At 43.9% G+C, this 126427-nt stretch overlaps 1 protein-coding gene across 6 annotated transcripts; it reads left to right on the forward strand.

Moving 5' to 3' along the window:
* Positions 1–12155: 12155 nt before the first annotated feature.
* Positions 12156–121380, forward strand: RASGEF1C (RasGEF domain family member 1C). 6 transcript variants are annotated; one of them, XM_074960364.1, is made up of 14 exons: positions 12181–12293; positions 74413–74595; positions 76527–76649; positions 79735–79872; positions 89808–90020; positions 93023–93097; positions 100972–101067; positions 103403–103505; positions 103612–103691; positions 105173–105268; positions 113208–113303; positions 116746–116869; positions 118846–118918; positions 119377–121380. In XM_074960364.1, the coding sequence occupies exons 2-14, from the start codon at positions 74419–74421 to the stop codon at positions 119399–119401; spliced, it is 1419 nt and encodes a 472-aa protein (XP_074816465.1). In that variant the 5' UTR covers positions 12181–12293; positions 74413–74418; the 3' UTR covers positions 119402–121380. The 6 variants fall into 6 exon arrangements, with proteins under 6 accessions (XP_074816470.1, XP_074816465.1, XP_074816467.1 ...); XM_074960368.1 differs by lacking the exon at positions 74413–74595 and adding an exon at positions 77374–77476 and having other exon boundaries at positions 12208–12293; XM_074960365.1 differs by lacking the exon at positions 12181–12293 and adding an exon at positions 12707–12809.
* The last annotated feature ends 5047 nt before the right edge of the window (positions 121381–126427 follow it).

A 126427-nucleotide genomic window follows, 5' to 3' on the forward strand; every position in this document is an offset into this window, starting at 1 on the left:
TGCAGTGACTGCAAATTTGGGTTTCAGAGTAACAGCCGTGTTAGTCTGTATTCGCAAAAAGAAAAGAAGTACTTGTGGCACCTTAGAGACTAACCAATTTATTTGAGCATAAGCTTTCATGAGCTACAGCTCACTCACGAAAGCTTATGCTCAAATAAATTGGTTAGTCTCTAAGGTGCCACAAGTACTCCTTTTCTTTTTGCAAATTTGGGTGGAATTCTTACATGTACATGGTAACAAGATGACATATGGTGATGTCTCAGGGACTGACTTTCTCTCCACAGTCAGGACCAACTGCAATAACTATAAACATGAGGCATGATGGACCCTAAGATTGAGACACCTTGGCTCAGGGAACAGAACTTTCTAGGTAGGTGCACTTTGTCTGTGGGAAATCCTACCACTGAGGATCCTGACATCTTCAGTATGCAGTGTAAGACTCATCTCTTTGCCAGAGCTTTCCCACAATAGTAACCAACCTGCAGGAGTGAGTGGAAGGAAAGAGGCAATAATGGAAGAAATAGGACTGAAAAGATCCTTGTGCTTAGGTTAGGAAGGAGGGAGCAAAAAAATGTGATTTTATTGGCTTTATAAAATCGTTTAGTAAGGTATTCAGTTACAGCAGGTCTACACTACAGTAGGGATCAACACTCTGTGTGATTGATCCACCAGCAGTCCCTTTAGTGGGTCTAGTAAAGACCCACCAAATGAACTGCAGGTGGCTCTCCAGTTGACCCTGTAATCTACCCCGATGAGAAGAGTAAGGTAAGTCGATGGGAGATTTTTTCTCCCATTAGACCCCTCCCATCCCCCCCCTCCCCAAAATGTAACTCAACCTAAGGTACATCAACTCCAGCTATGTAATTCACAAAACTGGAGTTGTGTAGCATAGGTCGACTTACGCTGGTAGTGTAGACATACTGCAATAAGGATAACGAGATTGCTATAAAGTCCGAGGCAGAGATGGGCATGAATGGGGCATGACATGATTTTGTGTTTAAACTAGTGGACTTCTTTCGCTATTCCTACCTACATGCCTCCAGCTTTCACCCTGACCACACCACACGATCCATCGTCTACAGCCAAGCTCTGCGATACAACCGCATTTGCTCCAACCCCTCAGACAGAGACAAACACCTACAAGATCTCTATCAAGCATTCTTACAACTACAATACCCACCTGCGGAAGTGAAGAAACAGATTGATAGAGCCAGAAGAGTTCCCAGAAGTCACCTACTACAGGACAGGCCTAACAAAGAAAATAACAGAACGCCACTAGCCGTCACCTTCAGCCCCCAACTAAAACCCCTCCAACGCATTATTAAGGATCTACAACCTATCCTGAAGGATGACCCAACACTCTCTCAAATCTTGGGAGAAAGGCCAGTCCTTGCCTACAGACAGCCCCCCAACCTGAAGCGAATACTCACCAACAACCACATACCACACAACAGAACCACTAACCCAGGAACCTATCCTTGCAACAAAGCCCGTTGCCAACTGTGCCCACATATCTATTCAGGGAACACCATCACAGGGCCTAACAACATCAGCCACACTATCAGAGGCTCGTTCACCTGCACATCCACCAATGTGATATATGCCATCATGTGCCAGCAATGCCCCTCTGCCATGTACATTGGTCAAACTGGACAGTCTCTACGTAAAAGAATAAATGGACACAAATCAGATGTTAAGAATTATAACATTCATAAACCAGTCGGAGAACACTTCAATCTCTCTGGTCACGCAATCACAGACATGAGGGTCGCTATCTTAAAGCAAAAAAACTTCAAATCCAGACTCCAGCGAGAAACTGCTGAATTGGAATTCATTTGCAAATTGGATACTATTAATTTGGGCTTGAATAGAGACTGGGAGTGGCTAAGTCATTATGCAAGGTAGCCTATCTCCCCTTGTTTTTTTCCTACAAACCCCCCCCCCCCAAGACGTTCTGGTTAAACTTGGATTATTGCTGTGCACATTGTAAGATGAGCTATTGCCAGCAGGAGAGTGAGTTTGTGTGTGTGGTTTTTGGAGGGGGTGTGTGTGTGGGGGGGGGGGGGTGAGAAAACCTGGATTAGTGCTGGAAATGACCCACCTTGATTATCATGCGCATTATAAAGAGAGGTTTCAAAGAGGGATGGGCTATTACCAGCAGGAGAGTGAGTTTGTATGTGTGTCTGTGTGTGGGGGGGGGGGGGGGGGAAGAGTGAGAAAACCTTGATTTGTGCTGGAAATGGCCTTCCTTGATGATCACTTGATGATCACTTTAGATAAGCTGTTAGCAGCAGGACAGTGGGGTGGGAGGAAGTTTTGTTTCATGGTCTCTGTGTGTATATAATGTCTTCTGCAGTTTCCATGATATGCTATGCATCCAATGAAGTGAGCTGTAGCTCACGAAAGCTCATGCTCAAATAAACTGGTTAGTCTCTAAGGTGCCACAAGTACTCCTTTTCTTTTTTCTTTTTACGAATACAGACTAACACGGCTGTTACTCTGAAACCTTTCTTCAAGGCAGGATTTCAGAGACCACATGAGAGTCAGGTTTAAAACTGACCCCCACAGGAAGAGAACATATTCTGATGGAACATGGCAAAGAAATTATTTTCAAGTTCGACTTGAATACACAAACAACTGCCATGCTAGTGCTGGAGTCTTTTCATTCCAGACAATGAGCCTAACTGCTTGTCTTTTTCCCAAAAAAATAAAAATCATTTTCTCCTTTATTTAAGAAAATACTCTTCTTGCAGAATCCATATGATGTGATCCCCTGCCAACACAGACCTCTCTTTCTCTATATCCCTAGCAAAGCTCTGCAGAAAAGCTTTCTCTTTCTTTGGACTGCTGAGCAGCAGCTCTTTCTCTTCTTGTGCATGCATTTTTCTTTTAATTATAATTTTGACAGTATCTATTTCAACTCATAAGTGTGAAATTAATGTTTACATAAACTGAACTAGTTAAAGTAAATTAAAGTGAACTGTCACCTTCCAGTCTTGGCTGGAATAGAGAATAGTACATGTAACACCACACACACTGTCGCATTGCAGGAATAAATAACTTGACATTTTGAGTTATCTGAAGCTTAACTAACAAGGGATTCCCTCTTACTGGAATTTTAGTCATTCAGTTTGAACTCAATATGCATTTGAAACTGTGGTTTGTAAAATAGATTTTGCGCTTTCAAACTTGGCTTCTTTCTTACTACCAAGTACTTCTGAGTGATCTTTTCCCCAGTGATACCAGCCACAGATTGCATGACTGGCTCATCAGCCCATCATTATTTTATATTTATTACCTTTCCTGCCAATGCAAATCTTATAAGGGAATGGATTATTCACCTCTCTTTGGTTTAAATGTGATTTGTTTCAGCTCAGATTAATAATTATTACATTAGCAATACATTTCTGCTTTAAGGCTTCTAATGGAAAGTATCCTGTGATTCTTACTCAAATACTTGTTAAAAACAAGACTTTACACCATTTCCCTGTGTCATCAATTAATGTTTAAAGGGACAAATCAAGTAAAATAGTTTTAAACTTGTAACAAATAACAGATTTAAAATTTTTGTAAATTTTACTTTTCACCATTTATGCTACTTAGTTTCTGATTTCCCTTACCTTGTGCTTGAACCATGATTCATGTTTTATTTTGTGATTTGGATAGCAGGCAGGCGCATGCTTCTGATTTTATGGATCTATTTTTGGAGCAGCTTGTCAGCTGCTGACAACCAGCCTTGAAGTCAATGGAGCTACACTGCTTTATAGCAATCGAGGATGTGGCCCTTTTGTCTTGAACCCAGCAAAAATACCCCCTCCCAAACCAATACAAAAAAATCTTAAAGTTGTAACATAGCACATGACCTCAGTCAGTGATATCTCTTCTCTTCCTTCCAGCCCGGGGTTGCATCTAGAGGTGTTCGTCTCCTAGGACCTCATCCAACTCCTATGGAAGCCTCTGGGAGGTTGGTCAAGCCCTTATCTAATACCTAGGAAGGTCCCTCAGCAATGGAATGTTTATCATGCAGTGTTAGAATTTACTTGCTGATAATGAACTGGATACAATTATAAAGGTGCATCTCTCACATGGTGAAGTAGCAGATTCCAAACTTCACCAAGTTTATCTTCCCAGCTAACGACTGCCAGCCTGACCCTATTCTGACTCAGGTTATTTCAAAGCCATTAGGCCAGTGAAACCGAGCAGCCTTGGGGTCAAGCTCTTGCAAATGTATCTCAATTACCTACCTTTGTACAGTACTTCACCAAGCCTCATTCTCTCTTATAGAAGCAATAAGTTCAGCATGTGATCTGCACACAGGATGTGCTTCAATGGAACACTGAATGATTGCTGATGTCCTCTTCAGCATGGCTCTGATTAATAGCTAATTTGAGCCCTTATGAGCAAATTTAGGCTACTGTATAAACTTTCTGCACTTTCACTGCTTCTTGACTTGCACAGTGATATGGCTGTTACTGTCACCTGGCAGGAATCCTGGCAAGAGAAGAGACTTGCCTATTCAATATATCAGCTGAAGTATTAAAGACTTTGCAAATTTTTTAATCCATTCAAGGCCCTATTCTCTCCTGCTGTAACCCTATTAAAGTCCAGTGAGGCTACACAAACAGGCAATACAGTCTGAAATCAGGTTAGGCTGAGTGATGACCCGTTCCATACACAGAAGAAAACACAATACAAGTAACTGAGAGACTCAGAATAGAGGTCTCGATTCAGCAAAACAGTTAAGCACCTGCTTAAATCCATTACTGCTGCTATGAATTTGTATTATGATAGGAGCCCTAGCTCCTAGGAACTATCTGATAGGTGCTGTACAACTGTATAATAGAGACAGTCCCTGCTCCAGAGAACTCACAATGTAAGCTCATAGGCAACTGGTGGATACAACCAATGAACAGGGGGAGCACAAGGAAACAATGAAGCAATCATGGTTATTACTGAAAAAGGTTGATCACCACTAACTAGCTGTCTCACCATCACTGAGTTTTCTGTAGGCATTACAGCACATGCCCATCTTTAAGGACGTTCACAGGACTTAAGCATGTGCTTAACTTTAAGCATGGGTTTAAGTGCTTTGCTGAATTGGGGCCACAACGCTCCAGCCAACCACTTTAAGCCTGGACCAAGATGAATTTCTTGAGCGTAGTGACCACTGCAAGTCTTACATGAGAATACCCCTGATGTTTAGTTGGGTTTGTCAATAGAGTTTCTCAATAGCTCTCAAAGTGGGTACATTCTGTCCAGCCAGAAGAACTGAAGCCCCCTTATTTATTGTGATTTTTAACTTGGATTAAACCATCTCAACACAAATTCCAGTGGTCAGTGATGTCATAGATTCTTTCCACAGAAAACACTCCCTGGAGCGTAATATTGTCAGGAAATGGAAGCCCTCTCACTTGCTGCTTGTATTTATTGTAAATACCCTGACTGAAGGCTTTGTTTGGTGGTTTGAGAGGAAGCTTGTTTCTACCCTTCTCAACTGCACCATTGTCCAAGCCTGGAGAGTAATTAGGATCTGATCTGTGAAGAAAAGATCCAGCGTAAGAGACCTTTTATATAAGTAAGGATGAAAATAGCTTTTCCATTAGACTATCGAGGGGCTTTGTCAAAATAACGGTCGGCAGCAAGGAGCCATTTAGGCTGTATCTACGGTTGGTGCTGGGAGTGTGAGTCACAGGTTGACTAGACATATGCTAGCTCTCCTTGAGCTGGCTGCGGTAGCACAACCAGCATGGGGTAGCTGCCCCAGGCAGGGTCTGGACAGGTTTGTGTTCAGGGAAGCTAGCCCCTCTCGCAGCTCCCCACGGCCCATGCTATTGCGGCTACACTACTGTGAGCGCGACCGTAACCCAGGCCTGCTTGGTGTGGCACTCTGTCGCCCTCTAGTGGCAGCTAGACCAGTGGGTGAGTCTGCTACAGCCTGGGCCAAGGGATGTATCTTTTAGCTCATATAATAGAGTGGCTCATGCATTAAGCTTCAGAGGTCCTAGGTTTGATCCCGGCTCAAGACGACCAGAGTCTGTCGGCATTACGCTAGCTCAGTGAGAGCTAACAGAAGAATGCGTGCTTGTGCTGGGAATGACACACCCAGCTCCAAGTGTAGATGTAGCCTGAGTGTCACGGTGCTGTGGTTTCTCCAAGCTACCAGGTCAAATACTAATGTTCCTGTGACCCTCATTAGTCACAACAAAACTATGCCTCTGTCTTGCCCCAAATGAACACCTTAGTTCTCTGCGCCCCAAAAAATATAGCCCTGCCACCTCATTCAGGGCATTTTCTAGCACCGTGGAGGTCAATAGGAATTTTGCCACTGAGCTGAATCTGTGCAAACAGGACACAGAGCAGGATAAGGCCTTTGCTATCTCACTAATGCCACATTTCTCAGACACTGTCCTGGTTGGATCAACAAGTGCTCTCTTGTCTGATTCAAAGGTCTAAAGAGCCTTCACTTGTTAAGCGGTACAACTCCTCCCTTACCCCCATAGACCTATTTCCTCCAGCCAACAAGCATTGCAATATTGTGGTGGTAAGGTATCCAGAGTTTGCTATACAGATACTGTGCATTAAGAGAGAGTCAAAAATATGAGGGGGGGAGGGGGAAGAGGACAAGGGTTTACACAGAAAAACTCCTTTTGAATTCCGTTCCCCTGCAGCTGATCCATGCAGGTGAGCCATCCCCCTTACATGCACCCCAAAGTCACCAGAGGCAGCAGAACAACCCACCCTACTGCTGCTGCCATGTGGAATAGGTACCAAGCAGGGAGGGAATCCTCCATGAGATGCTAAGGAGGGGAGAGCACAGTGGGGCAAGAGATATTGACGGGGTCAGGGTTGTAGGACTGATGGAATTGGGTATGCAATTACTAGGGGTTTGTTGAAGAGGGAATGAGTATGGAGTCAGATGTTTTGTGGGCAGAGAATATATTACCCAGGGAACATTGCTTCTCTCACTGACTATGGCTTTAAATTTTTTGATGGATTCCTTTGTTAAAAAATTGGCAGTATATCCCCATAGCTACCTAAGTAATTAGTAGATAATACATCACACCCATTCATCAACATCCAATGTTCTTGCTCTGGGTGCAGTTCAAGGTGTTCTTTGATCTATGAATTCCCTATGTGGCTTGTGGTTAATGGCTGCCTTTGAGCTTGCTCTCGCCCTTTCTGCCATCACAGTAGTGAAGATCAAACGGACTGGTTTTGCTTTGAGGTCTTTGACCTGGACTGTGATAGTGGCTGGCTGAGAGTTCTTGGGGGAGAGGGGGGGGAAAAGCCATTGACTGAAACTCACTCCTCCTGCTGGTCTAACAAAGCATGAGTTTATGGCCTTCAGGGCACGATGTAAACCTCATCAACTTCCTCAGGCTTTTCCCTGAGGAGGAGGATGCATTGACGTGATGATCAAGGAGCTGCATTGAATTGGCACTGGTCAACATGTTCTTTCTCTGGGTTATATTTATGCGCAGGGCTAGAGATTTAGCGATGGGGCCCAATTTACAAAGCAAATAAAATAAACTGATGTGCACAAAGTCAATTCGATTGGATAATTGCCCATTAGTTTTAATATTAACCCAAAACCAGCAGGTGGAGCTCTCCCAGGGAAAATACTGTTAACTGCTGCAAACTTGACCTTACAACCAAGAATTTCTTGTTAAAAATGAATAAAAATAGATGTTTTGCTGCAACTTAAATTTTATAATTGTGTTCAATCAAATTACGCTGCAGTACTTACTAGATGACAATTGTGTAATTGATACACATCTCTGGTCTCTGTCACAAAGACAATGGTCAGTGTAAGCATTTTAAAAAAGATCAGGTTCCTGACAGAAGAGGAAATCAATGTTTAAATAACGTAATTATAAGCAAGACTACAACGTCCTATGTGCTGTTGATTGGTGTTCTTTTTGCTGCTTCATATACGTAGTTTTGTGCAAGACACTCTGCTAGGGAGGGCATAAAATGAATTTCCGGATGATCAAATAGGACTGGATGAAAGTAATGGTAATTCCACATAGGCATAGCTGTACCATGCCAAAACTCGCTCAGTGGGAGATATGCTGTCGAATCCCTGATGGAAAAGCATGCTATTAAGTCTCGGCTTCACAGTCTGATGTCTGCATTGCAGTTTAGAACACACACGGTGACACAAGGCGGAGGAACATAGCCGTGAGAGATCTGTATCCTTCCCATGAAATACAGCATGTACCCACTTTCTTCTTTTCCCCTCCAACTCTTGGTAGCAGTTCAACAACTGAGGGCTAAATCCTAGTCCCAGCAGACAGCTAACGTAACCTGGCTGTGTGCTGGGAAAGGTCTAGGGGAAAACTAAATCCAGGCCTGCAGCCATTGCACTTCCACTCTGCAAAGAATGGACAGTGGATTCACATTGCCAGAAATCCCTTATCCTATCCCCAAATTCCCCTTTTAGCTGCATACATAGAGCAGTGGTCTCTAGACAGCACTTATGAACTCTGTAGGTTCCACCAATCCTGCCCTCTGGCTTCATCACCCACGCATGGACAGAATGGCATTGCTGCCACTTCATCCCAGGCTCTTTGCCTTTTGGGGGGAGGATTTCTCCTGCGGGGAAGAAAAAGGGAGGGAGGAGGAAAGAGCAGAAGAGGATGGAGGGAGAAAGGGAATCTGAGGCTGAGAACTTTCTAACATTCCCAACAGATTTAAAAAAAAATTGTGAAACAGAAAATCTACATTTTTAAACAGAATGTAACAATTCCCTTTTTTATAGCAACGTTTCTCTTATGCAGGATGTGTCATCTGAAAAGAATGTACTCCATTTTACTTCTGATTCTATACCGTTTGTGTTAACTGCCACTGCACTGTGCTATGACTGTTTAGCACTGCCAACCATGAATTACTTTCTTGTATATGTCAATTTGAGGCAGGCTCTACACTTTTACTGTAATTTTTGTATTTTAGATTATTAAATTCAGTTAATACTGCAGGTAACAAATAAAAGAGCAGATAGAAATTAATAGAAAAATAGAGGAATTACATAAAATAATTAAGCAATGGGATGACATGTAACGTGGGGTTGTGTGTGTGCATAAGATCTATAATTCGCTACCTGGAAGCATGCCACATTGATGTGAATTTTAACAGGTTTTTTAGCGGTTCATAAAATACAATAGCTGTTATGAACTGCTCAGAGTTCAGAACTGCATGACCACTTTTTTGGATAACTGTAATAGTCAAAATTACCATTTTTCTTCTAGCAACAAAGAATTAAAGTTCAAGCAGTTGAGGCTCTTTTAGCCTGGTGTGATGCTTGTTGCAACTGACAAATGATCCTAAAACCCTACCTTTTGCACTAAAAGAAACTTTTTGTTGTTTACTGATAGTATAGGATCCACTGGGTGTGTGCATTTGTGTTTTCAGAAAGCAAAATTTAAAAACATAACAAAATGGAAATAACAATCAGGTGCTAGACCAATACCATTAATACTGTGTCTGACTGTACGGGAAGTTCTCTTGCCTCACTTTCAAGGGAAACCTTTGTGATAGGACTTAAGGGGTAGCTAGAATAGAACATCTTTGAGAATGTGGTATAATGTTCAGCCAAGGTAGAACAGAAACCAGAGAAACCTATCAGTCCCTTGTCTCTACCCTGCCTGCTAGCAGGAACCTCTCTTTCTAGTAGGTATATTAAAAATGAAGGATAATATCCTCGTGTGGGAAGGGACACTGGATGGGTCTATGGTGGAAAGAAAGCTAGGTTCCATGGGACATAGAAATTCATAGAAGGTTAGGGTTGGAAGGGACCTCAGGAGGTCATCTAGTCCAACCCCCTGCTTGAAGCAGGACCAATCCCCAATTTTTGCCCCAGATCCCTAAATGGCCCACACAAGGATTGAACTCACAACCCTGGGTATAGCAGGCCAATGCTTAAACCACTGAGCTATCCCTCCCCCAAACCATCTATTATGTGGGGATTCAGAGAGGAAGAGGCTAGAAATGTTCGCTGTTATGGCTTCATCCTACAGCTGTGGATCTTGGGGATCCTTATCCATTGTGGAGTCACAAGTCATCTCCTTACTGTCTGCTCAGCCCCCCCCCCTCCCCCCGCTCAGTTGAGTAACAGCCATGGAGGGTATTTTCTGCCCAGAAATCTAGGTGCAGAGTCAGGGAGCAGACCCTCACTCGTACAACCCTCTTCCCTCCAGCACCTACAGAGCACAGCCTGAAGCCCACAACCATGGAGCGGCACGTGCACCGCACCAGGGCCAGTAGCAACATATCACCTCCTTCCTGGAGCAAGATCTCTAAGCAGAGCATTGCACATTAGTGTAGATCACCCAGAGCCTCCCCAGGCCAGTTATTTCTTCTGTCCCTCTGGTGTATGTGGAATAATTATCACAATGTACATCTTCTCATTAAATCCAGTAAACACCCTGGGAGAGTGACTTACCATAAGTGAGGTTTAGACTAGATGACACTGGGCTCCATTCTGTCTCCAATGCACAGTGCTGACTTTTTGTTTTAAGTAAAAATTCAAGTTCTGGGCTTCTCTAGGAGTCACAGCCCAGGGACCACTAGCCCAGAGTAGAGTAGCCAGGAACTGCCCTGCTTAAGGCAGCCTCACCTCCCAGGGCTACTACATGGTAGCTCTGCAACCTGAATTGACCCTGACTTGCAGTAGTCATGTGCAGTATGAGAACCCCTGCCTTGTCCCAGACACACCCTTACTGCTGGTGTTTGCACAGGGGCCCTCAGCAGCCCTGTGCTGGGGGCATTCTCCTTTGGCTAAGGCTTTTTATTATTTATAAAGTCCCATTCCAGCAGGTCCTCAATGGCTCAGAAAATGAGAACCAGGAGCATTTCACCCTGTCACCACATGAAAGAAATCTGGTCCAGATCAGTACTGCTCAGACTTGACTGCTTGGCCTACATGAAATTAATTAGTGGGCCTGGCCCATTTTCTAACATTTACACCCTATACGTGGCCTGCTCTTGTTGGCAGTCTCTAAAGAGAGACCCAGGCCTGAATGGAAATAGGGACTGAACTGATCTGTGTAGGCCTTGAGCTAGGCTCTCCTGCTCAGAGGTGATGGAGAGTATAGGAGCCCCTTACACTAGCAGCCTCTGTTCTCTAGATAGAGGTAACTTCAGGCTGCAGGGCTGAACCTTTTCTCCAGCACTAAATTAGCCTTACAGAGAATGGTTCAAGCTATTGCAAATGCTTAGGAAAGTGAAGGCTTCTGCTCTGGTCCCTACATATATTTTTAAAAGAATGTGAACTTTAAAAAAAAAAAAAATCTGCTCATTGTTCTACTGCCTTGTGTGCCAAATCCCAGCCAGGGGGCAGGGTTTCCAAGGAGAAGTAAGCTTCAGTGTAGTGTAGTGTCTCTCTCTCCCTTCCTGTCATGTCCTGCACCTGCACCTCCCCTCCAACAAGGGATGCTGTGTGTGAAGAAGGTCCCGGTGCCTGTGCTGGCCCCTGAGCCTGCTGCTCGCCTTCTCCACTAACTCTGCCCAGTAGCCAAACTCCCATGTTGATTAGCTCAACTGCCAGCCCCCATTACCAAAGAGAGAGGGTATGATTCTATTAGGGACCAGCTGTCCTGCCTTAGCCTCTTACCCGGCTGCGCCCTGCCCTGGCACACTAGACTCAGAGGCTTCCTGCCTCTTTAATCTTCTGGACTGGAGTGGGTGCCCCGGCTGCCTGGGAATGCCAGGGGGGAGACTTCCTGCTCCCCAAAGACGCCGGCAGCTGCTTCCTGCCCAAGGGCTCCCCCTCTCCCAGCCGCCTGGGACAGGCACCCTGCGCCCTCCAGGCAGGAGCTGACTGACAGCAACTAGGGCCAAAGGGGTGCACTCAGGGCCGGAGCCTATGCGGCGCTTGCACCAGTCTCCTGCCCAGGGCCTAGTGCCCTCCCTGCCCCCGGGCGGCTGGGCTGGGTCCCCCCGCTGCCCGGGGGCTGAGCAAGCGGCGCTCTGCGACCCCCTTGGAAGCCGGGCGGGGTGGGCGCGGCGGGGAGGGGGCTAAGCCGCTCCCCGGCGCGGCGGCCAGGCGGCGCTCTCCGCGCTCGCTGCTGAGCCCCAGGCTCTCCGGGCTGCTGGGAGGCGCCGCGCGGAGCCGGCAGCAGCCACTCGGCAGCGGGTGGAGGCGAGCGGGTCCCTCGGCGGCGGTGGAGGGGAGCTGCGCTGCGGGGCGCTCGGCAGGGGGCTGGGGAGCGCGGCCAGCCGAGCTCCGGGGATTTAGCCCGCGCGCGGCTCTCTCCGATGGGCTGGAGCCGGGGGAGGACGCGCGCGGAGCTCCGGTGAGTACAAGTGTTCGCCTCTCTGCCCTGGATGGTCCCGCTGCCTGGAGCCGCGGTGAGCATCCGCCGCTGCCGCTCTCCCTGACCCCGGCACCTCCAGCGCCCTCCCTTACCCAGGGCTCGCTGGAGCCGGTCACTGGCTTGGGGTTTTTTTTGACCCAAAAATATTTTTAAAAAAACCCTCTGCAGACGTGGCAGGACAGAGCTGCCCTGTCCTCGGCTTTAAATGCACGTTGGCAGGGCTGCAAAGCTGGCCTGTCTGCTTAAACAAAATGCACCCCCGTGCATCTGTGAACGTGACCAACATCTGTTGTGATGCACCTTGTCGTGTTCTCCGAGCCCTGGCTGGGAGCGGGGGGGCATGTTTCTAAATGTGTGATTGCAAACCGGTCAGGAGGGGAGTAATGCGGACAGACTGGGCATTTACCCGCATGGGGAACCCTCAGATCTAGAGATGGTTGACGATGTGGACAGATCCGCTTTCAGTAGCGTTCTGGCGTTTCTCGTGTGGGGAAGGTAAACTTTGCGTTTAATGATGCAGTCCTCCATCGATTGATGATGCAGCCCGAAGCCGATTAGCAAAGGGATGCGATGCATTGTCATTTGTTGCCGGAGAAATGGGGAGTTTGACGGGGGATTGGAGGGGAATGAAACTGCCCTCCGCGCTGAACGGTTGTGAGAAATCCGGGGGAACCGCGTGGGACTGGAGGATCTCCAATGGTTAGGGGCTGATTGGATGTACTTAAATCAAAGTGGGGGGCAATCAGTGCCGGAAGCACTGAAGTTGTTGAATTAGGCTGGAGGGGTGTGTGTGTGTGTGTGTTTAGAAATGCGTTCTTCTTTTTGTGGATCCCAAACACCTCTTTCAAAGTGATGTGTGGATCCAGTTTGTAGGTGCTCGGGTTGCCTACTCACAAGGAAACACCTGGTATTTTACCCAAGTTTTTTATTTCTGTTGCTCTAACTCCAGTTCCAAAATCTTGACCGTGCGATATTCTTTTATTGAGAGACAGTTACCTCTTTGCGCACACGTCCTTCAGTGAGGGTTTGGGAGAGTAGCCAGTAGTCTTGCTCTGCTGCTTAGCTGTATTTCCATTAGGAATCCTGGGCTAGCAGGTACTTAGCTCGAAACATTTGTTTCAGGCCCAGCCCTGACATATAAAATCTCAATCGGAGAGTAATTTTCTTTAAACCAAATTTGATTTAAATTGACGCAGCTGTTGGAGAAAACACTGGGAAAAATGTCCTTTCAGGGGCTGTTTTCTCTGTCTCAGGTTTAAAGACAGCTCTGTTAATAGATTCACTATTGCTGTTTTTTTTCAGGAGATTAATCTATAATGTGGTTGACTCGCTCCTGTTATTTAAAACAAACCCTCAAAATGGACAAGAAAATCACCAGCTAGGCACTTGCAATTGTTTAGAACAGCTGTAATATGCACATTCCTGTTAACAGCGAAGTGGTTTCAGTCCCTGGCTTTACCTTTACGTTGAAGTGAGCTGTAGCTCACGAAAGCTTATGCTCAAATAAATTGGTTAGTCTCTAAGGTGCCACAAGTACTCCTTTTCTTTTTGCAAATACAGACTAACACGGCTGTTACTCTGAAACCTGTTGTATATCTCTGTGGCTCTCAAAGATTCATTTACACTATGAACAAGTCCCTGGTACTAATTAGCACTCCACAGGAGCAGCTGCAATGGACCCTACCTGTAATCAAATCAGGTGAATACTACGTGCTGGAGATTGAGACGATATAGCCAGTGATGTTCTGATGCATGGTGTGAAAGATCCACTCGGGGCAGCCGGGCTTCAAAGAGACAGTAGCATAATGTGAAGCTCAAGGCATGAGAGATGCTCAGGAACAATTTGTTCCTGGACTATATTTTCCGAACCCTTTTTAAGTCTTTGTTGGTTTAAGCCACTCCATGTTAATTTAATACGGGTTTTGTGGCGTAGCTATCTGTAATCGAGGGAAGATAATATCTACACTTATATTTTCTCTGCTGTGTGTGTGTGTGTGTGTGTGTGTTTAACTGAATTCTAAAATAGAAAAATCTACATTGGAGTGAAGAAAACTGCTGCTCAGGAGTTTTGTATATTTAAAATTTTCTTCACTGCAGTAGCTTCATGGGATACACGTTTTGGGCCAAATTCTGTTACACTAGTGGACATCCAGAGTGACTCTGTAGTCGTTGATTTAAATGGAATCGCTCTAGATTTACACTGGTGTAAGCAAGAGGAAAATTTGATCCATTATTTGATTATGTTAAATCATATAATCTTGCTCCATTCTACCCCAGGATAACACAAAAGGCCCAATCCTGCAATCCTTACTCAAACAAAACTCCCACTGATTAGAACCTGCCCTGCCAGGTTCTAACAGTGGGACAGTTCATGCTATCTAGATCCATGCACAAAGCTAGGGAAAGTTGCCTCTTTCTCTGGCCGCTACAGCCTTGTCCATCCCAAATTACCCCCATCGCCTCGTCTCACCCCATTGCCCCCTACCCTCTATTTCCCGCAAGGCCACCACCTCACTTTACATGTGCATCTTCTCCAGGGTCCAGGCACCTAATTAGTGGAGCCATGCCTGCGCGGCTCCACTAATTTGGTGGTGGGTGGCCCTTCATTCTCTCATGTGCGGCCGCCCAGGTGCGCACCTTATAGGGAACTATCCGCAGATCACTTGAATGGAGCTTGCGGGCCACTGGTGGTCCGCGGACCACAGTTTGAGAACCTCTGCACTAGAGTGTATTAGTTTTATACTGGAAAAATTCTCTGCCCTGGGACCGACACATTTCTTGGAAAGAAGATGGGAAAATTTAACATTCTACTTTGCTGCTGCATTAACCTGCCTTTCACATTTTGCAGCGGTTTTAAAAGCTATAATTCCACCTCCACCCCCGTTTGTCAGTTTAGAACAGTTGGAGATCTTAACACTTCTCCATTGGAGCCTGCTGTCCTCCTAAAGCACAGAGTTTTAAATAGTCTTAATTTGATCAGCAAAGAGGAGGATCATATGCTTATTGAACCCTATATCACAGCTCCCCCAATTTAGCAGAGGAAGAGCACTATGTGATGTTAAAACATAACACATTTTACTGAAGAAGAGCCATTAGTCGATGGGAAACAGAAAACATTTTTATTGCCCCATCAAGCCAACTTTCTCTAATGATGTTCAGTTGAAAGGATTTAGAGTGGTATTTAATCAAATTTAGGGACAGTAATATTAAAAGTCCTTAGAAATAATTAGCAGGCTTCTTTAGAGTCTTGGGTAGTTTAGCTGGGTAAGAATGTGATTCATGTTTTTCACATCACTGGCTGAGTGTGGTACTGTTGTGTGTAATCTGGATAATGTTTACAGATCTTTCAGCAACCAGGCTCTCTACTCTGGTCCTTGAATTGCCCAAGGCTTTGCTTTATATACTTCTTTAAAGCAGAGAGTTTTCAAAATTGTACCTGGAGGCCAGCTATTTGTTTATACTAAAGGACACAGGACACAAATCAACCAATCAGCAGGCTGGTTTGATGCAACAGGAAATACTGCTTCATGCAATGTGCCATTAGCGCATGGAACGTATTGCCACAATGTATCATCAAGGCCAAGAGTTTAGCAGGATTCAAAAGGGACTAGACATTCACGTGGATCACAAGCATAACCCGAGTTAGAATAGTAAATATGAACATTAAACAAGAGTTTTGAAAGGGATATAAACCTCCTACTTCAGGGTTTAAGCCAGCATCTAACTACAGGGAGTTAAGAGAAGACTTTCCTGCAGTGGACAGGTTATTATTATTATTTAGTTGTATTACTGTACACTTAGGAGCGCTACAATATCTCTGCTGTACAAACACAGAACTAAATATGGTCCTTGCCCCAAAGAGCTTACAGTCTAAGTATAAGACAAGAGACAACAAATGGAGACAGACAGATCAATGGGGGAGAGTACAAGGAAACTATAAGACCACACTGGCTGACATGATAGGCTGTGGTTTCAGCATACCAGCAACCAAGCCAATGGCAAGGTTTTTGCAGACTTCACAGCAAAGGAGAGTTTTCAGGAGGATAATGTGTCCCTTTTATGGATGTTTAGGGGGAGCTCCTTCCAAGTTTATTATCCCATAACTGTCTACAACACCTCCTCTGAGGGATCTGGAACGTGACCGCTGTTGGTGCCGGGATCCTGGAATAGGTGACCTGTGTTAGGAATTGCCACACTGGATCAGACTGTGTTCCAAGAGGGTCTTTTAAAACTATCCCAGCTCCATTGTATCTAAGTCCTCTGTGGGTAAATTAAATTTGCATGATGAGATCAGTGTACTTTCTGCTCTGCTCCTGTCCTTGATGAATTATAGTTTTATTTAAAGATTGTTAGGCTGGTTATGGTGGAAATATTTTGTCTAAGTAAACTTGCTCCTGTGCATCCCTCACGCAGACAGCCTTCTTTAGGAATACAGAAATTGGCCAACTTGATGCTTTGCTGGATGGTACGGTATTAGTTCATGTCCTGACATTGGTCTTCCTTTGTGTTTCAGAACAGAACTATTCTCTGCTTTCAGGGCTTGATCCTGCAAAGTACTGAGCACTCTGGCCTTGATCCAGCACAGCACTTAACCCTGTGATTAACTTCCCGCATGTGAGCAATCGCACTAAAGTGCTTTGCTGCATCATGACCCAAGTGCTCAGCACCGTGGCAGTGTCAAGTCTGCTCTCCCTAAATGTTGGGAACTGACCTCCTTCTACGTTCAATGAAAAGAGTAATTAATATGAATATTTCAAATAATGTCCGTATGGACCAGAAATCTCTCCTGATTAATGCTTAGTGCTTTTCATCTTCAGAGTGCTTAACGAACACTAATTATCCTCCTAATGAGATGCGTGGACATTGTTATCCCCAAACCTGTGCTACGAGTACTGCACCACAACTGCCCTGAAATCAGGGGTGACAGTGAGTTAAAACGGCAAATTCCTTGATATTTCTGAAATGCTCTCAAAGGGCCTGACCCATCAGCCATTGGAATAAATGAAAAGGCTCCCATTGACTTCAGTGTCCATTGGATCAGGCCCAAAACCAAAATACTCTCTGCCTGGAATGGTAATCAACAAGCATGTTAAAATACTATCAAATTATAAACCTTTATCCATGCTGAATCTTGCTCAGGTGGAGTAGGCAAGGAGTGGTGGTGATCTCTGATTCAGGGCTCCCTGGTCCTGGGACACCTTAGAGAGGGAAGTGTTTTGCTTTTGTTTTCTGCTGCAGGTGTAAGGTTCCTAAGGTCAGCAGAAGATCAGGCATAGCAGAGATCAGCTTAGCCAAATCTCCGATATGTCCCTTTATCCCCTTTTACCCGGGGAGGGGGAAGATATCTGGCACTAGCATAAATTTCCTCTGTACAAGAGAAATTCTCAGCTGGAATCTCAGGCTAGTGTAAAGCCACTTTATACTGCTTGCAAAGCAAACTGGATAATCTGGGCTAGTGTATATATACATATAAATATATATAATAGGCATGTGTGTGCGTGTTAAAGGTTGATAAGCAAACCATAGTTGTTTCCAGTTCTGACATTTAACTAAAGTCATTTATGGCTCTGAGCTGTCTCTCTGCATGGTTTTCCTTTGCTTTATTTCAGCGCATTCCAGGAATATATACAAAGAGAATGGCTGAACTTTAAACACAGAAGAATTTGCTTTGTATTGCTCACACTTTGTAATGCTCATACCTGACATTTAGAAAGAGTGTACAGCAGACATGGGGTCTGCCTCCATCACCGAAGGGTTGTACCCACTTTGTCAATAAGGTTCACAATCCTTAGATACTTAAGAATCTTCAACTGCTGGAATCCCAGGAAGTTGTGATGCCCAGAAGTGCCTTTCTCCTTTTGTGTTTGATATGAAGATTTTTGTCTAGAGCTGGTCGAAGATTTTCAGACCAAACAATTTTCTGCTGAAAATATTGATTTGATTATGTCAACAAATTTTGTGGGCGTGTACTGATTTCACTGACATTTTTATGGGATGCTAGTGAAACATTTCATTTGACTTCATCACTGTAACATAAAAGTAACATTATACAATATACTTATATTTATAATGTTGTAAATTATATCACATAAAAGTTGAAACAAAGGCAACAGGAAACATTTAGACCTTTCTGAAATGAAATATTTAGGAATATTTAGTTTCATAAAAAATTCCAAAATTTCTGCTTTTCCATCCCAGTTTGGTACAAAACCACATTTTGAAATTTCAGAATTTTCCACAGGATGGAATTGTGTTTTTCACCCAGTTCTAATTATGCCCATACTAGGGTTATGAATGTCCAGCTTGACTTGCTCTGCACTCTGATGTTCATTGGTATTATGAATACTGTGGCCACGTCTCTACCTTTTTAGAGCATTTTCCCATCTAAATTAACCCTCCAGTAATATGAATGACCCAATGGGCTTTCAGTGGTGCCTGTTAGATCATAAACTCCATCAGTTAATAGCACTTCTAGTTGTCAGGCTCTTTACTGCAATTCTGCACCTGGCATTTATGAATAGACACATTAGTAATTAATATTCATCTTATTTTTCATCTGTTGCTTCAAGGGAAAAAAGTCCTTTAATCTTTTATCTCCTGTTAGAAGTACATGCCAGGTTATTTGGCTGAAGAGAGACTTCCCTTCTACCTCTGTCATAGCTTAAAAGCTTCACCATAGTTTCCCCAGCTGATTTTGTCCTTTCCCATTTGGCAAACATTGATCGTGTTTCTCCTTATTTAACGCACATTAAATGTATCTGTTTCTTTCTGTTTATAATCTTTGTTCTGCCCCAGCAACTCAAGGATGTCAGCTGTGAGAACAGTATTTATCAGCTAACTGGTGTTGTACAGTATGTTCCAGGAGGAACTCTAAATGCTGAATTGAGGGTCTTACCATGGTCCTGATCCGAGAAAGGATCTCTGTTCTGGGATGTGTTTAAAGTCCTACTGAATTCAAGGGAACTTAAGATGATGATTACAGTTAGGCATGTGACCTCAAACCTGGCCCATGGGTCCCCAGGTAGTGCTTAGGCCACAGTGACCATCCCACAGTTCACCTGAGCAACTGGAGAAGGGAACCAGTGATTTGCTAGCTCACAAATGGCTCTTCCCCTGAAGCTCCTGGTTGGGGAAAATATCCAGCACCCCTGATTGGCTGGGGAGCTCTATATAAGCTAGGAAGAGGCACAGGAAAGAAGTTATCTGAGCAAGGAGAGGAATCCCTGCTGGCCAGCCACTATGGACCTTTCCTGCTTCCCTGACTCCTGAGCCCTGCATTCCTGCTTGCTTGTGGTTCCTGTCCTCCTTATCCCAGACCCCCAGCTGTTCCTGCTTTCTGCCTCATTCCAGGTCATAGGTGCTGCATCTGCAGTCATATAAACCTCATACAGCATGTGTGGTATGGACAGCATGTTCCATGCTAAACATTTATAGCAATTTACCTTATATGAATCAAATCTTAAGAGAAATCCACATATACAGGAAGATACAAAGTTCTGCAGTGTTGTAAACTGAAGGTCTGATGCTTCTTTATGTCGAGATACCCCAGTACAGGTTATTGGAATGATGAGTATGCACATATGGAGTTTCCCTCTAATTCTTCTATTGGATGGGGGATCCACCAGAGGCAAATGGCATCTGCTCAGTGGACTGTTGACTGCTCCCTTCCTTTCTTTGTTCCCCGCTATCGCTGGATAGCATGCTTGCTTCCTACAGGGGTTGTGCTGCTGGGACTCTGCTATCCCATAGCTGCCCCTGGAACCACTCTTAAGAAAGTTTCACGCAATAAGGGGAAATAAGTACAAGTTACTATGCTCCATGGATTTGAGAGAAGTGGGGAAGAATCTGCAGACACCTCCTGGCCCTCTCTACTCTGTCCCTCCCAATCTGTGGACAGGGAACCCGGTAGAATCTTCTTATCCATGTGTACAGATGGGAGAAGGGGGCTGAAGTTTCAGTCATATGGATCATTTATGGTTGGAATATTAGATTCATATTATATTAAATAATGTATCAAAGCTACATAGACAGCTGCAAATACCGAATCCCCTGGTTACTGAAGATCAGGCACATGTGAAGATTGTAATGCATCTGTTGGAAAAATATTCTGTGACCAGATGACTGAGTGATTTTAAAGCCCTGATTCAGCAAAACACTTAAGCACCTGCTTAACGTTAAGCATTTGTTCAGGTCCCACCCTCCCTCCCCCGTTCATCAAAATTAAACGTGCATAAATCACATTAACTTTAATATTCTAAATACATTCTTTATAATATTGGATACAATGTAGGTTCCTTAATTTTCATCTCTAGAATAAGTAACTGGTTATAAGATATGATTACATAATATATGTATACAATTAGGAAGTCATAGTCTTCTGCTTTTAATCTTATTATTTATCAATACTGCATAGTAAATCAGTAACGCATGTAATCATCCACACTGTTTAGTTTGTACACTGCAGTACAACTGTGTGTATTACTAAATAGTTTGTATTTGTTTTTAATAGTAAAGCCCCATTTAATAATATTAAGTACCTTTCAAAAGTGGATTGATCACATGGAAAGCACACATCCAAGCGTGATCCTTGCTAATGAAAATAGCTTGGATTCTTTTCACATGGAAGGCGTTGTGTGATGCTGCTATTGTTAGGTAATTTAAAGGTCATTGATTGCAAATTAATATGTTTTGGAGAGTTTACCACACTGTCATGTAAACCAACATGAATATTCAGGAGTATAGAATCTATTGTAAAAAATATACAGGTTTCAAAGGGGCGGTTTTGACGAAATGTCACTGATTGCATCAGTCAGAGGGAACTCTCTCTTGGGATATATACGTGGGAACTCTCTCTTGGGAGCTAATAGTTTTGTGTATTATCGCAAGGTACATTCTGTAAATGGAACTGCAAATGACAGCAGTGATATGAGAAAATGTAGTCATAAAATCCAACTCTAAACATAAAATACAAATCCAGCAGCCATTAGGGGAGTGTGCACATTTAACTCACAGTCTAACCCAGGCTATTCTTATAAAATAGAAGTAAAGTATAAACTAGGTGAGGTGTACGATAGACCTAACTTTCCCCTCTCATCCATTTTGCACTGAGGGAGCTCCATTGACTTCAGGAGAGTTATTCCTGAATTACACCAGTGTGAACGAGAGGCGAATCAAGCCCTGTATATTATATTTGAATTCTAAAACACAAGCATATTGGAAACTTTCTGTTAAAGCCCTAGATCTGGTGTTTTTGTACTAGGAAAAAATACCGTTGGTAGGGTAAACAGTTTGGATTTTCTAATTTGCATGGCCAGATGGGAAGATTTACTCCTGAGCACCTACAACGTCATCCATCTCTTGAGTCTTTCCATTGTCATTAATGGGATCAAGCCATTAAAAGTGAACTTCAGCAGAGATACTGAGGCAAGCACTATCCTGATCAGCGCTTCGGAGTCAGTAAGTCAGTAAATATCAACACAACAGATCTAGCAGGGGCTGGAGTAAGAGTTTAAATGTCATAGTGAGGAAGAGCATGTCATCAGGAGTATTTCTCTTGCAAAGCATGAGTTAAATTGATATAAATCCAGAGTCAGTCCAGCGATTTATTTATCCATTGGAGTTATTCTGGATTTATACTGGTGTAACTGAGATTAGAATCTGGCCTTTGGAGCTTTGATAAATGAAAGTAGGAATGTTTCTCCCACAAAGCGGAAATACCCCTTTGAATGTTTGTATTTTAAAAGAGAAAGTTCTGCTGGCATTGCTGGCCAAGTGATGTTTCAAAGGTATTTTTTAAATTGTACCTACTTTCTAATAGTTGCTGTTAATAAGATACCTGTGTTCATTTTTATAGGCTTAATTGTGCACATGGGTTGCTCTACAATTTGGTTCATTACATTTTGCATATGTCACGTCTCCCACGCAAGTGTACAAATACAATTAAAAACCATGGGTGTATGTTGAAGGAAAAACAACCCAACCTATACAGCCACATTCATAGGCATTTAAGGAGGTAAAATGAGAAATCCAAGGTTCTGTCAGTAGAAAAACTTTGATTTTGATGTTTTCACAGGGTCAATTAAAAAAAATCCACGTGGCAAGTGACTTTTATGAGCACATGGAGCGAGGAATGTGTAAAGGGTTTTAAATGGTTGGGATTGAGGAAATGCATGACAACTGCACCCTGTAAAATGATATGCATGCTAAGGAGCAAATGTTATTCTTGAGATGACAAACGCATCTGTGTAGGTACAGCTGCGGTATGCTAACTATTTTTGATAGTGAAAGTCTCATTGAGCATCTTGATGTCAGTGGTAATAGAAATATATTTGCACTTTACGGCCACAAAGGGATGAAATTAAGTAAAGGGAAACGCAGATGGCATAGCAGGAAAAACTGTCTAAAGGTGAGACCCGTTTAGCATCCCAAGGGAAAGGTGGGCGGCAGCCCCATCACATGGGTCATTCAGCATGCTCTGGGTGAAGCCCCCAACATTCTAATGTACTGGCTGAGGGGAGTCGACTAGGACTGTCCCCTTCACGAGTCCTCCAGATAGTGCAGGAGGTGTGAAAACTGTCACTGCACTGGCCTGTTTGTGTCAGTGGGAAAATGAGCACTTTGTCAGAGCACCGGGCCAAATTCAGGGCCAGTGGCATTCCAGGGGGGATGGGTTTGAACAATTGGCTTTTACACATCACAGAACCACAGATGGTTTATTCCCTCTCCATGAGTATGAAGTGAATTGTGCCAGGCCAGGGTATACATCATCCTGTGGTTTGTGGTTTAATGTCCTCTGTGTGACCATGGCTACGGGGGTGATGCGCTATTTTCCAAACAAGTTCTTAAAACAGCCAACAGGAGTCCTGTTATCCTGACAGAGACGGGAAGATGGGCTTGCTGTAAATCCGTACAGAGAGATTCATGCCTGGGTTTGTCGCATGGATTTATTTAATCTTAATGCGATCGCCTGTTTATAACTCCTCCTGGGCTGCTGAACCTCCCAGTTCCACATGTCTGCAGGTTGAGCATTCTTCCCCTTGTTAGCTTGAAATGCGGTCTAGTGTCATCAGGTCTGGGAGTAATTACAGGGTCTGTACTGGAGATAGGGATGGACCTTTGATGCTGCAGGATTTAGGATTGCTAAACTAGGCCAAGGAAGTCTTTCCATTCTCTGAGGGTCTGTCTTCACTGCAGGGTTAACTCAGGCTCTTATTCAGATATGGCCCCTTGCCCAGCTACTGTCCGTTCACACAAACCTCTGACCCATGCTTTAAACCTGGGTTAGCTGGCCTGGCTAGAGATATAGGCTAGAACCTGGCTCCACTTTCGCTCAGGCTGGCAACCAGACCACTTTGCAGTGTGGATGCAGAGGAATTAACTCAGGTGCTGATAGTCCTTCAATGCCTTCCCCAAACTCCACCAGAGCCATATTTTCTTGCTCTCTGCCTACTCCCTTCTGCTCCAGATGTCCCCTCCCAGTTTATGCACACCGGTTCAGCATTTAAACCCCCACGTTTGCCTGCTGCCTTTCTGCTGCACTTAAACAGAGGTGGGAAAATCATCCTCCCAGAGTGCTGCCAGCCGGCCAGAAACTGACGCCAAGGTTCGGCTGGACCTCTGGTGTGAGGTCAGTAAGAGCCCAAATTCGGGGAGATATATTTGAAATCTGTAGTTCTCAGTTAGCTGGCAGACACGACCTTGGTGCAGGGAGAAAATCAAAGCCCTCCAGACAACATACCAGACGACCAAAGGTCACAGCTCCCTGCCTTGGACAATATGCTGCGAACCGATTAATAGAACGGTGCCACTCAGTGCAGCACTAGGAGCCATGGAATGTGCCCCAGAAGTCCTAGCCCCCACCCCCACTCCATGGATGAGTGCGGCATCAGTGTGGACACAACTACTCAGTCTGGCTCAGGTGTGGATTTGCAGTGTGGATGCTCACACCTGGACTAGGCTAGCCCAGGTACCCAGCCCCGGGTTAATTTTTCAGTGAAGACATTGTGCTGTCTTGGTGTAGACTGCTCACAGGAATAGAGATCCACATAGGACAGGGTAAACTAAACAGGCTTTCATTAAAATACAAACACTACTGTCAGCAGCTCAGCACATACACATTCACAGAGAACTCATGTACCAGTGTCCCTTCTTGTGCCTCTTTTAAAGAGACTGTGCACTAGTTATCCAACTGTGCATGAATACAATACAGACATGCTGACACCCATGAAACTTATGCATTGTATTGACTTGACCAGGAACTTTAATCACAGAAAAATCAATACAACACTTTTACAAGTGACATTTAGTTTTTTAACAATACGGTGTTTCATACTAGACTTTGAGTCGCTGTAAGTGGGTTCTTCGGTGCTATACTGAAGATAAAAAGACATGTTAATATAGTAGAAGAGCCCTACATTAAATATTAGCAATGAACGATAGAACCCTTTGGAAGTTATTTATATCCCGAGCCAGAAAGCTAGAGCTGTTCCACCATAACAGCCAGGGGCTCAGTCTGGTGGATATTACCCATCTTCTTTCTCCATTATTAGACTATTTTATTCTTGTCTGTGTGTATTTTGAGGGGGGCGGAGGGGGAGAAACTGTTTAATTTTTTCAAAGATATCAACTAGCTCAATGTTATTTAGAAACACATACACTGTCTTAACCAGAACCATTATACAGAAAAGGTAAAACGTGTGTGATTGTCAGTAGAGACTATTTAAGGACACACTACATCTGCAACGGGGTAAAGAAAAGGCTGAATTGTGCGTTTCACCATGACTCAGCAAGCTCAGGATGTTACTATTGATAATGGACCAGCATAAAAAGAGTGTGACTAGATCAAAGGAATATTGAAAACGTTGAGGTTCCAGTATTTTATGACCTGCTGGGGCTAGAAGAACTGAAATACTTCAGTAGAATTTGTGGGAATCTAATGTTGGAGTGTTGGTTTCTTGCCCTTCCAGGTCATGAGATTTTGTGCTTTTAGTATCCCGTTACACTGATTGTTGTCTTGCTCTTTTCCACTTGAATTTGAACATGAGTGTTGGCCATTTTGAATTAGTCATCTAGAAATTAATATTATGTACCATTAGTCTCTAACTGTAGTGGTTCATAACAAAACTGATGCAGAAAAAATGGTAATCAGAAAGGTGTGACCCTAAGGTCTGAAATCGCACTACCTTGGAGGGCTGCCACTAGAGGCTCTTTGCCATCTGAGTATAGATGTTTTCAGGGCTGCTAAACTTTTTCAAACATTAGGCCTGCACCAGTAAGCAGAAAAAATTGCTGTCTGATTTAGAAGTGCCTGACTTAATGCAATTTCTTGCAAAAGTATTGCAAGCAATTACCTTTCGAGTCATCAGAACTACAGAAAAGTTGTATTACAATACTCCGACTCTCTCTCTAATCAATGTGTGTGTGATATGTACCATTCAGAAAATTAAATGTTGTATCAAAGAACTGGTTTAGAAACATCAATTTAAAAGGGGAATAGGCAGAAATTAATTACAAAAGAAACAAATCTCACCCTTTTTCCTTGGAAAGATCAGAGAAGTCTGTGCTTACAAGTTACGTTTGCCAGTTCTCCGACCACTCATCAGTATTCCTTTTCTGAAAAGCAAAAACAGAGACTGTCAGTGTAAGACATCATTTCAGAGTAGAGATTGTTTACTGCTTATAAAAATAAAATAATGAAAAGCTGTAAATATGCCTCATGCCCCCGTATTGCATGTTTCTGTGGGGAAATATTTCAACATTTGTTGTTCAGACTGCCTCACATTTTATGACCCCACCTGAAAAATGTGGCACTTTCATAGGAATTATATAAAAACAGCAACAATACCACATGTGATCAGGCAAACGCTAGAGACAAATAAACATTCCCAAGGGTTTGTTGGCACTGGACTAGAAGCTTCAGGTCCATGTTTTGGTTTTCAATGCTTATTATACCTCTGTTAGGACCGACTGCTTAGACTGACATAGCTATGTAGATAGACCAGCTGTTTCTTCCCCCATGGCACTGGGAGCAGGTGTTTGTGCTAATGAATGCTCAGGGCTTTGCCCTTGAGGGAAAGAATCCTTTCTCTAACCCCCTTCTCCTATGCATGGCTTGGCTGCTCAGGTTGTTTGAATAGTACCAGGATTTGATCCTGAGTGCAGAAAGGTGAGCTCAGCCTTCAGGAACAGACACAGGAACTCCCACTAGAGATTCTACGGGGCCAACGCCATCCACTACACACTGTCTGCCAGAAGTAGAATCAGCATCTTTCAAGTTTAACCCCCTACACATGTGAATCTAGTTACTAGTGATGGCTGGGGATGTCAGAGGTTATTTTTGTTGGGGCTAATGGGAGTGGACCTAAGGTGCTTTTGGTAGCTGGGAAAGGGAGAAAAGGGTGTCCATGCCATCCTCTCCCCCAGACATGCCAGGCTGTTTTGGTTCAAAGTAAAAAGGGGAGCATGTGACATTAAAGAGCACTGCAGTAAACAGCGTCGACCCATCTCCTTCCCCTTTCGTATTTCCAGCCAGTCCCAAACCCTTCACTGTATTTTCTCCTTAAATCTGTGTCCAGCAATTCTGCTGCCCGTAGCAAAATCAACCACATTAGCCTCAGCAGCTGGCAACAAAAGAGTTACGTGCCCAGGGGAACACCAGAGGATTGCCCTGGAGGATTTTGAGTAAGTCTCGTTGTTACAGTACAAAAAGAAAAGGAGGACTTGTGGCACAAGTCCTCCTGTTCTTTTTGCAGATACAGACTAACAAGGCTGCTGCTCTGAAAGCTGTTAGGGTACATTCTCACCAGTCTGAGCCCTGCTCATCCAAATACTGTCCTTTCACTTCGCTCTTTTTTGAAAAGGACACGCCGTAGAGTTTGTGGAGGGATTGCTTTCCGTAAATTTGGGAGATGAAACCCCTTTTTTCCTGGAAATGGCCTGGAAACCCCAAAGTTAGACTTTCATTTCCCAAAAGCTGTTTCCATTTCCCAGCTTTGAAACTAGGGCATGAAAATCCCTCCTCTTCAGGACTAGCCCTGAAGTATTCCAGGGCATCTCCAAATGCAGTGCTCATACACAGCAGGTGGTGAAACCGACAAAGCCCATGCAGCACAGCGGTCACTGCTGTTAATGGATATTGAACTCCTCCTGTCTGATGGCAAGTTATAGCCTGCTCTGCAAATGAGCAACTTTGTGGCTGGCAGAGCTGCAGATGACAGGACAGCTTGCTAATGCATTAATTCACATTCACACGCACACTGTTCTCAGAACTGCTCTCTGCTTGTCATTCAACAGATAGCGTCACTCCATGTGATTATTTTTCCCCCCCAAACATCTTCTGCTGAGTTCTGATTTTAAAAAACACCTTAGTCTTTTGTCACTGCTGGCAGCTTTGCTCTGACCGGCCACATTGTATTTCTTACATGACAACAGCCTGCTATGAAACGAATTGATGTAATGAATTAATGCATGGTTTGGTCTTTAGAGTCAGCTTTATTTATTGCATGGATTCCAAAGGATATGCACGTCTCAGCTATGTCCAGACTTCTGCATGAAATGGTAATTCTAATGCAGAGATGATCAGCCTCTGATTTATTTATATTGATATAGATTAAAACTGCGTCAGCTAGGGTATAAAATAAACACACCCCATCTCATTTCCATGAGGAATAGTAACTCTGAATTTTACATTTCTTGTCTCCCACAAACCACTGTAAAACGCTCTCTGTGTGTCTTTAAAGTGTCCGTTCACCATGGTGTTTAAATAGAAAGGATTCACTATTTTTTTTTCTATTCAGTCGGAGACGTGTGTTTTTGTTTAAATGGTGTATTGTGAAACGTGCATTTTCATACTATTTTAACTATATTCAGGAAAAAAAAGTCTTAATTTCTGAATAGATAGTAGAAACGCTCATTTCTCCCACTGCACAAAACAAAAAGAATGTCTTTCCAGACATCTCCATCAGAGGTGGTAGGAGATTTCCATATTAAAAACAGCTAGGATAAAAAAAAAGTTAGCTTTTACAAAAAGTACCTGGGTTGGGGGGATAAGAAATATTGGAAAAGATTGTTTTGGTCCTTGTTATCTTTCCTCTACCTGTTCTCGATTGTGACAGATTGATTTCCAAACTACTGTGGGAGTGCAGGTAGCTTTCTACAATCATCGTCAAGGCAGATCCCAAAGGGACGTTGCCTCTTTGCAGATCAGGGACCACCTGGATTGATCTCTGGCAAGGTCCTGATGGTGGTCTGGCTGGATATACAGTTTATGGCCATTACTGGCAGTCTCATCGTGCCACCAAAGCTTTTGGTGCACATGGGAATGCGGGCCATGTCGTGGCATTCCTTGGTACAGACACTTTGGAATTCGTTGGTCTCTCATCCTAATAAAGTATCTGTCGACAGAGAGCTGCCAAAGCTGAACCAGTGCTGATGGGAGTGGTTGCTAGATTTGGCTTTGAATGTCCTCATTTCTGATCTTGTCCTGCCACTTGATGTAAGAGCAGAAGATGAAGACAATGAGAAATGAAAACGTCAGTCTGACATTCTCCAGCCTTCCTCAATGCCTACCTTTTACTTCCATACAGCAGAGTTAGTATGACTGTGGTTCTGTAGCTTCACAGCAAGCTTGATGTCACAATGAAGGGCCTGAACGAGAACCTACATCTTTCAGCATGTTCCAATGCTGTCTAGGAGGCTACCCAAATATTTGGCAGTTGACACCTTCTTGATATCGTGTCCAGAAACAGGAATACCGAGCTGGCTGTATTCTCGAGTTGGAGGCTGCTTAATGACAATCGCCAGGGATTTAGTTTTATTCTGATTTATAGCCAGACCAGTGCTGCTTCTTCCCTGACCAGATCGGCCATCAGCTGTAGCGATTCATCACTAAGCACTATGCCTCTTGTGGAAGTGGAGTTATTAGGTCGGTGTAGTAGGCGACTTATATCGGCGGGAGCAATATTGTAGTGAAGGTGCTTGCAGAGTAAGCTCTGTAGAGTAGACCAGAACAGAGTGAGTGAAGCAGGGCTTGGGATTGAAAATTAGTGTTCCCCCCTGTTGTTTGTATCTGTAGAGTGGAATTTTATAGGAAATCTAGGGCAGGGTTCAGCAACCTATGGCGCACGTGCCAAAGGCGGCTGGCGAGCTGATTTACAGTGGCACTCTGCTGCTGGCCTGGGGTCCTGGCCGACGGCCCTGCTCAGCCCGCTGCCAGTGGGGGTTCCGTCCGCCGGCCCCTGTAAGTGTAAAATGTATTACTGGCACACAAAACCTTAAATTACAGCGAATAAATGAAGACTTGGCACACCACGTCTGAAAGGTTGCCAACCCCTGATCTAGGGCATTGTTTGCCACGGCAATTCCAATTATGAGAAAATGTTTTTGTTTTTGTTTTTGGTCTTGTTATTCTGTTGACATGTACAAAAGCTAGGGTTGCCAGGTGTCCAGTTTTCAACCTGGATCGCCTGGTCGAAAAGGGACCCTAGCGGCTCTGGTCAGCACCGCTAACCGGGCCTTTAAAAGTCCGGTCGGCGATGCTGCAGGGCTAAGTCGCTACCTGTCCTGGCATTGTGCTGTGCCCCGGAAGCAGCCAGCAGGTCCGACTCCTAGGTGGAGGGGCCTCAGGGCTCTGCATGCTGCCCCTGCCCCAAGAACCAATGGCCAATGGGAGCTGGGGGGGCGGTGCCTGCAGGCAAGAGCAGCGTGCGGAGCTTCCTACACCCCCCCCCCCACCTAGAAGCTGGACCTGCTGGCTGCTTCCAGGGTGCAGCGCGGAGCCTGCCTTAGCCCCTCTGCGCTGCTGACCGGGACCCATCTGAGGTAAGTCTGAGCCTCAAACTCCTGCCCCAGCCGTGAGCCCCCCCAAACTCAGAGCCCTCTCCTGCATTCCAAATCCCTCACCTCTGGCCCCACCCCAGAGCCTACACCCCCACCCCAGAGCCTGTATCCCCTCCTGCACCCCAACCTCCTGCCTCAACCCACAGTCCCCTTCTGCACTCCGAATCTCTCAGCCCCACCCCCCAGCCTGGAGCCCCCTCCTGCACCCCAACCCCCTCATCCCCAGCCCCACGCCAGAGTCATCCCCCCCCCCGTCACACACCCCAACCCCCTGCTTCAGCCCAGTGAAAGTGACTGACGGTGTGGGAGAGCAAGCCACCAAGGGAAGGAGAATGTAGTGAGTGGGGGGTGCGGGCTCGGGGAAGGGGCAGGACTAGGGTGTTTTAGTTTTGTGCAATTAGAAAGTTGGCAAGCCTAACAAAAGCTGCATAACATCATAATGGCCCTGTCAAATAAGCCAATGAGAGATACAATTATTCTATCATTGTGCCTAAGGAACCCATCTACATTATTATTGTTATTTATTTAGCCATGTTTAAACACAGTTGTGAACAACTTCTGCCAAGTTTTTCTTGCTTGTATAGATAAAAACAAACAAACTTGTTACTACAGTAACTCCTCGCTTAAAGTTGTCCCAGTTAACATTGTTTCATTATTAGGTTGCTGATCTATTATAGAACACTCTCGTTTAAAGTTGCGCAATGTTCCGTTATAAGGTTGTTTGGCTCACCTCGCTCCGCCCACCCGGCGCTCCTGCTGGGGAGCAGGCAAGTCCCCAACCCCACTCCCCAGCAGGAGTGCCAGGCAGGTGGAAAGCGGCAAGCCCCGATGCCCCAACCTCGCACCCACTCCTTGGCGAGAGCGCCGGGTGGGCAGAGCGGGGCAAGCCCCCGAGCCCTGACCCCGCTACGTCCCTGCCTAAATCAGGCTTCACAATCATCACTGGTGAGTACAGAATTAAATTGTTTGTTTAAAATGATTTAAAACTGATCCTGTATATGTATATCGTGTCTTTTGTCTGGCAATTTTTTTTTTTCTGGAACCTAACCCTCCCTATTTACATTAATTCTTATGGGGAAGTTGGATTCGCTTAACATCGTTTCACTTAAAGTAGCATTTTTCAGGAACATAACTACAACATTAAGCAAGGAGTTACTGTATAACCAATTTAGATAACCCTGTTTTAACAGTGACAGAATCATAGTTTAAAGCATGGCTCTTTAATGCAGCTGTATCATGTTTTTCCTGCCTATGGAAAAAGCTGTTATAACACTGTTAGACCGTAGTCATGTTTAAGCGTGACTGGGAATAGATGGGATCATAGGCAAAAGGAAGAACGTTTTGGAAAGAGAGAATGTTCATTAACTCCAACATCTCCTTTTTATGCCATTAGAATAAGATATGTATGTGTATTAGAAATGCAAAGGTCTTAAACTGAGAATACCTAATACAGCAGTACAGTTAAAGCACAGAATGGATTTAGTTAAAACAGTTGTTACAAAAAAGTCAGGGAATCGGTGCAGTAAGAGGAAGATGCACTGAAGGTCATTCACTTATGCATTGATATATTGATTATCCTGTAGATAATGTATTTGCATAACTTTGGCGTTCTGGTAACAATGGGGAATACATAAGGGGGGAAATCCGAGGAAAATATTCCAAAGGATAAATATTGATTCTTCTTCCTGATATTCTAGAAATGAAGGTTCTGATGGCTATTACATTTTGTTCCAAGAAGATGGATCCATTATTCCATCGCATAGCTCTCAGCATCCAGATGACTAAAGGTGAGGATATGGGTCTGGGACAAAGACCCAAAAGGAGTGAGAGAAGAAAACTAACAATTTCAGAACCTTAAAATGAGGAGGGATCATATATGCAAAAGCTCACATTTCTCATGCGAATGATTTACCTCAATAAAAGTAAGTGCAGCGTCGCAGTAAGAGATGGCGTTGAATGCAGGCTCTGGCCTCTATACTGAGGGAGAGTAGAGTGGCATGTTCCATACTGCACTTGGATGATGATGATGATAATTATTGTAATAGTTGATGATACTTGCATTTCCATAGCACCTAAAAACCCCAATCAAGGATCAAGCTCCCATTGGATTAGGTAGAATACATGTGCAGACCACGCCTATTTGGTCCGGTGCTCTGTCCCTCTCTAGTGGTTGTAAAGCCATATAGCAATTGATGAGAATGCTACACCTTGACTTAGGCTATGTCTGCTCTACCACTTGTGTGGGCAAAACATATGTCACTCAGAGGTGTGAATATTCCACCACCCCCAAGCGACATAAATTGTGCCAGCGTAAGCGGTAGTGTGCACAGCGCTATGTCGGCAGGAGAGCTTCTACTGCTGACATAGCTTCTGCCACTCAGTGGTACAAGTGTACAGCTGCAGCGCAGTGAGTGTAGGCATGCCCTAAGAGAGCTGGATCTTTTAACTCAGGCAGTAGAGGCTCCTGCATTATGATCTAGAGGTTCTCTGGCTTGATCCCTGTAGCCGATGATCCCCCAGGAGTATTGGCATTACTCTCACGTAATATAAAGACAGTCTCTGCTCTAAACAGCTTATCCGTTTAGGCTGTGACAAAAGACAAGAGGCAGAGAAGACAGACAAATGGAGAGAGGCGAGAACAGTGAAACACCTCTGGTCTAATATGCAGCCATCTCCACACACCAACTGTCTTGCCATTGTCAAACGTTTTGTCGGCATCACAGCAGAGCTGAACCCTAAGGAGGGGTCTGAAGGAGGAGGACTGTGGAGAAGCATTGTGGATTTTAATGAGGAGCTCCTCCCATTAACCAAATCTGCTCTTTTTAACTGGTCTAGTCTTATAACAGGTCCATTTCCTCTTTTCTTTTATTGTTCTGTTTATTTTGGGTTTACCATGCTCACCTGCCCCTCCAAAGGGGGATGGCATACATCCATTCTACTGTCTTCCCTAGCTCCACCCAGCATGCAAGCTGTGACAGTCTGGATGCATTTATCCAGGAGTCAACAGCAGAGCTCTAAACTGGCCTGTGCACAGTGTCTCCTGCACCCTTCTTCCCATGGGTGCTAAGGAGGCCAACTCGGCCTCTGTTCATTCCCACGTGAGGGTCTGAAACCCACCTAAGGCAGTTCAGAGTGCTGGCTCCAGAGCTGTCTCTGTATAACCCAACAGCCCCATCTTCTTCTGTGTTTTGCTTTTGGGTACTTTGGTATTTTTCTTTTGCCATGTTAATTCCATTCCTACGTACTGGTATAGCCAAGGGTTTTCTACCGAGGCTACTGGGCAGGCAGTGCAATCATTTACCTTACCTCATTAATTAACAGATTCTTGTTTAGTGTCTTCACTATTAAACAACTTCCATCAATGAAACATAGCTCCATGGACTTAGAATTGCTCTTTGATATTACTGCTGACATTGTGTACCCATATGAGGAGCCCTTGACCTTTGCGTTGACTTTGTCTCTTCCCAGTATAAAACAATGGTGTGCAGCCCGAAGAATTGCAGTTTGAGCTGTGAAGGGTTATGTGCAGCAGATGTGTGTGTTTTGCTGGGAAGCTTCTGCTGCACTCCGGACTCTGCATTTCTGTCGGTTTGATGTAATATCCTACGTGATAAAAAACTAAAGTAGCTGGTTTCGCTGCGGTGCCCCCACTGCTTCTGGAGAGACATGAGATTAATCTTCCAGCTGCCGATCTACAAAGCTGCTGCCCAAACCAGAGAGACTCTGAGCAAAGGCTGCACTGCCCGGAATATATCAGACAAAACCAGTCATCTTTCCTCAGTGAGCATTATCAATATAACCATGCGAATCTTTATCCTGTGCAGCTCCATTGTCACGCCTTGCCTTGCTTCAGTTTGTCGTTTCCAGGTCACTTCCCTTCTCTTTGTCAGCGTGTTTAGCATTGCTTCACATCGGCATAATTGTACCACCCCCCTCAGGAACACCACTGTGCATGCCACAGGCCGCTCTAGGACTACGTTACACAGTGGCCCATTGACAAGCAGGATTTGACCATAGTGCTGAATAGGTGAAATGCAAAGCTACACATTTTCCTGATGTCCGTTCTCTAAACCTCTTATTTCCACTCAATCCGAGGTGCTTTTACAAGTCCTTGTCCAGGCAGATGTGCCTCCTTTGCCATCGTGGCCTGCTTCCCTTCTGTCTTTGCTGGTGTGTAGACTGGCAGCAGTAGTAATAACAGTCTGGTCGTGCCCACAGGGTCATAGGCACTGTCCACTTACACATGGGAAGGGAGAGATCTGAAGAGAGATTCTGCATGACTTTGTCACGCTGATTCAAGTTAGCTTGCAGCGGCGTGCTGCCAGTGTTGTTCACTGATAGATGTTACTGCCTGGAACCAGTGATGAGCTGCCAAAATCTTAACAACCGGTGCCCTCCTCACCCCACGAGGGGGTTGTGGCCTGCCCCCGCCCCCCAGGACTCCTGCCCCATTCAACCCCTCACGTTCCTTGACGCCCCCGCCCCAGGACCCCTGCCCCATCCACCCCCCTCCCCTGTCCCCTGACTGCCCCCAGAACCGGTCAGGAGGGTCTCGTGGGCCACCGTAGTGGGTGCCCACCCCGCCCCTAAGAGCCAGAGGGAACTGCCAGCGGGCAAGGTGTGGAGTCCCGGTGCTGCTTACCTGGGGCGGCTCCCAGAAAGCATCCAGCAGGTCCCTCTGGCTCCTAGGAGCGGGGTAGCATAGCTGGGGGGGAGCAGGGGGAGTGGCCGCTCCCCCCACTGATCACATCAGAAGTGGCGCCTTAGGCACCAACTCCGTGGGTGCTCTGGGGCTGGAGCCCCCATGGGGAGAATTTGGTGGGTGCTCTCAGCTCCCCGCCCCATGCCTGGCCCCAGTTCACCTCCGCTCTGCCTCCTTCCCTGAACGTGCCATCCCACTCTGCTTCTCCTCCCCTGCGCTCCCTCCCCCGCTTCCCGCGAATCAGCTGTTTGCGCGGGAAGCCGGGGGGCGCTAAGAAGCAAGCGGTGGCTTCGCGCTCAGGCCCAGGGAGGCGGAGGCGGAGCGGAGGTGAGCTGGGGTGGCGGGGCACAAGGAGGGCCGCCCGCACCACAGCAAGTAACCCGGGGGTCGGGGGGACACATGCAGGGGAACCGCTCCCTGCCCCAGCTCACCTCCGCCTCCCTGGGCCTGAGCGCGAAGCTGCTGCTTGCTTCTCAGCCCTCCCCAGCTTCCCACGCGAACAGCTGATTCGGGAAGTGGGCGGGGGGGGGAGGAAGCAGAGCCGGGTGGTGCGTTGAGGGGAGGAGGCGGAGGCGGAGCGGAGGGGAGCTGGGGCCGGGCCGGAAGCTGCCAGGGACAACCGGTTCTAAAAGGGCTTCTAAATTTAACAACCAGTTCCAGCGAACCGGTTCCAGCTCACCACTGCCTGGAACATACCAGCTCAGGGGCGCTGTAAATGTGGAGGCTTTCCCGACCTCTATCCACTGGAAATACTAGCGTGGAGCACTGGAGATGATTGTCTTTCCCGGTAAGAGTGTCACTAGCTTAGACATGTTTCAAACGCTCCTGTAGCACTTTCCGTTAGCTCCCTCTGTCCAGTGAAGTCAATGGGAGATTTCATTTTCACAATCCAGACCCTAGAGTGTCCGTTCACAGGAGACGAGAGTGGGTGAACGCCTGCTGGTTTGCTTGGAGGTTTGGATCGTACTGTGTGTGCACCACTGACATTAATCTTGTCCCAGAATCCCATTCCTCCCAGCTTCTCTCTAGGCCCCAGGGACCATTGCTGTTTTCAGGGAGCCATTGAACTAGTCCTGTGCCGGGTGTTCTGCCAGCCTTGGGGAGGGTGATCTTGTTGAGATTTGGCTGGATACAAAACCCTCCCTGATTTCGGGTCTGTTCAGGGTTTAAGTGAACTTTGTGCACAGCCCCAGTTACAGTAAGCTGAGCCCTTCCACAATCGAGATTCCCTGAATCGATGGATTCAAATCCTGTCCAGTTTGAGTTGTCCTTCCTTCTGTCTAAGGGAAATATATTGAGTATTGAATATCTTTTGGATTTGATCTTGGAAACAGAGCTCCTCTCTGCTCGGCTTGGACTGGGACCAGATTTACAGAAAAGTGTGTGCAATTGCACACCTGATTTGCATGCTAATTTAGTGCAACCACATGTACAGTTGTAGTAAGATTTGTCTAGAGCCCTGCAAATCCATGGATATCCGCTGTGTATCCAGGGATGTGGATGCAGTTGTATTGTTTACCATCTTTGTGGATCGCAGATTGGATGCGGATCCAAATATTTGTATCCGCGCATGGCTCTAGCAGTGAGGTAGAGTGCGGGTGCGGGCGCAGATGCGGATACATATAAAAGGTGGAACGCGGCTTGCGGGTTGGATACAAGTTGCCATCCTCTACCCTGGAGGTGATGGCAGAATTAAAACTGCTACGACAGCAGAAGCTTAGTGTTGTTCATGGGTTTTCTGTGTATTTAAAATTTAGCAACAGTTGTGTAAAAAACCCCTGTACGTTTGGAATCATTGGTGTATTGACAAGTTCCTGCATTCATTAGAGATGACCTGAATCAAAGGACTGGTTCTGATTACTTCCAAACTCTGGGAGATTTCTTGGAACCGAAACCCAAGACTAGGTGCAAATTTTGCAGTTGGTCCTTTTTCAAAAATGGCTGAATCGAGCCCCTGTGCTTTGGAGTATATGAAACTCAGTTCTGCATCTCTATTTTGTGTCTGGGAAAGCTATCCACTACTCGTTGTTGATATTTTTAAATGATTGCCCTTTTTCTGGAGTTTATTTTTCTGTTTCAACAACCCTGTGCTGTCTAGTAGAGAAAACCAAGAAATTCAGAGAGAGATTATTTTGAAGCTATATATTGTTTAAATATCAGATGTTCAGGACCATTACTATACAGATTATATAATTAAATGATGAGCTAGTTGAAGGAGAATTAACTTTCAATAACTTTCAGGCTTGGGGCTCTGGCCTGGGTTCTCAAATCCCCCATTTGGGAGCCCAGATGCTCATTCATAAGTTGCTATTTGCCAGCAGCTGCCACACAGTGCCTCTCAGAGACCACAGGTTTTACCTATAGTTAGAATAATTAAAAGTGCTGTAACTGTGTGTTCGCTATTGTCAAATGTTAACTTCCTAATGGTGACTACTGTGAATGTTTAAGGCCTCTGCTCAGGCAGGCCCTTAAGTCTGTGGATAATCCCATCCCTATTCAGCAGAGCATTTATGGATTTTAAATTTGATGACACAAGTAGCCCCATTGATTGTTGCATGCTGAGGCACGTGGTTACATGATTTTGCGGAATTGGGGCCTAGAAGCAGCTATATTAAATGAGGAGTTGGGCAGCCAATTTAGACTTCAGAGTTGAGATTTTTCAAAGCAGTCTCAGGGGTTTAAACGAACATCCTCCTACAAAAAAAATTGACCACGATTAGGTCACTGGCTTGCTAATACCACTGCCAATCACGGTGACTAATATTGTCTCGTTGTTTCTGTGTACTCCCCCGTCTGTCTGTCTATCCATCCATCTGTGGTCTCTTGTTTTATACTTAGATTTGTGGGAGAGGGATCATCTTTTTGTTCTGTAAAAAGAAAAGGAGTACTTGTGGCACCTTAGAGACTAACCAATTTATTTGAGCATAAGCTTTCGTGAGCTACAGCTCACTTCATCGAATGCATATTGTGGAAACTGCAGAAGACATTATATTCTGTGTTTGTTCAGTGCCTTACACAAGGGGGTCTATGACTAGGGTTCCTAAGTGCTGTAGTGATAAAATAACAATAGCATGATTGATGGACAATGTGTATCTTAATTCCCCTAGATGTCTTTGAATACATGAATCAAGCCTTGTAGCGTGAAGTCTTAAATATTTGCATTTTTTTAAAAAGAAATTCCTGTCTACATTTGCAGCATTCTTGATCTCTGACACATCGCCTCTTGATCTTGCCTTGCAATCCGCACCATAGCAGGCTCGTTTGTTGCCAACTCTCACAATTTTAGCCTAGGCTTCATAACGTGTTGTTTTTTATCTTGAAATCCCAACATCTGGAGTTGGATGCTCTCCACTTTTTTAAAGTACATTTCTAGCCCTCGTAGTTGTGGAGAAAAGCTTGGAAATGTGAACCAGAAAGGCTCAAAACCCCCAAAGGGCAAATAGGAAGAGTCCCAAATGCAGCACTTAATTTGTACCAGGGCTTGCCAGGACTGAGTCCTGTCACCTCTAGGCGTGGCAGTTCATAGCCCTGGCACCTCTGGGCTTACTGCATCAGTTATGAATGTAAACAAATTGCTTGAGCCCTGGCACCTCTTTCATTACAAATTAAGCACTGCCCAATGTATTATTTTGTTTATCTTAAAAATAATGAGATTTTTTTTTTAAAATCTCATGATGGGAGGGAGAAGGGGGCTGACTCCTGGGTTCTGAACACTTGAGATTGGCAATACAGACTGTTCATCCTAGAATGTCGTCTTCTGCACATGCTTAGACTAAATGCACATATCAGACAACTGGACTGAGCCTGCTGTGTTTTTACCAGGCACTGCAGTTAAACTGCCTTCTTATTCTTTCTTTCTGGAAAGTACTTAAAATTCTTCTCCCAGCTTCTCACATCCCTTAATGCTAGAGCCTGTCTAATGGAGCCCCAGGGACCCCACCAATCCATAGCACATAAAAATCACATTTACTATCTGTAGAACTGCTCTGGTTTTGGAGGCAAACCCATGTTTTCCTTCAGCCCTGTCGTCTGTGCTCTGGCATTAGTGCTGGAGGCAGAGCATTTCATTAAAGATTTATGTAAAGCAGGGGCTGCGCTCTGAGGCAGGAAGTGAAAGTTGTGCTTCAGCATGCTAATGCAAAGTGGAGCCAAAGGGTTTTGTTCAACATGCATAATGCAGCGCAGGTTGGCACAGCCCAAGGTTTCATCTGGGAGAATGAAGCTTACGCCACCCTTTTCCTTGGCACATAACTGCTGAATTCATTCACATGTCATCTTACAAGACATGAGAATACGGTGACAACAAATTACTATCCTCGCAAATATGAAGACTCCGTGATAGCCCAGCCATACTAAAGAGGAACTCTGTATAGCATAGTAATGCACACAGTGTTGGCTTTGGGTCCTGGGATTATAGTTACCTGTCTAGAGCAGAGTGTGATACTATCAAGAGCCAGTGCTCTAACTGTGGGAAAACAAAAGGGATAGCTTTGCTCCTCTACGTATCTGTTCAGCTCTTATTCCTTTTTCAACCAGCATCAGTGAGAAGTGAACATCAAATCCAGCCACCTATGTCTCCTAGTTTGAAGCCTGCCACCACTCCTGAAACCATTACAATAAACAATGTTAGGAATATTATCTTTTTCTGTCTCTGTTTTCTCTCTGGTGCTTTTCATAGAAGGCTTCTGGTTTGGGAATCCATGTAGCTACATATCAACTGTGGAAACACGTAAATCCCTGAATGTGGGCTGAGCACATGGAAATTAATGGAAATTCACGTACAGCATTTGAGAGCAGTGGAGGCTTTGGTCCAATGAGGAAGTTGGAGGGAAGAACTGACCTGTAAACATGCACTCACATACTTTTTCAGAAGAGTGTGTTTGCTGTTCATGACAGAGAATGCCCATGAAAGGTGTTGGCAGAAAGCAAGACAGACAACACAACTGGTAAACCACATACAATGTCACAGCAGGTGACAAGGAACTGTTTCCTGTATGAATGTAAATATATAAATTGTATATTATTTAAACTAGTTAGTAAAACTAATTTGGTATAGTGCTTGAACCTGAAAGAGGACAAGATTTGAATATTGATTAACTGAGATAATGGTTGTTATTTACTCTCTGTTATATACCAGTGCTTCCTACTGGATAGATTTCAGAGTAGCAGCCGTGTTAGTCTGTATCTGAAAAAAGAACAGGAGTACTTGTGGCACCTTAGAGACTAACAAATTTATTAGAGCATAAGCTTTCGTGGGCTACAGCTCACTTCTTCGGATGCATAGAATGGAACATATAGTAAGAAGATATATATGTATATATCTTCTCTATATACATACAGAGCTGTATCTGTACGAGTTCATTCTATGCATCTGATGAAGTGGGCTGTAGCCCACGAAAGCTTATGCTCTAATAAATTTGTTAGTCTCTAAGGTGCCACAAGTTCTTTTTGCGGATACAGACTAACACGGCTGCTACTCTGAAATCTGTCATTATGCAAGGCACTGAATTTAGCCGTATGGAATGGAAATCCATCAACTTCATGAAAAAACTCGTACAGATACAGCTGCATCCGATGAAGTGGGCTGTAGCCCACGAAAGCTTATGCTCTAATAAATTTGTTAGTCTCTAAGGTGCCACAAGTACTCTTGTTCTTTCTACTGGATAGTCAGTTGTTGAACTTTGTGCCATAGCCCATATAGTTCTAACAGTCAATGGAGATTCTCCTTCAGACACAGTGGTAGGGGTCGGCCTGTGCTTTTGGAGTAGGAGGTTCTGAATTCTATCACTGCTCTTGCATGAAGTTCCTGCAACCATGAAGTAAAAGCAATGGGACACCCATGAAGTCCTAGTTGGCGATGCACTTATTGCCATTTGAATTTACCTATTCTAGCTAGATTCTGTCTGGCTCCATTGGAACCATTCACGGAGAACCAAAATAACATGGAAACCTGGTTGGGATAACGCTCTCTGCCCAGCTGCAGCACTCCACCAGGCGCTATAGCGTGAAGTGCTGCATTACACAAGTATAATAAGGAAACCTTGAAACACTCCGTGCACACACCATGGCTGTAGGGAGCTAATTGAATCACAGAGGAGTGAGCATGATAGAGGTCAAGTGATAAAGTGAGCAGCAAGCCAAAGGGTCATAACCTCAAGCAGTCCATTACAGTCTGAAATGTCATGTTTTATGAGAGTGAAGGAAAACAGTTAGCAATTTATCTGTATCAGTTTGAATCTGCCTGGAAAAAAAACCCTAATCATATTGTTTGTGGTAGAAGTCTAGAATCTCATGACCTTATTTGTCTTGCTCTCTTCACTTTCAATAGTGAATTAATGGAGCAGACTATGACTATCATAATCTAGGATTTGCAAATATCTCTTAGCAGAGCACACATTGGCAAAGTCAAAACCTGTATCCCTTTAACTTCCTTGAAACTGCCAGTCAGTTTTTAAAGAGCATCTACCTGGAGGAACAGGTGACTTAGCTGACTTCTTGCTCTGTCCCTTCTGGAGGCTCTGTGAAAGCCAACATGGTGACTTGTTCAGGAGACAGTGCTGAGCATCTTCGGATGTAGGCTCGGATACAAAGCAGGGGAAGGCCATTTTGATGCTATTATCAAAGCCACAGAAAAGAGATCTTGACAAGAATAGAATCCTAAGAGAAAAAATTCTCTTTAGTCACACACTGTTTTTCTAACCCATGGCCTAACATACAGAAAAATCTAAATCTGTCTCTACATAGTGATAAAGAAAAATGCTCTTCACCCAATTGCCTTTGGTAGAAAATGTGGTATAGGAAGGCTAAGAACTGCTAGGTCTCATCTTTACCTCTTCAGTGATGAATGCAGGCAACAATCAGCTTCTAGCTGTTTATAGTTTATATAGCTATATAACAGGCACTGTAAACCACTGATAGATGCTACAAACAATCCAGGGTCCAACACTAACAATATGGCAGTGATAAGTTGGTACTTTCAGCAGCGTCAGAGGACAGGGGATACTAGAGATAAATCTCCCAGGTATGGCTCCAAATTGGCCTGAGCCAGAAAGCCACACTTTATCAAGCTTATTTATGGTGCTGCATTGAGGCAATGAGACCGAGAAATGTTGAGTACTTTCCACGCAAGTCAGCACAATTTAATCCCCACTTGCTTTGGGTTAATGCCAGAGGATTTCTTATTAAAATAAAGTAAAACACTGTGGGTAACACACATTTTCCCTTGGACAATTAACAGTTAATTAAAGTAAAATAAAAATCATATTATTCTAGTTCATTCCCATAGGTCCCAGCAGATTTTACATTCCCAGATATTTTTACACGAGGTACAATGTTAACGTAGACTTTTTAACCATTCATAGACCGAAGGCCAAATTCAGAGGTGAGTTTGAGGGAGGCAAAGCTGAATCCAAAAACATCAGAGGACTTGTAAGAAAAAGCTAGAGTTTATAGCAATAGTATAAGGAAGTTCCTCTAGCTTTTCATTCTGTATTGTGCTCTTGGGCCTGATCCATAGGCCATTGCAATGGACTCTTTCAGATAACTGCAATGGACTGTGGATTGTTCCCTGACAGAATATCTGTGCCTGTGGAGTGAGGAGGAAGGCCTTAAGAAAAATGAATACTGTAGTGTAACCATGTCATAGCATGAGCTGGCCCTTTAAGACCTTAGGGGGCTCAGCTGCACCTGTAACAGATCTAGCTTGCCTCCCCAGGTGGAGGTAATGAATGATGTCATTTGACAAAGGGTCTGGTGACTCGCAGCAGGGACTGCTGGGAGAGGAAAGAGCATACCTGAGAGAGACTCCCGAGAGGGATTCCGGGGTGTGGAGCCCTAGGAACTGGTACTCCATAAAGAGTGGGAGGCCATCCCGAAAGGTTGGTAATTTAGTAAGAAGTCCTGGGAAAGAGAGTGAGGTTTTGGCTATGGGAGCAGACAGCCCAACTCTTTAGGGGCCTCAGGTCCAGTCATCCATAGAAGAGGGTGGGTTTGGGTTCCCCTATACCCCCACCTTGTGAGGTGAAGTAGTGCAACCCCCTGATATTAAGGGGACGAGTGGGAACTGACCAGAGCCCTGAAGGGCTAGAGGGGAGCCCAGGAGAAGAGTGGAAATGTGTGGGTGTGACATAGACCCTTGGGAAGGAAGGACTCCGCCTGGTGAGATGGGGGTGGAAGATTTGTTTGTATGTACTTCTGGATGCTGGCACCCTGGGAGGGGTTGGACTTCAGTAATTTAGCCATAGAGCCACGTTACCTCAGCAACCTGATTGCACTGAAGACTCAGAGAACCAAAGTGTATGAGGGAAAACTGAGGCAGCAGCAGCTCTGGTGGCAGACTGGGTAGGTGGTGCTGCTACACACCAGACTTCTATCTTAAGGAAAGCTGCCTTGAGAGGAAGAGACCGATATCTAACCAATCTTGGCTTGTGTGGCATGGAGTGGATTATGGAACCTGGATTCTGAGTCTAGTTGTGTTTTTGCCTTAGTGGGGCTTATTTCTGTTTAATTACTGAACTTTATGATGTCAACATCATAACTTCTTGGCTGGTTAGTTGCTCTGTCTGCTTGACCAGTGTTAGTGTCAGTGTTAAGCTAGAGATCTAAGGACAGCTTGCTTGATCTCCATCAATTCTTCCAATGTCTCACTCCTAATGGTAATTTATTGTCTTAATAGAGCAACTGTCTTTCTATTTTCATCCAGAGACAAGTGAAGATGGTCACACATTGAAAAGAGAGCAGACTGTTGAATTAAAACCTAGAGCACGATTTACAACTACTTTGAAAACTTCCGGTGGGTCTCATGTGTTACAATGGTGGTCAGATGCATCTCTGGGCTATAATTCGCTCTGTTATACCAGTCAATACAAATTAATTCCAGTAAATTCAGTGGAGTTATTTCAGATTAACACCAAGCAAATTCTGACCATCTATGTCATAACAGATACTCTAAAATTGGTAAATTGGAGGTATTATGATAGGTACTTTGAGAAATGCAAATAGTAATAAGCATCTTAGTATTTTGGTGACTGGAGACAATACCCCCATTCATAATTATGGAGATGGTGAGAGAGAGAAGGCGTTTCTAGAAACAGTTCTGAAAAATCGGTTCTATTCATACATGCACATCACTATATATGGCTAGTTAGGCTTATTTAGTAAAGGTTATCAAGCTGTCTGAAGTACTATAATTTTCCTTTAAGAGGAATGGAAAGCCCTCCAATATTGTAATAGGATGAACTTCAAGAAGATAAAGAAAAAATAACTTTGAAATAAAATCCCAGAAGTTACGTAGGGGGCTCTCACAGTGAAATACTTTTGCCTACTGATTTCAATATTCTCAACAAACAAGTTCATCCACAGGTGATTCTGCCCCAGGTGTACATAAGGCAATTAAGGAAAAGCTCAGTCTATAAAGTAAGAATTTTACTTTGTTGGTTTCACTGAAGTTACATTTATCCCCTCTAATGCCTGTTTGCCCTACATTGTAGTTTGTCAGTCGGAGAGATGTGAATAATCCTGTTAAACAATGGAGCTTCAGAAGAACATGTTGTTCTGATGAAAGGCTTCCCAAGTCATTGTAATGGTTTTAAACATAAAGCACGTTAGTAACAATGTTAACTGACTAAAATATAGGCACCACAAGAAATTCAGGTCTGTGGATTCCAATTGCTATTAGAAATGAGGGCTTTGATGCCTAACTCTGGTCTTGATTATGCGGGCAAGGTGGGTCAAGCTGTTATTAATGGACTTACGAAACTTTTAGTTCAAACTGCGAGGTCAAATCCAGCCTCAGCCTGGGTTTCCAGAAACCAAAGGCAGTGTCTTGTGACAGCTGTTCAGTCACCTGTGTGAAATTAGTTTATGGTGTCTCTCTAGTTCCTAGTGAATAGGCATCTTCCTTACAAAACCAACCACTACCCGCACTAACTGCCTGGTGGATCGGAGTCTGGAATCCTCCCTCCTTGAGAGGTGGTGCTTCCAGGGCAGGTGTTGAGGGCCACTGACTGATGCTCCATATTACCTCCCAGAGTGAGAGGAAGCCACAACGGCCCTGTTGCACCTGTTTGTGTGGCTAAACGTAGGGCTTTGGTATCCTGGGCTGTGAACTAGGCACCTGTCATGAATATGACATTCACTTTTTAATCATAAAAGGCAGGGGCACAACGGTAGTGATGAAAATAAATAATGAGCAAACTAATTGCTGGTGTACCCAGCATAATTCAGTAGAGATTGATTAAGTTACACCCATCCTTGATGGAGGAACAAGCTTTCAGGCATTTGGGATTTGGTGCTGCTGCCCTACCCCTTGCATTGTCATTCACACCTGCATATGCTAAGTGCTTAGGAGGGACACCCTTTTTGCTTCTTTTGAGGAGCACATTATGGAAAGATGATATGAAGCAGGCAGGGGGGAAGCATAGTTCATATTGTTCAGCATTTCCTGCTAGGAAAGCATCCTGTATATAAAGTACCGTGTAGGTATATAAAGAACCCCTGTAATGAACTGTCACTGTCTGTCTAACAAGAGAATGAGTATCCAGTATCTTAATTTTTTAAATAATGGAAGAAAATATTATTTGTAATGAGGATTTGTACATATTCTCCTATCAAGCTGCATAATTCTTGTTAACGTTAATGGATTTAAGCATGCACATCAAGAGGAGAATGGACACCTCCTGTGATTGTCTCTACATACATCATTGTTACACTGTTGTGACAGATCTCTAGAATAGCTGAGGGGCGCCATGTTAATTAACCAGGTATTAGAACTGCTATAGCCATGTTTTATAGAACAGATCTGATCCTTTGGAGCTGTTAAGGTCTGGCATGAAAACACTCTGCTTAGCAAAGAGTCTCGAGGCACTGCCCAATAGGCTGGAATGGTTCAGTTGTATCATTATAAACATAACATTACTATTAGGTCAAATGTAAGTGTAAGTTCACAACCGCACAATAAATAGCAAGGTATTATGATACATAGCTGCACAATCACACTATAGCACCCCTTCATTGTGAATAGGAACTTAGGGCACATCTTCAGTGCAATTAAAAAACCATGGTGCTGAGTCTCAGAGCCTGGCTCAATTGACTCAAGCTTGTGGGGCTGGGGCTGCGGGGCTAAAAATAGCAGTGAAGATGTTTGGGCTTTGGCTGGAGCCCAGGCTCTGAGACCCACAGCCCCTTGTGGGCCCAACCTGAGCCCAGATGCCTACACTACAGTTTTATAGCCCCACAGCCTGAGCCAGCTGACATGGCTGTGCTGCGGATCTTTTATGGCAGGGTAGACCTACCTTTAGAGAACTCTATTTTCAGGAAGTGCTTGAGGAGAGAGCTCAGTATAGGTGGAGGAAGAAATGAAGCCTGACCTTTGCACTGTCTTTGTTCTCATTATCTGTGTGCTCAGACACAGAACACCATGGCTCTATCGGATCTGCACTCAGTGATCCACATATTGCAGAGGCCAGGGTTTTGATTGACAGGTACAGCATGTGCTGAAAACATTACTTTTGTGCATAAGCTGGATGACAGTGCTTGATCCAGAGCCCAATGAATATTCCCATTGACTTCAGTGGGCTTTGGATCAGGCCCTGTAAGGGAGAATCCTTAATACTAGAGTACAATCAAGACAAAAGCAAAACATTAAAACTATTCTTCTTTAGGATTAAGACACATAATCAGCCTTAAAATGAGAAAGATGCTGTCTTCTTGCTTGGGCCCTGCATCCATGAACCACAGGATGGCATAACATATAGTTTGTATCAGATATCTGGAAATGGTAATATCCACGTGATAACTTGCAAAGCTCTGTCATAAATTTATCATGAACCTTTGAACCACAGCTCCCCTGCATTCTCCCGACTAATCCATCTCTGCAGGGACCTCTTTAATGTTACAAACCAATGAGCAAATTTCAAGTTCCCAACATTCTTTTAACAACAGCTTTTCAGAGAAATGTTCCTATCCTGCTGTCACGGAGTCACCGGCCATGCTTTGACCCGCAGTCAGGTCCATCTTTGGGGGCAGGGAGGCCAGAGCCCCATCTGGGTCTCCCTCCTTTTCCTCAGCCAGCTCCAAACTGCCACTCTCTCGCCCCTCCTCTCGCCTTTCTCTCTTTCCCGGGCCAGGAGGCCACCTGATCTCTTTGTGGTCCAACACCTTCAGTTGGCACCTTTGCAGAGGAGGGGCCCAGGCCATCAGTTGCCAGGAGACAGGGTGTCGGCCATTCTCTGTGCAGACAGCATCACACTGGCTCTCTGGGGCTCTGCGGCAATCACACCCCCTTATCCCACCACCTAGATACTTAAGAACTTAGGGGAAACTGAGGCACCCCCACAGTATTCAGAGAAAACATTAAGAACATTCCCACTTCGTCACACCTGCTTATGACAAAACCAGCATCATAACCCATCTTGTATTGTATTGTTCCTTTCTGTCCCTCGCTCTCAAACATAGATTTCTTAAGTATTTTACTACTCCTGCCCTTGAAAAAGTGCCTCCTTCAGGAGCTAATGGTAAATCTACCTCCATGTGGAAATATAGTTGGGTAATAGGCATGCGGTGTTGCAGAAACATGAGCCAGTTTGCATAAAAATCTGAAGAGGAGCCATTTTTAAGACTTCTTGGCCCAGATAGTGTGATTGTGGTCTTCTGATGATTCTAAGTTAAGCCAAGAGGCTGGACTGGGATACAGCCAGCCCAGGTTCTTTTCTAAAAGATCACAGCACATTGGACAATGTACTGTACCCTGGTGATTTTTGTCCAAATACATTCTACAACTGTCTTCTAGTACAAGTGATGAACTAAAGCTAGATATTATTGCTCATGATTAGCATATGCCGTAGCAAAATCTCAGCAAACCTACTTGGAAATTGTGTTGCTGTTGTGAAGTGATGATATAACATGGTCTTTTTATATTCTGCATAAATACAGGGAAAGGAGATAGAACGGAGCTGTGTGTTGCTCTATACCATCCCCTGGCCAATGCAGGATTGAACTCTCTTTGGTTTTATGTAGGTTGTTATATTATTCTCATCACCATAGTATCTGAGTGCCTTCCAGTAGTGCGTTTAGCAGTATGCCTAACATCTGTCATGTGTCTGTTCTCTCACGCTGTCCCCAGCATAGTGTGTGTTTTGGACTTTTTGTGGTTATACACACACATTTCTGTGTGTTTGGTAGAAAAGCAAGGTCAAAGAAATGGACCTTGCATTTACAGTGGAAGGTGGTGAGATTTGTGATGGCCCTTAATTACCTGTCCCCAAGAAAGTGCTGTCTCCTGCACAGGGAACTTTTTACCTTAACGGTAGAAAGTTCCAGTGTGCCAGAGGAGCGAAGTTGTGGACCATGGTTTTCATCCCGGAGCTTTAGGCAATCTTCTAGGTACCCTGAGTCCAGTCATTGAGCAACTTGTACAGAAGCACCAAAACCTTGATTCTATGGGAAGCCAGTGTAGACAGCGGAGGACAAGTCCCATGTGCTCATGGTAGTCGGTGTTGCTGAGGAGACATGCTGCAGGGCTCTGCACCAGTTGGAGTTTCTGAAGCGGTGAATGTTTCGTGCCCAGGTATATTGCGTTGCTGTAGTCCAGCACAAAGGTGACAAAGGAGTGAATAACTGAGGCTCGGTTGTCATTTGCCAGGATGGGACAGAGTCTTAGCCAGCTAGACATTGTAGAAAGTGATACGCTTGCAGTTGCTGCTATGTGAGAGCTCAGCATCCAGGAGCACTCCTGAACTAAGACTGAGTTGACCGATTGTGGATGTGCAACTTGAACCAAAGGAGATTGCAATGTGACTGCAAACTTTTCACCTCTGTCTTGCTTGGATTCATCTTCAGCCAGCTATTCTTCAGCCAAGCACTGGGCCAACTTGGTAGTGGTATGGTCATATGTGGGGAAGGATAGGTAGAGCTGTGTATCGTCTGCATATTGCCGATACTTGAGTCTGTGTCGTCTGACCAGTTCATCGAGTGGCTGCATGAAGATATGAATAGGACTGGAGACCTACAAGGAAATTGATCCTGGTAGGACTCCACAGGTGAGGGTCTGGAAGTGAAGGTGAAGTTTCCCATCACTAGTCACCGAGTGCATCCCTCCAGGATTGAGTCACACCGTTGTAATGCATTTTTCTTAGCTAGTGCAGTGTGTATGATGGATATATTTTTTTTTGGTTCACTGGCAGTGGAGAAAAATAGAAAAAAATACTGGTTTCAGGTCAGACAAAATGTTTCGATTTGATTTTGGGTACTTTTCAAATGGTTTTTTAAAAAATAAAATGAAAGGAAATTTCTAAATGTAGTTTCAACCTGAAAAAAACAAAATGTTTCATTTTGAAAATGTCAGAATGAAGCATTTTTACTTTATTAGGATTTTTTCAACTGAAACAATTTTGCTGAAATGGACACAAATTAATGAAATGGTTTGGTAAACCTGAATGTGTATTTTTCACCACAAATGTTTCAGGTGAAAAATTTAATCCGACTCTACCCTGGACCTTTGCCACCCCTCTCAGGCGAGACAGCCATATCTTATTGTTCCCAGCGTCAGATGCTGCGGAGAGGTCCAGGAAGATGAGAATAGATGTCTGCCCTCGATCCACTGACAACGGGAGATCATTCATCCATGCCTCTAAAGTGGTTTCAGTTGCATGTCCTGGCCTGAATCCAGGGTATGCCGAGTCTAGGATAGTAGCTTCAATTGGATGAGCTGCACTGTGTTCTCTAGTCAGCCCAATCCCTATACGATTTTTTCTAGTGTTTAATCCAGTCCAGGTTTAAAAGACTGAAGTAATGGGGATTAGGACTATGTCAAATAATGACTCTGGTCTACATGTATTTAAAATGTCAACGTAATCTGACATTATAACATAGTCTCCGCAGACTTGCATTGACACTATTTTGACATTATAATGTGGTCTCTACGCCCTTGCATTGATATTGTAATTCAACATTGCCAAGTGATCCCCATGGATTTGCGTTAATTTTGTCATGGGGAGAAGGTTCTGATGTCTTAAGACCCATTTAAACAAATGGAGAATTGGCACCTTTAAAGGAGTTTGTGCACTAGTTATTTCTCATTCTCGGTAGTTCTCTTTCAAATACATGCATTTCAAGACCGTTTCCCCAATTATCAGGAGATAATTAACTCTAAGGACCGGCTTGCAAAACTGTATTTAAAAATTAAATTGTGTTTCACTATGACTTCACAGAACCTCCTCTGAGCATAGACTATTAAATAAGTAACAACAATAAAGTTCACCCCTGGTACATTAAAATTTGGGCTTAAGAGGTTAGAAATAAATGGGGCTACATGCTTGTCATGGTAAATTTTGAGGGATCTCTTTTAAAATTCATATTTAAAGATGTGTTTTCAGGCGGTATATCATACCAGCTTTCAAATGGAAGAACCAGTGCTGTCCTTTGGATGAAGGATTGCTAGTCCAGCGGCTTGTGGGCACTTCAAAAAAAAGAAAAAGGAAAAGTTGCGGCTGCATAACAGCGAAATCTCACAATGGAAGAGTCGCCACGCAGTGCCTCTTCACGACTCTGATTTCCCCTGTCTGCTTTTCTTGTTCTGGGCTGATGGCGATTGCCAGTGCAATTAAAATCATTGCTGTGATTGGTTTCACCAGTCGTCTCCTGGGTGCTAAGACCTAAAGGGGTTTTAAAACATTTTTTTTTTTTTGGCCTCTGAAAGACTGAAGATTTCTCTTTATTGTGTCACCATTCTCTTAGGAGTAAGAGATTCCTTGTCCCCTTTGACAATCATGTAGCACCAGAAATAAACAAGCTACGTAATGAACTGCAGTATCTTGAGGTTTATAATGAAAAACCGCGTTTCCCATTGGGGTAGGACCGGAAGAGCCAATTAACCTCAACAGTAATGTGACTCCCAGTGTGTCTATCGTTCTATTAAACGTTGTTTTAATGTATAGAGCCTGATTCTGCTATCATTTTCTCATGTTGAACAGTACTTTACTCTGTGAGTCATCTCATTCACTTCATTGTAATTACTCATGGAGTAAACTGCCTGGCCTGAGTAAGGACACACAGTTGGCTCATAATGAATAATCACATTAGACCCAGTTAGTGAAGGAGTCATTAGAATCAGACAAGTGACTGTAAAATGGGTTCCTTATTACTCCATCTGTCTTCTCCTCTTTGTGCTTAGGTTACTGTAGGGAGGAAACTAGATCATACTCCTACAGCAGTGCAGAGCCAATGTAGCTATGGAAGGACAAGATGTATTTTAATCAGTCTCATGAATCATTTAAAATAAAAAATGGCCAGCTCAGATTTGGCTGCTTAATCCTTATTGCTGCTGATGTGTTTGATGTCTGAAGTAGAAAGCTGAATGCCATGTTATGCTCTGTGAGGCTGGGCTTGTGATGCTGATGCTTCGGAAAACCTTGGTTTTGACTCCTGCGCAAAACAAATGAAACACAGAAGTCACTGAGGGAGAACAAGCATGCCACGCCATGATGTCATTTCATAGCATCACTCTTCAGCAAATACCATACTTGTGCAAGAGGCAGGGTCTTCAATACAAAGGTTTCTTTAGAATTCTTAAAAGCTTGCTGGCTGGAAGGAGGCCAACTCTAAGGTGTTAGTGAAATGTAGATAGTGAAACTACTCATCCACTGAGACTCCTGTCTTAACTTGCTTGCAAATGAAAAGTGCAATTGAACTGGAGAAAGTGAAAATTATCCAAGAGTCTCAAATGTGAAAGAGAGAAAAGTTCAGATTTCCGAGAATATGTACATCACAAACATTGCATTATCTAGTATAGTATTGGAACCAAGCGCTCCTCAGTGTTTTTGTAGAAGGTGGTCATTGAATGATGACTGAGCAAGTTCCAGGAGAGCCTTTTGATTCGAGCCTTTCGTGGTTTGCCATTCATCCCTGGAGTGGAATGAAGAGCCATTATAACATAAAAAGGAACATTTAAAAAGTGGAGGATTTGGTCAATGAATCTCCACTCAGAAATGACTCAGCTTCTGAAGTCCAGTTTGCTGTGTAGGTCTCCACACTACTGGTAGATTGGACCATGTATAAGGGAGAGATTTTTTTTTTCCCCCCGGCCAATTAATTATGCAGTATATTTGTGGGTATTCAGTATATTGAAGTAAAAAATTGTAATGTGCAGAAATGAGTTGTGGCATTTTTATAATAGCGATACAACTCTAAAATTTCCCACCAGAGTGGGAAAAGTACATGACATTGATCATTAGTATTGTCAGAGATGCCAGGTTTAGATAATTTACAGTCGCTGAATGTCTTATTGCCTCCCCATTTCTGGTTATGGTGAAGGTGAAAGATTCCATGGAGCTTGTCAAAACAGTATGAGATCATCTTGGTGTCTTGGCCGGTTCTCATTTTCAGTGGGACAGATGATGACAGTCATATTTTACATTTTAAGTGTCAATCCCGAAGTTCTTTGTAAACAAGAATGACTACTGAATGGCAGCCACCCTTTGAGGTGGGAAACGGCAGCTGTTTAATAGTCTATGGCAACATTGTAAAACCGCTTAGGACAGGAAGAGAAGAAGAAATCTATATCAAAATGAATCAATCAGTGGGGGGGGGGGTCAATGCTGGAATCTGGCCAAGGCACTGAGATCGACACCTCTGCTCTTGCAAAAATTGCTGTGGGATCTTTAATAATCATAAAATTGGGTGAAAATCTGGCCCTATTGAAATCAATGGAAGTTTTGCAATTGGCTTCAGTGGAACCAGGATTTTCTCTTTGGTTTATGTCTCATTCAGATAGACAGAACTTCCAGGAAGGAAATGGGTTAAGTATTGACTCCAGAGAAGGAGTGTCACCATGAAACACCAACATGGCTTCCTGAGTTTTGCTAGAAGGTCTCCCATCCAAGCACTGACTGGAACTGGCTGACCCTGCACAGTTCCGAGATCTGATGAGATCACTATTTAAGATGATATGGCTGCAGGCCTATCCAACAAGGCTGTGGATGAGATTTTGATGTCTAAAAGCAAATTCCAGTCCACCTTCTTATTCCCATAACATACAATGACAGCATTTCTCCTGGGCAGCTTCAGTTTCTTTCTGTTAAATGTTTAAAATCTTCCCAACTCTACCATGCTGCATGAAAATATGAGTATTCAACATTCTCTGATATTCAGAGTGGGGATTCCCATCTGTGTAGTCCCTTAGAGGAGTGGAAGAACAGGTCGTTTCTCTGAGTCTCAGGAGACTCTGCAGAATACAGAAAAGAGCAGCTATAGGAAGTGATTTCACAGCACAAGCTGCCCCAAATAGACATATTGATGTTATTTAGTAGTTGGTTGCCAAGTTAAATGTTAGGAAGATTGGTTTTACATTTGAACAAATTCTCAGCTTTACAGAGAACCATATTTACAAAGGCTGCACTTTGCTGTCAGACCTCCCACTGAATTCTCTTGATATGCAAACAAGTTCTAAGAGAGATACTATGGTTATGCCCTATAAGCTGATATCTCTGGAGAGCTGTTGATTATCCTGTCATTACCTTTCACTTTCTTTTTCTTTCCTTCCCCTCCCCTCCATGGAGATAGCAAGTATTCTTTTCTCCAGGGGTTTCAGGATGGTCAGCACACTAGTTCCCTTTTAAACACGGTCCCTTGATAATTGAGTGTCATAAAGGAAATATCATCACTATTTAAAAAATATAGCTGATGCTTTGAAAAGAAGTCTTGGAATTTAAAAGAATGTATGAGAAGCATCCCAGATCTTCAAGTGCCCTCCCAAAGACTAGAACAAGCTAGAACCAAACCCAAAATATAATGGCATTGCTCTTCAATGTAGGAAAATTCATTGCTGAGGGAGCAGTGCCAGTTTACACTAGCTGAGGGTCTGATCTTTTGTTGGCATACTTTATAGAGATGAAGGGTGACATTTTCAAAAGTGCCTGTCCTAGTTTCAAAAGTGACTTGACAGGTTTCAGCGTAACAGCCGTGTTAGTCTGTATTCGCAAAAAGCAAAGGAGTACCTGTGGCACCTTAGAGACTAACCAATTTATTTGAGCATAAGCTTTCGTGAGCTACAGCTCGCTTCATCGGATGCAAGTGACTTGGGCACTTAAAAGCGTAAGTCCCATTGACTTTCAATAGGACTTAGGCTCATAAGTTCCTACAGGCATTCTATGTGATGCTTTAGTCTGCACCAGAGGGGTGTAAATTTTATTCTGCATTAGTGTGTCATGCATTAATTGGTCTGTGTGGACCCTGCTGGTGCACACTAAAAATTCTGTAGTGTGTTTGAAACAGGACTACATTAACACTCACTAGGAAACTTTTAATGCATGCCAGCAGGTTCCACGTGGGCCAGTTAGTGCGAAACACACCAGCACAGACTAAAATTTACACCCCTTCTGGGCCAAGTTCCCCCTAAACTGTGTGGCCGTGCTATCAAGGGTTGTGCAGCTGGGGAGAGGCGCCTCTCCCCTGCCCCAGCCCTGGACCTGCCGCAGCCAGTGAGAGGCACCTCTTCCCCAGCCCCATCCCCAGCCCTGGAGCTGAGTTAGGAACATCTGAAAATTTCACCCAAAGGTTTTAATGAATTTTCCAAACAAATCTCTTTATTATATTTGCTTTAGACCGTGAATATTTAGCCTTTATTACATCAGTAGTTTCAGTAACCTCTTTTCTTCACAGTGATAGTATTTATTCTTAATCAGATTCTCAGGCTGCACCAAGGGGTCAATTTATGAATTTGCCATGGTGACAGTTAGATTTTTAAAGCTGAAATCCACCAAACTAGGTTCATACATAAAATTCATGCTTGTGACCCATCACTACAATATAAGAGGACTTTCCAACTAAGTATTAAGCCATGTGATTGACATTTGTCCAGAGTGGTTACTTTTCCAGTTCTCTACCAGGAGCAAAAGTAAAGAGTCTTTTGCACGTGGACTAGTAAGGACCAGTCATACAACTCTTGTTAACATTTCTGTTGTAAGAGTTCACCAATCTCTGTATGTCAATGTCAAATACCTCCAAAATAGGCTCTGGGGTCTATTCTTCCCTCCTTGCATATCCATAACTCCTACATATTACATTGGAAATATACCATATACGTCATAGCCATTGGCTTAAATTGAAAGCAAGTCAGTGAGGGCAGTAATTTGTGCACATTGTTCATTGTCCTTTATTTGAAGCAGGAGACTGGCTCATTTCTTAGAATGCTGTTCAATTTTAAATGATCGTTTGACATAACACGGCTGCTACTCCGAAATTCGACCAAATAAATGTTTCTAGGCACATCATGTGACTCAGCCTCTGGCATTAGCGCTTTTGCAAGAATTTAGTGATGCCCTGGACCAAATTTTCAAGAGCAGCTTCTAATTTGCACGTAGTTTTACATATTAGAGAGCCAGATTCTGATACCCTCACTTGCATTGCATAGCACCTTACTCTATAGATAGTCACATTGATTTCAGTCAAAAATGCCTGTGGAGTAAGGTGCTGTTCAACAAGAGTAAGATTGTGTGTGTGTATACACCAGGCTAATTTGTGCATGTGACCCACACATCTAATTACCTGATTTGCATGCACAGATGCAGAAATCCAAGTTTTTGCAAGTACATACTGTCTGAAAATTCAGGTGCTTGAAATGCTGTAGGTACCAACATTTTGGGGGAAGGCTTAGATTCCTGGTTCTGCAACTACTACAAATATTTACTGACATGCATCATCTTCAGGTGTGCAAACATTTCCATTGAAGTCAACTACTCACAGGCTTAAAATTAAGCGTGTGTGCGCACTGCAGGACTGGCGCGTCAGCAGGCTGAGGTTTATACTCTACAATTTTGAGTGTAGTTGTTTTAACTATGAGGTAATAACTTTGCTGTTCATTCGAGTTTCATATCAAGCTGTTTTAGGCCCCAGGCAAAATTTGCTACTAAGGTAGTATCAAGGAGTCATGCTTGTTGGTGGTTTTTTGTTTGTTTGTTTGTTTTAAATCAGTTGTGCAAGAAATAACTCAAATGAACAATGCAGCATTTCACGTAGGTCCTATATATAAACTGAGCTTTGCACTTATGCTATATTTTTGGATGTGTTGGGATATCTGAGATTGGAGGATTAATAATTTGTTCTTTATGAACATACACACACCAATCCCCTATGAACTAATCAAGCTATTTCTCCTATAGAATGGGAAGGAGGAAAAAGAAAGTGAGAGATTATTTGTATTTTTAAATAATTGGCATTTACTCAGATATTACGGTGAAGGAGACTGTGTTAGTACTGTATCTGGGTAGATAAATCAATTGCTGGAATGGTCAGTTAAAAAACACTACAGTGTTTTCTGGATCACATTTCCTAGTATGATCTATAGAATTTTGGAGCCATACATGACTTGACAGTGTCATTTAAAGAGCACTTCAAAAGAGAATCGAATTAATGTGGATTAGGTGGGAAAAATCTTTGCAGTATGCTCATGCAGTCTGATCCTCTGGAAATTGGCTTTGTAAACCACATCTTGACGGCTGAAGAGTTAGGCGGTCAGCAATTACAGTTCAAGATTTAATTCATCCTGTGCATATCTTGGGCCAAATTCATCCCTGATTTTAATGCCACTGAAGTCAGTGGAGTTATACCAATGAGGGATTTGTCCCCTTATTTTTGAACTCAGTTCCTCCTATCACTTCGCTTTCACGAGGCTCACGGGATTTCATCTAAAAGGGCTGGTGCTGGTCAGATTACAAAGATTTTGATTTTTATATGGATATCAAGAATATCCAGAATTCTCTATCATACCTGATGACGATAAACATTTTGGAAGGGCTATTAAACCTCATGCTTCATAAGCAAGTCTCAAACTATTAGAGACCTGTGTGGGAGGCAGATTCATCTGTCATCTGCCTACTGTGGTGTTCTGACATCTTCCTTTGAAACATCTGGTACTGGCTCTGTCGGAGACAAGATACTGGCCTAGATGACCCACAGTTCTGATCCAGTCTGGCAATGCCTATGTTCCTAAGAGACCAAAGTTGCTAATAGCAAAGCCATAATTTCATGTAGATTGTGTCCTGATAATAAGCAAAGAACTGATACTCGCAATCCCTTTTGATGACAGACTTCTAGTGATGATCACGGAAAAGTGGCCCATCTAGTTTGTTTGCATTAAAGAGCAATTCTCTGTCACTTTTTAAAAGTGAACTCCATGGAGACCACAAGCACCTACCACAAGCCAGCGGTCTAACCTGCATCAGCACTGGTGCAAAAACTCAGGGAGCCGGAGCAGACTTCCTCACTGCACCCTCATCCTGCTGCACCCAATGGGGAAAATCTGCCCCAAATGCAGATCTGAACATCCCCAACGCTCAAAGAAGTCAGGCTTATGTTGCTTTGACACTGGGCCCATTTCCAATGAGTCATAGATCCTTAATTATGGAGCTGCAGTAGAGAAAGGAGTCATTGTTTGGGGCTACAGTTGAGACTTCCGGGAATGAGAGGAGGTTTATTATTCAGCTATAAACTTGCTGCATTATTTTAAATGCCAGCCAAGTCTCTTTGTATACTTAATCTAGCCTGTGAAAATAGAAGACTGCTTAGCTGACCGAAAGATCATTTAACTTGCATGGGCTGAGCGTATTACAGAGTTAATACATTTAAACTCCAGGCTGGTTACCGACTACGTTGCTGCTTTATCATCTCTTGCTAGCTGTTCCTTAGAATAGCAATGGGTTAGCTAGCTCATTAAGAGCCTGCATTTCTACCCTGCTGGATGGAAGCGTGCCATAATAACAGGTGGCTGCACTGAGAACAGGTGCAGATGGTGCTCTGGAAGGGTATGTAAGACCAGAAGCTTGAGAGCGAGTTTTTGTTACAGACTATGCCTACATCCATATAGAAGAGGAACCTTCTCTCTGATTTGGAATGCTCTGGGGAATGAGAAGAGAAAATAAGTTCTTATCCTCGTTAACAGAAATCTGTATTTAAGGTCAAATTCTGTTGTTGGTTACACTGACACAAACCCTTTGCACTGTCACTCTTGCATTGGTGGAGGTCAGAATTTGGCCCTTAGGGTACGTCTACACAGGGGATCGGCGGGAAGCGGCAGCCAGCACATCCCTTGGCCCACACAGTTTCCCAGCCCCCATTGGCCTGGAACGGTGAACTGCGGCCAGTGGGAGCTGCAATCGGCTGAACCTGTGGACGCAGCAGGTAAACAAACCGTCCTGGCCCGCCAGTGGATTTCCCTGATGGGCCACGTGCCAAAGGTTGCCGATCCCTGGTCTACACTGTGATAAAAGACCCCTGGCACAGCTGAAGCTGGCCTGGATCAGCTGACTCAGGCTCATGCGGTTCAGACTACACGTATATGAAATTGCAGTGTAGATGTTTGGGCTCAAGCTGGAGCCCAGGCTCTGCGTCCCTCTCCCATCACGAGGTCCCAGAGCCCAGGATCCAGCCCAAGCCAGATTGTCAACACTGCAGTTTTATAGCCCCCCAGCCTGAGCCCCACAAACCCAAATAAGCTGACCCGGGCCTGCTGCGGGTCTTTTGTTGCAGTATAGACATGCCCAGTGTGTTCCTGGAGCTAGGGCCTTGGTTCCAGAGTCAGCATATTTGGGTTCTGTTCTACTGACTTGCTCACGTGAACTTGAGCAGGTCTCTTAGCCTCTCTGTTCTTCCATCTCTAAAATTCTTTGTAAAGCTCTTGGAGAGTCACAGATGAAAATCAATGATGAGTGCTAAATGCTATTGTTTATAGTATTTAATCTGCATCTGTACATACAAGGGCAGTGGGGACCACTTATTTTCCAGGGACCATAAATCTAAGGGATGCATCGAACCCAGGGATTCTTAAAAAAATCAAAATCTGTAGGATTTCCGTGCTAATCAGGTAACTGCTCAGATTATGAATTGCAATATGGTATACTTAACAATAGTGAAAAATTGACATAGATTCATAGATATTTAGGTCAGAAGGGACCATTATGATCATCTAGTCCGACCTCCTGCACAACGCAGGCCACAGAATTTCACCCACCACTCCTGCAAAAAACCTCTCACCTATGTCTGTGCTATTGAAGTCCTCAAATCGTGGTTTAAAGACTTCAAGGAGCAGAGAATCCTCCAGCAAGTGACCTGTGCCCCATGCTACAGAAGAAGGCGAAAAACCTCCAGGGCCTCTTCCAATCTGCCCTGGAGGAAAATTCCTTCCCGACCCCAAATATGGCGATCAGCTGAACCCTGAGCATATGGGCAAGATTCATCAGCCAGATACTACAGAAAATTCTTTCCTGGGTAACTCAGATCCCACCCCTTCTAATATCCCATCACAGGCCATTGGGCCTATTTACCATGAATATTTAATTACCAGACATACTGTACCTAGCAGTGCTTGTGCTGCTGTTCAGTGATTACTGATGTATGTGGACTGTAGGATTTGGTTCTTCCTGGAGTAATTAGTTATAAATAATCTTTACAGTCAGTTATTTATGTATATATTTTGTGGGGGTCCGTGTGTGTGTGTGTGTGTGTGTGTGTGTGTGTGTGTGTATATATATATATATATATATATATATATATATATGTATATACACATATAATATATATGTGGGTGGGTGTGTGTGTATATATATAATATTTATTGCTTTTTAAATCTCTCTGACAGACTCCAGAGACCAATTTACAAATGCATGTTAAGATTTTTGACTAGGAGACGGGTAACAGTAGGTGCTAATAAATGAAAGAACTGTGATTGAAGTGTTGTGACATGCAGCTTTCGGAGCAACCTGCTGCGTGATGACAGAATCATCAAACCTAGCTGCAAGTAATCAGCAGGGACAGATACAGCTGTGCTTGTAATTATCTGTTGATATACAGCTTTCTTTTTTCCCCTCTGCATAAATAGTGGAATTGCTTTGCTTGGTGCGGAAGACTTTTATACTTGTTGGGGCCTGTTTATCTGAGCTGACGTGAGAGTGGACCTCGCACTGCGTTTCTGTTTAATTTATGGGTTTTCAGCTGTAATTCTTTAAGCATCAAGTGGAGCTGGCCTTCTTTCAGACGGAAACAGAGGCATCTGCATGGCTACAAAGCTGACAGCATTGTAGCATCAAGGGGCCTGATTCTGATTTCAGCCATAGCACTATTATACCAGTGTGACTTTCCATTGATTTCAGTAAAGTTACCCCCCGATTTTACATGGGTGTAACTGAGACTAGGGGCCAGAGGGTATGTCGAAAGCTTGAATCCAGCTAGCACAGAGCAGTGTGGGCTTCAGCGCAGGCTAGCAAGCCAAGTATGTACTCGGGGGCCATGCTGGACACCCCCCCCCGCGCCGAAGCCTGTGCTGCACTGTCTGAAATGCTGCTTTACCTGCACTCGCTGGGTTCAAGCTAGCTCGGCTGGGCTAGCTATTGTTGTGCAGCTATTGTTGTGTAGACACATCCTGACTGTACACTGCTTGGAGGTGCAATTTTCACATTGTGGAGATTGCTGATTTGGTGGCTGCTCTGATTTGGTGCCATTTTATACTCCAGACAAGATGGAAGGCAGTAGAGAATCAGGCCCCAGTAGTCGAAGGCAAACACCAAGGTGTCAAAAGCAACCTAAACAAGAACAGAGGAAACTTACTGCAAAGGTCGAAACCAGGCTTTGAATGGAAGGGAGGGACTGGGGGGCCGGGAGGGACAGCTCCCACTATCAAAGTAATATCCATTTCAAAGAGAAAATGGGTTGTTAAATGATCACTTTTCTCGCTGTGGTCAGGGATATGTCCTCAGACGTGATCTGAAACATTTCTGTCATTTTTCAGAGTAGCAGCTGTGTTAGTCTGTATTCGCAAAAAGAAAAGGAGTACTTGTGGCGCCTTAGAGACTAACCAATTTATTTGAGCATAAGCTTTCATGAGCTACAGGGTGTTCTTAAGATTCGGAGACACATTTTCAATCTTTTGGCTAGCTGTGGATGAACAGTGCAGTAATGCAGACTCAGACTTCAAATGTTAAAATAATAATGCTAAAATCCACTGCCTTTAAAACAATCAGTAAATCAGTTCCTCTTATGTCTTTGTAATTCATTTTGACTCAGTAATAGTGGTTGCGGGGTATGTAATGGTGAAACGTAATCACAGAAGTTAATTCAGTGGCTTCCTGTATGTGACGGAAGCTGCAGAAGGTAGGTGCATCATATACATTTATTTAGTATATCAAAATTCTAAAGTTGGATTTCTTAATTTAAGAACAATTAGGAGAATATTGCATGCCAAGCAGATATCATTGTACAAGTCCCAAAACAATTTTAATTTAGAGCTTTTAAATCATAATTAAAATCTCTTTAAATCCTTCTTAAAACCCCCTCTCTTCCATGATTCATATAAAGGCCAGCCCAGATCGATATAACATCACCAGCATTCCTGTCTACATAAAGGAATCTAAGGGCATGTCTCCACTTAAGACAGCTGCACTTGCATTGCTCTAGCACTTCAGTGAAGACGCTACTACACTGACAGGAGAGCTCCTCCCGTTAATCCACCTCTGCAAGAGGCAGTAGCTATGTCGACGGGAGAAGCTCTCTCATCAACACAGCGCTGTCTACACTGGGGGTTAGGTTGGCATAACCCTATCACTCAGGGGTGTGGGTGTAAGTTTATAGTGTAGATCTGGCCTAAGTGATCACCTTTCTCAGTGCAGTCTTTTCTAGCCCGCTGAAGTCAATCAAATGACTGCCATTCACTGCCGTGGTCTTTGGATCAGGTGCGTAGTTTGTAAATGCCTTGGACCAGGGCCCATGTTTTTGTGTTTTGTAGAGTTCTGAGTGCACTATCAGTGCTTGCCGAATCATAAGTAAAAATTCTTCCATTTTTTCAAGGGCTCTCTCATTTCTCCCATTTTTATGCTTTAATTTTCAGTTTCCTTAAAACAAACCAAAAAATGTCATCGTTTCATATACACACCCAGAACAGTTCGTTTATTGCCTATGATTATTTGCCAGGTGTTTGAAAACGGGTGGGGGAGAGAGATTGTACGGGTAAAGAATGGTGAATTAACGTTTTTAGTTGCCCCGCTCGCTACTGGTGATGGGTTATCTTGACGTGTACTGCTTCACTTAGAAGGTATTTTAAAGCTATGTCAAGAGCACCTGGAGTTTATGCACCCTTTTTGGTATTTCTATCATTCTAATAATAATTGGCTACAGATATACAGCGGAGCCCCATCCTGTGTTCCTTACACAGGCGGCGTTATGGTTGAGACCGTCTAGCCGGCATGAGTAGCATAGGAACTAAAATGTATAGACATCAGGGATTAGATTCTGATCTCACACCAATGTTGATCTCAAGTAACTTCACTGCATTCAATGGAAATACTCCAGACTTAAATCAGTTTAATGAGAACAGAATTTCTTTCCAGATTAAGAAAGAAGTTTGGCATCTATGGATTCATACCTGAGTGTTTTCTCAGTGTTGCACTTGATGGCTCTAGTTCATTGTAGTTCCAAGCAGTGATGGCATTTTAAGGTAAATAATGTGTTTTCTGCTCTGCTTGATACCAAAGGGCTTTTATTACTGCTGCTGATACATGAAAAAGAAAGTTGTTAAAAAAAAAAAAGTGATGTTAACAAATGGAAGCCCTTGGGGAACTGTTGCCTGGATGGGATTTTGATTGGAGTTCAATTTAATAGGCCGTAAATCTTCCGATTTCTGATTTACATTCTGCTTCAGACTAGCTACCAAATTCATGCTAATCAGTGTTTCGTTTTTCCCTATCAAACAAAATTTACAGATATGAGCGTAAACAGGAACATTCCCCCAGCAAGGTGACCTTGCTCTTGCAAGCAATGTACTGGTAATTGATTTAGTGCCTCACCGTCATCTATAAATTGGGCTTCTTTCAGTAGCACACTTATCAGCAGATTTTTAGATAATTGGTGGGAGTCGTTGGTTTTTCAGTGTAATATTTTGATTGCAAAATATTTCTCGTAAACCTGTAACACAGCGACAACTATGATCATTGTCATTTTACTGCAGTGATGGAACAAATACTGCTGGAAGATATGTAAGCATACATCTCCCATTGACTGACTTCCCTGTGCACATATCAGGGAGCAAAACCCCTCTGTATTTTACATTAGTACTATCCAGAGGGCCAGAGATAACCCAATGAAGTCTGTGGACCTTGGGTCAAACCCTGACTCCCTCATATTGAAGCTGGGCTGGGAAGACTGAGATGCAGCTGCTGTTCTTTATGGTGTATGAGTATTAATTAGGGGGTCACAGTAAGGGAAGAATAGACCAGAATGTCAGTTTCCCCTCTGTGGTTTGCCCCACACTCATCCCTTGTGATTCCTGTGCATTCGTAAATTGTATAGTTTCAGTATATTGCTCACTTAATCATTCCCAACATTATTCAGATTGACAGGTTGAATTTTGTGCCATTTTACTGCATCACGGTCTGTAAATTGAATGTTTTATAGCTTGGTGAAAAGGAAGCAACATCTGCCACCAGCTTCCTAATTACATCAGCATCAAATACATAATAATGTTCTTAACACCACCCCTGCTTGCTGAGAAGCCATTTATAACCACAGCCCTGGCAAGCCGAAACAGTTCGTACAATATGACTTTTTCCTTCACGTTTCTGAAACACCGCTGATCTTTTCCCCCTTCTTCAGCTCCCCTCCTGGCAAAAAAGAAGAGGGATCAGGATTCTCTTTCTAAACTGTCTTTCTCTGCTAAAATGAATAGCTTAAAAACGCATGAAACTAGTGTGAAAAATGTGCGTACAAGAAACCAGCCTTGCGTATTATGGGTCCCAGTGGATGTACTGTTATTCATTACTTGTACTATGATAGCGACTAGCGACCACAGCTGAGGTCAGGCTCCATTGTGGTAGGTGCTGTTGAAACCCAGAGCAAGAAGCAGTCCTTGACCTGAAGAGTTTACAATAGACAAAGTAGGAGAAAGGTAGTGTTGTTATCCTCACTTTTCAGATGGGGAGCTGAAGCATGGAGAGTTTAAGTGACTTGAGCAAGTCACTTAACAAAGGAAATCTGTGGGAGATCTCAGAAGTGGAGCCCAAATCTTCTGAATCACAGCCCAGTGTGTCAACCTCAAGGTCATGATTCTTCCATTCCTCTCTCTTAATCTGTTCCTTAAAAGGCTGATGTGATTGCAGTTGTAGAGCCATTGGCCATTATCTTTGAAAACTCGTGGCCATCAGGGGAGGTCCTGAGCGATTGGAAAAAGGCAAATATAGTGCCCATCTTTTAAAAAGGGAAGAAGGAGAACCCGGGGAACTACAGACCGGTCAGCCACACCTCAGTCCCTGGAAAATCATGGAGCAGGTCCTCAAGGAATCCATTTTGAAGCACTTGGAGGAGAGGAAGGTGATCAGGAACAGTCAACATGGATTCACCAAGGGCAAGTCATGCTTGACCAACCTGATTGCCTTCTATGATGAGATAACTGGCTTTGTGAATATGGGGAAAGTGATGGACGTGATATATCTTGACTTTAGCAAAGCTTTTGATACGGTCTCCGACAGTATTCTTGCCAGCAAGTTAAAAAAGTATGGATTGGATGAATGGACTATAAGTTGGATAGAAAGCTGGCTAGATTGTCTGGCACAATGGGTAGTGATCAACGGCTCGATGTCTAGTTGGCAGCTGGTATCAAGTGGAGTGCCCCAGGGGTCAGTCCTGGGGCTGGTTTTGTTCAACATCTTTATTAATGATCTAGATGATGGGATGAATTGTACCTTCAGCAAGTTCGCGGATGACACTAAGCTGGGGGGAGAGGTAGGTACGCTGGAGGGTCCAGAGGGTCCAGAGTGACCTAGCGAAATTGGAGGATTGGTTCAAAACAAATCTGATGAGGTTCAACAAGGACAAGTGCAGAGTGCTGCACTTAGGATGGAAGAATCCCGTGCACTGCTACAGGCTGGGGACCGACTAGCTAAGCAGCAGTTTTGCAGAAAAGGACCTGGGGAGTACAGTGGATGAGAAGCTGGATATGAGTCAGCAGTGTGCCCCTGTTGCCAAGAAGGCTAACGGTATATTGGACTGTATTAGTAGGAGCATTGCCAGCAGATCGATGGAAGTGATTATTCCCCTCTATTCGGCACTGGTGAGGCCACATCTAGAGTATTGCATCCAGTTTTGGGGCCCCCACTACAGAAGGGATGTGGACAAATTTGGAGAGAGTCCTGCAGAGGGCAACGAAAATGATCAGGGGGCTGGGGCACGTGACTTACGAGGGAAGGCTGAGGGAACTGGGCTTATTTAGTCTGCAGAAGAGAAGAGTGAGTTGGGGATTTGATAGCAGCCTTAAACTACCTGAAGGGGGGTTCCAAAGAGGATGGAGCTCGGCTGTTCTCAGTGGTGGCAGATGACAGAACAAGGAGCAATGGTCTCAAGTTGCAGTGGGTCTAGGCTGGCTATTAGGAAAAACTATTTCACTAGGAGGGTGGTGAAGCACTGGAATGGGTTACCTAGGGAGGTGGTGGAATCTCCATCCTTGAAGGTTTTTGAGGCCTGGCTTGACAAAGCCCTGGCTGAGATGATTTAGCTGGTGTTGGTCCTGCTTTGAGCAGGAGGTTGGACTAGATGACCTCCTGAGGTCTCTTCCAACCCTAATCTTCTGTGATTCTATTATTCCTTTATTTCACATTCAGTGTTTTGCCAGATGATGAATTTCTCCAGAACACGCATGCTGCTAGATCCTTCCACTTCCATTATCTGGATCTGTGTTAACACGGAGACCTGATCCTGCCTGAAACTGCCCCATTAGTCTACTGTGCCCAACCCTGATACTAAGAGTGTGTCTACACTACAGTGGCACAGCTACGGGTGGTACAGCTATGCTGCTGTAGTGCCATAGCATAAACGCTTCCTACAGCAGTGGAAGGGGTTTTCTGTCAATGTAGTTAATCCACCTCGCCATCAATCTAGCTGCATCTACAGTGTGGGTTAGTGGGCATTGCACAGGATGTGGAATTTTTTACAGCCCTGAGTGATGCAGCTAGGCCTAATCTAATTTTTAGGTATAGACCAGGCCTAAGTCTTGTCTGGCAGACACACTATATTGAAATGTCAGGTGCATTGCAAGTGACATGATGTATGCATTGAGAAGGAAACGTGATCACAGCATGGCACCAGTGCGAAGCTCTGGCCCCTGGAGAAGCAGGCTCTGAGGACGAGGAATTGGACAAGTGCATCTGAGGGCTGGAGTTTGCTGAACTTTGTCGTTGACATCGAGACCTGAAGCAGAATTTTTCCATTTTTTCTCATCTCTTTAATAAGAAAGACCCTCCCAGTATGGATATCTACTGTATGCAACTATATGATATGATTCAGTAACTTTGGCCAAATCCTGAGGTCCTTTCTTAGCTTTCACTCAGTCCTTATGCAAACAAACCCCTGTTCCCATTGAGAATTTACCTGAGGAAAGACTGTGTTAGAAAATCTAAATGTACCACCATGTTCTAAAACCATTGCTTTTATTAAAAACAAAAATCTTTGGCTCCCACAGCTCATATTCGACGTTATGACACCGAGACGTGCTTTATTTTAACTTTGCCGAGACAATGCAGACGTATACCCTGACTCAGTGAGAGGTTAATGAATGTGCATTAGTGAAAAAGAGATCAGCTAGCATGTTGTTTTCACACCATGCCTTTCGTATTCCAAAAATACTTAACAAATTGATGGTGTCAGGGCAGTGACCACACAAGTAAACAGCAGCTGTTTTGCACTCTGCAGTAACTCATATCGGGCTTTGGACAAGAGCATGTTTTATTGAGAGAAGCAATGGTAGCCAGAAATCTACTGCTGGAGAAGAGTAAGTTGTAATTTTATGGAAGGAGGCTGGCAAGAAGGCAATACAAGTTACAGGAAGATACAGAAGGTTTGAACGCTGTCAAGATGAGCTAAAGCTTTAACAAATTTTAGCTTAGCTATCAGTGGGAAAAGCAAAAGCAGCTTTATTCCAACCCTCCTGTACAGGCAAACACCAGCCCCATGGAGTCCCCTGCTGCTTCTCAGCATAACAGGGAAAATAGATTAGTAGTGTAGCAGATTTTTCTAATGTTTGTGATAGGCCCTCACAATAAACATCAAGCTAATCCCAAACAGTTGTGAGGCATTGGAGAGAAAGTGACTATAAATCCAGGATGAAAATACCAGTGTATTCATCTGATACCTACAGGCCCTCAATGCGGCTTCTCTGAAATAGGCACATTTATCCAGTCAAAACTAGCTTGGGCTGCTTTTTAAAGATGTTTCTCCTTCAGCCAGGGGTGAGGAGGAATCTTCCTGCCAAGAAATGCATTTCTCAATGGCGTAAAAATCCTGGCACAGGTTTTCGCCTTGAAACTGTCTGCGGAGTTAAAAGTAATGGAAGTTTTTGACAACATATGCCTAAGTGACATGCCGGATTCGGCATCAAAATTGTTTCCACCTAGTTCAAACGTAGAATGCTAAACCAAAGCTCATGTAGACAAAAGCAATGATGGAGAAGGTCTTCTCCAAGCCACTCATGCACTGATCTCAAATGTAACTCGGTCCCTAGAGAGATACTGTGGCCTCATAAATAGGGCCCTGGACTGGCAGTCAGAAGACTTAAAGTCTCTTCCTATCTGTGGCGTAGTCGCTTTGTGCCTATTTCCTATCCCACTCTTTGTCTTGTCTATTTGGACTGTGATCTCTTTGGGGCAGGTATAGTCCCTTACAGTGTGTCTGTACATCACCTAGCACCTGATCTAGGTGTTAGTGTAATACAAATAATAATAAAATAGATGGAAAAAGATTTATGGTGAGGCTGCACAGGGGTCTCTGCAGTGCACAGAGATCTCCGTAGCAGATCTATGCACTTCATGAATCCACTGGGTTAAACCCCATGTACAGAGAAGCACAGCCAGCCTGGCCAGCTGGTGCAGAAGATTCCATCTTTCAGCCCGTGATGCTCTTACAAGAGAGAAAACCCTTTAACTCAGTTCTTCCCAAAGTGCAGTTCATGGTAAGAGATGGCTGCTCACATGAGGCTGGCTCTCTTTGTTTTCCTCTGAGAGAGAGAGAGAGAGACAGCTGAGAAGGGGAAATGAAATGAAGATCAAAAGTTAATGTTGCTGATTAACTTTTTGATAAAAGGATAAAACACTTAACATGTCAAAGCCAGCTGGAAATACATTAACTGCTTCCCTCATGTTACTTTCCCATGTAAGTAATAGCTGTTGTTGCCACAGGGACTGTTGTAACAGCAGCTACTGGAGTCAGTGGACATGGGCAGGGTATTTATTTGCCTTTAGAATTTGGCCTTAGGTCATGTGACTGATGCCAGGAAATCAAGTGGCAGTTTCTGGCCAGCACCGTAGTGTGTCAGACCCTTAGAACAATGCTCTGGGACTGTGAGTAGAATGCCAATGGCAGGGGAGGCATTCTTACTATTTACAGTGGCTAATGCTATGAAAAGGGTTGGCAACCTCTGCATTCATCTGAGCTCTGCTCCGCTCCCTAGGTTGGGGCTTTTGGGGACGGATTTTTTAAATGTGTTTAAGCACCAAGAGGTGCCGAGATTTTCAAAAGTGCCCAATCAGGTTCGATTTTGACATCGATAGGAGGTAGGCGCCTAACCGGCTTAAGTACTGCCTAAAGTCTGTTGCAAATCTGGCCCTTTGCGTCCACATAATATAAAAAGCTCATAACCATTAGTACCCTTGTTAACAGGGTTGCTAAGAAAACGGATGCACACGTGAAGTTCCTCTCAGTCTCGTGCTCTAACACAAAGCCTTTAATGATGATCTCGGCAAGGTTAACCTGCATTTAGTACAGACGGTCTGTATGTGCACTGGTAACGGGGTTAGTATGAGTGCAGTTACGTGACAGGGCTGAGAGCATCAGAATTTTCCACCTGTAAAGTGAGGTAAATCCTGTAAATACTTCCCAGCCATAATGTTTTGGGGAGGTGCTAAGAACCTGCAGTAATGGAAGCCAGAGAGTTTCCTGGACTGCAAGGACAAAATACAGGCACAAACAAAGGCAGATTCGGCCCACTATCTTTCTCTTGTTTCTGAGTTAGGTAGTGTAACAAGTTGAAGCACAGGCCTATGAGCAAGAAAGTCTGTTCTCCACTGTCTGCTCTGCCAAATACTTACCCGGGGCAAGCTGTTTGATCCCCCTGGTTAATAGGGGCAACCATTCCAGTCTGTGGTGGCTCTGCACACACACGCCCATAGACGAGCAGGAATAACCTGTGCAAGAGACGTTGCTGGTCTGAAACTGCCGCTGCTCTCCCAGAAGGCTTGCTGCATGGCTTCTGCTTGGACTTTTGGGGAAGTCGGGACTGGGGTGGAAAATTCCTGTTCCCATTCCTGCCATATGCAGAATTTGTAGTAGGCGTCTTTGCACAGCACCAGTTGGAATTTGGTTCTACTCTTTTAGCTCAATGGTTCAAATCCTTAAGGCCTTTCTTGGCTTATGCTTAATCGGGCACAACTCATTGGTACATATTTTTATGTAAAAATTGCAGAATTTTTATATGTAACTTGATATCATCAGGTGCCACTTTTAAAGGATCACAGGATAAAAATCTCTGAATTGGAATATGGAGTTGTCCTGATTGGGATGGGGTGGAGGAGAAAGAAAGCTAAAAATCAATATATTGACATCATTCTCTTATTTCTGTTGAGGTAGCTTAATTTTTTTAATATATGTAATACAGTGAAATATTATAATGTAATATTCCGTACAAGACTAGAGAATCTAATGAAAGGAAGGTCAAAAGAATAGAGAGAGAGAGTCAGGAAAAAGAGGAGAAGAGTAGGTATGTGATTTAAAAGTCCATGGTTTAGTTATTAATATTAGACAGAAATGGTCCCACATTTCTTCCACAATGGAAATACGGGAGTCAGTGTTATGTTAAATGCTGTGTAATTCTTTATTTCCGGCAAGCTCCATTTTATTCTCTAATATTCGTGTATTAGAACAGGATATGGCCTGAGCTGTGGTATCTCCTTATTAGAGAAGCCTTGAATACATCCTATCCCTAACACTGGAGAGCGTTAAAGAAGCACGCCATGACACAGCTTATGCTGTTGTTCCCCGGCGTCTGGGGGTCACTGAGATACCTAGTAGTAAAGTGTATAAAAATAAGCAAGGAAAGGGCTGAATATCTAGGGCTGTTGTGATTAACACAGGTGGCAGTGGGCCAGGTTATCCATTGCCCCCCTCCCCTCCTGCCTTTGTGTGGTCATTTATACTTCTGCAAAGTGCTACTGTTCTGATTTACATTCCCTGGGCGGTGGTGTAAATGAGGGCACAAGTTGTGGGGCACTGGAGAATGTTCCGTATTGTGTCCCACGTTCTGTGATGTCACCTAACCCTTATGTAGTGCTTCTTGTCAAAGCGCTTCACAATCTTGAATGGATTTAACCTCCCCATACCTGTGTGAGGCAGGGCAAAGCTATTGTCCCCATTTTACAGGTAGGGCACTGAAGCACAGAGAGGCTAAGTGACTTGCCCAGGGTCTCCCACGAAGTCTGTTGCAGAGCAGGGGATTGAGCCCAGATCTCCCAGGTCTTAGCTGGTACCCAACAACTGGACCATCCTTCCTCCCTAGCTTTGTTTTTCTCTAACCTCAGAGCTATGGCATCTGAGCATATTCTTTACAGCAGGTTTCTGTGTGATCAAGAGGAAGATGGAAAGAGCCCCAACGTCACATTTTCCCTTCTCCTCCTTTGGAATAGGTCAGAAATGAGCACATAGCTCAACGTCTCTTCCCTTAAATCTACCACTTATGCCATGCATAAGTGGCTTGAATGGTGGTATTTGTGCTGCAAGCCTGTATCAGATTCATTCTTTTTTCTTTGGGGTATGGACTTCTCCCACTTACTCAAGACCTCCTGCCAAGGATACTCTCTCCACAGCCCAGCAGCCAAGGTGGTCACTCAAGAGACGTAAGGTATTTTGCCCTCATCATCCCCATCAGAGGCTCTACGTGCTGCTATTGCAACACGTCCAGCCTGAGGAGTGTGGGACCTGGTTTCAGATCCACTGCCTGGCAGCAGCTTTTCCACCACTGGGGCACCAGTCTCTCAGTAAGTCTCACTGTAGAACTTTCCAGGTCTGAAGAACCCCCCCGAACTGAAAGGAAAGGCCAAGTGCTGGTTGCCATAGTTGAGTTTCAGTTCACTAAAGCATTTAAACACGTGCTTAAGTGCCTTGCTGAATAGGGATGCTTTCCTGAAACAGGGCCCTAGTGTTGCTATTGCCACAGGCAGCCAAGTGTATCCAAACTCCATAGAAGAAGCTGTGTGGACTAACGTGCGTTTTTGTGCAAAGACATTGTTGGCTGGGTTGTTGTGATACTAGCAGTTGCTTCAATTAAAAAGGAAGCACTGATCTTATCGAGGGCTGTCAATCAATTGCAGTTAACTCACACGATTAACTAAAAAAAATTAATCATGATTTAAAAAAAAAATTTGCAGTTTTAATCGCACTGTTAAACTATAGAATACCAATTGAAATTTATTAAAAATTTTTGGCTGTTTTCCTATATTTTCAAATATATTGATTTCAGTTACGACACAGAATACAAAGTGTACACTGCTTACTTTATAGTATTATTTATTATTACAAATATTTGCAATCTCTTTATCATGAAAATGCAACTTACAAATGTAGATTTTTTTTTGCTACCTAACTGCACTCAAAAACAAAACAATGTAAGACTTTAGAGCCGACAAGTCCACTCAGTCCTACATTGTTTTATTTTTGGGTGCCGTTATTTTTTGTACATAATTCTACATTTGTAAGTTCAACTTTCATGACAAAGAGGTTGCACTACAGTACTTGTATTAGGTGAATTGAAAAATACAGTTTTGTCTTTTATAGTGCAAATATTTGTAATAAAAAATAAAGTGAGCACTGTACACTTTGTATTCCATGTTTAATTGAAATAAATATATTTGAAAATGTAGAAAACATCCAAAAACATTTAAATATATGGTTTTCTATAATTGTTTAACAGTGCGATTAATCACGATTAATTTTTTTAATCGTTTGACAGCCCTAATCTTATCACATTGATATCTGCTCGCTGTACTTTCACATTCCAGGAACGGGACAATATTGCAACACCTTGAGACAAGACATGTGCCCCTTTATATAAATCATGGCAGGTAGAATGAGACAAATGTCTTTTCTGTTTTGTTTTTACTGCAATCAACGTTTTCTTCTTTGTCTCCTTCATTACTATGGCTGACAGCATAGGTCACCCAAAGCATCACTCGTAAACTAGATAGAATGCACAAACACATGCTGCCTGAGATTTATTGTAAAGGAAGTTCTCATTTTTCCATATTGCTAACGAAGTGATACTTCAGGCTCACATTAAAAAAGGAAGGAAAGAGCAGTATAGTTTTGTAAAACAGTGAAACCAGCTAAGTCAGTGCCCTAACCTCAAGTCGACTTGACAGTGACCTTCTCAAGCATGAATAAGGAAGTTTTATGCCAGAACTTTGTCACTAGAGTTGTTAGTCTTTTGTACAGTCATCCTTCATCCCATGCAAACTCTGCAGCAATTGTAGCAACATCTCCCATGAATCATCAGCAGGATTTGAACCCAGAGGCTTCAGCACTGCAACACAGACCTCTGCCACTTGAGCTAAAAGCAAGTGGATTAGGCAGTAGCAGTTGGTAGGCTGTTATCTTCCAGTGGCCCATCTTTTAAAGGGGGATGCCAGTGTGTTTCAGAATGAGACACATTAATTGGAACACCAAAACAGGACAGGGAGTGGAGCTTAATTCTTTACCAATATTTAAGAAGGAAGTAAAACAACTGCACGTGCCATTTTTATTTAGCTGTAGAACGATGCAACAGTTCAGGCAATATCCTGTTCAAATACATTTCTATTAGATAATAAAAATGGTGCTGACAGTGAGGAATTGCTTTGCATTAATTATAACCCCGAATTCTGTATTTTGCATTGACACAAGAATGTGTCATATAAATGTATAGCTTTTCAACTTTTTTTTATTCCTGGCCCAGATAGTCCATATCCATGAGATTTATTTCTTGATCTATTCGCATATGTAATCTTTCTTGGGATTATTGCCATAGAAACAAGACGTAACATGGAGAGTGTTAGAAATAACAGATGGGATTTGGCTGTCTTTTCCTATTTAATACACAGTGTCTGAAGAGTGTACAAAAAGTAGCAATTATTTACTATGGGAGGGCTATTGCAGACTTACTAACAAAGACATCTGCACTCTTTTTACAATTAGATGCTACTGCTTCCATTCTGGCTAGAGTGACACCATGGGCGGTGTCATCAGGGTTGCTTGGAGGTGTGTTGGAGGCCTACATGGAAAAATCTACCATGTTGCTTGCACCAACTCAAAAACCAAACAATTGGTCAACAGTCTAAACAATCAAATCATTCCATACATCTCAATGGGAGAGCTGCCCCTGGAGCGCCAGCCAGCACAGAGAATAGGAATGGAACAAAGGCCAGGATTTTCAACAATGGAAGCCTGAAGTTATGCTTTTAGGTCCACATTGATACCCCTAAATAAGTTGCCTGGTTTTCAAATGTGCTGAGCACCCAGCAGCTGTTGTTAAAGCCCGTGGGTGCTGAGTACCTTTTGAAATTAAGACACTTATGTGGCTCAATGTGGACCTAGGAACATAATTTCAGGCATCCAGATTTGAAAATCTTGGCCTAAATAATGCTAATGCCTTCTCTGGTCCTTTCCCACATTCCTATTATTCCTTCTATTTCCATGTTTCCTTCTTTTGTTTCCTTTGTATTCCTTCCCTTTTTTCCTCTACGGCTCCCACACTCTGTTCCTCTGCCTCCCCTCCCAGCACCGTCTCCATCTCCCCTCTCACAGTATCCCTACCGTACTTCTCTTCACCTGACGTGCTGCTCCTTCCTCATTGTTCGCTCTCACCCTGCATCCACTCACTCATCTCCTGAGAACCACAGAATCATCAGCCTTTCCCTCAAGACCCTTATCCAACAAGGCAGAGGTGAAACCCCTCCCCTTTCTCCTACTCCGCATGTTAGCAATAGCTCCACGGGCATGAAGAACCAGCCGCCACTTGCTCCAGGGGACATGGAAATTCCAGCCTACAGCCTCCAACTGTCTCCTGGGAGGTCCTGGGTTTCAAGCTCAAGCGTCCCCCTTCCTACATGGGAATCTCCAGGGCCTAAAGCAGGAGGGGAACAGGATCTTCTTAAAGGGCCTATGGTGTACCAAATTCCTGCAAACTTTCTCCACTACTGTCTGCTGGGTGGGCTCGAGGTAGTTTGGGCGCTCTCTTCAGTCAGATGCCCTAGGCAGGTGCCGCCGTCTTCTCTTCCTAAAACTGGAGCTGAGTGTTCTGTGCTCAAGCAGTAACTTTCCGAAAGCAGATGTGGTGCAGAAGCAATGCTGCGTGTGAAGAAGGACATCACACAGCTGTGAAATCATGCTGGTTTTGTAAACAGAAACCCTCCTTGGTCTCATTAATGGCTGGGGGCGTTTTAATTGGAAAGGGAAGCTGTTCGAGTTACGGGAGTAGATCAGATCGCTCTGGTCTCTGACATGAATCTCTCTCTGTTTCAGGGAGGCATGCCCCAAACCCTGAGTTCTATCAGTATGTTCACCCCCTCTGGCTTCAGTCCTCATCTGCACTCAGCAAAAGAAGATGATCAAGGGGGACTGATCTTCCAGGATGGAAACCTTGCCTCCGCATCTCTTGATGCTTTGATCCAACATCTTATACCTACAACTGATTACTACCCTGAAGTAAGCAATTCATAGTATAGTAAACAGTTTAATTTTGATGACTTGGAGCAGCGCTTTATGCAACAATGTAAATGCATGGGTTTTGAATCAAGACAGCTTATTTAAAGCTGCCTACAATTAAAGCTTGGCAAATTGATGCATTGCTTTAAATGCCGTTGAACAGCTCTGTGATTAAGTTTCCATGAGAGAGCTTCAGGTTGGGGATCTGTTGCTTTAAATAAGACACCAAGAAGTAAAGCTCTGGTGTTGACGAATTAGTGAGCTGGCGCGTGGGGGCAAAACAGAAGAGCATCCTGGAGGGGTTTAGTGCTAGACTGAAGCAAAAAACAGCTCTAAGCCAGAACAGGTAGTAAATTTGCAGAACTTCAGCAATTGCTAAAATTACCCAGGCTTCCGTGTGTGAGAGGCATTCCCCTGCTGAAAACAGAGCCACGGTTCATGCCCATTCATAATAATCACCTAGGATGTATTGTGCCCAGCGTTCTTACAGTCTCTGGGCCCAAGGGCCCATATGACTATCCTGATCTGGGTTCCACCAGTGTAAATCCAGAGTAACTCCACTGATGCATTGAGAATCTAATCCAAGAAGCTAAATCCTCCTCTTTTGCACTAATGCAGTCGACTGACTTCAGTGGATTTGCACAGCCCCAGAGGAATTGAGGGAAGAATTTGACTGGAAGACTTTTCAGTGCTAATGTGTCCCAGCGGGATGACTTGTATTATGAAGAATCATAGAGTGTGACTGACTTCTGCGGAGTTATAAAGTTATCAGTGCAGTACAGGCAGTGTCTTACATTAGCAATTGCTCTGTTTCTAATCACCTGAACATAAACAGATTAATTGAAAAATGAGAAAAGCAGTTAAACTAGGTAATGGACACATTCGGTTGTTGGGTTTTTAGTCGTCCCAATATGATGTGAAATATTTCATGAGCTGTTCAGGAGCATTGGTGGCACTGCCGGATGGTAACCCAGGCCGCCTGGGGGTTGTGGACCCAAAGCAACTTTGCACAATATTTTAAGGATTCTCACTTGAGATTCATGCATATGCTTTAAACTCATAGTACAAATATATTTGTAAACAATTGCACCGCATATTTCACAGACCTGCCCCTCCACAGTGGCAGTGACTCGTAGGGCTGCTGATGACATTCCTACAGCTTGGCCTCTAAAACCAATTCTGGAAAGTTGCTAGAGTAAATCTTACCAAATGCTGGCAGGGCGAGCCCTGCAATCTAGTGACAGATCATTGCCGTGAGTTTGGGTGCCTGGGCTGGCAAGAGTTGGAAGTGAGAGTTATAGAGGTAGCACACGCTGCTGTTGGGAGAAGGGTTTAAATCACAAGGAGTAAAGACTGACATAAGAGAGGAAGGATGGTCCAGTGGTTATGGTGCTAGTGTGGGACTTGGGAGAGCTGAGTTCATTTCCCTGCTCTGCTACAGGCTTCTTGTCTGACCCTGGATTAGTCACTTAGTCTCTGTGCCTCAGTTTCCCATCTGTAAAATGGGGATAATTGCACTGCCCTACCTCACAGGGGTGACATGAGAATAAAGGCACTCAAGACTGTGAGGTGCTCAGATATATGATAATGGAGCTATGAGAGATGTAATAAAGTCTGTTGTCAAGGTCAGAAATCCGTGCATCTTTTAGACATATGCTCTTCTCATTTGCACCAGTGCAATCCCACTGGCTTCAGTGTAATGGAAGAGATATTTAGAAAGTACAGTTTAAACTTCTTTATGTATGCAAATATACATAAACTCAAGGCAGAGAGTGGACTCTAGTGACTGCATACTTGTAACCTGAGGAATCAGCAACATCTCTGTCTGGTGACGAGGAGAAAATCTAAATATGGATTTCAAGATATTTTCTGGTAAATCTTACACACTGTACAGCTGTCTTAAAGTAGGACTGACTGTTTCATTTCCCCAGAAGGCCTATATCTTTACATTCCTGCTGAGTTCAAGACTCTTCATTGAACCTCATGAACTTTTGTCCCGAGTTTGTCACAAGTGCATTGAGCAGCAGCGACTGGACGACCCGGTGCTGGATAAGGTTAGTTCAGTTCTACCACGGGAAGGTTCATGGCATTTGCAAAGAGCAGAGAGCTCTAGGGCTGATGGAAAACGCTGCTGATTTTGTCCTTAATGCATCTGTCCTCCTGTGTCCTCCCTGTTTGAATGTTACCAGTCCCATATGGGTTATTGTTGTTCCTGAGAACCTGACATAGTGTCATCCTACTAATACCATCAATAACCAAGAGCAGAGCTCCAGGCGCTAGTCCCTCCGAATCGTCTTCTAACCTCCCTTCCCCTCCCCCGCCCCATCTCAGACTTCCCAGGTGATCTCCCTTCTTACTTCTTTAAGGCTCTGATCAAGCCTACAGGATGCAAGGAGGTAGGATTTAAACTGCACGCTGTCAATTGCCCATGTCAGCAAACCGTTGTCTTTCCCGTTTTTACTTAATACGTCTGGCCTTTTGCTTTCTTGCTTCTGGTACAGTATGTAACAATTCCTTTCAGGCTTACCTGCCACTGTGATCTCCACATAATAGCGTGCAACTACCCATTAACCTTCCGGTCTCTGTTCTGACAGATCATTCTTACAGCTGGCTATATCTAGCACACTAGGAACCGTGTTTAAGTAATAGTAAGGTTGTGACAATCTAACAGAATGACAAAATCCAAGCTGTTCTTGCATCTTAGCTCATCCTGTTGTGCCAGAGAATTGTAGCAGATTCTGATATGGTATGTAACCATATACACTCGTCCTCTGGCAGTGCCTACGAGGAGGTTGGAATTGAGAAGATTAACTCATCCAATGCCAGATTCCATCACAACTTTCATGAGCGTGTCAATGAGGAGTTACCCAGTACATCGGAGGTGTGTTTTGTCCCAGATGGCATGCTGGTTGATGTCAGGCCTGGTGGAGCGGAGAAGACTGTGCATCAGTCATTTGAAACTATTGTTACTGAAATACCAGAATGATAAAAATTATTGGCAGGATCATCATCTCTTGCTTTCAAACTGGTAATCTCTGCATCGGCTCAAGATTTATGCAACTGCATGAAACCATTAACCTGAGAACACTTTGTTACATTATGGCCCCGATACTCATCCCCACCATCCAAATTTGTGCACCCACTTTTGCACAGGCTGCTGATTGCATGTGTAAAAGCAGTCACCTCTCCAAGTGCCTGACTTGCACATGAAAATTGCTGCTTATGTGCGCAATAGAAATATCTGCTTGTGTTTGCAAAGTCTGAAACAATGGCTCTGAGGTGTGAAGTGCTGTACTCATTTACATGGGTGCTAACCCGGGTGCCACTTATGGTCATTTCAATGTGAGCATTAAGTATTCCACAGCTCATCAGAGCTTGTAAGAAAAGAGAGGAAGTATCATATTATGAAGATCTACCCCATCTACCTTGAGAGGGAGCTCATTTTGGGTAGGCCTGGTGCAGGGAAAGGGGGCCCCATTGATTTGATTTCCCTAGGGTGGGGCTAAGCTTTCAAATTTTGGGAAGACCTGCTTATGAGCATCCTTCCCACCCAGCCTCAGTAGCAAATACTCTCTTGAGTCATGTCCTGTGACCAGCATAAACGTCTCTCCTTCAGTCTGTAAGCTTAGTAAGCATCAGTTTACCCAACTGGACCAAAAAATACTCCCAAATCCTTGCAATTCCCACCAGAGCCTTCTCCATAATAGCCACTTGCTGGTACTTGAGCATGTGTCTGCTAACGCTAGCTGGCAGTGACTATTGATAGAGCTGTGGTTCATTGAAACCTGTTGTTGGCGGGAAGCTGAAATACGCAATTTAACCAACTTCTTCAGAAAGCAGAAGGCTGTGGAGCATAACTCTATAATTTTCCCTGATTACAGGGTGCACGTTCATTTCCCCGCTGCATGCTCCCGACGCGAGCTGTTGGGTTTGGTCCAGGTTTTCTGTAAATAAAAGTGTAGTTGCTGTCTACAGCAGTGGCTCTCCACCTTTCCAGCCGACTCCATCCCCTTCAAGAGTCTGATTTGTCTTGCAGATCCCCAAGTTCCTCCTCACTTAAAAACGACTTGCTTACAAAATCTGACATAAAAATACAAAAGTATCACAGCACCTTATTACTGAAAAATGGCTGCCTTTCTCATTCTTACTGTATAATTATAAAATAAATCAATGGGAATATACGTATTGTACTTACATTTCAGCGTATAGCATATAGAGCCCTATAAACAAGTCATTCCTTGTCTGTATGAAATTTTAGCTTGTACTGACGTCGCTGCTGCTTTTTATGTAGCCTGTTGTAAAAGTAGGCAGATATCCTCTAGGTGAGCAGATGTATCCCCAGGATAAGCGTACCTCTGGTTGAGAATCCCTGGTTTAGAGCGATTTGCTCTGCCTGTTGTCTTGGATTATGGAAATATAAAACTTTGGAAGCAACATGCATTAAAAGCTGTTGCACTGATGTTCTCCCCCACCAATATCCCCAAACTCGTCTGACAGTTGCATAATCAGATACATCTAGACCCGCTCAGAATTGACTGCAGGTCCATATGATATGAGTTTGTGTTCTCTTTGTCTTGCCCAGCCCTCCTTCCTGATGGCTTATTCCATGAGAAGTGGACAGCCTTATCAGTAATCGGAGATGCAGTAAAGCTGCCAAATTGGCTGTGTTGTATCTTACCAGAAAGCAAAGAAGCAAAAGAATCATCTGTTTGTTGACTCAAGAAACACTTTGCAACCATTTTTTTCCCCAGCAAAATGATTGCAGTATGAGAGGGGGAGGTAGGGGAGGAATGTATGTATGTACATGTTTTAAAAAGGTCAGATCTTTTAAAATAAGGTATCACAGTTGCACCAACAAAATGTGTCCATCCAATCACAAACAGGCAATTGCATGTGCAAAATACATAAATCTGCATGTATAACAGACAGTTGTGCATGCAGAGAGGCATGTGTATATTTTGCATCAGAAATGTGTCATTTGTGCACCAGATTACTTGTTTGCATATGAGCAGATTTTGCTGGTGCAACCATAAGTGCCTTCCTTGAAAATCTGGCCCCAAACTCAGTTCAGCAGGCATTTATCAGAACTTTGTTGAATGTGTTTTCAATCAGTATCTATTACTCTTGTCTCTGTTCCAGGCGCGGATCAGAAAATTTGGGCCTAAACTCCTACAGTTGTTGACAGAATGGACAGAAACGTTCCCCTATGATTTTCAGGAAGAGCGGATGATTGGCCATTTGAAAGACATGATTGACAGGATAGCCCCGTGTGACGAGGTGAGGATGAGATTTCTCAGGAACTTGCATCCACAGGGGACACTGATCTGATCCGTTCCTATTGCTGAAGGCTTTTACGAGGGAACCCAGATTCTGCTGTTTTGCTGGTAAAACCCATAGTAGATCTATTGAAATCAATGTCTGTCTGTCTATCTAGGTACTCATATAGCCATAGAATAGGCACCCCACAGTCATTAATGGCTTTTGTCCTGACCACATCCCTTTGAAGTAGGGAAGCATTATCCCCATTTTACAGATTGGGAACTGAGGCGCAGATTGGGAACCTGGGTCTCTTGAGGCTGCTGCTAGTAGAGAAGTCCATTGCCCGAACTAGACCATCCTTCCTACCCAAGCAGTGACTAATGGAACATGCAGATGTGTTTAATGCAACATATGTGGGATAGATCTTCTTCAGTGATTTTATATGGCTAAATAAAATCCTTGGTTGTTTGAAGTAAAGCTAATTAACCCAGAGAAGATGAGTCTTCATAGAGCCACGTGGGGTTATTTACAGTCATACTCTGCCTCCTGATTCTCTTTCTGTCTCCCCTTCCCTTTTTCCCATGTTCCTCTCCAGTCTTATTTCCTTGTACCCTCTCCCATATTCCTCATTTTCCATCTCTCTTCTATCCCCTCTGCGTCTGCCCCTATAGGCTGCAAACTTTGCCTTTTTGTCATCTTCTTTCACTAGCAAACCCAGTGGGGTTTTGGTTCAGAGATTTCATCATTGAGCTGATTAATATTGCGGAGGCAGGATCCAGAAACAGAACCAATACAGAACATCAGATTCAGATCATGGCCTGACTAATGTCACTGGGATTCACAATGAAGACCAAAAGGTCAATGGGCCAGAATGTTAGCTCATTTTGTATCTTGTTCACTTTAGGCCATAAAAATTAAGGCTCTTTATAAAACCATAAAGGGTTGGACAGTGTTTTAGGGATCCCCCTTATTGGCTCGATAGAGTGGCTTGGGGGAGATTTTAAACACTGGAAAATGAGCTGAAAGGGGCTCCTCTGAAAGTGACAAAATCTGAATAATACCTAGCACTTATCAGGCCAGATTCACATCTGAGTTATGCTGGCAGAAGCTGGTGTGAACTGGGGCACAAAGCCTACATTTCCCTTTTTCTAGGAGTGAGCTGGTAAAGGACCAGTGCCACCTGAAATCTGAGCACTGCTGGCCAGGGAGAGGGCATGGCCTAGTGACAAACCTATGATGGTGATTGTGTGATAGGGATGCTTGTGATGGTAGAAGCAGGGCTCAACAGCCCTGCGGCTCACTTCCGGTTTATGTTGTGTATTCCTATAGCTCATACTTCAGGATTTCAGCTGGATCGGGAAGCAATTTTTTCTCCCAGTGTATTCTGTGGGGTTTTTTTTCTGTAAATCTCCTTCCTGTGAAGCACCAGGATGACCATGGCTGGAGATGAGACAACGGTGCCACCTGGCCCACCCTGCCCAAGCATCCTCTCTTTCAGGTGCTAGCTGGTTCTTGCTCACATGCTCAGGGTCTAACTCAGGGGCGGGCAAACTTTTTGGCCTATGGGCCACATTGGGTTTCAGAAATTGTATGGAGGGCCAGTTAGGGGAGGCTGTGCCCCCGCCCCCTTCTTGCTTCTCGCCCCCTGACGGCACCCCCGGGACTCCTGCCCCATCCAACCGCCCCCCAACCCGCCCCATCCACACCTCCCCCGCTCTCTAGCCCAGGCTGCCTCTCAGAATCAGGGACCATTTTTCTGTTTAACCCCTACCCCCCCACCCCCGGAGCACCCAAACCAGATGAATGCCTGTCTCTGATCCAGCACAGGCACTGGAAGCTCCCCTCTGAAGATCCCCCGGCAGAGGGGACTGAAAATGCAAATGTGGTTTGAAAAATTCAGGTTGTACCTTCACAGGTGGCACCTTCACAGGATGGAAAATACTCCAGCACTGCCACTGCTGTCCTTAGCGTTAATTAGCTTTGTCACCCCAGGGGCCGGAGGATAACCCTGGGATTATGGCAATTAAAATGCCATGTACACTTAAAAATTTAATTCCTCGGGAAAGAAGAAGCCACAGATACCATACTTGGGATAATCTGCACAGACCTTCCTCCCCATTGACACGTCTTCAAAAAATGTCTGGATAAGGGCCTCTCTTTTCACTGGGGACCTGATTCTGTAAATGCTACTCCCATAAAATTCCCCATTGATCTCCATGGGAGTTTTGCATAAGAACTGCAGGAGCAGGTCCTTAGTTTGCCTACAAAGTTTATTCCTTATGCTGATTAACAACAGTACTTGAATGTAATTACAAATGGTGTATGATGTAATTACAAATGGTGTGTGCTCGTTTCTTCTAAGCTTCACCCTGGCTATTGCAATTGCACCACATCACACTAGATACGCTGGCCTGACAAGATGCTAATTATAAGACCATAAATATTCAGCGTGATGCCCTAGATATAGTCAGTTGATATTAATGGGAGTCATGCTCCTAAATCCACTTGTGCTTGGCTGTAAGTGGTGATCACATGCTAAATCTACTGCATTGTACTGAATATTAATCCGAGATGTGAAACACAGAGGTTCCTGTGAAGTAAAATGCTGACTGCAAATGAAGGTAGCATTAACCTCTGGATTTTATCTGGTACAGGAATTAGTTGCAATAAACAGTGAACCTGCTGTTTCTAAGTCATTTGCAAATGCATATGCTTCTGGGGCAGAAATTAAAGCCTAAAACCAAACAACGTCTTTTATGAGAGTTGCATTACATGACCTGGAATATAAAAGCCTGTATGTAACTGGTAATACAACCTGAAGTATTTCCCAGATGCTTTACAACTGTTTGGTGAAATGCAGCCTCTTTGGGGGGCAGAAAGTGGCACTTCTTAACTGAACACAGCAACTTGTGGTCTATTATGCTGGAAGCCAGACTAGATGATCATAGTGGTCCCTTCTGGCCTTTAAAACCCATTAACTTTATCCATAGCAGAGTGGAACAGAGCAGTGGAGAGATGGGATGCCTGTGGGACTTGAATTCAGATTCAGGGGTCTGGCCTTGAAATAAATTCAGAAGCCAAGTAATATTAAAAATAGCACAAAGCCCATGCAGATGATAAGGAAAAGGGCTAATAGTGCATTGAGAGTCTTTAATTACTGCTAGGTTAACCATGGGATGTGGAGAAGTTCAACGTCCATTGGCTACATCCAGGCTCATTCTAGGCTTTAGCCCACAGATGTGGGCAGTCCAGTTAAAAAAACAAAACAAAACTGTAGGATTGAAAGAGAAAGGAAAGGAAATATGCCTCTTCCATCCACATGAAACAGGAGAGAAATGGAAGCAGCTGCTGTTGGGCTGGGCTGGCATAGCCACTGACAATGCGCTGGCTGGTTGTACACTGGCATCGCTACCCTGGTTTGGCTGGCCAGGAGGCCACCATAAATAAAATGCCAGGAGAAGAGAGTGGGGGTGGGGGACTGCATGATTGTTGAATGGAGCCTGGATGCAAGGGAGCACAGGGGGAGTACCAGGGACACACTGCTCCCATAAAGGCCTCCCCATACATGACCATGACCCGCCCCCATGAAGGAGACACCCCACGCAGCACTGGGTATCTGGGCTGGTCCTGTGGCCAGTTTTGCTGGAACCTCACCCAGCCCAATGGCACAGTTTGGGACGGGAGTCTCTCACAGATTTCCTCCTCCTTTGTCTCTGCTTTCACAAATAAATCTCTAGCCAGACTGACCTTTTTTTACTGCTACTTATAAATTGCAATGTACATGTTAACAGCCCAAAGCTGGCAGTGTGTCTCATAAATGATACCGCTCTATTGAAAGGCAGCCATCTCCGGGGTGGAGTGCGTACCCCAGCCTGGGTACAGTGTGCTGCATGTAGAGTGCAGGGAAATTTTGGCCAAGGACACTGGGGGAAACCCCCTGACCTTACAAAAATTGCTTTGGGGTCTTTAATACCCATGCGATTGGAGAGGACAAAGATCCCCACAGAATAAATTGCATAGTGTTCAGCTTACCTGCATCAGAAAGTGTGAGACGTCATGTAACGGTGCACGGTCAGGAGCAGAGTGGAGACGGGTCTTAGTGTCAGTCTTATTGTTGACTGCAGGCTACAGACAGGATAGGACCCCTCCTTCCCTTAAAACTAATGGAGATTCCCCCTTAGCTAAGAGAGACAATCTTCTGCAGCCTGGAGGGATGCAGACAGAAATACACTGTCTGGGCCAGATCCTCAGCTAGTGCAAACAGGCACATTGACAGGAGTGAAGCTGTGCCCGTTTACACTAGCTGGGGATCTGGCTCATTAGGTGTTCTGGACCGTTATACTTCGGTATCAGTTTGTTCAGCACTCGCATGCCAGTGTACTTATGCCAGAGGAGAGGGATGGGCATGGGTGAGGACTGTGTTGGGGTCAGGAGGGGTTTCTAACATTGTTTCTGCAAAGGGGAGCTTTCCCTTTGTTTTTAGCCATAATTGGCCAGAATCTGCTCCCGCTGTGGTCACTGAAAGTTTTCCCACTGGCCACTCTGAGATTAGGGCTGGGCCCAAGAGATGTGGGAATCCTTTCTCCTCCCTTCTCTGTGGAGGGAAAATGTCTTAGGAACATGCCATTGCAAGAAAATAACATTTAAAGCTCGGGCAGCAGTAAATTGTGTCTGTACTTTGAGATCTGCACTTACAATACTGAGTGATAAGCTTATTCTGAACGGAGCAGGGACATATCCTTTTGAGGCACAGAGTCTGCTGTCACTTACGTCCTGGAATTATCCCTGTGCAAGTCACCTGGGAGAGGAGAATCAGACCCCGTACCTGAAATACATGAATGGGAGAGACTGATTCTGAATGGCAAATGAAGAGCCATGTTATAGAGAGAACTGTCACATCTTAAATCAGAGTCAGATGTTCATGAATGTTCTGGGCTGGAATAATTAACGCGTCTTTAAGATATGCAGCAGTTGTAGGAAGATCTCTAAGGCAGCTGGCCTCCATTCAACCACCTGCTGTTACCTGCAACAGGACCCTTTTACAAAAAGCCTGTCTCTTCCACAGGAGTTCAAACTCAATACACAGTGGAAATAACTCCTATTTCTAAGCGTTTCTAGTGAGTCCAGGTAAAAATCCAAGGTTGACATTACCCTACATGTTTTAGGCTCAGTTTAAAGGGACCGCATTTGCCCTGCCTGATTCCAATATAGTGGGAAAAGCCTTCCATGCTCTGAATGGGATTTCCAGGTTTTATCACGGCTTGATCACTGCAGGCCACATTGAGTACTGCCGCTGGGAGCGTGCCTCACAGCCCAGGTAGACGCTTGGTCTGGGAGTGAAGTTAATGGCAGACTCCCAAATTGCTACATCATAACCAGTTTTGGAGTCCAACATGCAGCACATGTCCTCTAGCCCTGACACGCACCCCTCCATTCCATCGTGCCCCCATCCCGTCTCTTGCTCTACAGGCACCAGCAGTGAAAGATAAGTGCTGAAGGTCAGTAGGAGTAGTTGACTAGGCCATGAGCTTTGCAGTGAAGCATGTGGAGTAGCCACTGCTACACTATGTTGCTTGTTATTATTATTGGGAGCACTCTGATTCCTGTGTTGTACCCTGTGCAGCGCCTCTTTCCGAGCATTGGAGTTGTTCCTATCTGACTAAGAGGAGAGGAGGGTTTCTGCCGATAGTTAAACAGTTTACTCCACTCTCCTGCCAGTTGACTAAGAAGGGGATTTGTGTCCACCGATCTTTTGTAGTTGAAGGAACAAGCTGCCGGAAATATGTCAACATCATATAGTAGAGTAATTTTGGAAAGGAAGGAACAGGAGGGAGGCTAGGAACAGACGAGTTTTCTGCTGCAAGACATCTAATTAAAAATTGATACTTTATTTTAAGCAGCAGTGCTGAAAAAGAGCTAAAAACACTAGAGAGATTAGCCTTTGGCATATAAACTTTTACTTCTTTGCCACATAAATGAAGGGCCCAGCCCTGAACAGTTGCTGTATGCCTGTAACTTCTGAGCCCCTGCACCTCCCGTTCCCTTGGCTGGGAGTTGGGAGGTGTCCCGGGGGAGCTCAGTGCATCTCCGAATCTGGCCCAAATCATTGTTGTTTCAAATATTAATGTGAGCTGTAATTACAAGAGATTACGCCTGAACAAACGCTGTAATTAACTTAAGGAAGAACTCCCATCCTACAGATGCAAATTTCCTTTTGGAGAAACAGCATGAAAGAGGCACCGTGCTGTTGGTTGTGCTTGTTTGAAAGAAAGCTGCCAGCACTATGAATCTCAGAAATCGGAGATGGAAAGGAGCTATTAGGTCATCTAGTCCATTCCCTTAGGCTACTGCAGGATTTTCCCCTACAGGATATTCTCCTGTCCTTTGTACAGTCTGGTTTCTAAAGGCTCTGTGTAGTGTTCATAAAGGTACACATGCTGAGAATGGTTGCTTGCCAAGTGTTGTGATTTGCATTTAGAGAGAGAAGTTTTAATTAAAATTTTGAGCTCCTGAGCCACCTGCGGGGCTCTGTCTTCTGAAGATTCCTGGTTAAGAATTAAACATTTTGTTTAAATATTAAACAATAGCTCTCTTCTTTTAATTGTTAAGCTAGCAGCGAAGCTGCGTAGGATGGCATGCTCTCTACTCTCACACTTAGCTCCCATATCATCAAGTGTCACTTTGTGGCCAGATGTTTACCAGCAGGACTATTCCAAAATATAGTGTTGAATCTAATTTAAAACGTTATTTTCAGTTGCTGATTACAGTTTAAACAAGGCTGGAAATCCTTCTGTAATGGCAAAAGCTATAAGGCTGTTCACAAATACAAGGAGAAGACTGCACTGAGCAAAATGAGTGTAACTCTCTTTTTTCAATGAGTTTCTTGGAGAAATTTTATTTAGAAATATTCCTGCTTATGTATGTTCAGTGTCACTCTCTTCTTTATGCATTATCTGGGACATTTATATGAATCTTTGTTTTCTGTGGCCTATTTCTACATCTATGTGAAATGTTCACTACAAAAGCAGGGGAAACTACAAATGTAGACCAAGGTTTGTGAAAAGGTTTGCTAATGTTCCTGAATTGTTCAAGCAATGCTGGGTTGGTTTATTGCTTTGCATAAAAACAGTCAGGAATTGCTCACTGTGTTGATCTCTGCTGCCCTGCAGGCATGCCCCCCTCCCCTTTCAAAGCTCCAGGAAGTGTCTGACAGCTGTGTGTGCTGCTCCCTTTGGGGAACAAAGAGCAAAGCATTAATGTGGAATGCTCCTGTTCTGCCCGGCAAGAGGAACACAGGGGTCGATTGCTGCTGCAGGGAGCCGGGGAACCGCTGGGCTGCTTTGACACTCCTCAGCACGGAGAGCTCACAGGGCTGCTTAGGATGCTGCTCCCAGCAGAGGCTGTGGGAGAACTCAGAGGGAATCACAGAACCACAGGCAGGCAGAGCGGGCTGCTTCGGGAGAGACTGCTGTGCTGAGCAGAGCTGGGGGCTGAGGAGTGGGGGGTGTTCATCTCCCCCACCCCAGACACTCCACTCTCCTCTCCCCCCCCCCCACATTTCAGTTGAAAAAGCCGCTGACAATCTACTAGGACGCTCCCCGGAAGGATGGGATTGAGAAACCTGCATCGTGTGACCCTGTGCCTGCCCCATGAGGCATTGCAAACCCTTCCCAAAGCACCTGGCAGCCAGTTGCACAGTGGGATAGCTACCCACCGTGCTGAGCTCTCTGGGTCGATGCAAGAGCTGCTAGTGTGGATGCACTCTGCTGACACAAGGAGCTACTGTGGACATGCAACAGTGATTTTAATTAAAGCACTTTAATTAAGGCTATGTCTACACTACACAGCTTTTAGCGACACGGCCAAGTTGACACAGCCGCTGAAAGTCGGGCAGCGTAGCCGCTGTTTGTGCCGACAAAATACTTCCACCCCCAACGAGCGGCGTTCGCGTTGTCGACAGGACGCGTGTTCACACTGACACTTGCCGTGGCAAGACTTTTGTCTTTCGGGAGCTGGGGTGGCTAGCACCTCTGAACAACAAAAGTTTTGTCACTCAATTGCCAGTGTAGACATAGCCTAAAGCAGCATAACTTTTGCTGACACTACTTTGTAGTGTAGACAAGGCCAGAGAATGAAGAGAGAGGCAAAAAACCCGGTGATACCTAAGCAGCATTATTTTGAAATAGAATGCGTGTCCAGCGATTTCCAACAGTTACCTACCCACCCCTCAAGGTCTTCACAGTATACTGGGCTCATCAGCTACTGATTCTTCCTAGCGTATGTGCAACAGCCCTCAGCTGGCACGTGGCCAGGATTCATCACTGAATTTGGTCCGCTGGTTGGATCATTAGCTTCCCTGGCCTGGGCTGGGTACTGATGGGCAGTGCGACGTGAATGCTGATTCATGCTCCCCAGCTACTGATTAAGGAATAGTAAAGCCAAATCCTGTTCACCTGACTTGCTGCAGTCCGTTGAATGATGCAGGCTACTCACATGAGCAGAATGAGCAAACTCAGTATCTCTTTCCTTCTATTAGAAAAGCCGTTAACTGACAGAAAAATAATGAAAGTCTTATGGCAGGCGTTGAAGTGCTGTAGATGTGCTAGGGATTTGCAGCCTCTCACCTTGATTGTAGTGAAAGCAGAGTGGATGTAAGCACCTTATTTTATTCCTTGAAGTAATGAGCACATGGACCACACCCACTGAGCCTGGGCCCTGAGGAATTGCCCATTTAAAATGTGAGCGCCAGGAATACAAAACATTGATTGTGTCTCTTCCAAGGGGAAACTGCTATGTGAGATGTTCTTAGAATGTGTTTGGGAGGTTTGCCGGTGGTTACAGTGTAGCTGTGAGTGAACTGCAAAGCGGTCTTTAAGATCCCAGAGCATGTTTATGTAGCAACCGCCTTGAATGAATCATCTGCAGGATTGAACCCAGGGCCTCTTTGTCTAGAAACTCACGGTTTTACTGCTTAAACTGAAGGATCAAAGCTCAGAGGCAATTGCAGACTCAAACTGCTATACCTAGTTTTGCCATAGAGGGGGACAAAGAGAGCTGCACTGTGTTAGCTCAGTAACATATAAAATATATGTAGGCTAAATTTTCTCCATTTGGATGAGGAGTAGGGGGTTCTCCTCCTTACAAGCAGCCAGATAAGTACCCTCTGTAGCACATTAGAATGTGCTGTGAGGTATAGTTGCTAATAAGCCAGCCTGCAAACCGTGCCCCAAGTGCCCATGGTGTGTGCAAGTGAGTAGGGACCAGCCCACCCCAGCTGGGGGATGTGCTGCCATCAGCAAACAGTGAGTGCACGCATAACTTATGCTTAAAACAACAGCAAGGTGAGCCCATGGAGCATTGCCCTGCTCTGCCGTATTAACTGCTCACATCTGTGAAGTGCTCCGTCCTTCCTGACATGGCCGTCCATTGCAAGCAGCGAGCCCTGCTGTGTTGGGACGTTGTGCAAAACAGAGGGATGGAGAGAACTATGAATAGCATTAGCCATGTTCATTATGACAAGCCATTGCTAAGAAGTAGAGTCCTTGGCATGGCAACTACTAAATGGAAATTAAGGGCCAACTTCTGCTGTCTGTTACAATTGGTCGAAATCTGGAGCTGCTCACTTTAGTGGCTCCACCTCTCTTTCCTGATCCTTTTATCATCCTTGCTGGCGAGTCTGTGGTGGCGCTGGTAAATGGGTTGGGCTGGCACAAAGGAGCACAGCTTGCTTGCACACCTGCCTGGAGGCTGATTCTGTGGTGCAGAGCTGGCGGGCAGAACTATAATTAAGTCGACTGGCTGTTCTGAAATCGTCTTGGTGAAAATCAGATGGTAGCCCAGTGCTAGTTTATGGATATTTTGGGGTAGGAAAATTAAAATACACCATTGTCGAGGCCTGTGGCTTTTGTATGTTTATCTCCTCCTTAGTTTTTGTTTTTGTTTTTCCTCTCCAGGCCTACTGGAAAAGGATGAATCAGCTTTTGCAAGCCCTGAATCAGAAGCTTGCAACCCTTAGCCATGGGCAGGAAGGAATAGTCAAGATCAATGCTGCTGTCTCTGACAAGCTGGTTGCCTTTAAAAGTAAACCGCCGTCAATTCAGAGAGAAATCCTGACCGTCTGCAGTGACCCTTACACTCTGGCTCAGCAGCTAACGCATGTGGAATTGGTAAGTGCAACACATGTGGAATTCCTAACTTTGATTTCAAAGGTGGCATTTTAAAGCCCAGCAGTAGCTGTGTCGTCAAAACCCAAGTGAAATACATACGCTGCTGCAGCATGGTTAGCACAGTATCAATACTGCAGGAGGAAGCATGGTTAGTGGATTAGAGCGGAGGACTGAGAAGCAGGGTATGTGCTTTGTCCTGTGACTATGAGCAGGTCACTTAACCTCTTCCTCTCCCTCAGTTTGCTCATCTGCTTCCCAGTGAATTTAGTTCAGTTCCATTTGCAAAGTGCTTTGAGCCCCTTGAATGGAAGGTGCTGTGGAATGGCTGACCTCTATCATCCCAATTTTGTTCCATATTCAAGCTTTTACATTGCTCAGACCCAGTTCTCTGCTACACAAGCATCTTCGTTTGTTGGTGTTTTTCCTTTCTCAGTTTCATAGACCTGAACTTATGAGACTTCAGGTACCTGTGCGCCCACCCAGTCCTACTGTCTCCCTTCTCCCCACCCAATCCACTCCTCAGCAGGCTTTTGATGATTGTTGCTCCCTCTTCTGGCGGTGACGGGGGCAGTTTCTTCAAGGTGGTGGGGCGACCCAAAGCCTTCTCTCCCATGCTGTGTCAGGTCCACCGCATGGGTGTCCTACCTCCTCCTTTCAAAGATTATGTGAAAAAAAAAAAAACCCCAGGAGTCTGGTGGCACTTTAAAAACTAACAGATTTATTTGGGCATCAGATTATGTGGTGGTGCATCATAACCTCACTGCTGCTCCACAACGCTGCATCTGTCCTCAAACCTCTTGATACCCTTAAGCTTAAACCTGGGAGGGCACCGTTCACTTCTGGAGCCCTAAGCCTATTTTTCTCTGTTCACCTGAATGGAAAATAACTTCAAAGAAAAAAAAAAAGGTGAAACTGTAGGGATGAAGGGTTGGGGGGAATATTATGGAACTCGAAAGTTTTCTAATCCCACAGTTGGCCATATTCTGCTCCTCAAAGAGGAATCTCTAGGAAGGAAACCCATGAATTATAGGCTTCATCTATAGGATCCACCAACCAAAAGGTTGGTTTTCAGCATATGTGACTTTGGCCCTCCTAGCTTTCTGGAGCTCTAACTAAACAGCACCAGAGACTGCGGAAGCCTTTTGTGGCAGGGTTTATTTGTTTTTTTCCGCACAGAACAACTTGACTCCAAAATGAGATGATGGGACTGCAGTGATCCATGGTTGAGAATCACTGTACTAGTCCACAAGCCTGGGGTCATAACGCACTGTGACTAAGCAGTTACCATTTGTGTTTGTTCAATAATTAAAGGCACCTACAGCCAGATTTTGAGTTTATTGTTTAACCATTTAAAGGCTGACACTGAGCTCATGGCAAGGGCCATTGTGTTCCAGCCTGGCTGCCCCACTCTTCTATAGAGCTTTTTATCAGTAGACTCAAAGAGCTTTACAAAGGAGGTCAGTATCATTATTTCCATTTTACAGATGAGGAAACTGAGGCACACAGAGAGGAAGTGACTTGCCCAAGGTCACCCAACAGGCCAACAGAAGAGCTCGAACTAGAACCCAGGTCTCCGGAGACCCAGTCTGGTGCCCTACCCACTAGGCCACATTGGCATGATAATAACAAGAGGTAGCTAATGTAACTAATGTTCTATCCTACTTCCACATATTGGATAAAGTGTGACCTTGGGCACATGTGCAAGTCAAAGGGAGTGACACGAATGTAACCAAGATCAGAACTTGGCCTGTAGGGCTCAGTTCATTAAGAACTTAGTAGCAGCCAGCCTTGGTATAATCAGTTGTGATGCCGATGTCAACTCCTGTAAAATATTACATCTTACTTCATGCTTTCTAAATCCATTGGAAATGTATTGACAGACATCAAATCCCAGAGACAAAGCTATGGGGCAGTAGGAAGTAGCTCTCTCCAGCGTAGAAGGAGAAGCTTTGTTAGCTGTAGGACAGGAGCACTCATCGTTTGCAATGATCATTCCTTTCCAAATGAAATCCTTTCCCTGTGAAATGTCTCATTTCGACCAAACATGTAGAGCTAATGCCAAGCAAATATTACTTTGTGCTCCCTTTGAGCTTGTGTCAGGGAGCCTGATTCTTTGGGGAGCTAAACTGATATCCTGTGCAGGCAGGATCGCAAACACTAGCTTCTTTTTTAACCTGTAACGGCTCTTGCCATTCTAGTGACACTTAGTCATGATGGGGGGAAAAAAACGCAACTGTCCCTCCTAGGCAGTGAGAGTTGAGATGTATGAGGATGTGCCAGAGTTTTATAGCTATTGGACATCCCTAGTCCTTTAACTGTCAGTTCAATACATTATTTACTTCTAATTTTGACACTGGAATGATGCTCTCCTGGTATTTAGGTGCATGCATCTTCATTGCCATATTTCCTCCATTTGCATACAGTCAGTACGCCTGGGCACCAGGCTATCTTTGGCCCCCTTCAGCGAGTGCAGTAGTAGTAAGGGCCAAAGCAATATGTACTTAGCTTTTACTTATCACTGGAGATCACATTGTTTATCCCCCTTTTATGGACAGGGAAATGGAGATACTGAGAGGGGCAGTGACTCACCCAAAGTTACACAGCAGGTCAGCAGCAAAGCCAGGAACAGAACCCAGATCTAATGGCTCCCAGCCCAGTGACTTCGCCACTAGGTCGTGAGCCCTCCGTTTTATGAACAATACAGACAGGTCTTCAGTGTAGTTTATCACCACCACAAGCTATTTATATTCTGTTGGCTGGAGGTAGTGAGATGATTTTATTCTCCCCTGTTTATCACTCCTCTGTTTCTGTTGCAGTAACATTGATTGTTTTTATGAAAATTAAAGTGGGGAACTTGCTGGCTGCATAGCACTTCATTAAAGTCCCATTTCAATCTGATGCCAAAACTTGGCTAGTAAAGCTGAAGTCTTGCAAAGCCAAAAATAAGAGATTCTGGGGATTACTCTTGCTCTCTCTCTCTCTCTTTCTCTATCTCTCAAAAGGAAAGGCTCAGTCACATTGGGCCTGAAGAATTTGTGCAGGCGTTTGTACACAAAGACTCTTTGGACAGTACCAAGGTAGGCTGTGTCACCATGGAAAGTGTCTCTTGCAATTATTTGTTTTGTTCTAGATGAACTGGTTTGAGTGAGAGTGTAAAACTAACTGTGACTGGGAAATGTGTGGATTAGGGCCTCGCTACAGGCAGTGCACATGCTTAGGGCTTGTCTTCGCTACCGCGCTACATCCTCGACAAGCCTGGTGTAGACACCCCTTTAAGTCGATGTAAATTACATCACTCGCGGGGTGGCTTTTTCACACCCCGAGTGACGTAACTTACATCAACTTAAGCGGTAGTGTAGACAAGCCCTTCGTCTAATGATGCAGTGTGGATGGAGCTCATGGTCAAGATTCTTATTGGTGGATCATTGCCTTTGAAATTCCCTCCTGCTGGAAATATGTCCCAGCCTCAGACTGGCCACCTTTAGAGACCACTAGATATGTAGCCCTGTGGTGTTCAGGCCACTAGCTGTCTCTTCTCGTATCTGTAACATACATGTAACACTCACAGAATGTGTCCAGATACCATATTAATGAATTGGTCTGTTATGAGTGAGTGTAATCATCATTATCATCACCATCTTCTTCTCTTTACATAACAGCTTGGAGCCCAAGGGATCGTAGGGAATGGCATGCAGGATTGGGATTTTAGGGCCTGATCCAAAGCCCACTGAAGTCAATGGGAGTCTTTCCACTGACTCCTGTGGGGTTTGGATCAGAGCGAGTACATTGACAGAGCTGCTGATGCTTCATCAATAAGGAAAGTGACTTCACTGCGACAGAGTGATAGTTTTGACATGTTTCTGTACTACTGCCACCAAAAAAAAGAACAGGTCAAGATAAGGCCAAATCCTGCTGTCAGCATTCCATGGGGGCGCCTGTTGAGTTCACTTGGCCACACACACACACACTGGCAGAATGTCACCCTTAACTGATGGAAATAGCAGCAGATAATCTGTTTTTAATATTGGCCAGGTAATTGGCATTGAAATAGCTTGTAATGCAGCTCCAGTGGAGCGATAACATCTCCACCCTGGCCAAGTAATAGGTGTAGTAGTGGGCCCAGTCCTGCTGTCATTGAAGTAAAGAGGAATTTTACCCTTGGTTTCAGAGGGAGTGGAATTGGGTGAAATTATTGCTTTGGTACTATACGAACTAATAGTAGCCTTCATATTCATAAAGGAGCTTTGGTGTCAGAGAGGTGTCAGAACTCCACGAACAGTAAAAGTAATCGATGTAAATGATTCTGCAAAAATATGTGATCACAAAAGTGCCTGATTGTACTTAGAAGTGTCTTAAGGAGACTTTCTTAATGGAAAAATTACTGCCAGGGCTTTCGATTACTGGGGAAATGACATCTGTTACCAGCATAGGCAAAAACTGAGTTAGTTAAACCAGATTCAAAATCATTTGGGAGTTCTCTTCTGTCCTTGGTAACTCTCATAACTCTCCTGTCTCCAAGGAAGTTTTGCCAATGCATGGAAGATAGACTAAAAATTATCACATTTTACGCAGGATATTTAGCAACTTCTGTCGACAAATCTCTGCCAGGATTTAATGACAGCGAAATGCTAAAGCCCCATTTTAACCTACAACTGAGTCAGGGGACCTGTATATTGCATGGCTTTTGCCAAAGCAATTACAACACAGTGAAAAGTTGGAGCATCGATGGGATCTGACTCTATTCCATAAACAAATTAAAACACTAAACTGCCCCTTTCTTGGGTATAGTTGTAGTCCCATGCTGGCCCAGAAGAAAATTTAAAAGGATAAACCTGTGTGGTGTGTACCCATGAGTCTGTCTATCTGCCTATCTGTCTTCTCACTCTCTGGGTGTTATATTACAGAGATTGCCCTTAACAGCTGGGGTTATAGGGCGGGTTGCTTGCAAAAGCAGAGGTCTGCACTCAGTGACCGAGGAGGTCCCTTCCAGTGCTATGTCCTGTGTTCCTATTCACAGGGGCAGATTAGGGTTTTGTGGGGCCCTGGGCCAGAGCAAGCTGGGACCCCTCCCCACCCCTTTCACCTGCAGTCCCCCCGGCACTCCTGCTGGGGAAATGAGACCAGGTTGCTTGCCCTGCCCCCCTGCCTATGCATCTCCAAACCTGAAGAAAAGAATGTCAACACCAAAAAAATGACAAAGTCGGTTTCACGACTTCCATTGACTTCAGTGAGAGTTGAGGGTGCTCAGCACCTTGCAGGATCAGGCTCTTAGCACTGGGCTTGGCTAAAGCCCCAGATCTTTTATTTTAAAGACAGCAGCTTGTTTATGTGTTTTCTGTTCCAGTGGCAATGGCCTTTGCCTTACCCAGCTGAGCTGTGGCAGCCCCTTGTCACCCCTTTATGGAGTGGCGGGACCAATATATACTTAGAAGAATGGGGAAATAGTTGTTCCCACTTAGATCAGAACTGAATTTGCCTGATATCTCTCCAAGTATTGCTCTCAGAGCTAAAGCAAAGCTTTTCAATCTTGGAGCCAGTGGCTAAAGTTGGCTAACATCCTGTGGTCATTCTGTGTGCAGTACTCCCATTGAATCAGTACTCCCATTTGAGAGTAGATCAGTTGCTGTATTTGGCCCTAACTAATGTTTTTTCTATAGCTAAGGTGTAGGAGGTGGGATTTTTCAAAGGTGGCTAAAGGAGTTGTGTGCAAGTTCCATTGAAAGGTGATGCAATTTAGGCACCTAAGGCCTGCTCTACTCTTAAAAGTTAGGTTGACATAGGTACGTCAGTCAGGGGCATGAAAACCCCCGGACCAACATAGCTGTGCTGACCTAACCCCTACTAAAGATGCAGCTATGTCAACAGAAGAATGCTTCTGTCGATGTAGCTACCGTTGTATGGGGGGGGTAGTGTTCCTGCACCTACAGAAAACCCTACCATGAGTGGAATGTCATCTGTATTATGGGGTTCTGTTGGCATAACTATGGTGAGGAACTATGTTGGTAGCGTCTCCGTGGTTCTCAACTAGGGGAATGTGTACCCCTGGGGGTACTCAGAGGTCTTCCAGCGGGTACATGAACTCATCTAGATATTTGCCTATTTTTACAACAGGATACATAAAAAGCACTAGCAAATTCAGTACAAATTAAAATTTCATACAGACAATAACTTGATTATACTGCTTTATATGTTATACACTGAAATGCAAGTACAATATTTATATTCCAAGTGGTTTATTTTATAATTATATGATAAAAATGAGAAAGGAAACAATTTTTCAGTAATAGTGTGCTGTACTTTTGTATTTTTATGTCTGATTTTGTAAGCAAGTAGTTTTTAAGTGAGATGAAATTTGGGGTATGCAGGACAAATCAGACCCCTGAAAGGGGTACAGTAGTCTGGAAAGATTGAGAGCCTCTGCCCTAGCTCCCAGAGGCATCATCGAAAATCCCAGTCCACGTTCAGCACCCTCCACACCAATGCACTGTGATTGGCATTTCTGTTGTATTCAATATAGTGGGATAGCCAAACAATAAATAAGGTCTCTGATGTAAAGAAACTAATTGTGATGAGGTTTCAACTACTTGATAAGAACTTGACCTAGAGGGACATGACTGAAAATGGACAGGTGCAAGTAATAATTTAGGTTACTAAGTAAAATTAAAAAGAGAAAGGGATGAAATGAGGACACTGAATTTCAGTGGAGTGAGTTTTGGAAGAATTGGGAGGAAACATGGTGATGAGTGAAATTGAATTGGATGAAGCAACAGAGGGAAAGAAGACTGAGGGGAAAGAGGAAATGTTCAGCGATAAATTAATGTGTGCCCAAAGGCTTTGCGTGTCATCTAGCATTAAATATAGCTGGAGTTTAAAGCAAAAAGCCAATGTGGAGAAACAATGAAATGCAAAGAGTAATTAAGAATAAGAAGCAAATGCAAAGGAACATCAGGTACAGAGGACAGGACAGAGTACAGAATGAAGGCCAGAGAGTATGAAAAAAGTACAGATAATGGCCTGGTGGAGAATCCAAATGAATTGTATCAATAGGCCAAGATAATTTTCAAGAGTTTTTCAAGATAAATACAAAGGGAATAAATAGTTATTGGTTATACATATTCTTTAAACGTTGATCCGCTCATTGAGGTATTGTTGTACAACAGCCCCAGTCTTTGCTGCAGTGCTTAATAACAGCGTGAGAAAAGAATGAAGACAACCTTACGTTGCACTGAAGTATTGTCTGAGATGAAGGAAATGTCTTCACCCGCTAGATAAGGGTCTGGTGAATAAGGTGACAACTGCCTGAAAATTTTCACATGTAATGTGAAACTACCAAATTCTGAGCTCAGTCCTCAGTTGTGCAGAGGAGAGTAGGTGGGGTGGAAAAGATGGCTCTAAGCCACTTTGCTTCTCTCTTGATCCTGGGTTGAGCTGAGGCCCTAGGTGAAATTTAGAATAGCCTAAAGGCTGCTGTATGTTACACCAGCTGTGTAGGAGCTGGCAGTGTCCCGTGCACTGTGTCCTGCCCCTTCCTGTCTCCTACAAGGAGTGAGAGCAAAGCAGATTATAGAGCCCTGATTGGAGACCTTCCCTTAAGGGAGCTTTGGTTGGAGCCCTAAAACCTTTCTCTGCCTCTGTTTCCTTATCTGCTAATTGGGATAATATTTAATGTACCTATCTCACAGGGACTTTGTGAGGCTTAGTTAATGAATGTTTATTAAGTGCTTTGATATCTGCAGCTAGAAGAGGTTCTAGAAGTGCTAAATATTATTATTTATACAGCTTAAATAAAGAAAAGCTTCTACTAAAATCTTTGTGGCTGGTAAATTTCTAATCAGTCATACCCACTGGTTCTTATGCACTGGAACCCAGCTGTCTTGTGCTGCAAACTCTGAAGGGGGATGCCTTCACCTACACCAAAAACTGGTTTTGTTTACTTCTTTTTTGAATGAATGAATGAAATTTTTTTATTAATGGTAAAGTTTTGCAAAAGTGGGCTTTAAACAAAAACTTCAAGTTGATTCCTAAGACACTCCCAAAAGTGAGAGTGCTCACTGGGTTTCTTAACGAAAGGCCCAATTTTCCAGAAGGACCCAAAGAGATTTATTAATACATGGGCTAAGAATTGCCACTAGGAATAACAAAAGCAATGACTGTAAACAATTTTGTAAAAGCATGTGTCTCTTACTGCTGCTTACTCTTGGGGCACCTTTAATAGATTCTTTGTTTCATTTCTTTTATTCATTGGTATTTATATTCTTCTTTTAAAACAAACAGAAATGTCAGCACTGCAAAGAATTTCCCTTAAGTACAGTAAAGTGATTTCTATTTCTAAACTCTTCTACATCCAAAATCATAGATTAGGATTTTCTATTTTTGAATCACCTTGGGCATTATATTAGGCTCTCTTCCTGTGAAGACTCATTGCTCAGCTTAGACGTTTGCTTAACTTTACGTGCTGTGAGTAGTCCCAGTGCCTTCAACGGATCCCTCTGCATGCATCAAGATTTGCTTCCCATAGATAAGCTCTGTCTGTTGACTTTCTTACTCATCTTTGTGTTAGGGGACTGTTGCCCCCTTACTAACATTCAGTGGGGGTGTTTTGGTTGGCAAGCTCCCAGTACTAAAAGGGGAAGGATCTATGGGAAACCAGGTCCCTGAGACTGACAGCCCCCAGGAACAATGGGGAGAGGCCAATGCTCCAGGTCAGCCTGAATGACATGGCGAGCAGGCTACTCAGGGAGTCAGGAGGCCAGGGAGGTCCCGTCCTCCCTGTGAGCTGGATTTGCCTGGGTCAGACAGAATGGGGCCGAGCTAAGGAGAAAGCAGGGGCCCAAGCTAAGCTGGGGAGCAGAGCTGGGCTGGGCCAGATCCAGAGGGACCAGAAAAGCAGCCCAGAGAGAGCAGACCCTGTCCTGGGAGCAGAGCTGCAGCCCCAAAGCCAGAGGCGCAGCCCAGAGAGAGCAGACTTGCCCTGGGAGCAGAGCTGCAGCAACGAGAGAGAGCCAGAGGGGCCAGAGAAGCAGCCCAGGAAGCAGGTCAGTGCTGGGAGCAGAGTCACAGAAGCAGCCTGCAGAGCAGACCTGTCCTGGGAGCAGAGCTGTAGCAACCAGAGCCAGAGGGGCCAAAGAAGCAGCCCAGGGAGCTGGAGGCAGAGCAGCAGCAGCCGTGCAGAGACCGAGTGGTGGAGCTGGGGCTGGAGCAGTCCGGAGCTGGGTGCGGTGAGCAGCTGGGGAGAGCGAGGGGGACCCTGGGCAGCAGGCCCAGCACAGGGAGACGCCTCAGCCAAGAGGCTCTGCAGGCCAGGCTTGGATCGTAACCCCGACAGGGCGGGGGCGACACTGGGAAGAAGGGTCCTATCACTTAGAGCCTCAGAGCGTGTGGCCACCACCAGAGCAAGTGTCCAACCCACAGCATCCCTGCAGCACAGCCAGGGCCGGAGAAGGAGGCCTGGGACTTACAAGGAACAGACTGTGAACTGCCCTGATGTTCCAGAGACACTGTTTGTGATGTTCCCTGCCACAGAGTGGGCTGATGTGTTTCCTTTAACCTTTCCCATTTTCCTTTATTCTTTTTAAAATTAATTGTTGATTAAATAACTTGCATTTGCTTTAACTTGTATGTAATGGTCAGTGGGTCAGAGAAGTGCCCAGTGCAGAGAGAGTACCCCGGAGTGGGGACACCCTAGCCCCTGTCCTAGGTGACCACAGCAGGGTTGGAGGTCGAGCCCCCCAGGAATCCTGGGCCCAGCCTTGTTGGGGTTACGAGGACTCTGCCAGACAGGAGAGTGGAAGGGGAGTCCTCAAGGGCAGGGAGGCCACTGGGTAAAGGAAGTGGGAGCGAGGACTCAGATCCTTTCGCTAGCCCACTTCACCGGGGTAGTGCAGAAGCCAGGAAAGTTCCCCACAGTAGCGGGACTATTCCCCCGCTTACGTTTGCTTTAGACTGCGTTGGGGTGGGAAATGACCCTCTTTAATAAAATAAAAAATCAGTAGCCACCAATACCCTCTAGTGGCTGCTAATAGATGTACAGCTATATCAGAGATCTGTAGAAAGCTGTGAGTCCGAGAAAGGAATTCCCAGCATTTGTTATGGCTTGGTTTTGTAAGACTTGAATTTTCAATATCTCAGGGACAGATCCTCAGCTGGTGTAAACTGTCTTCGCTCCACTGAAGACAACAAATCCATTGAAGTCATTGGAGCTAGGACAGCTTACGCTAGCTAAGGATCTGTCCCCATGCCTAAAGAGACTGTACTCTGAAAAAGAGGGAATTATACCTCTTGTAATACCTTTTGCTGATTGTTTCCCTTGGATCCAAGTGGCCTGTTTCAAGGCAACCTACAAAACAGAACCAGGTCAGCTGAGAAGACATTCCAAACAGACAAGAGAATAAGAGAAAGAAGCAATTTTTTTTCTAAAAAGAGGTGAGCCATAACTGTCTTTTCTTTTGCTCGCCCTTCTTTCTCTTAACCAATTAGAGAGTTTTCTTGTCCAGGAAAAGGCTGTGGATGATTGCATTTGCTGAGCTGCGGGAAGTCATGGAGTCAAAGGAACAAACTGAATGTGTTCTGGAATGTTGGGCTTGTCTTATTTATATTGATGTTGCTCTTTAAATATTGCAGTATTGTGGCTGTTAATATTCCAGTGAACAAGGATCAACATAAATTGCATTGGGGAGCATTTGTTGCAAGCAAAATGGGACTGTTCTTCATACATTTATTTGATTGGTATAAAGCAACAATCTCAGCTAAACTGCACATATCTGCCAATACCCACCCACCCACTGACTTTCTGAACTCCATCCTTAATGCATAAACCAATGTGTGCGCGAGAGAGATTTGTTTCAAAACAGTGGCAACAATCATTCCCTTTGTGTAGCATATATCTTAACAAACAAGAAATCTAAGTAAAATACAGTTATGTCATTCAGTGCTTTTCTTTTTTCCCCCCCAGTCTTGTTTCAATGAGCAAAAAAAGACTAGTAACCTTGAGGCCTATGTGAAATGGTTCAATAGACTCTGCTATCTTGTGGCAACAGAAATTTGCATGGTAAGTGAAAATGTGTGGCAGTGTTTTATCACATGCCTGATGTGCCAGTTTGAGATGGTACATTAATAAGCAATCCCAGGGATATATTTTTCATGACCCAGCTAAGTTGTTCACATACGTTTTAATAACATGCTCACAGAAGCACCCGGGTAAATTACGTACATATAGCAAAATAGAGCTGGGGTAGGGGACAGGGAGGTGGGAAAGGAGGGAGTCTGTTGATGCAGTGAGTAAAAAAAATCCATTGTGTTGAAGCTGTGAGTGTGTAGCGAGTATGGAGTTGTGGAATAATGAACTCTGCAAGAGAAATAACCTGAATGATGCCTTGAAAGTCTTTTTACTCCCTTGAAAAGATTCCAGTGAAGAATGAAAAGCAGAAAATTTTTTATCTTCTGTCTTCCAAATGCTTTTAATCTGTATGTGTCTGAATCCCAAATGAGCCTGCTCCAATCTTCCATTCATTGAGAAGAGACAAGAACTGCCGTAACCTTCTTTCTCCATTCCCCGCTCCTCTTCTTGTCTTCTCCCCCTCAAAATCCCTTTCCTCCTTCTCCCTGTCACTTGACCTCTCTTGCCTCCACTCTGACCCTTTCACCTTAACCCCTCTGTCTCTTCTGGCTTATTCCCTGCACAATCCAAGCATGTCCTGGTGTCCCCCAGGCTCAAAAAATGCCCCCTTGACCCCCTCCTGTCACTCAAACTACTGCCCCATCTCCCTTCACCCTTTCATCTCTACACTCAGTGAACGTGCTGTCTACATCTGTTGCCTTGAGTCCTCTCCTCTGGCTACATCATGGATCTCTGCTGATCTGACTCTGCCCTCTCCACTCTCCTGAGTCTGATCTTACCCCGGTCTACGATGTCATCCTCGTGGCCAGATCTCATATGTCTTTTACTCCATCTGCATTTTCTTTTGACTTTTTTTCTGCCTTTGAATCTGTAAATCAGACTCTCTTTCCTGCAATCTTGGCCTGCCTTGGCTTTTGTGATCTGGTCTTTTTTCCCCTCCTCCCTCTCTGGCTGTTCCTGCTGCATCTCTGTTGGTGGATGGCTCACCACGCTGATTCTCCATGAAAATCTCAGTGGAATCTCTCTTAGGACCTTCCTCTTCCGTCTCAGTGCCCTGTCTCTGGGCAATCTCATCCCAGTGCAAAACTGAAGAGGAGCTGAACGACAATGACCATCAGCGTCACAGTTATCATTGTGTCATTGTTTGGGCCTTTTCACATGGTTCTTTGATGCACTGCCTATGACGGCACATGTAATCTATATTTAACGCTCGTTTAAAGTATTTTTATATTCAATATTATTTAATTTGGATTCTGTAAACGACACAAATGCTTTACCTGTTTTAAAAATGTGGAGGACGTGTCGTGGAGGGAAGGGGAAGGGAACGCAGAACCTTTCACCCCAGGGTTGACAGGTTGAGTTGTTGGTGACTCAACATTGTTACCATCTGCTGACAGTTTGGTGACCTAGTTGAAAAGAATATGGTGATCTCAATCTAGTTACCACTAGACATGGGTCTCTAAACCTACAACCACCATCCAAATTAACTCGGATTGGCACACTCGTGAAAAGTCTCAATAGAAAGGCCAAGCTGAATGACCTGTGGACTCTTGTCTCATCCTTGGATGTCGTTCTTCCAAGTCAGGGCTGAGGCAAGTGCTCAGATACTGTGGTGGTGAGTGTGATATGAAACCTAGACAGATGAGAGGAAAAAACAGAAGGAAAGAAATTAGCAAGCAGAATTTGGGGTAGCTTGTACTGTTCTCGTCAGTGCTATTTCATCTGTGGATCACTCCCCACTTCTGTTACTTTTCCATCAGCAGTAAATTTACCTTCAGGATAGGAGAAAGGGTTTTTTAATACATTATGAGACAAAGCTTCCATAGAATGAAGGTGCGGTTGTTGTATAGGGGTGAAATCCTGGCCTCACTAAAGTCAATGGCGAAACTCCCATAGATTTCAGTGGAGCCAGGTGTGTAATAATTTTTTTACCTGGTAGCTTTAGAGCTATTTGGACAGCTTGTCCCTGCAGTCAGTAGTCTCTAGAGGCTGGCTTTCTGCTTCAGTGCCAGGTCAATGGTTGAGTGAGCCGTGAAAGGGTTTTGGCCTCATCTGCAATGAAAGCCTTTATTCAGGAGACTGCCAGTCACAAATGTCATTAGTCTATCAAACTGCTTATACAAAATTAGTCAATAGCTGGGCTTTTTAAAAAAACTCAGCTGATAGAGCTGTAAAGATAGGATTTTCCTGGGTAGGGCACCAAAGCCTGGCATTGCCTATGATTTTGCACGTGCTTGTCACGACTATTTATTTATTTAATCTGCAGCCTGCAAAAAAGAAACAGCGAGCACAAGTCATAGAGTTCTTCATCGATGTTGCCCGAGAGTGCTTTAACATAGGGAATTTTAATTCACTGATGGCAATCATATGTAAGTATGGTAGATGCTTCAAAATAGAATTTTTCTGTTTGGCATAATTTCTGTAAAAAGCACACCTGACTCCTAACTGTTTCCCCCTCTTCTTCTTTCCTCCTAGCTGGGATGAACATGAGCCCTGTCTCCAGGTTAAAGAAGACCTGGTCAAAAGTGAAAACAGCCAAATTTTTTATTCTAGAGGTAAAAAAAAAAAAAAAAAAAGCTTTGTTATTTGTATTAATCAAATGTATTCAGGTGCACAATACTTAGTAGAGCAGTGGTTCTCAACCAGTGGTCCAAGGCCCCCTGGGGGGCCTCGAGCAGGTTTCAGGGGGTCCACCAAGCGGGACCAGTGTTAGACTTGCATGGGGCTGAAGCCTGAGCCCTGTGCCCCGTCACCTGGGGCTGAAGCAGAAGCCTGAGCAACTTAGCTTCACAGTGCCCTCTGTGGCATGGGGCCCTGGTTGCTACCGCTTAATGCTGGCCCTGGCTTTTATAGGCAGAAAACCAGTTATTGTGGCACAGGTGGGCCGTGGAGTTTTTATAGCATGTTTGGGGGGGCCTCTGAAAGAAGAAGGTTGAGAATCCCTAGAGTAGAGGATCTTCATAGACTAGGGTTCAAAGCCTCTCTGGAGAGGCACACATGATCAAGAAGGTGTAAAACAATAATGCAGAGAGCAGCTGGAGCATCTGAATTCTGCCTCCACTCACCAGGGCAGAGTAGGGTGGCTTGGATGGAATGTGCCAAAAGTGGATGTAATTGGCATGAAATCCTCTATAAAGGATCCTTCATGAGCCTGATCCTGCTCTCAGTGAAGTCAGTGGCAAAACTCCCACTGCACACATAGTGCTCTGTGTACGGCACCCGAGCGAACCATTCCACCTCGGAGGTGGCGAAAGCAAGGCACACAGGGACACGGAGCTTTTGTGGGGGGGCTGTTACGGTGTCATATAGAGACTTGCCAGCGCATTACTGCAGGGATTCACCCTGATGCCAGCCAGATTCAGCCTGATATAAACAGTGCATAATTTTGCACCACCTATTCAGGCATTCATCTTTTTTTTTTTTCCCATTGGGGAGCAAGAATTTGGCCTGATGTATTGTACTAATTATGTATGGTCTGTATTAATATGTACAGTGATGCTGTGATATTACCCCATATATGCCACCTTGTTCAAATAGAATTGTGCTGATTTTATTGTAAAAATCAAAGATAAAAACAACCACAATCTATACATGTAGATTTCTAGCTGTTTCCATGGCCAGCACTTACAGGGAATTAGGTGGAATTATGTATCTCCTGAGGATATAGGTGTGGCCTCTGCCCAGGACTTTGGAACAACCAAAGGAGAGACTGTCCTCAGAGAATCCATCTTGGGTTTTACTCTGAGCCCCTACCGAACGGACTGACTGGATTAGGGGGGTTCATTCAGTGCTAGCTGAGCTCTCCGACACTGCCACATTATGATGATCTATATTAATCTAAACTCACGTCTGGATGTCTTGGTAAATAAGCATTAAGCTACATAAATGTGACAAGAAAATGATGACGAGTTGTCCGTCCCTAGACCGTACATATTCAAATCTCCATTACTGCAACTTGGTTTTAAATTCTGATGAGAAAAAAGAATCCAAGTCCTTTCTGATCAAATACACGGCAATTGTCTTATTTTGCACTTAGCATCAGATGGACCCTACTGGTAATTTTTATAACTACAGAACTGCGTTGCGAGGGGCTGCCCACCGATCCCTCACTGCACACAGCAACAGGGAGAAGGTAGGTCTGTCCCTGTCTTGTTTATTTCTGAATGGATGGGGGATGATTAATGCTGGTGGTTAATCACTGGAATTCTCAGTGTGCCCTTAGGGTGAACCCCACCATCACCACCAGCCCAAGTCTTATGCACAAGTCTTAAATCCCACTTCAAACCTCAAAATAGTACTTAAGTCAGTGGTTTTCAAATTTTTGTACTGATGACCCCTTTCACATAGCAAACCTCTGAGTGTGACCCCCCCCCCCATAAATGAAAAACACTTTTTAATATATTTAATACCATTATAAATGCTGGATGTAAAGCGGGGTTTGGAGTGGAGGCTGACAGCTCGCGACCCCCCATATAATAACCTCACGACCCCCTGACCGCCAGTTTGAGAACCCCTGACTTAAGTGAATCTGCAGTGGTCCATATGGCTTTTGCTGCCCCTCCTGCCCAATCATTACATACATTTCCACATCCCTTGAAAATTCACTTAGGGCTTGTCTGCAGAGGAAAACTGACCAGCTTTGAAGCGGTGTTATCTACTCCAGAATAAAGGGTCCACATGGGGGAGTTATGTCTGTGCAGCTACAGTGCAATAGTTATTCTGCTCTAGCTATACCAGTCAGTTTCCCTGTGTAGACAAGCCCGTCTTGTGTAGTGGCTGACTTGAGACGGTGAGCGAAAGGTGCTTCTTCTCAAAGATGAGTGTTAGTGAACAGTAGGTGACCCTGACTTGCTCAAAGCACTGTAGGCAAGTTTGGCACTTACAGCAAACCTGGGGCCTAATTCTACCTTCAGATACCCAGATGCAACTCTGAGTTAACTCAGTGGCTCCCACTGCACTAAGTAAGAGCTGCCCCCCGGTATCTAAGAGCAGATCTCCTGTGCTGAAAGAAAAGGATGGAAGGTTTCCCTAATTTTAAATCAAACTGAATCAAAGAGAATCCCGCCGAGTTTTTAATGCTCAGTGTGCATTTGCCAGAGGAAGATACATTTGAATAACACATTCCTTGTTTGTGAGTGAATGAAACTTGAAGATAATTAATTATGAGTGTGTTGTGATTTCAGAATTATTTTCTTCTATCATCTCTTTTCAGATATGATTATATCTGTTATGAGTGTTATGAGCTCCGTTGTATTTCTTCTGATTTTCTTTGTTTTTTCCCCATTCACTCTAATTTTTATTTTGTTAAAAGTTTTTTTTAGATGTTATGATAGCACATTGTTATAAATAGAGATAAACACTCTGCTTGCAGCGAAGCAGATGCTGCATTCACAAGCATAATGTGAAATTGAATATTCATTGCTAGAGGAACTGGGCTAGATTCTGATGTCACATCTGTGCAAATCTGATGTAACTGCACTGAAGCCAATGGAGTTGCACAAGACTTACCCTGAAATGAGGTCAGAATCTGGTCCACAGGCTGCCATTGTTGTAAGGGAAATATGCAGAGTTGTTCCGAAAAGCAATACCCGGCTGCGGGATGAGCTGATGAATTGGATATTAATGAAGAGTACAGAAATTCCTTGAACAAGCTCACACATGCTTCATCTAGAACCTGACATTTTGAGATCCTTATGCAATCTATTCCTCTGGTGACAGTCATATATATTCAAGCCTGCTGCTTTATTACTTTACCTTAATTCCTGTGGAAGTTCTCTGGCACATCCCTATCTATGCCTAGTTAAGACCAAGGGCCAGTAGGTTAGTAGATTGATAGGAATCTATTTTATTTGAGGAAAAAACCCACCTTCTATGTTTTGTGCACATAACATATTAGCTTAAGAAAGTGTTCAGGCCTAAGGCTCAGTGGCTTATCATTGCTGGATACATTAAAATCCCAGATACGGCACAGCACATAATTCAGACCCCAGATCTTCCTAATTTCATTGCTTGTTATACGCGAGCTACCTGGTCAAGGTATTTTGTTGAATTTTATCCAATGACAACAGAATGTGATCGCAGCCCATGGAAAGTGTTATAGGGTTTTCTGTCAGTCTTTTAGCAAAGCTCACCTCTTGGAACCACAGAAACCTATTTGTTTTTAAATTGGACTATGTTGGTAATGTTTTTTTCCCAATCACTTGCAGAATAAGTATGTTTACTGCTACAGGCTGTGTATAGACCCTCTGTTTGGGAGCGGTGGGCAAAAAGTGATACGTTCTGGAGGGCACTAGATAAACAATGTCAATAGCCAAAGTGTTCCTAGATAAATAGGTCCAGGCATCAGGGCAGAAGGAGGTTTTGAGGAGGGTTTAAAAAGGAAAGGTTCATGAATTTTGGTGGGCAGTTTGTCCGATGAATAGTGGATGGCATGGGAGAAAGCAGAGAGGAGCCTGAGGGACAAGTGGACAAGAGAGTGGCATCACTGGGAGAGAGAAGATGGGGAGTTGACAGTTTGATATGTTAGTAGGTCTGATAGACAATGTGGGGCTCACTGGTGAAGGGTCTTAAAGGCAAAGCAACAGAGATTGATGCACTGGAGGAGAAGCCAGTGGAGGGATTCAAAGAGAAGAGCGATGTCTGCTCTGACCACGTCACCTGGGGTTGGACAGGATGAGCTGAGTCCATATACAAGCCAATCATCAATAATCCTCTTTTCTCCTTTTTATTGTCACCGATTCCTACGTTATCCACTGCATCTTATTTGCCTTCTTTATACAAATGGTCTCATTGCCTTGTTCAGGATGTGGCCCTACCTAGACACCTTTGCATTGGATTAGTTGTCTAAAAAAACATTCATTCTGGGAATGGTTGAACAAATAATAAAATCCCTACAATCTGGACTTCAACTTACGTGATCTGCTGAGTTTGGGATTTAGTTTATAGCCTTATTCTTTGCTGAATGTTAAGTGTTGAATGAAAGGTTGACACTAAATCAGAGGGTAGATTTTCAGAGCTGAGCATTTGAGATGAATAACTTAGAACCTTAATTGAATGCCTGATTTGCCTTGCAGATACTCGGGATGTCTAAGCAGGCACATGGGCTGCTCACATTCGAGTGCACACTTGATGTGCCATGCATTCCAAAAGAGAGCTAGCAAAAAGCAGAAATGGGCCACAGAGACCGTGACGTGGGGCAGCAGCTGCTATTGACAGGCCTGGCTGCTAATTTTTTTCTGTTTCAGCTTTGCAAATGTGAGGCAAAATCCTATCCTTGCAAACCTGCCATGTGGAAACAGCAATAGCAGCTGAGCAGAAGGTCCAGGGCACATTCAGACCATATCTCATGTTAGCCAGTCGTCCAGCTAGCTTGCTAGGGAACGGTAGATAGGAACACTGCCCAGCTACGGTATGAGTGTGGCTTCTTCCTGCACCCTCGTAATACAGAGGCACAAGTTTTCAAGACGAGGCAGGATCTGGGCTGTGCTTACTGTTTTTCCAGATCATTGTGCTCTCCGTGTGGTGTGTGCCAAAGATAAATAAAACCACTGTGAAAAGGATAGTGACCAACTGCCTGCTGGGGTAGGCTACCATGGATTCTGCCTTGTTTGGAGTGGTTTCCAATTTTCTGGCATTTCGGCTTGTTCCTGCTTTGCAATCAGTGCACGGGATGGCTCTCTAGTGTCTCCCTCTGACAATACCTAGGTGTATGGAATATCTTTGGCTGTTCTGTCTGTTTTAGGTATGTCTCTGGCCCCCAGAACCAGAGTATCTGAGCACCTCACAGCCTTTAATGTATTTCTCCTCACAACACCCCAGGGAGGCAGGGCAATGCTATTATCCTCATTTTAAGGTGGGGAATGGAGGCACACAAAGACTAAGTGATTTGCCCAAGGTCGCACTGGAAGCTTGTGGTGGGGTCAAGAACTGAACGTGCAGCTCCCCAAACACCATCGGTGCCATGCTTTTCTTTTTTTAAGCACTGTATTTTTCTTCTCTTGTCTCCTCCATGTGTGTCAGAAGCTAAGACCGTCTCAGTTGGCTGAGCTTTCTGCTTCTTGGCAGCTAGACAGAAGTGAAGCTAGAGGACCCAATGGCCTCCTTGGAGTGAGATGGGATGCAGCTTGGCCACGGTTGGGGGGAGGCACTCTACTGCCCAGGGCATGGACGCTGCCCAGCCTCCAGCCCAGCTAACTAGGGCCCTTTGGTGCTAGCACCATCTGGCATGGTGACATCGCCCCTTACCTTGCTTTCAGGGAGTTCTAGTGTCAGCATTCTGCCTGGCTCTCGTATGTGTGTAGCGAGGGAAAGGTGCTTCCTGCACCCTGTTGCTTCCATCCTCTCAGCGCACTCATGGAGGCTCAACCTGGAAGTTAGCCCAGAGTCTTGTTACATTGACCGAGCTATCTTCTCCCTGCATAAATTATTTTTATTTAGAGTATTTTGTATTTGCTTAGGAATGAGTAGGCTTTAAATAAAAGTATGCTAATGCAGCCCTTCAAGCTGTGACATGATACAGTGGCTAATTTCAGAGTTAATAGAAATAAGCCCCCCACAGGGCAGAGTGACAGATCACGTGACAATAAAGGGTTTGTATTCTGGGCAGAGTTCAAAGGAGCATGTTTGTGGGAAATTAACTCTGCTTTCATGTATGCAGTCAGCTGACCTGTGTCATCCCCACAGTTAAGTCATTCCACAGGGAATCACCATTTTGCGTTAATGATGTTTGTCTAAATTGCTTTGAAATGTTGGACTCTGTACAGCGTAAGGCTGTGTACATTGTTGCTATCTGATACCATGGGGAAGTGCTTGTCTGATTTCCTTAACTTGGTTCCTTCTGAAGGAAGCGATTGTGTCTCTCTCTCTCTCTGTGGGCGTGTGGCTGGATTGGAAGGGTTGGGGGGAATCAAAAGGGAATGAAATGTGAATTTCTGGCTGTAGCCCAAGTTCTGTGCTAGTTAAGTGGCTGGCTAATAGCCCGCCTTACAAATATAACTCTCTAGTGTATTTGCTTTCACTACAGAGATTCTGAAACTAAAACACACAGAGTGATATACTCTTATTGGGGACATTTATTGGGGTTTTTTGGTCTTTGAGCAACCATTAAAATCCTATGTGAAGAGAACTAGTGATCTCAGTCACTTCCAGATGGTGATCTAAGTGACTCACTTCAATTTCTAGCGGACACGTTTCCATATCACAAAAAGACTGCCACAACTGTCATTAAGTGGTAGCCTGAGCAGCCTTGCCCTAGACTGAATAAGTCTCTTTCCATCAGGGCTGCTCCCTGTAGGGAAGTCTTCAGGTTCATTGGCCAGTCATGGGACCAGTCCTAAAAGCACCTAAAAGTGGTTGGCACTTCATAGGATCAGGCCCAATGTGTTGGAGTTTTCAGTGCTCCCTTTCTCGTACTGTATCCATTCTATGAATCGATATAGTACTGGAGTCTCCAGGGAAACCAGTCTGGCCTTCCTTTGGGAGCACTACATTTACATTCAAGAAATCCTCAATAACCTTCACAGAAAGAAACTCACAGGAAGGCATCCCTTCAGCAGCTCACTCGATGCAATACCTCAGTTAGACCAGAAAGTGGTTTCTGTTTTTATAACAAGAGCAGCATTCTGGTTTTGGGAGTCCTTGCTTACATTTCCTTTTTAGTATCTATCAAGTGCTTGCACTCCCTATTGGTGCATTGTGAAGGCTGTAGACTGGAAAATCACTGGTGACATTCTACCTTAGTTCCACTTCAGATACCACTTCAGCTGCTGTTCAGCATGAGACTGAATAACCTTTACTACTTAACTAAATGGTTCCTTCATTGTCATCAATTCCCATAGCCTTGCATTTCCTGAAAGCTATTGTACTTTCACTTAAGAGATAGTTCAGCTCATTTACTAAGTGGCCAGTAGATCCACTTGGATATTGAAACCCACATGGCGTGTTCTTATGTCCATTCACAGTGATCGAGCCCATACTCAGCTACTTAAATTGCAGATGTGTCAGCTACAAAGACATGCTCACTAGTTTAGTATTGACTCACTGGACCAAGCCCTCTGAGTGGCCTTTCCCTAGTATGGTCTGCCCGCACAACAAGAGTGAAGACACAAACTTGATCTCTGGTTCTGGTGTCCTTGCTGTAAAGATGCTTGGTCACTAGCTGGTCTGCCCCATAGCTCTCAGCATTTGGGTTTGGCCCTTGTGTCATGAGAGCTCCTTATCCCACCTTGAGATAGGCCCACTGCAGTCTATAACCATACCAGGATGCTCAAAGCTTCATACCAGGACCCTATTCCTAGATCCAACTTTAGAATTTGTAATGCCAGATTCTTCTCTAACCTAACTCCATTGCGTTCAGAAGATTTACACTAAAGGAGGAATTAGGCCCCTTCTATACAAAATAAAGCTAGATGATAGTGCATCATATTGGTTAGAGGGAAGGCTTTGGATCTGAGTGTGTCTTCCAGTTTGCCCCAGATGATCCCCAGTGCTTGTTTTGAGTACTCAGAGGCCTCTTTGATTAGGTCTTTCTGATTACTACTGACATTTCTTGGTGTACCAAGCGTTTAATTTCAGTATTCCAAAGGATAGCCCTTACTGAGCCTTCGCAGGAGTGTCTCTGACTTTTCATCTTCATTTCCACCAAACCAGAAATAAAGTAAACACCTTTCTTTCTCCAGATCTCTTCACTGCCTCCTTTTTCCGCATGGCCTTGATAAAATTGGTGCCAGACTGGTCCTTTTGCCTTTTAGTCTATAGCTTTTCATACCAGCATCTTGGGATGAATTAGTGTTGCACCCAGGGTCCATGACGTTTTGTGATGCTGGCAGATTATGGACTCAACCAGTGGCTCTGAACCTTTCCAGACTACTGTGCCCCTTTCAGGAGTCTGATTTTTCTTGTGTACACCCAAGTTTCAACTCACCTGAAAACTACTTATTACAAATTCAGACATAAAAATACAAATGTGTCACAGCACAGTATTCTGAAAAATTGCTTGCTTTCTCATTTTTACCACAGAATATAAATATTGTACTTACATTTCAGTGTATAGTATATAGAGCAGTATAAACAAGTCATTGTTGGTATGAAAATTTAGTTTGTACTGACTTCACTAGTGCTTTTTATGTAGCCTGTTGTAAAACTAGGCAAATATCTAGATGAGTTGATGTACCCTCTGGAGGACCTCTGGGTAGCCCCAGGGGTACATGTACCCCTGGTTGAGAACCCCTGGTCAAAACACTACTTTTCTCCACTCAGGAGAAGTAAAGTGGAAGCCGTAATTTTGCTGGTTGTGGATCACATCCTCAGCCAGTGTAAATCCACATTACTCCATTGTAAGTCAATGGAGTAATACTGATCTAGGCCGTCTGAAGACCTGGCCTTTTGTCATTAGTGGCAAAGCATTTTACCAAAGGTTCAGTGTCAATCACTCTGTTTCATCTGAGTCATTAGAACTTCTGCTATTCAGATTAGAGTTTTGGCCCCTTTTGGGTTTATCTACACAAGAACGTGGCACTCTTACTCTGAAATAAGAGTGTCCGTACATGGAATTATTCAGGAGAATAAATCCATGTAGAGATGCACCCTGAGTCACAAGATTTCATTATTCCATGCTTGTTTATTTTGGTGTGATTGTTAGCATTCACCTAACTGTGTCTGTAGCAAGGGTTCTCCATCCTCATTGTATTCTTTGGATCCTGGCTATCTTTAAATTGTTGTTGGTGAATCCAATGGCTTATAAAACAACTCTGTAGACAAAAGAGTCATATCTTTGCTCAGGAAAGTGATGCCACTGAAATATGAAGAAGGAATTGGAGCGCAGTTGTAATTATTGCTTCATTTTTTGCCCATTGTGCTCACAGAATGTTCATTTCAATGGTGCAGCCATCCCCCAGATAGTTGAAAATACCTTTGTGCCCTCCTTCCCTGGTGCTTGTCTGTCATTGTATTGCTTTATAATAGAACAGTACATTGGGAAGTTAATCTTTTTTTTTTCCTTCTGACTGAACTTTTCTTTCCTGTAGTGAAAATACGGAGCCACAAAGATAATCGTTGTGTCATTCCCTTCACAGATTGTGATCCCTTTCTTCAGCCTGTTGATCAAAGACATTTACTTTTTGAATGAAGGATGTGCTAATCGCCTTCCGAATGGGCACGTCAACTTTGAAGTAAGATCTGCAAATGTCTTTATCTATTCCATCCTGATAGTACTATCTGAGACCATTTGCACACGTTTCAGTGCAATCCGACAAAGACTAGATCCTACAAAAGGAATGACCTTGTGTGATCCTCCTTGAAGGGCAAACCAATCCCAGGATTTCCTTAAAAAGAATTCATATATAGAGAGAAAAACATTCCATTCAGAGATCCAAAAAAGCAAGGAGTTTCTAATGCCGAATGAGTGGCAGATCCTAACTTGAGTCCTGTGGGTTAGCTGGCATAAATACAGTTTCAGCAGCATCAATGATTATACAAACAGTCTGGAAGGAAAGGGGAATTTTTCAAAGACAAAGGAGAAATATATTTACCATGTATCCATAGATAAGCAAGTCAGTGTACAGTGCCTGATACTTTTGTGTACAAGGACAGTAGCGTTTTCTCATTTTGTAGGTTAAGAAAATAGGGAGGTTTGCCAAAGCAGGCTTTTTAACAGGGTGGCTTGCCCATTTAAGAGAGAGAGGCCAGGGGCCAGACGCCATTAGTTATGAAGTAGGTACACCTGGGCAGGGATCAATGGGTGTTTAAGAAGAGAAAACCAGAGGAAGCTGGGGCCAAGAGTGCACAAGACCTGCTGTGAGCAGGAATCTCCCGCAGGACACCCTGGACCAGGGGGCAGGGTTTGGACTCAGAAGCCAGAGCTGGAGGGCTGAAGAAGGCTGAGAGCCAGGAAGAACAGACTCCAAGGGTGTAAGAAGGAGAAGACTCCAGCCAGGTAGGGCCTGGGAGTCGCCTGCCAAAGCAGGAGAGGCTCCTGATTCAGGTTGCCAACCCTCTAGGATTGTCCTGGAGTCTTCAGGAATTAAAGATGAATCCTTAATTAAAGATTATATCATGTGATAAAACCTCCAAGAATACATCCAACCAAAATCGGCAACCCTACCCCTGGTAGGAAGGCCTGGGAGTCGGAAGAGAAATTTTATGTGTACCTCCAGCCTGCCTCTTGCATAATAAAAAGGCCTACCCTTACACGCCAATGAGCTGCAGTAGTCAGGGGAGGAAGAGTCTCTCTCTTTCGCTTGTTGGCACACATGTATACTCAGCCCTCCCCCCCCCCCCCGACGATGACCACGCAGGCACGCATGCCCCGCCCCACCCCCGTCTCTGAGGCTGCTCCAGGCATGCTGGAACTGACGTGCTGCCCGGGCTATCGGGGAAGAGACGCGTGTCCCCCGGCAGATTTTTTTTTTTTTTTTTTCATTTTTCTGCACGGGGGGGCACAGAAAAATGCGGGTCATATGAATTCTGCGCCCCCCACACCAGTGCAGAAAATCCCCCCAGGAGTAAACTTGTGTGTGTGTGTGTGAACTTTTGTTGGACTTTAACTTGGGATTTGAAGTTTTATTCTGAGATTATTTTATGTTAATAAACCCAGACCCAAGGAGGGGTGGCTTTGCCACAAAAAGCCTGTGTGGAGTGTATTTAAGGAGCCCTCTGAAGAGGGGGAAACTGAGGCAGGGCCTACAACGCAACCTCAGGCCGCAAGGGGGTGCTTGGGAGGTGGCATACCCTGTCAACCAATTGCAAACATTATGTAAATATAAGAATACAACTATATAAGGCCTCATCTGTACAGTCACCATGTTCATCAGGGAAATCACACACATTTGGCCTGGGAATTAAAACTCATGATCTTCTGCTTGGAAGCCTTTACTGATTACACAAAAGGAGAATTTGCATTAACCACCATTGTACACAGTAGAGAGACGTGTCCTCGCCGTAGGCCAGACACTAGATGGTAATAGTCACAAATAGTTAACTTGAGAGACAGGGTGAGGTAATAAGGAACTCCCAGCATCACAGCTAAATAGAAGGTAGACCAGATTGTTCAGCATAAGTAGTTAGCACATATTGTAAGGGACCATTTAAGCTAGAATAGCCCATAACTCCTCTACAGTCATAAAACAAGAGGAGGGGGTTAGTTGTAGTGAGCCATAAATTCTACTCTGAAACCTGTCATAAATCCAGTGTCTCTGGACAGTCCATTTTTACTGTAACACTGAGTTCCTTTCCCAGACTTGGAGAAGCGCTCTGTTTGGCTTGACAGCTTGTATTTCCCACCAACAGAAGTTGGTCCAGTAAAAGATATTACCTCACCCACCTTGTCTCTCTATGTCATGGGACCAACACAGCTACAACTAGACTGCATATAAATAATTGAGTAATTCTGAGTCCATACACTAGAGGGTGGTGTTGCACTAATGTGACAGGATGCTGAATGCAATGTACATGCATTCCACTTTTTAATATCAAGTTATGCATCACCCCTGCTGTATTCTTTAACTTCTGTGAAAATGCAGAGACGAAGCAGCTTCTGTACAATTGCCCTTGTATAAATAAGAAGAAAATTTGCTCCATCAGCTCTCAGGTGCTTTCTGAATCTCATCTGAAAACATCTTTTCTCTTTTGCTTGCTACTCTGTTTCTGCCTCCCTTAGAGGCATTGTGGCAGAAGGCTTTCACCACACAGTGAGCCAAGCCTGTTGCTTGTGCGTGGTGCTTAAGGTGTTGTAAGTTAGATGACCTTTTACAGTCAGGCTCTACCTTCACTACAAGCTAGTGATGTGATCCCCTGCTCGCAAACACATACAGTAGCTTGTGAGAGCTAGCACAAGTATAAAGAGTAGCGTAGCCGTGGAAGCATGGCTAAGCTGTGCTGAGTACATACCCACCGTTTTCAGAAGTGTTTGTACTTGGCACAGCTAGGCCATGCCACTCCTGCCACTGCCCATGCCTTCGCAGCTACGCTAGTTCTCATCGAGCATCTGCAAGGAGGTGAATGCAAGCAGGGGAATTACGCTCCTAGCTTGCAAGGTAGATGCAGCTTAACTCAGAACACCATAGGCATCCTTGTGCCTTGGTAGAACAAGTGTAAGGATTGGAAAGGGTGCCTGTGCTAGTCTGGGAGGTCTAATTTACATCAGTTTACACACGCCATTTTTGATCTAATGCATTTGTCGTTTCTATCATATATTGCATGAAGCCTTATATGATATATTCCTGTAAAGCATTTTGTACAAAGCAGTATTCTAAATTTCTGAGATGTAATGAACTTGGGACTCATCCCAGAATGGCACTGAGTTTTATGCCATCCATTCTGGAGCAAACCCTATGTATGGAAACCGTAAATTGCTTATTTCTACTTGAGAGTAGAGCAGGATTTCATGTGAAGATGGAATATAGGATACCCCAGCCCTGTTTCTTCCCCTTTCAGCACAGTATGGAAACCAAGGAGAAGTCTTATTCAGAAAATGCTCCCTTCTGAATTTCATGGGGTTCCTTTGCAAATGCATATCCGTGCAGTTTGCATTAGGAAATCTGCAGCCTCTGCCCAGATGTGATCCTTTCGGCAATATGATGATCTTGTGCTAAATGGACTTTATAATATTTGCAGAAATTCCTGGAACTGGCTAAACAAGTGGGCGAGTTTATAACATGGAAGCAAGTGGAATGCCCATTTGAACAAGACCATAGCATCATCCACTACTTGCATACAGCTCCCATCTTTACTGAAGATGGTAAGAAATCCATATATATTTTTAACCATTCAAAATAATATAAATGTGACTGTCTCTCCATCACCACTGATAAAACCCTTATCCGTGCTCTGGTGATCTCTCACTTTGACCACTACAAGCTGCTCCTTTCTAGCCTCTTAACTTGCTCCTCACCACTCTGTCCAGCGTGCTACTGTGAAAATGACCTTCTGGCCCATTAAGTCATTGTTGTACCACTTTTCCACCACGTTTCCGCCTGTAGTAAGTCACCGGGATGGTACTGCTTCTCAACCAAGGAATGAGGCTGAGCAGTCACATCAGGAACTATCATGAATGTCAATCATCCTCTAGCCAAAAGCACTTCTGGGACTGAGGTCAGGGCTACCTTTCCCTACCGTCAACAATTTCAGCTCTCCAATCAGAAGATCTCCAGAGCCCCAGGCTGTGGGAGTCCAACTCACGTCCCTTGCTCCAATGAGGAAATGCTTTATTTTGTTTTTAAGTATTTTAAGACAAATCTTCCATAGTAATTACTTTAAAATATGATCAAATTCCTTTTCCGAAATTAGTCCCTGTCCCATCTCTCTTCCCCGTCTCCTCTCTTACCCTCTCCATTTTGGAATCTAGGTTGTCACACTGCTTCATTTCATATGGAATTATTTCATTCTCATCATGTCAGACATATCAAGTGACAGCAGCTACATTCCCATAAGCTAGGCTGCATTTGGGTTTATTTTTCCTTTTGATTCTATGGGCAGTTTTCTACAGCCATCCAAGTTAATCACACCAGACAGTTGTTACTTCATAGGCCACATCAGAAGTCAAAATACAGCTAGGAAAATTATGCTCCAATCCCATGAGGAATGACTGCCAAAAAGGAATAATTAAAGTGATTAAAGCAATATGTATGGCAAGGAGAGGGAATGGGGGCTTCAGGTGGTGCTTAGGGTACTATGTGTCAGTGGTTGTAGATCTCTCAAAAGGGCTGTTTTCAGGCTGCATGGTGACCTCAACTCCCTAATTGTTTGCAGACCCTCTCCCCCACATAAAGGGTCATATTTATGCCGGCTTCATGAGATGCCCTCAGTAGAAGCCAGGCTACAGCTGGCCTCCCTGACTGCCAAAGGTAAAGTGTGGAGCAGAAAGACCAGCCACGAATAAAAGAGAGACAGCACTGACCGGTCAAGTAAAACAAATAAGCTCTCCGTGCCACAATACAGAGTAATAGTGGGCTAACTCTTGAATATTAAAACATTCATTGAATTATATCACAGAATAAAAGACAAAGGTGACTGTGGCATTACAGAATAAAGCATAACTAAGCAGTGGAATGCAAGTGTCCATGAATACAAATTATGACCTACTTATAAAAGTCCATAAAGCAAGCTAGATGATAACGCACTACCAGCTCACACAGATCTTTAATGCATACCCTTATTTTTGCACTATAAAACGCATCCTGTAGTTTAGGGATCTTCAAAAAATGTCTGTAAACGTAGACCAGTTTATACGATTATATATGTCATGAGGCTGTCATTTCTGCATTGCGTTTTCTCGCTCTGGCTGCTGTACGTTCATTCTTACCTAGTGTGCTATTGGTTTAACATGCCTTGTCTCTTAAGGAATCTGAAGAGGTTGCAGATGAAAATGGGGGAGGAATTAAATTCAGTGTTAAATTATGTGAATTTAATTTAATGTAGGAGACTGGGGTCTTGTCTCTTCAGCTGTCAGTCCTTTGATTTTTTTTTACTTTTTGATAAAGCATTGGGGCTTTTTCAAAGGTGCAAATGGGATTTTGGCACCCAGGGCTTTCAGTGAGAGTTAGGCACTTAACCGCCCTTGATTTTTAAAAACATTCTGCTTATTGTGTGATACAGTAGTGACAATAGATGAGGAAGATAACGTGTACCAGCAAAACTCACAGTGAATGACTGTAGTTTGAGGAAGCAAAGGGATTTGGGGTTCCTGATGATATTTGAATAACAATTTTTTATTAGGTTTGTATCTGGCTTCCTATGAAAGTGAAAGCCCGGAGAACCAGATTGAAAAAGAGAGATGGAAATCCTTGAGGTAGGAGTTCATTTTATAAAACCATAATTACAATACATGCACTACATTGATAGTCAAGAATTAAACTTGACTGAAGTTTGAAAATTTCTTAATAGGATTGGCATCAAATATGTGTCTTGTTGATTGTGCTGAAGGTGTTCTCAGCTTAAGGCCCTAGTCTGCAAAGCTGTAACTGGACTGATAAAATAATAGTCCTAATATAAATTATACATTGTAAATAAAAAGGGCCCAGGTCTTATTTAGACTTCTCTGGCTGTGTAAAGGTGCCTGGGACACTGCCAGAGTGTCATTTATATCCACCTTAAGGCTCCTTCATACTGCTGGACCAGTGTAAACAGGCTTTAGTGTAAATGAAAATAAAGCCTCACAGATAATTCTGAATGAGCCAAAACCAAAAAGCACTAATTATGCATGCTTCTTTGTTTCATCTTCATTATTGTAATGTTTCATATTTGCAGGTCTACTATTTTAGGAAAGACTTGAAGACTCAGATTATTGCAGTATGACAAGAAAAAAAATCAGCAAAAATATTTTGCACTATTGATTCCAAAGATGCCTATTTGGGATTTAGTTTTTATTTTTCTTCCTTTTTATTTTTGGACTGCTTAATGTGATGAACTGGATTCATCCATTGAAATTAACAGAATTGACTTACCATATGCACAGTTTTGCTTTTCTAATTACTCAAGAGAGGAAGGACAACAGATAGTTTTGGGATGGCCACAAATTATGTCAGTATCACTGTAACCTTGTCTCAGAAGGAAACAGAACAAGAGCAAGGAGAGTCATGGTGCTGCAACAGAGAATGGTCGTCACTGGAAAACTAAAGACGCAGTGTGCAGATTTCAGAAGCAGGTGCTTCAAACAGCAGCGCCCTAAATCCTTTCTGAGTATAGTAAAATCAAATTTTGTCAAATGCAACAGCAATCTGGTTAATTGCTAAGGAAGGAAAGAAGGATTTTATTTTACATCAGCAGCCTCCTGCCTTGTTGAACAATGCACTGACTTCAGCGGAGATAAGCTGCCCATGGATAAAAACTCACGTAAACCACATCTGCATGATGCATCTCCACTTCCTTTCCCTGGAGACGTTTGCTTTTCGGAGCGGGGACCACATCTGCCTTTGTGTTCGCAGAAACCAAGGTGCTACTGTAATATAAACATGAAATGACTGCAAATGAATTGGGCTTAGACCAGGTGCAAACCAGAACTCTAAAACTAGAGCAAAGCAAACTAGAGGACTTCACCTGTTTCACTTCCATGAGCAGTCCCACGGTACTGTTTGTGAGCATAAGGACATAAAGATAGGCAGGGGTCAGGTTCGAAAAAAGAACCACACAAAAGCATAACGGAAATAAAAAATGTCACGTGCTACTGAACTCCTCCTCCTTTAATTACAGGCGCAGTGTTGGCATTTTAGCTGTCCCAGTCTGTTTTTCTGACCAGCATAACGCGTTCAGTTCTACATTGAAGTCAATGGTAACTTTCCCCCAGTAAAGAGCAAAGAATCATGTGCATAACTTATCAGAACTGCTGTTGGGTTTAAAAAAACAAACAAGGCTCATGAGAAACTTGGCTGGGTCTGTGTATGGCTTTAGCCAGAAAGGTTATAGCCATCACTTCCCACTGCTGTCTTCGCTATAATAACCTGTACCTAAGTATGTTGCAAGGTCCTCCCTCGTTGGCCTCCCCTTGAAGGCACTCAGAAGCTTCATCTGGTATAGGGTGCAACTGCCTGTTTGAATTGTTATCCATAGGGTATATATTGCCCTTATTCCCATAATGCTACATTGGCTCCTGGGGTGCAATTCAGGGCGTTGATTTTGATCAATTAAAGGTCTGTAGGATATTGGTCATGGCCACCTGAGAGACCACCACTCTCTTGTGCTTTGTCATGAGGTTTGACGTCGGCTGGGCTACTTTTCTAATAGTTCCTGGATCTAAATAGTAGGGCTAGAGGCAGGGCATTCTCAGTGGTGGGACCATGGTTCTCCCTTTCCTTTTTGTCTGTCAGAGATTGAGTTTGCTGTAGAGTTCCTCTGTTTACTCAAGCTTTTGCCCAAAGCGGCTAATTGCAGGGTGGATGCAGAACCATTTCAGCCTGGGAACCAGTGTTATTTGGATGCTGTTAATAGGTTTTTTGTATGTGAGTGTAAAAATAGTCAATAAGCGTATTTCACAAATCAAAATTTAGAAATGACAGCTACTGAAATGGAACCATTTCCAAAATGATGACATTAGAAACCTGTTAAATTCCAACCAAATCCAGGGCAGTATTCATAGACATATTCATAACAATTCTAAGGCTTATGTGTACTCTCTGAGTGGTCATTTTCCTTACTGTATATATCTTTATAGCAGGCATATTATGACTTCATTGTGCTAATGGTCTCCTTTTATTGTCTGGAGCTGCAGCATCGCTCGATCTGCTTTTTAAAGTGGAAATTTTATTCATACTTTAACAATCAGAAGGAGGCTAGGATAGCTGAGATTCTATTCCTCCAAAGATATGAACTAAAAATATTATTTTTCTAATAATAATAATTAATAATACTTAGCACTTCTACGACACATTTCAAGAACTTAAAGAACTTTCCAAAACCTATTGAATTAAGTCTCAGGAGATCCTTGTGGGTATCAATAGTTGGGTCAAAACTTTCAAACCTGGTGATTAAAATTAGGCACCTAAGGGCCAGATCTACAAAGGTATTTAGGCACCTAAAGATGCAATTGATGGCTAGTGGTATATTCTAAAGAACCAAGCTGCCTAAATCCCATTTAAATTAATTGGAGTTAGGTGCCAAGGGGCTTTTGAAAATCCCATTTGATGCTTAATTGTATCTTTAGGCATCTAAATACCTTTAAAAATCTGGCCCTTAAATCCACATGGAGGCACCTGTTTATAAATGATCTGTTTTGCACAGATGCTGAGCGTCCAGAGTTCCCACTGACTTGAGTGAACATTGAGGAGAAGCCGTGCTTCACATGAGGCTTTGAGCACTTTGTAAAAGTTGGCTCTCAAGGTTTGAGCCTGAGAGAGACTGACTGCTTCCTGCAAGGTCACTTCAGTGGGAGGTGAGGGCACTCAGCAGCCTGCAGGCTTTAAAAATCCTGCCCTGCCCTCATTGACATGAATGGCAAAACTCCCACTGGATTCAGGGGCAGGGGCAGGCCCTAAATTTGTCAGTTACATCTGTGCTTTATGCATGGCCCAACCAAGAAATAAATTCCCATAATAGATGAGAGCACGATGGCCTTGCTTCACTCACGTGTTTAATAAGTAAGGGGACAACAGCAACAGAAGATTCCATTAACAGTTTGGGGGTGGACGTTTCCCTAAAGTTTTCTAATAATCTTATATCAGCAATAAAATAATAAAAAAATAATCTCCAATAGCTTCCCATTACTGACATGTGAAGAACTCTTCAGAACTACAAGAAAGTGAGCTAGTAACACCAGGCACTGAGGTGTTATGAAGCATAGAAATTTCTAGACAACTCACGGTAACTCTTTTATGGCTTTCTAATTCCATTATTTTCAATGGATTTCCATTTGGGAAAACTGCTTATGCAGATTTAAAATTTTTATTAAGATGATGTTTAAAAAAAGTGAACGGTACAGAGTTTAAGTATAGAAGTTTCTGTTTATCAGGGAATAACGTACAGATTATCAATGGGTGCGAAGTTCGGTTTAAGATCGGGTGGCGTAAGGAATACATAATCTGCAGTATCCCTGACTGGGGGTAAAAGGTTGATGGGTCAAAGTACAGACATTGAGCTATGAGGGTATGTTGTTCATATAATGGCTATGTTCAGGTGTGGAGTATAGTGAGTGGATACGATGATGAGGATGGATTGATCCTCGTTTGGTGAGATTTAATGATCAGTGAGTTTATGGTTCCAGTTCATGGGGTCGCTGCTCACCCGAGCCCTGCCTGCTCCCCCCTCCCCCCTGCGAGGCTGGGGCTGGCATTGATCAGCTGACAAGAGCAAATGGGACAAATGCCCACTTTTGTCAAAAAAAAAAAAAAAAGTCAGGACAGCTGAAACAGGCTTAAAAAAGGGACTGTCCCAGCCAAAAGGGGATGTATGGTCACCCTAAGCAGTAGGCCAAACCAATTAAAACTGCTGGGACTTTTCTTGTTGTCTGTCTGCTCCTCTCAGCCATGATTCCTGTTTGAGACTGACTTACTCCCATCTGTGCTCCCTTTCTGCCATTGTGGGCAGACTCAGATTGTTGCCCTGCAAATTGAAGAAATCTGGGTGAGCCTAGAAAAGCTGCTAACTTCCTCCTGGATGCCTTTGCCTCTGTTGAGGAGGGCTTCTGCCTAAGAAGCAGCTCTTCCAAAACTTCAGTAGACGTTTCATGTCCTCCTGTGACATACGCAGGCTCTGTAATCATACCCTAGTGCCCTTGGCCAGAAGACCAGGGGTAGGTCTCCCTTCAGAGCATCACCTGCCATATCAAACAGCCAGCTCAGGCTACTGTTGCAGCTGCAGGAAATCTTCCTACTTCTGTGAAGCTCCCAGGCCTTGCTGAAGGGGGGAAGACTCTGGATTCACACGCTCAAATATCCTGTAAGTCAAATATTTGAACTAGCCAACCTCCCTTCAAGGCACTGTGGGCTGCCATCTAAACCCAGTTCACTACAGAAAGTACTGGAGCACTGGTACTTTCCAGACAGCTGTAACCCTATCAGGTATCTGTATCTGACCAATACTATTTCACTCCTATAATGAGCACCTTTTAACATTCCTGTTTTCCTGGAATGACTAACCGGATAATGGCTCTCTGGAGTTTGATGTACCCATGGATAAGTCCGAGTTTGGGGGTGTAACCTGGGTACCTGAGGAATACGAGTTCCTATGTGTTTTTATAGCAGACCAAGCCTGGTTAAAGTTTACAGTATGCTTTTCTCTGATTTCTATGGCCTGTATCTGGCAATAGGATGTATTGGATCTTGTACTGGGATGAATTGTTACAGTTCAGTATTTCTTTACTTATCCCATTAACTCTTCACACTCAGTGAAAGGGACAAGCTCACTGCTATTAAATTAAAGGAAGCTTTTAAAGATATGATTCTTACACATGTGCAATTAGTAACTTCCCCGAGGAGGCAATCTGTAAAAAAAGAGTGAAACTGCTGGTGTAACAATTATGGAAAATAAATCAGCATCCAGGGTTCAGAACACTGGGATGTATGCCGTGAATCTTAAAAAGTATGAGTATTCAATTTGCATAGGACAGAAATGTGATTTAAGAGTTGTTGCACTTTTAGCAAGTTTTATGAAATGTGACAGCATCTGCTACTGCTGGCTCCTAAATGGACTCAAAAGCATTACTCTACATTCCAAACGTCTACCAAATTTTACCGGTGGTGTTATCAAAACTCTGTTTTTACCCCACTGCTATACAACTCCCTGCGCAACTGTGCTTAGAAAACTGGGCACTATGTTGTGATAGATATTTTTATAAAGCAAGAACCAAACTGGGCATTGAAAGAAATATGGTATTAAAGACGCAAGTGTCTCCTGAGCACGGGTACTGAGTAGCTGTGTTTTTTCCTGCCACTTGTTTCTTTGGTTTTTGTTGTTGTTCTTTTTAAACCCAAGTTCCTTCATATTCAGGTCAAATAGGTATCCCAGTAACACCCTTTGTTAAATAGGAGTTCTCAGTTAATATTGACACTATATTAACTGCACAGGCAGGCAACAGGAAGGTTACTTGATAATGGCTATTATGATTTTGTGACTGTACATAGACCTTACATAATTTTGATGGCAATGTGCATACTATACCCTGCATAAACATTGCAAAAATAGCATGGTCATCAGTAGGCTTTATAGCTGTTTGTGGAAAACGTCTTAACCTGCATTCATGATTATTGTATCCACCCCACTCCGATGCCTTTTTATACAGCTGTGGTGACCCCTTTTGTCAGTCATATTCAAGCTAATTTACCTATGTATAGAATTTATATATTACAAACCTAATTTATACTGTGTTTTAACAGTTTGCCTGAACTGTCTCTGGTTTCTAAATTTTGTAATGTGAGTGTCAAATAAAAAAAAAATCAATTAAATGTTTTTGGTCCAGCTGTTTAGTTTTTTATGCATATGCAATTTTATTCTTGGAGGAGACTTAGGTAACTGGATCATCAGAACCGACAGCAAATTCTTGCTACTTCTAAAGTCCCTCTAAAAAAAGACAGACAAACCTGATTGCACCAGGCAGTTTTCAAATAAACAGATACATTGAGAAACACCTTGTAATTTCTGCAGTTTTTTCTGGGGTTTCCACTTCACTGTTTTATTTTTTCCTGTGTAGGTATGAGATTGCACTGCACTGTACATCACAATAAAAGCGAAACACTGATTGTCTTGATTACTAGTTATCAGACCTTAAGAAAATGTTGCTACAAACATGAATCCGAGACCCACAACTTCTTCTGACTCACAGGTGGTATGAAGGTTGAAGATTTTACAGTCATTTAATATACAATTCCCTTGTACGACCATGTTTCATTATATTATTATTGTTGTTTGCATTTCAGTAGTACCAGTTGAAATGCTTACTGTGTGGTAAGCATTCATAGTAAGAGTCAGCCCTGAAGAAGCAAAGTGATGTGCCCAGTCACACAGGAAGTTAGTGGCATAGAAGTCCGGTTGCTTGTCCCATCCTGTGTCCTATCCACTGAATCACACTGCCTTTCTAATTGTACTGCTTTTACTTAACATGCAAGCTGATCCTGCATTGCTTTTACTCATGTGAGTAGTCCTTACCCACTGAATCACTGACTTCAAATCTTGCAAATCCTTATTCACCCAAGTGACCCTTGCTTGTGTGAACGGTGCCATTTTTTTCTATTGAGTAGTTCTGACTCATGTGAAAAGTCCCACTGTCTTCAGCTAGATTACTCTAGTGAGTAAGGTTTTGCAGGCTATGAGACATAGTAGCAAAAGAACTAGTGATTGCAGCGGAGGATGAGAGAACAAATAACACGAGAGCTGTGTAGTCATGTTGTTACTGGAAGATAGTACACTGAGCGGTATAAGAACTTATATAGAATAGAAAAGGGGTGGCAGTGGCAGTCCCACTCCCCTCCAACCTGCCCCTTTTGGGGATGCTGGATAACACTGCCACCATCTCTCTCCCCCTTCCACAGTCTGTCCCGTAGCATTACCCTTCCCCAACTTGCCAAGATTAGAACTCCTCTGCTTTTCTTTCCTCATGGTTAGCTAACAACCCCCTCAAAAAAAGCCATTTGTAGATAGGCTATTTCCACCTTTGATACATAATTCTGCCTGCATAAACCTGTCACGTTGGGTGAAAATACGCTCACAGATTTTATTCTCTATATACGACACTCCTAGAATACCTGCAGCCTGATTCCCACTCCTGTTGTGCCACCACTGCCACCTGCTGAACAGAAAGAAAAACTAAATAGTAATCATCAAAACAAATGTGATTTTTGTTCCCCTTATTGTTTATATTACGTTCCTTTTTTAA

This window comes from Natator depressus, chromosome 8, assembly GCF_965152275.1.
Source record: "Natator depressus isolate rNatDep1 chromosome 8, rNatDep2.hap1, whole genome shotgun sequence".
Taxonomy (NCBI): Eukaryota; Metazoa; Chordata; order Testudines; family Cheloniidae; genus Natator; species Natator depressus.

Coding starts and splice junctions, on each gene's coding strand:
- RASGEF1C (XM_074960364.1), top strand. CDS start 74,419: ATGCCCCAAACCCTGAGTTCTATCAGTATGTTCACCCCCTCTGGCTTC. Junction 79,873..89,807: donor GGATAGCCCCGTGTGACGAG/GTGAGGATGAGA, acceptor TTTCCTCTCCAG/GCCTACTGGAAAAGGATGAA. Junction 90,021..93,022: donor AGCTAACGCATGTGGAATTG/GTAAGTGCAACA, acceptor ATCTCTCAAAAG/GAAAGGCTCAGTCACATTGG.